Raw genomic sequence first — 141422 nt, forward strand, 5'->3', positions numbered from 1 at the left:
GACCACAGATTAGGAATCCCTTTCCGTTAAGATGGAACCACTGAGTGTACTACCAATGGAACCGGTCCAGCATTGCAATTTGCCTTTTTCCTCTAGGTACCATCATTCATTTTCTTATGGTCGTTACATAGTTTTATACATTAAAACATCATTTAAATACCTTTTCATAGCCTCAATCATAAACATTATCATTTCATGGAATATAAAGACAATAGTACCACATATAACATCCATTTTACATGCATACAACTATTCTTAAGGTGCATAAAAAGGGACTGCTAAAGAAGATCATTACATAAATATACCTTAAAACATTAATACTTTAGCATACTTTCATAAACCATCATTTTATTTTCCTTCATTGCATAAAATGAACATTTTTCATATAAGATTCTCATTTTAATTTTCATATCATTTAAAAAAACTTTAGAAGGATATGAACATAATACTTACCTAGACTCCATGCTATTTCATTTCACGTAGCCTATTTATATGTGTGTCAGATGGCAACTTACATGCATTCATAACTTAACGTCATTTCCTTTTCGAGTGCAGATGTAACTTAAACTTAGAACTTATAAAAAACTAACATTTACTTCGCTTAGAAAAATTCTATTATCCAAATCCATCCTCCATACATCCTTTTACTACCCATTTCACACTTTTTAGGTTATAGCTTATGACCCCCTTGGGGTTTCTACTTATGACGTTCCCACTTTTCTGAACATCCTTTGTGTTGTCCTGGAAAGCTTCCAAACTTGATTTGGCTTCTCCTAGGCTGTTGCTGGCCCAGGGTGAGTAGCCCTTATCTCATCAGCTCCTTGTTCTTGCCTTCATGGTGGGTGACTTTTCTAGCTCGCCTACTATGGGATGAGACACTCATCTCCACCTCGCTTTAGGCACATATCTACCAAGAGGTCGACAATTAATGTCCTTGCTCACCCACATATTGGACTAGCTGCACTTTGCAGCATCTGTAGCAACTTTCTTCGCCACACCAATAGAGTGTCCTTCATATTTTCCTTCCACTCAACTCCATTGGTGGTCTGCACTAGCAGGGTCCTCACACTCTAGCCCTCGCTTATGTTTTGGCGGAGAACCAAGATGTTGGGGACATGCACCGCATGGGTCACACCCCTATCCATGTGGAGAACATTGTGTGCTCGAATGTTTGGCATACGTGTGAATAAAATTTCGTAGCGGAAAGGATAAAGATATGCATTAAAATTATAAGTAAGAGTACCAAAGAATATATTAAAAACATTGAAATCGACGTCATAAGTATTTATAATTCACCGTATTTTAATCTTTGAAGTAACTGAAGTTACTACAATCCATACATTTGCTTATCAAAATTACTTAAATCGATACAACTTGACGCTAATAGAATAATAGCCAGTTCCTCGGGCTAAGTTGGGTCTTCTTGCCAGTACTCACTCTTATCGCCTTCATCTGCAATCACTACAACACAATTGCTTTTTAGTGACGGTTGGGAAATTGTGACAGTCCCTAGACCGTCACTAAAAGGCATTTTCTGTTACAGTTTCTGGAAACCGTCATTAAAGATAGAATGAGATTTTTTTATGTTCCAACGTATGGAAAATTTGCGTTCGAACGTTACATATACGTTCGAACGTTATGTCTGTTTACGTTTGAACGTAAAATGTTTTGGCGCAACCGTTCGAATGTTATTAATTTTACGTTCGAACGTAAAATGTTTGCACCAATGTTCGAACGTTAAGTAATAACGTTCGAACGTTCATTGTAAATTTAAATTAAATAACTTTAATTTAAAAATTATGTGGTTTTTATTGTGCATAATTTGTGAACAAGTCTAAAAAATTGAATTGTATATATTTATATATACACACTTTGTAATATATAAATATATATTATTGATTTATATATATTTGAAATGCAGTGATTTAGTATTAAAGTTGAAAAATATAACATCAAAGAAGATTAAAAATTGAAATTAAAAAACGATAGAAATATTCAATAATATTTTTCGTTACAAATATTAAAAATAAAATACAAAATTTGATAGAATGTAGTAAACAACAGTCAGATGATAACGTTATCCGCAAAAGTCGAACTCCGTACCTCCTCAGTCAAGGTATCAACCTTGTCGTTGAGGATAGTTACACGATGGGTGAGTTCGGCAACAGACGCCGATATAGCCTCGAGCGATCGATCGATCTTATGATCGATATGCGCAGTCAGCTGTGAGATGACCGCATCAACCCAAGCAGGCCGCACATCTCCTGCAGATGTACTCGGCGTATGCTGACTACTACTCCCGACATGACCTGGCTCAGGCTGCGTCGGAGGAACTAGATCCTCTACAGGGGTGGCTGACGTCCCCTCGCCTGTCCAATGCTACGTCGATGCGTGGTCATGTTGAGGGGGCTCATCTGATCTTTGACCCGCTCCTCTGGCTGGGTCGGCACTCCCCGTGCAAGTAATAGTCGGCTGATGAGGACACCATATGGGAGATTATCCGTGGAGATGATGCTCACCTCGTAACGGATCCTCTAAAAGATGTGCAATGGCAAATCTATAGGATCTCCACGTGCCACTCGTATCAAAAATTGTGCCCAAAGCCGACTAAATGTGGTTTTATGAGCCACAAAATCGACATTTGTTGCAACAATAAGGTGCAACATGCGGAAGAAATGTAGCAGATGGTTCTGGTTGAAGGCGTTCTTCCGCTCGATCTGCATGCGATCCCTCCCGGTGAGGATGTAGAAATCCTCGTCTCGGTTATCATCCCGAGCCTCGACGCCAGTATCCTCAGCCTCTGACTGGCCTGCATCTCTGGCTGATGCTGGCTCACATCCCCGGCCAGTAGATGATGTAGAAGTGCCTACATCCTCACGGGGTGTCGAGTGTGCAAATGTCTCCACTCCTCGACGAATCCCAAGGTGCTCGCCGATGACATCTGCTGATACCTCAATGGAAACACCGCGTACAGTCACGGTGTGAGAGGATGCATCCTGAGGCATGTCACACATCCCCATATAGAATTCTTGAACCATTGAGGGGTATACCTTCCCCCTCAATGTGCAGATATTTCCCCAGCCTTTACTGAGGAAAACATCTCTCAGGTTCGTCTGCTGCCAATAGAGTTCGTCGAACTCATTAATTAAGACCTCTCGCTCTACCATAATAGTACGAGCTCCGATACGGGCAGTGTCCAACGTGGCTCCTTCCCTCCCTCGTTTCCTAGTATGCAGTGGAAGAGCCATATCCTGAAAATAGAAAAGGAAAAAAAATTATTTACAATAATGTATTTTTTTGTATTAATTTTAAGATGCTCTGCCATAACGTTCGAACGTTTTATCTTTAATGTTCGAACATTAAAGATAAAACGTTCGGACGTTTATTTATACGTTCGCACGTAAAATAATGTCAATATATTTACATTCGAACGTAAAACAAATACGTTCGAATGTAACAATGTACGTTCGAACATAAGCAGTAAATAAATATTGGCTGACGTACGTTCGGACGTTAAAACAAATACGTTCGAACGTATTTGTTTTACGTGTGAACATAAATATGAACGTCCGAACGTCGAAGCATGAATAATGTAGAAAATCATTACATTCGGATGTTATAATTAAACGTTCGAACGTGGAAGCCGTAACGGCTCTGTAATTTAAACGTCGTACGTTCGAACATCTTGGTGAAACGTTCAAATGTTTCGACGCAAAATGGCTGAGTCGACTCAGCCATTATTGAAATCTCAAAAATTTCTCTACACGGTTCTAAATACCGAAATGTCACCGTGGAAATGAAGTATACACTTCAAGAAACATTTCTACGGTGACTATTCGGCCAATGACTAGCTGTGGTGGCTGGAAAATGAAGTTGAAAATCCGGCAACCACTTATCCGGTTTTAAACAAAACTCAATCTAAATCTCAATCCAAATCTCAATAAAATACATGTTACTTGAATAAAAGATGAATGCCTACCTTTAGTGACGGTTGTGGCGGAGTTGACGGCGGCGGTGAAGGAGGCGTAGCGGCATGCAACGGAGTAGACGATGATACGTATTGGAAATGTCGTTTCGACGTTCGGTTTTGGCCTTATATACACAGAACGTTCGAACGTACTTATTATTACGTTTGAACGTTTTTCAATTTAATATTATATTATAAATGTTTATGTTAAATATATGGTATAGTTTATATATTAGTTACATTTATGTTCTCATTTAAAGTATTATGCTATCATACTATACAATGTAGTATATAGTTATAAATATATATATATAATGTAGTATATATATTATATTATAAGTTAGTATATAATAAAGAATTTAATAAGTAACAATCTAATATATATTATTGATTTATATATATGGTATAATTTAAATATTATATACATTTATGTTCTCATTTAAAATATTATGCTATCATACTATACAATGTAGTATATATATTATATTATAAGTTAGTATATAATAAAGAATTTAATAAGTAACAATTTAATATATATTATTGATTTATATATATGGTATAATTTATATATTATATACATTTATGTTCTCATTTAAAGTATTATGCTATCATACTATACAATGTAGTATATAGTTATAGATATATAAAATGTAGTATACATATTATAGTATAAGTTAGTATATAATAAAGAATTTAATAAGTAACAATTTAATATATATTATTGATTTATATATATGGTATAGTTTATATATTAGTTACATTTATGTTCTCATTTAAAGTATTATGTTATCATACTATACAATGTAGTATATAGTTATAGATATATAAAATGTAGTATACATATTATAGTATAAGTTAGTATATAATAAAGAATTTAATAAGTAACAATTTAATATATATTATTGATTTATATATATGGTATAGTTTATATATTAGTTACATTTATGTTCTCATTTAAAGTATTATGCTATCATACTATACAATGTAGTATATAGTTATAAATATATATATATAAAATGTAGTATATATATTATATTATAAGTTAGTATAGTAGGAATCGTACGTTCGAACGTTTCAAGTTAACGTTCGAACGTTAAACTAAGAGCGGGAAATTTCCCGCTTGATTAAGGTATCTGTGTGATTATTCAGACGTTTGGACGTTTATACTATACGTTCGAACGTAATTTGATGAAAATCACCAGAAAATTATGTACATCCGAACACCAAATATGTTAACCTTCGAACGTTAGTTAAATTAGTGCGGAAAATTTCCTGCTCAAATATGCTAACACTTTGATGAAATGTACGTTCAGACGTTTAAGTTAAATGTTCGAACGTTTATCTGTAAATTTACGAACGTTTGAACGAAAAATTGTGATACATTCGAACATATATGAGGAAAGTGCGGGAACTTTCCCGCTAGATTTTATGTTATAAATAAGAAGGGTACGTTCGAACGTGTACTGTAAACGTCTGAACGTTATGGGCGGGAATAATTTTAGAATATAACGTTCGGACGTACAACTTAAACGTTCGAACGTTTAAACTAATAATTTTAGAACTTAATTAGTACGCGCACGGGAGGAAGCGGATCATTTCTTCTTCTCCCGTGCGCGCAACAGAGAGAGAGAGAGAGAGAGAGAGAGAGAGAGAGGGTGTTAGAGTGAGAGAGAGTTGAGTTAGAGAGTTAGAGAGAATTGAGTTTTGGTAAGAAAAAATTTTTATTTCTTGTCTTTATTTGAATTTTATGATATTTATACAATGTGTTTTTGTTATAGAATATTTCTAATAAGTTAGTGTTATATTTTTTTGAAGAATTGTTTGTTTTGGGAAGTTGGAAGATTTTGATTTGTAAGAGGATATTGTGAGTGCTAGGTATATTTCTAAACTTTATCAATATGTTGTTGTGATTTTATGTTTACTCTTGAAATATTGTGATTATTGTTTGTATAGTTTGTAAGTAGTTTGTGAGTTATTGTAAATATGTTGTGATATGAATTTGAAATATTGTGTTTATTATTAGAAATATATTTTCATTAGGCTTTGTTAATACATGTTTATTGCTTACTCAACTTTAGAAATATGTTAATACATGTGGCATGTTATTTTGTGAATATATTGTGAGTTATTATGAATATGTTGTGATATGGACTTGAAATATTTAAATTATTATTTGTGAATGACGTTTGAATATGTTTACATTGTTACAAATATATTGTCCTTAAGCTTTATTAATACATGTGGCATGTTATTTTATGCTTACAATTAAAATATTGTGATTATTATTTTTTATAGTTTGTAAATAGTTTGTGAGTTATTGTGAATATGTTGTGATATAGATTTGAAAAATTGTGATAATAATATTTCAAATTAAGTAATAACAAATAAAAGTAACTCTTTAAGAATTATAATAATTAAAATTATTGTATAACCATTGAAATTTAAGAATGATAATTAAATATTTATAATAATATTTGAAATTAAGTAATAACAAATAAAACTAACTCTTTAAGAATTATAATATTTAAAATTATATTATACTTCTTTTACAATTTAAGTATAACAATTAAAATTATATTTTAAGAATGATAATAATTAAAATTATAATATAACCTTTAAAATACTCTTCAATAAAAAAGTCTTGAAACTACTAAATAAGTAGAGTTTGAATATGTAAATATACTTATTTATTATAAACTAAAGAGAAAGGAAATAAGGATCAAATAGATTCTTATATAAAAATTATATACTTATTGTCTATATAAGTAAATAACTCACTCAATTAAGTATAACAATTAAGATTATAATTGTGGAATGCTAATAATTAAAATTATATAATAACCTTTAAAATTATATATAACAATTATAATCTCTAAATTTTAGTCTAATTGCTTGACTGTCATAGTCTCTTCGGCCTTGAGAGTTGTCAAGGTCGGACAGTTTGTGACAGTTAAGTAATTAGACTAAAATTTAAACATTTCTTCAAGATCATTCTCCCTCGTTGTGTACAAGACACGAAATGTAGGGTCACATAATCTTCCATCCCTCTTTAGTTTAACAATATGGAGATATTGTTGTATGATTTTTTGCTAGATGCATGTGACATTGCATAAATACCCTTAGACCCGTTTGGGAATCAGTGTACATTTATGTGTCCACTGATTCCTGAATTGTCCAGTGTGGACAGTTTGAGATTATATTATCTGTATTGCACATTTTTGTTACTCGCTACTTTCCACGTTTAATATGAAGTTTCAGTGTCTTCTTCTACTGTTCTTCGGGTATACTGTTCGTAGGGTCACAATCCCGATATTTGAACATGTATATTTGGAGAATTATGGGGAGATGCTGCCGAAATTTCTACTAACGTAGAAATTAGTAGAGTGACGAGATTTGTGCAATATGGAGAATATAATCTCAAATGGGATAGGATCAACTACCTTATCAAAAAAGTAATGAGAATTGGAGCATGACATGCATGTGAATTTTCAATGTACGTGTTATTAATATATAGATGTTTTTAGAAATGGACAAAAATTGGATGCGTCTGGACGATAGACTTGGAAAGGATTACGTACCCTATGCATGTGGAGTAAGAACTTTCATTGATTTTGCATGGGCTTCTGCTGATAGTCGTGGTTACATTAAGTGTCCATGTCAAGGGTGTAAAAATTTGTGTGCGATAGGATTGGATGAAGTAGAGCGTCATATATTTGTGAACAGTATGGATCTGGGATATACGCGATGGGTACTGCATGGTGAGCCGTATGAAGGGTCAGCAGATGTATTGGTCGATCATCACAATTATTTGCGGCATATGGATGATGATTATGAGCATGATGAGAGGAGGAGATGTTAGGTGACATTGGAGCTGGGATGTTTATGGATGAGGTTAACGACAATGCCTCAACTGGTGGATCAGGGACTGATTGTGAAAATTTCCCTTCACTGTGGGAAGATGCAAAGCACGAGCTTTACCCAGGTTGTACAAAACATTCCAAAATGTCGTTTATTGTGCGGTTGCTTCACATTAAATCATTGTGTGAGATGTCGACGAAAGCAATAAACATGGTATTGGACTTATTTAACGAGGTGCTTCCCGAAGGGTCTGCATTGCCTAAGAACTTTTATGAAGCGAAGCAGTTGAGAAAGGGATTAGGATTTGAGTACAAGTCCATACATGCATGCAAGAATGATTGTGTATTGTTCTGGAAGGAGAACGAGGAGAAACAAGCATGTCCTGTATGTGGAGAGTCGAGGTGGAAAGGTAAGAAAAACGTCCCGATTAAGGTGTTGCAGTATTTTCCCTTGAAACCTAGGTTGCAAAGACTATATATGTGTAAGAAAACAGCTCATGATATGAGGTGGCACGAGGAGAAAAGAGTTAAGAATGACGGGTATATGAGGCATCCAGCTGATTCACTTGCGTGGCAGTCTTTTGATAATCAGTATCCAGAGTTCGGGTTAGAAGCTCAGAACGTGCGCCTGGGACTCACAACCGATGGATTCAACCCTTTTGGGAATATGAGTACAAGTTATAGCACTTGGCCCGTGGTATTGATTCCGTACAATCTTCCACCATGGAGGTGCATGAAGGCGCCAAACTTTTTGTTAACTTTACTCATCCCTGGCCCTAGATCACCTGGGAATGATATTGACGTATTCATGCAGCCGTTGATTGAAGAGCTGAAAGAGTTATGGGAAACAGGGGTTAGAACTTATGATGCATCTAAGTCGACATCTTTTCAGATGCATGCTGCAGTAATGTGGACCATAAATGATTTTTCGGCGTATGGGAATCTTTCCGGCTGGAGTACGAAAGGGAAGTTAGCGTGTCCGACGTGTAATAAAGAAACTGCTAATGAGTGGCTAAAATTTTCTCAGAAGTTGTGTTTCATGGGTCATCGACGTTATTTACCAGCAAATCATGCATGGAGAAGAGAATGTGCCAAGTTTGATGGAAGAGTAGAGGATAGGATTGCACCAAAAGAGTTGTCCGGAGAAGAGATAGTGGAACAACTGCAACATGTTAGAGCGAACAATTTTGGTAAAGGTTGGGGAAAGAACAAGAGAAAACGAGCCGTACCAGAATTGAATTGGACAAAGCGTAGTATTTTTTTTGACTTGCCGTATTGGTCGTCATGCAAGTTGCGACATAGTTTGGATGTAATGCACATAGAGAAGAATATTTGTGATAATATACTGGGTACATTGATGAGTATTAAAAAAAAGACGAAAGACACGATCAAGACGAGGAAAGATCTTGAGAGAATGAGAATTAAACATAATCTGTATTTGCGGGTGGAAGGCAACAGGGTGGTCATGCCGCATGCATGTTTTACGATGACGAGAGAGGAGAGGATGGATTTCTGCAAATGGTTGCAAGGTGTGAAGTTGCCAGATGGTTATGCTTCAAATATTGGTAGATGCGTGAGTCCTGATGATTGGAAAATCAATGGATTGAAAAGTCATGATTGTCACATATTTTTGCAGAAGTTATTACCTGTGGGAATTCGTGGGAAGCTTACATCTAATGTACGTGTGGCCATATCTGAACTATGTATGTTTTTCAAGGATTTGTGTGCTCGGGTAGTAAATCGAGATGTGTTGTCAAAATTGGAAGAAGACATTGCTACTATACTATGTAAATTCGAGCAGATCTTTCCACCATCATTTTTTGATGTCATGGTCCATTTAGCAATACATTTACCGCGAGAGGTACTTCTGGGTGGACCGGTGCAGTTCCGTTGGATGTATCCAGTTGAAAGATATTTGGGTCGATTGAAGAGCACTGTTGGGAATAAAGCCAAAGCTGAGGGTTCAATAGCAGAGGCCTATATACACGATGAATGGTTAACATTTTGCTCTCTATATCTTTGTGGTGTTGAGACACGATTTAATCTTCAAGAGCGAAATGCTGATCTTGCTACTCCGCCTCCTCGTGAGCTATCAGTGTTTTCCCAGAATGTACGACCCTTGGGTGCACAAACAGGTTACGATTTAATTGATGGAGAGTTGGGTAAAGTTCGGTGGTATATGCTAAATAACTGCCGAGAGATTGATGATTATCTTAGGTATGTCATTTCATTTCTTTGAATAATTATAGTTTTCTTTAAATTAATTAGAATTGTTGTGCTCAAAATATACTTCTTTTGCAACATGTTATAACAGTGACCACATGGACAAACTTAGGACGGAAGACGTAGAAAATATAGAGGCAAGACACGAGGAAGAATTTCCCGAATGGTTTGAAGAACGTGTATGAACTAAAATTATATATATGTTATATTGTGAAATTTTTAACTCTGGATAATGAAATAATAAATATATACTATTTCAATTTATAGATTTTGGAACAACGTGCTCGTGATCTCGGATCAATTTCTTCTGAATTGTATGCATTGGCCCGTGGTCCCTCAAATAGAGCACTTCGATATACTGCATGCACGGTTCGAGGTTATAGATTCCATACTTTGGACCGTGAACGTAATAGAAAGATTCAAAATTGTGGTGTGTTGGTCGAGGGGAGTCATGGAACAGATGATATTGACTATTATGGTGTCATACGTGATATTATCGGATTGAAATATCTGGGTGGGTCTGTAACATATGTCTTTAAATGTGATTGGTGGGATCTAGGCGGTGGTCGGGTTTCGATACATAGGGATAATCACTTTACGAGTGTCAATACTACATCTAAATGGTACGAAGATGATCCATTCGTATTGGCTTGTCAAGCTACCCAAGTCTATTACTTGATTGATCCAATGAAAAGTGCTGATGAAGATAGTGGGGAGATAACTTGGCGAGTCGTACAAGAATTTGTTCCTCGAAATATATATGAAGCAGGAACGAGTGCAGATTACGAGAATAGTGGAGATGAAGATGACACTCCGATTGTTGAGGCATACCAGGAAGATGGAGAGGGTATTAACTTGTTTGTTGACCTCGGTGCACTCGAGTTGCTCCCCTTGTGTAGAGATGATGTCCCACCCGTACATCTCGACCCGTCTGTATTAAATGATCATTCAATTCAAGTCAGTGAGGAGGAAGAAGAAGAAGACGAGTCAGAAGATGAAGACGTATTTCTATCCGGGCAGGAGGTGGATAAAGATGATGAAGAAGATGTGCATGATGATGATGAAGATGTTATTGATGGAGATTCTGAAACAAGCATGGAAAATTCATATGAAGAATAAAAGTACTAAATATTTTATTCATATAGGTGACTATAAAATATCTTGAATTTTCATAATTTCTTCTAATTAATTTTCTTTGATATAATTAATTATTTTAAAGAATGCCGCCAAAACGACAACGAATAAATGTGCCTCCGCCAAGTCCAAGTCCTGAATCCATTGAGGACTCCCCACTCGAGGAATCCGTTCCTGAAGATCAAGCTAACACAGAAGAGAACAACAGCCAGTCGACACCTACCAGTAAGGAAATATTGTCGTTGATAATTATATATATAGTTAATACTTTTTTCTCAATAACTATATAATTATAATTATAGTATATCTATTATCATGTAGTTGATGCATCTGCACGTCGCGGTCGTGGCTATACACGTGGAATCTCTTTTGAAAAAAATAGAAGGCATGGTAAACTGAAGATCACAATTCCTGATAATTCCACTGGAGGAGTGGATGATAGTGCAGCAGCGCTTTCCTCATATATTGGCACAGTAGTTCGAGCTTATGCTCCATTTTATGTGCGCTCATGGCGAGATGTTCCGAATGAGATTAAGGAGCACATTCGAAGTCGTGTGCTGGTGAGTTTACTTTTCAGTATATTTTTTTCACCTAGATTAATATATTATATTTTTTACCTGATTCCCTTATTAGGATGAATTCGACCTCGACTTTGGCCGTAGCGAGGATTTGAGAACTGTGAATGAGTTGATGGTTACACTATTCCAAAGTCACAAAGGACGATGTCATGACCACTTCAAGAAGTTTGAGACGTTAGAAGAGGCTGCGCAGTCTCCTTTTCAGCAGATGAAGTTAGATGATTGGAGAAAGTGTTGTGATCTTTTCGCATCTCCAGATTATCAGGTATTTTACATTTATATCTTTTAATTATTTACATTCATATTCATTTTATATATTATATATATACATATTACAATTAACATTTTTAATATATTTTGTAGCACTTGAGTTCTACAAATGCACAGAATAGATCCGTTCTGACTGTCCACCATCGTGCTGGTTCAAGGTCATTCCACCGTCTTGCTGAAAAAATGGTAATTAAAAAATTATAGAATTCATTTATTTTCCTGATATTATTTCTGATAAGTACTAATATTATCTTTTTAAAATTGCTAATATTGTCGCTTTGTTAGAAACGTGATGATCCTGAAAACTTTTCCCTCATTCATGTCTATGCTGCTGCTCACACTAATGAGCATAGTGAGTGGATGGATCCTGTCGCTGCAGATAATTATGTAAGCAGTGTTAATTTTGTTAAATAAATTATTTATATAATATTTTAATAGTTTATTTCTTATTTCTATTTCTTTTAATACGTTACTAATTATTTACGATCATTACCTTTTAAATTGCAGAGCAAAATGTTGGAGATGCAGTCGGCTTCTGAGGAATCCTCTCCTAGTGACATAGACATATTCACGTAAGTGCTCGGGCCGCAGTCTAGTATGGCAAGAGGTTTGGGACGATCTATCAAGCATAAATGTTCATCCTCCTCAACCTCATCGGCTTCACAAATTAATAATCTTACGGCAGATTTAGAAGCTGCACGGCGTGAGAATGAGTATATGAGGTCGAGACAACAAAAGTTAGAGTCTCTCTTAGAACGACAGTCTCATTTAGAGACGCGTTTGCAGGACCAACAGAGAGACCAGGAGGAAAGAATACGCAGTGAAGTGCAAGAACAAGTGCAACGGGAGATGATGGTGCAAATGGAGCGTGTTATGTCGTTGCAACAGAATCCCCGTGGGCGAGGGAAAAAGAAGAAATAAATTTTATCAATATTTCTGACTAGTTTTAATATCTAATTTTGTGCTTTTATAAGACATTGTTACTTGTTAATTGGGTATGTAATATGATACAATTGGTATTATGTTTTTAAATTTTATGAAATTAGTATTTCTGATCTGTACGTTCGAATGTAAATAAAAATCGTTCGAACATTGGTTCACACTGTAACAAACGTTTGAACGTAAATACAATTGAATCGTTCGAATGTTAAACTATACGTTCGAATGTACTCACACTAAAACGAACAAATCGTTCGAACGGTAAAGCGACTAACGTTCGAACAAAGAACTTGCATTCGGACGCTCCTTCGTTTACATTCGAAATAACGTCCGAACATTAAACGCGCTACGTTTGAACATTTACGTTTACGTTCAAACAAATATTCGAACGTTTATTGTAATTAACGTTCGGATGCATTAACATTCGAACGTAAATATGATACGTTCGAACACGATATCCAACGAACGTCAACTTCTCTCATTCGAATGCCAATCGGTTGGGTATAACGTCCGAACGTTTGATTTTACGTCCAAACGTGATTTTCTGTGACAGTTCATAACCGTCACAAAAAAAGGAACGTTCGAACGTTGTACCGAACGGAACACTTCCAACCGTCACTAAAAATATTTTTTGTGACGGTTGAACAGTAAACCGTCACCAAATGTTTTCTGTGACGCACTTTAGGTGACGGTCATGGTGACGGTTTCAAACAGTCACCAAATATGTTTAGTGACGGTTTGCCATTTTTTTGTGACAGTTTTCTCTGTTACAAAACACACATTCTGTTGTAGTGAATGAAGTCTATGGTATTGAGGAGCAGAACCGTAGTGGAACTACCATGAAGAGATTTCTAAAAATTGTAGTAAGAACCATGACAATGCTTATACTATATGAAATGGTAGTGAAAATGCAAAGGAGAAACTTCAGGAAATACGAAAATTATGCATATTTATTGAGGCTGGAGGAACGAGCAAATAATATTTCTCCCCGAGTAACAAGAATAAAATAATCATATGCATGCGTTTAAATTCAAGAACGACAAAGAAGGCGAGCATCGCTTCTGGAACGCATCATTCGGGCGAGTAAGCGAACGTATTCTTCGTTAGGCAGTTCCCAGCTGTCCAAGTGTACACTGGACTAAGGGAGGTGACAGTGACCGTAATGATGCATCTTGTTGTGTCCTAGAAGCTCTACCGAGAAGAGACAAGCTCCTCAAGCGGGATTGGTCCTTTAGTTTGCCGCTTGTGAATGTAGCACATGTGGCGATAAAGTCTCCTCGAATGGTTGGACAGAAAGTGAATCCATGATCTTGCTAGCAACGAAGTCGTATTTGAAGAACTAAGGAGTGTGTGAGGGCGTTTGATTGAGAGGTCACTTTTTAGAACTCTCACATTGTATTCGAGCACTCCCAATTTCAAGGTGCTTGTTTAAATTCGTATCTCAGCACACAGGAAATGTGTCCGGGCACTAGTTCGGTCTCTCAGTAAGGCGGGAAAATCGTTTCTGAACATTTGCTTCGACTTGTACCATTTTGTTTATTGCTCGCCCATCATCCCATTTAATTAGCCCTTAGCTTGTCCCTTTTGTGTTCGTATAGTGCATTAATCGCCTGTTGCATATTCTTTGCCCATACCGCACCATGCATGTCTATTCTTTGCTCGCCCAAAATGCCTTATTTCTTATTTTACCTACCCAAACATTGCTTATTTATCTATCCTTGCCTAAGTCTTTACTCGCCCAAATGATGGTTTTGTTTACTCAAGCTTGTCGAAAGAGTGTGTTTGAATGTTAAAGTGAGTGGAGTTGAGATGATAAAATATTGTTAGAATATTTTTTTTAATATTATTATTATTTTAAAATTTGAAAAAGTTGAATTGTTTATTATATTTTGTATTGGAATTTGAAAAAGTTATAATGATGAATTGAGATGAGTTGAGAGTAATTTAGTAACCAAATATACCCTAAGTCTTTCCTTGCCCAGGGCTTTGCCCCCTTGCTTACCTTGTAAGACTTTTCTTTACGCCTGAGGTTACAAGGGTAGATGCAGTTACATTGCTATTGCGTTAGGGTTTCCTTCTAACGTCCGGACGGCCTCACGCATAGAGACAAACATATATATATATATATTAAAAAATAATATTTTAATAATATTTTAATAATTTTAATTTTTAATTTTTATTTAAAATTATTTTATTTCTTCTCACTATCGGTGGCCGGTATTCATTACTTCTTCTATTTTTAATTTTAATTTTTACTAACTTATCCCAAAAATTAATGATCTGAAGTCAACTCAATATCTTTGAGGGGACACTGCCTAGTTTGCCATATATTTTCGTTCATACCGGGTAGAAAAGTAAAATTAGGATTACAAAGGCTAGTTAATTGGTGACCACCCCTTTGTTCAAAGAGCTTTACCACATAACGTCCACACATTTCTAAGTGTCAGCTAAGGAGATAGTAGAGCATATTCCTCGCAGTGTAGGTTTGCAATTTTTAGTTCTTAACGAGGCAGAGTTTTGCAAAACGTGGAGCCTATTTAGCACCTTTCCAAAGACCTCACCACATCTCCAAACTGGTCCATAAACAAGGCCTCAAAGCTACACGAAAACCTAAGTATTCAGGAGATTCTGTGCCGTTGAGATGTCGGCTATTCTTTGGGTGGTTTGTCCGAAGGAGAACGCTCAGTCTCTGCTCAGTCTCATTCCAAGAAACGGCAGAAGGAAAAGGTGTAAATTCAACTCCAGACAGAGTTTATCTGCTTATTCAAATGCAGTTGCGAACCCATCGAGATCCTCGGAGGAGAGGGTGTATGAAGTGGTGCTAAAGCAAGCAGCCCTGGTTAGAGAGCTAAGGAAAGAGAGTGCTCTTGATTTGGGGAAACCCATCGAGACCGATGGTACGACTGATTGGAATCTGTTGAATGAGGCTTACGAGAGGTGTGGCGAGGTCTGTGCCGAATATGCCAAGACCTTTTACTTGGGTACTTTGCGCGCTCTCTCTCTCTCTCTCTCTGATTCTAAGCGATTCTGTGTCTGATTTTCAATCGGATAATGCTGTTATTATTATTGAATATTTTTAACCAAGAAGTTTTTTTGGATCTGCAGAAGAATGTATTTGAATATTTCATTTTAATCTTATCTTGTCCACATATTATATATCTTTTTAAAAGTTTAGTCTATGAAAAAGTTTCCTTTTATTTTTAACTTTTCTTTTCCGAACTGTTTCATGACTGTAGATTAATTTAACTGGTTGATGGGTTCAAGATTCTTTCGAGATAAAAAATTCCATTTTATTTTTATTTTTCTCGCTGTGCGTGAATCTCTTTCGATATGATTAAAATATTAAACAAATGTTGGATATTCCTACGTATGGAATGTTCGCATGATATATCAACTTCAACATATAATGTAATTGTAGACCGTTTTACTCGGAAATTCTTGTTTTTGCAGCCTGGAATTCTAAATTTCTTGGGCCTTTGTCAGGTACATTACTTATGACGCCAGAAAGGAGAAGAGCTATTTGGGCAATTTATGGTATGCGGGGTTATATATACTTAACAGTTTGCAAACTCATTTTCTTTGGTCATATATATATTGAATGAATCCTTACTGATTTTGATGATTCCTTGCAATAAATGCTTAATTTACTGATTTTGTGATATATCTTTAGGCTATTAGAGTTGTCACTTAAAATCAGTTTGAAACAGACGTTACAATTTGCCCATCTTTTAAGTTCCACACCAACTATTTCGACACAACAACTATTTTTCGTTTATCTTGACGGATGGATTTTAACAATTTAATAAATAATAACTTATGTTTGAAATTGATGGATTGAGTGACAATTTGACAGTTTGGAGTAATATTAGAAAATGAGTGGCAATTGTGAGTAAAGTGTATTTCTTCATTTTTTTTTACAAGTCGCAAGAAATGCCGTTAACACTACATATGAACAAATAAAAAAACTTCATTTTCTGCAACTAGGCCAACTGGTACATTCTACGTACAATTTGTGCCTTGGTTGCCATGGGAAAGGCAAAATAAACTCGACTGGTTGCAATCTTTTCCTCGAAGCACCATCCCATCGCTCTCTTTGTCTAAAAACTTAGTCTCATTTGGATTGAGAGATGAGATGAGATAAGATGACTTGATATGGTTTGTGAATAATAGTGAGATTTATGAGTTAAAATTTGAAAATAATAGTAGATAGTAGTGAGATGAGTTGATATGATCTCGTAATCCAAACCGGCTCTTAACATAGGAAGGATCGTTAATGACAATGTTATGTTATCTTAGGTTAAAGGCCTTTTGGGCCTAATAATACCATTCTCCTCTTATCAGTGGATATTCAGGAATCGAGTCTCAACGTGTCAATCTCACTTCTTGTAACAGGAAAAAAAAAGAAAAGAAAAAGAAAGTGCTAATAAATAGTGCTGATTGAAATATGTCAATCTGGTGTGCAGTGTGGTGCAGGAGGACCGACGAGCTTGTGGATGGGCCTAATGCTTCACACATTACACCGAAGGCTATGGAAAGATGGGAAAAAAGACTGACGGACCTCTTTGAAGGTCGCCCGTATGACATGTACGATGCTGCCCTATCTGATACAGTCTCAAAGTTCCCTGTGGATGTACAGGTACCCCCAAAAAATGGCTATTTAATTCCTAAAATTTGTCTTGGCTATATAGAATATCTGTATGTATGTACTAACATTAGGCCAACTCAACATCGATTACTTGCTTCCTTGGACAGCCCTTCAAAGACATGATAGAAGGAATGAGGTTAGACTTGAGAAAATCAAGATACGACAACTTCGACGAGCTCTACCTTTACTGTTACTATGTTGCCGGGACTGTCGGACTCATGAGTGTTCCGGTAATGGGGATAGCACCAGAATCAAAGGCTTCAACCGAGAGTATTTATAATGCGGCATTAGCCCTTGGAATTGCTAATCAACTCACCAACATACTCAGAGATGTTGGAGAAGAGTAAGGTTCTTATAATGCAGAAATACCTTAAGAAGAGTCCGTTGGTTTTAGTTTTTGGTCACTAACATTTATAATTCTGTTTGGATTTGATTGATGAAAGGGTTTCAGAATACACTACTCCTTTGGAGTCAAAATAATATAGTTTGGATAAGAATGTATATGTTTTCTTTCAATCGGGATACAAAAGCGCTAACATGACCTTTTTATGTACGTGGTTTTCCTAGTGCTAGGAGAGGAAGAATCTATCTGCCTCAAGATGAACTAGCACGTTCTGGACTTTCAGATGAGGATATATTTCGGGCCAAAGTGACAGATAAATGGCGGAGTTTCATGAAGGGGCAGATAAAGCGAGCGAGGATGTTCTTTGATGAAGCAGAGAAGGGAGTTGCAGAGCTCAGCTCAGCCAGTAGATGGCCCGTCTGGGCATCTTTGTTGCTATATCGACAGATCTTAGATGCCATCGAAGCTAATGATTACAACAACTTCACAAAACGTGCTTACGTAGGAAAAGCAAAGAAACTTGTCTCGCTTCCTGCTGCTTATGGTAGAGCACTTCTCGGCCCCTCTAAATTGGCCGAGTTGGTAAAGAGATCAATCCGTTAATTTGCCATGTTTTTACTATCAAAATTCCTAGTTTTTACTAAGTTTTTTTTTTGGCTTGGTATCGGAGGAGAAAGTAAAATTCTTTAGACCTTTGCTTAAAATGTGTAAATTTCTTCGTTCGAAATTGTTGTAAAAATACCTGAAATCCCAATAAAATCTCAAAACTGAGAATGGAGAACGTGTATAATCGGTTTGTTTCCGAAAAATCATTGCACTCTTCTCTCCCAAACCCTCCTACCTCTCTTCCCACTATTGAACTAACAACGTGAAAGGCTTACATTAAATACTGGATTAAGGTTCTTGCAGCCGAAATCTCCAAGGTAAAAAAGTTGGTTGATCGTGATTTAAAATTACTGCATCGCTTGGACGTTCCAGCTGTGGAACCGAGGCCTTCCAATGAGGCCTTAGGAAGCTGAAACTGAATTTAGATGTCAGCTCTTTTGGGAATACAAAACCTGCTGGGGGAGGGGGAATTATTCGGAATCATGAAGGAAGGTTTGTGTTTGCTTTCTCAAAATTCTTTAGTTCTTGCACTAATAATGAAGCTGAGCTTCGGGCAATTGTAGAGGGAATAAAATTCTGTCGTCAGTTGGGTTATTTTTTCATTGAGATAAAATGTGATTATTTGATTGTGGTTTCTTAGTTGGTGATTAAAGTTTGATGTGGTATTTATGGGATTTCTGGGACCAATTATTGAGCTTGTTGGAGGGTTTTGATTTCTATATCAAGCATCTTTTTAGAGAAGAGAATAAAGTGACTGATGAATTGATTAGAGCTGGTGCATTAGGGGAGGATTCTTTGATTTTAGATGTTGCTGAGTTGCCATGTGAGGTAAGAGGTTTGTACAGGTTAGACAAAGGGGGTACGACATATGTAAGGTGTCGATCATAGTTCATTGTTGGGCTTTCAAGTTTGGCTTGTAAATGGAGGTTTTATTTCTTATAGGGTTTTCCTCCACCATAAGTGGGGTTTAATAAAGTTTATGGAGATTCGGTTTGCATAACTTGTATTTGTTTCACAAATATATGAGTGATGCCGTCAATCCAACCCAATGGCCTGGAACTTCAAAATTCCCGACCTTTCTCAAACGGAGATCAGTTGAATCTCTTTCAAGCAGACCCAACCCATTCTTATATTTGAGCTTCATTAGGCTTGTTAAGAAAACCACAAACATAAACCAAGCGAACGAACCAAATTGAACTGATTGGTCCAGTTTTTTGCCTAGTTTGGTTGTTTCGGTTTTGTGTTTCATTTTTTTAATCATTTCGGTGGAGGTTTGTCTTTTTCACTGGGACCTAGGCATATAACGGATTCGGTTTTGGGTAAATTTTGGAACTGAACTTATATATACCAGTTTGAAAATTTAAGAACTGATCGATTATTCACTGAAACGAAACTTTTGATTTTTTTAGTTTCGTTTAGGTTTGATTCCCTTTTTCCAATTTATTGTTTACATATGTGACACTACATAAGTTCCTCTAATGCTTGTTCTCCTTGAATGAACTTTTTTTTACAAGTATCCTCAAAGGAACTTCTTATTTCCCAAGAAACATTCATGGATGGATTGTCAAATAGAAGAGATTGAGGACAAAATATTCTAAATCATTTGGAATAAAAATATCTTACATTGATTTATACAAATAGTTGGCATTGTCGAACCTACCGATTCAATCGGTTTAACTGATTTATTTATTTTTTGTTTAATATGGACGAAATTGATAAATCGGTTTGGTCCAACCGTCTGCTCCAAAACAATTGAACGAACTGGTTTCACTCATAGTTTTTACTTTTAGGCCAGGTTCGGTTAAAAGAGATTCAGTTCGGAGTAGTAACTTTTTTTTACTTTTCGAAAGATAAAAAAGGCGACATTAGCTGATTGATTTATTATTATTATTATTTCTGGTTAGAGTATGAAAATTTGGAGAAACTGGGGTGGGAATGGAATAAAATTAAATCAGAAGGAAAATTTTCGAAATTAAATCGAGTTCGGTCGGAAGTGCTTCTTTCAGGCCGGTAGGGTTGGGTGGAAATTTTGGACAGTCCTACATGTTAACTCTTTTTTACAATATATTTGCAAGTCTGATGGCAATTATTTAAAACTAAGAGATTCAAATTAAGAAAACTTCAGAATTTTTTATGAAGTAGCAATATACACACTACTACAAAAACCTTTTTTGGGACCATGTTTTTGGGACGAACTAAAAATCTTCTAAAAAAAGTGAAATTTCAATTTCATTCCTAAATACCGACGACAATCTTTTACTGTTTGAACAATCAAAATTACGTTCAAGCGTGATATTTAGGGATGAACAATATTGTCCTCAATAAAATTATCGTTTAAATGTGTACTAAATCGTTCGATAATAAAAGAAATTCTTAGTCAAATGGATATTAGTTATGGTCGAATGGAAAATTGGCGGGATAAGTTAATAAACTTAGCGAAAAATTGACTTACCATTCGAATGATTAATTTCGTGTTCGAATGAAATGGAGTTTTTGTTTGAACGATTTATATTTCATTTGATCGATTAGTTTTGATATGAAAGAAATTGTTCCAAATAATATAAACGTTTGAATATGGATAGTAACCGTTCGATCTGAACTAATACCTGCTCGAACGACCAATATATAGCTTGAATGGAAAATATGGCGGGATCGAAGAATAAATCTTGGCGGAGTGGAAAATCTGCTCGAAAACTTCTACAGTACATTCAAACCTGACCATAATTTTTATTTATTTTAATGTCAAAACATTACTTTAACTAATTATGAATAAATATTTAATTTATATTAAAAAATAGCAGTTAAAGAATATATAGAATAAATATCAATAATTAGTCTGAAAAATGAAAAGATGATTCATAATTAAATTAATTTTACAAAATATTGAGTGTCCATACAAAAAAACTAAAAAAATGCAAAAGATATACACTACTCTAATTCTTTTACCACCTCCTCAACTCTAGCTAGGCATGTCTCCATCTGTGTCAGCCGAGTAATAATCTTCAACTAAGTTGTGGCGATGCTAGCCATCTCTGTGCATAAGTCAGAGATGGTGTGATGTCCCCAGACTCCGCTTAGGATTTGACGGTGACTGAAGTATTAAAATATACAACATACCCCTTATCCGTGACAGTTAACATGCAATAGCATAATATTAGTAGTATGCAATAATTGCAACAAAATAAATCATTTCATAAATGTTGTACTAGAATAAAACTAATATCCCAACTTTATTTATAGCTTTAAATCACACTTCATAGTGATGGAGTATCAAACTCATTGTTACACTTTAGCATAATAAGTATTGTCTTCAAAGGCCTTTTACTAACAAAGAAATTATTAAAGCATCTTTCTAATCTCTGCTATCTCCAAGTAAGTCATGACTAATTTCAGTTTCCTCTCCGGGTCGAACTCATCCTCGGCCTTGATCATCATCCTGACTAGCTACTCTCGGCCCTACTAAAAGTTCTACCATTCTGGGAGGAATGATAGTGAAAACTACCACATTGAGATTTTAAAAAATCTTAGCAAGTTAACAAAAAACATACACAAAGATACATAAACGTATATAAGGTAAACCATGAGTATTAATGCATGAACATGTGCTTTGACTGAAAACACATTTTTGTCCCTTCTGTATTCTTTTTTTTTCAAAAATACTGAACTTGTAACCATGTAACCAAGTAACAATATAACCTACTAATCTCTTGTAATTTTTATAATATAATAATGTGGGTGGATACCTCACGGCTCCCCCAAGCACTGTAAGCTCCCTGCTAGTTACCGCATCACATTACCAGTCCTCTTGACCGGGCGTGAGTATGTCAAAATCCATATGATACGACAGTTCGCAATTCGCTTTCACTGTATTTACAATCGAGTTTTGCTACTTATCATCCCCACACATCACATATCACACTTATTATTATTATTATTTTTAATTTTTCTTTGTTTTATTCTTCTTAAACTAATTGAATTCTTATACTCATCATCCATATACCACATATTTGGTAAGATAAAAAAAAAAAAAAGTGTGGTGTGTGGTGTTTGGAATGATGAGTAGAATTTTTCTTTACAATATGACACGGCAGATCGTAACGCCTTCACCGTGTTTTTCATGTGTTGCACCCACTAGCGTAAGGAGCTACGTCGCTCCGGAATCCTTTAAAAAGAACCCATTCAAAGTACGTTAATTGTATTTCATCAACCCAGGGGTTACCACCCCAATTTAAGTACACTAGAGTGGATAAAGGAGTTCTACTAGGATACTTTCCCCATCCTAGTATTTTGGGTCGTGAAAAAAATCATTTTCCGTTTAATACACAACCCGAAACGCATGTGACATGTACTTGTGACAAAACCATTCTTTTCCTTTAATGCACAACCGGAAAACATGTGACACATGACCATGTAACTTTCATGCAACAATGTCATATACTTATGCCATATACATCACATGCATAGATTGAATGAATTAGAAAATGCCAAAACATATACTTGAGTACAACATATGAAAGCTCAACAAAACATATACCATTTCTCAAACTCCAAACATGTCATTTGAATCAACAATTTTATCAAGCAACATTTAAGCATAGCATGAACATATAAGATACGAATTATAGCATGCAACAAGTAGCAATTCCATAATCCAATTTGAGCAACCAAAATGCAAAGTTTACACAAAAACATAAATATATATTATCCAATAGTAAGTTAGAGGCTAACTTATAAACTTTTCCTTGCTTACAAAGAGTATAATCTTCATGGGCTGAAATAAAAGTGTACTAACGTTAGAGAGATTCTCAATTGAAACATAAACTTATAAAACTCTAAACTAATAAAATCTAGCCTATAAAATCTAGCGAGAGTTTCACTTTAACCCCTTGGCTTTAAAAGATTGAACATTAAGTTCTAAACCTTCAACGTTACAATCTGATCCCAAGTTTCTTCAAGCTTAACAAACTTTGTGTAGTCTTCATCCTAGACCTGTTTCCAACCTCAAAATATGTCTTCTCAGAAATTGTACCATAGAAGATACCTCATGAGAAGAAACCTTTGATCTAAATCATTCACTACATGCACTTGGCTAAATGTCACACTTGAAATCATCTTAACCAAAATGAAGTATTTGATTTAACTCTGGAACATAACTCCAAAAGTATGTTCATCCTATTGATTCACGCAAATTATGACCAAATCTAAGTAAAAACACCATTCAACACACATTTGGTCACCAAACCTAAAAAATTGGGACTTGATCTAAGGTACCTTGCTTTTTTTGTGCTTTTGATTCTTCAAACATCAAATTGTCTAATTTCTTTCTAAACATAGTCATGATCAAGATCACCTCCTAGGATATCAAGTCCACATTAACCGAAATACCTTTAGAGAGAAAACCCGAGACATGCATTTTGATACTTTTGAACATATGACATTTTTACACCTTGATTTCCTCATAAATCTGAATTGAGAAAATCGTTTCCTCATGCAAGAACCTCTCATCCAAATATTAACCTTATTTCCAAGCCTACCCAAAGATCTGAGTATACCATTGAAGTCATTTTTTTTTAATTTTTATTTTATTTTATCAAGCATAGGCTCAAACTAACATCACTAGATATATTACTCCCAATCGAAAACTAAAGCCATCATAAACACCACAAATCGACTTCCTTCTTCCAAAAAATGCTTCCATTAGACACTAACACAACCCCCCAACATTTATTACAAAAAGTAGGGAGAGGAAGATTACTCACCAAGTCGAAAATATTGAAGAGGAGGCTCGGTTTGCACTGTTCTAACCAACAGCTCTTGGTTTTCACCATTGTTGCGTGATATGCTCTTGATTCGAATGTGGTGCAGCTGAAGCTTTGTGTGTGTGCGTGAATAGAGACGAAAACAAGAGAAGAGTGAGTGATTTTTCATGTAAACCCTCAAAGATAAGGGGGTGCTTTTATATTAAAACTAGCCCAAACTCTCTTTTTTCTTGTTTCAGCTTTATTTCCAAGTGGATGGTCCTAGGTTTTGGCTATTGCATATTGGACAAGTGGTGCATGTCAGGTCTAGTACATGTTGGAAATGTGGCTTTTAGCTTATGCATGTTGTGCAAGTGGCGCCTAACTGATGCATGTTGGACAAGTGGCTTAGCTGATGCATGTTGAACAAGTGGCACTTAGCTGATGCTTGTCCATTGATACATGTTGAACAAGTGGTGGTTAGCTAATGCTTGTTGGACAAGAGGCACCTAGCTAATGTGTAATAGCCCGTTACAAATTCAATTGTGGAATTTCTATAGGTTTTAAGAATCTCGTAAAAATTCCGTAATTTTTCACTAATCGACCAATTGCATAAATTTTAGTCTATCTATATAGTCAATGTTACCACAAACTATGGTGTCAGAATCACGGTTTTATTTATTTGAGACAGTTAAAAGTGTCAGAATATGATATGGTTTGTGCCATTAGAATCAGTTGATTATTTAAAATTGTACGGAGTAATAATCTAATTTTTAATTTTCAGACGAAACACTTGTTCGAAAATGTGCTTTATTTATTTTGAAGCACTTCAAAGTTGAGTTTTGATAAACAAATTACACAGTGAATTTAGTGTGTATGTTTAGGATTTTACAGTGTAAAGTTTATTTTCACTTTTTTTGAAGTGAATAGTAACCTCAATAGTAGCACCAAGTGTAGTGTTTTCAAAATCATAGTGTGGAATGTCTAAATTAGGTTAGTGAAGTTTTATTTGAACACTTGGGAAGATGTTAGCCACACTTGGTGAATAGTATTAGACACTTGGTGAATATTATTCGACACTTGGCACCAGGAGCGATCATGAGATGGAAATGTGAAGAAAATTAAGGTGTGAGATCATGCCACCTAAGGCAAATACTATTCCATCCAACCAACCAAATTGTGCCAAACCAAAGAGGGTTTCAACCCTAAATAGTCGAAATCCAATTGAAACCCCAAAAGCTTTGAGGAACCGAAACCCTAAACGGTTACCCCAAACGCCAAACTTGATTTCAAAATCCTATTGGATCCGATTTATAGCATTGTGTTTAATCACTTGATTAAATCACTTCCACATGCTATTAATTCCTCATATTCATGTTATGAAATAATTATTCAACCCTTTAAATCTTAAAAATTTTATTGGGCAAGAAAAATTGGATTTGAACTTGATAACAACTCAAACCTTAACCCAACCCTCTTTAAACTCTAAATTGAAGCCTACTTGTTCAAGGCCCAGGGATTTTGGCCACCTTGGCAAAAATTCTTGAGGAAGTTTCCACCCACCCATGGCAGGCCAACCTCTACCCATGACAACCCCAAATAGTCACTTGATGTGAGAGGAAAAGGCCACCCCACCACCACCCTTCTCTTGGAAGTTTCCTTGGCTGAAAATCACTCACTATTTGCACATTTTTGTGACCTAATCACTATCCATCAAGGAGTCACTCAAGCCCATACTTCACTCTTCAGAAGTGTATTAGCCATGCAGGTTATTCTTTCACTCATTTCACCCCCTTTCACTTCTGTTCTTGGAGAGAACGAAGCTCTCTCGACCAATTTTCTGAGCTTTCTTGCCTCTAGTTTTCGAAGCCCTTGTAAGTATTATCTCACTAAGATTCCTTCATGAAAGTTTCTGTTTGAGTCTAGTTTTTGTGGTTACCTTTTCTGTTTGTTTAATGGTCATTTGATTGGTCAAAAGTTGTTTTAACCATGGAAAGGTCAACCTCGACGATAAACTGGATAATATTTTGTATTTTGGAGTTTTTGACCAAACTAATGGACAAATCTTGGTCCGAAATTTTTATGGAGTGTTTTCAACATGTTTATATGAATGTTTGTTGAAGATTCGTTGTATGATTAAAGCTTTTGATGTAAGAGTTTCTTAGATCTAAAACGTTAGAAACTGGAAGAGGAAAAACAGTTTCTATTTTAAGAAAGTTTGGATCTTTTGTGGTTTATTCTTACTCCAATGAATTTGATAAATTTATTTGATGAAACTAAGCCTTTGATCTACACTTTCAGATGTCATTTTGAGGATTTTTGGTGTTATTTATAAAGATATGATTTTTTATGTGAGAGAATACTCGGTTAGATCAAAAGTTTGATGATTGCGGCTAGATCTATGTTTTGGTTTATTTTTAGCCTTATGATTTTATGTTTAATTCTTGGATCTACTTTAGGAAAAAGTTTTATACCATATGATGTTTTAGTTTGAAGATCTCATCATGGTATGCCTCGGATAAAGTGTTTGATCAAAGCTAATTGTAGAAACAATTATGTTTTTGACTAAGTGTTGGAGTCGAGTACTTCAAGTGAGATTTTGTGATTTTTGGTGACTTTGATGTGTTGATTCAAAGCATGTTATTTTTTAGGAATGTGTTGTGAACATGTTAGAAGAAAGTTTTGGATTTTTGGAAGTTCTTGGAGATGTTTTGAAAAAGGTTAAAACCTTGAGATTCAAGAGTTTGTGTTTTGGTTAAAAATTTGGATCTTTTGCTCAAAAAGTTTTGTGTTTATGAGAAGTAGATTTTTATTGGATGTTTTAAGCATGTTTTTGAGCTTAGGATATAAGGGTGCTTGTTGAAATGTTTCGGTTTGATCATAAGTTTTGGAGTTGGATGAAATTGCAACAAAAATCAATTGATATTTGAGTTTAAGAATATAAATTTTGGTTATTTTAGGAGTTAGGATGTGAAATCCTTACGTTATGGATAAAATGGTCATTTTCCCACATATAGAGGGTAAGATGGTAATCTTACTCTAAGTTAGCATTTTTCATTTTTATAAGTCATTAGTGATAAATTTTCTAACATTTAGAACTCAAAGTTACAGTTCTCGTGTTTCGTGCTTTTTCTCGTAAAACGTGACGATCACTGCAAGTTAGCTTCTAACTTATTGCTAGATTACTATGTATGTATGTTAGTAAGGGAACTATTAGTTATGTACTTATGTTATAATATATGCCATGCCATGCCATGCCATATCACTACATGTTTATCTGTTACACATATTATATTCTATCAGGACATATTTCTTTGTCACAATATATATTTTGTCACAAAATATTTGTTATCCGTTATAAGTTATGCTATGTCACGAAATATTATCTGTTACATATTATGCCATATCATGTAATGTTATCTGTTTCATGTTATGCAATGTTACGTAATATTTATCTGTCACATGTTCTGCCATGTTATGAAATGTTTATCTGTTACATGTTATGCCATGTTACGAAATATTTGTCTATTTCATGTGATGCATGTCATTCATCTCACGTACATGTCACGTCACATTACGTCAGTCTATCTGTCATTTCATTTCATGTCACATCATGTCTGCAGTATGTCTCCAAAACAATATTTTTAAGTCTAGTCATGTTACATCCACGTACAGTTAAGTTATTGTTCAGTTCATTGTTATTTTGAAATATTGTGGTAACCTCATGAGACAAGACTACTCTATTATGATAATCCCATGAGACAAGATTACTCTATCATTATGGTAACCCCATTAGATAAGAATATCATTATGGTAACCCCATGAGACAAGAATACATTTCAAATTCATTTTATTTCATGTTAAGTTCATGTCCAAGTCAGTTCACGTTAGTTCATGTCATGTCAAGTCAAGTCTCAGTTCAATACATGTCAAGTTTCATATTCAGTTTCAAACTCAATTTCACATCATGTTTATTTCACGTTCAATTCAAGTTCAATTCATATTCAGTTCATGTTCAGTTTTATGTCATGTCTAGTTCACATAAGTTTAGTTTTTCTCATATCAGTTCAAGTCATGTTAGTTCATGCTGTGTTATATGTCAAGTCACATCATGCTTATTTATGATTATGATTATGCATTCAAGCCTTTATTGTCATGCCTACATTTGTAAACTGTATTTTAAGATATCTGTTAATTTGCTGAGATTTGTAATCAAATCTCATCTTGGTATTCTCAACTACCATTCCCCCCAGAATGGTAAATCATGTGCCAGGATCAGGAGATGCGACAGAAGATTGTTTGAAGGCGGTCGACTAGACAGTGACGGCATGACACGGAGCCCATTGTTTCGATGCTCCTTTTCATCAATAGTATTATGACGTCCTTGACCGAGTTGCGCGAGCTACTCGATGGATTAGCCTAATAGTTACCTTAGTTTTACATGTACTTAGGGAGCCCTGTACTCTTTATGTTACGGACTTATTGGACAAGTAATGTAACCTTTGGATACTAGCTATCACATGAAGTTTATGAAGCATGTTTAAGTTTTGGGATATATTACTTCTAGCACATAGTATTGCTCAAAGAAAAAAATTATCCACTACAAATATTGAATATTGCTAGGTACATACCAGGTGCATTTCATCCTTAATTGTCATGAATGGGGCAAGTAACCTTGTGTTACATGCCCCGACGCTTCAGAGTTTATCCGATCCCAAGAAAAATATAGGGGCGTTACATAATGTATGTTGGACAAGTGGCGCTTAGCTACTACAAGGCAAGTGGCGCCTAGCTGCTGCATGTGGGACAAGTGGCGCATGGCTGGTGCATGTCGGACAAGTGGCGCCTCCATTAATGACTCCTCATAAATGCTGTGCAATTTCCCATGAGCCCCATTAATGCTCCACCAACCATTGCTTTAAATGCTTGAGTGCTATTGGGTGATGGTGGGTGGTACATTAGGCTAGGATATAGGGTACAAAAATCTAAAGTGTTCTTGTAAAGAATACTCTTGCCAAGTGGCGTGGGTCATTGAAAATCTAAAATCCTCTTCATCTTCCTTGTAAATGCTTTCCTAGGAAACCTAATAACACTTTGCATGTGTGCCCAATGTCCATTTGTTGCTAGGGATAGGGATTTTCGGAATCCCCTTTGCCCTAATTTCTGAAATCCTCTTTTGTCTCTTGCTTTTCTTTTCAAATTCCAAAACCCTAGCGGCTTGCATGAATGTCATGTGGCATGTGCCTTTTGTATGTCCCAAAACTCCCATGATTGCATCTTCTAGAATGTTGTACCATGCATGCTTGCCAAGTGTGATGGCTGAATCGAGATCGGCAATTGAGATCGTGTATGCCTCATCACTATGTTGGGATATGCAGTAGGCAATCGAGAGATACCAAGAAAATTAGCAATTGTGTCCACTGAAAATGTAACTGATACACACTGGAACGAGATCGTGTATGCCTCATAATCTCAGCTTGCACCATCAAGCTCTTTATAAAAACTTAGATACAATGTCGATGTCGGCAATGATCTTGTCCATCCCCTTGTCTTTTTTATCAATGATATTTCTAGCCACACACTATGAAGATAGTTGTCAGGGAAAGCCCCTCCCAATGAAGATTTTGAAAGTCTGAGATCTTCACCTGTTGCTCTAGTAATACAATCCTTTCTCAGACTTCTTCCCTGGAGGGTTGCCCTCATATGCCACTCTTCCTTCCCCTATAAGCCATTGTGAACCAGAAATTTCAAAACTAATACTAAGAACAGTGGTTATAATATATAATACGTGAACCTGTAAGAAAATAATTATAGCTAACAAAAAAATATAGAATACACAATATTGCCTTATTATGACAATTACAATCTGTTTTGTGTGTACACCTTTCGATCAAACCATATTTCGTTCGAGCGAATATTGTAATAATCGAATCATGTTTGAACAACCAACTAGCGGTCGAGTTGTCATACCAATAACCATTCATCAGGAAGAGTAACATTTTTCCAATGAATCATCTTTAGAATTTGAATCTTAGGATCAGGGGTAGAACTTTGGATAAGTAAAGTTTTATCGCCTGAATTTTTCAAAACAGCTTTAGGATTTAAATTATTTTTCAGCACTCTATATTAAATACAATAAACTATAGCAAGGGGTTTACTCCCTTCATCCATATCGTAACCAGATGAAAAAATATTCAACGTCAAAACTTTAAGAATATTAGGTTCATGCAAAGCAAGGGTTAAATAAAAAATCGAAACCCTATCTCCCACTTTTACCCCTTCACCTTGTGTCTTTATTCATTGTACCTAGTGACAAAAAAGTCATTTTTCCAACCAAGATCCTCTTCAATCTTCTGCAAGTGTGCATGTGTGCCATGTGACATGAGGAGTGTGTGTGGGGTGTTGGTGTCTGAAAAGTTCTTTTTATTTCCCAAAGAGATCTTTCTTCTACCTATGTCTTGGACATTGTATGATTGGTCATTGTAGGTGGCAGTGCACAAGTCCCCTTGCCGTTCACTTCAAGTGTGCCTTTGACAAAATCCTTCTAGAAGCTCTTAGGTGTGTAGGTCCTCCCTTTTCATGCAAGACTTTGCCCTTTCTTAAGACAAAACTCTTCACCTTCCATTTGCATGTATGACACTTGGCCAACTCTTCTAGAAACCGAATCCTCCCTTACTTCTTCCACTTTTTCTTCTAGAAATCCAATGCATACTTGACAAAGTGTCTCCTTGAAGCCAAGTGGCGCCATCTCTTTGCCTAGAGGGTAAACTTGAGCCTTCCAAAGCTGAAGTTTTTAATGGGCTGAATTCCTATGGGCCTTTTCTTCTATTTTTCTTTTGTGGGTTCTTTAACTTAAAACCCCAGGATCTAATCCAACAAAAATAGAAAGTGACCTAAAGAATTCTTCCAACACTTAGCCAGTAATCCAAATAAATAAATAAATAGGTAAATAATATCCACAAGAATTACGAATAGAAACTTAGGAAAAATTCGGGGTGTCACAATTTTGGCCATAACATGTTTGTGTATGATGGATTAAGTGTCTCGATGTTGAACTATGCCATACTCACATGTTACCATGCCATGATTCGAATGTGTTACAATTGATTGTTGCATGCACGACATTTCATACGTTACATGTCAAGTGTAAGAAAGAGTATGTCTTAAGTCTCATTTCACATACATTTGGGTAAATGATTTCTTCAAAAGTGGCTGTAAATATTTTATCACGACCTCAAATGCTAGGATAGGGAAATGTTCTGGTGGAACTCCTCTGTCCATTATGGAGTGCTTAAGAATGAAGTGGTAACTCCTAGATCGAAAAAGAATCGTCGGCGTACCTCAGATGGATCTTTTTGAAAAAGATGCCAAATCGAGGTAGCACCTAACACTAGTGGGTGCCATGACTAAGACAAAAAACTCAATGAAGTACTATAGTGTTATAAGGATTACGAATAAGACGTATTCACTACGATGTAGGGATCGCTGGTGGTGCGGTAACTAGCAGGAACACGTGATCCTTAGGGGAGTCGTGTTGTGTCCACCATGTATTATAAGAATAAGACAATGAGCTCACATTATATGAATACGTGATGAATCACATGATATGATATGAATCACGTGATAAGATATGATATGATATGAATGTTTAAATATCAACACGAAAATGATGTCAAAGATGATTTTTTGAAACAGTCTAAAGATCTCTGTTACATGTCTTTCAAAAAGGTCAAGTCCATAAGTCAAGTTTTCGGTCACATCATATGTCAAGTACATGTTCATGCATGCATTCCATGATTGGCCATTTGTATGCCTATGTTAACTGTTGTATGTTGTATGTTTACTTGTCAAGATTTTTCGAAATCTCATTGTATTAGTTTCCACTACCATTTTTCACCCGGAATGGAAGAAGCTATGACAAGTACCCAACAACATGGACTCCATTAATGAGATAAAAGAAGATGAATTCACCGTAGAGGCCCGCTATGACTTTACGACCGATCTTTTGAAAGTTACAGCCTAATGCCGTAGGGACCTTTTGGAAGCACTCAATAAGGACGAATATGAAACCGAGACTGAGAAAGCCTCTAGATCAAGGACCACTTGGATTTTGTAATCAGATACCTGGGTCAAGCAAAGGATTCCTCAATAGAGGCCAAAGAAGTTGTTGCTAGTTTGGGGCTTCTAGAACCTGAGCCCCTGAGGACCAGGGGTATTTTCTTGAGTCTCACTAGCAAAGGGACCCTAGTGTTAGTGAAGTTCCTTGTCTCATGGATTAAGGTCTTTCTGTGATTGGTCTCTTTGTTTTAGGGAAAAAGTTTTTGATACTCACGTTTTGGGAGACAATGAACATATCTTTTATCTGGTACTTTTGAAAATAATGTTATGTTATGGGCAATGTTTGGATTATGTTTAGTCTTACGGTGCCATGTGCTATGGCAATTGCTTTAGGCGTTGTTTAGTCTTATACGAACTTTACTTTTTTTGCTGTGTTATTTATTGCATACTACTAGTACACATAGATGTATTGCATCTTATCTGTCATGTATGAGGGGTATGTAGCTTTGTGTTGTATGTCCTGACATTTCAATCACCGTTCAATCCCAAGTAGGGGCTGGGCGCCAAAAAGCATGGTATCAAAGTGATTACGTCTCTGGGTAAACCCACACATTGTCGTTGGCATACATGGTACCACCAATTAGGTTTGAGATCTGTAGTTATAGACTTTGATCTTATAGCTTTATGCTTGAATCTTAGACGAAGTGAAAATAGAAGGAAGATACACGTGTAGGATCGTGAATGCAGGATAAAGGGAGATAGTCTATGTGACACCCCCAGCCCCGCTTGGGATTGAATGGTGACTGAAGCGTCGGGACATGTATACAAGGCTACATACCCTCGTACATGAAAGTTAAGATGCAATGCACCTATTAATATCTAGTAGTATGCAGTATATCATAGCAGAAAGTCTACTTAGGTCAAATAAATAAGACATATATCATGGTACCGACGCACATAAATCCCAAAGTAGAAATTTCATAATAGTCATCAAAAGACTTAATTGTTCCAAAAGAGACTCCTAAAACGTGGGACCATTACATCAAGTGTCATAAAAATAAGTCATTCATCAAAAGGGGTCCCATAACATAAGTCCTTTAATGAGGCCGATTCTACTTGGCCTTGTCCTGATTCAAAATCCTCCTCAGTTGCTCAAAAAGCTACAACACCTTAGTGATGAATTGGTCAACAACTTCCAACCTTTCCAAAATAGATGACTCCTGAGAGACATCGCGTCTCTTCGGAGACTCCTTAGGACTCTGAGGAGTTGGTCTCTTGCGTTTTCCCATTACTATCCTCTTGGATTCATTCACAACTTCTACTATTCTGAGTAGGGGAATGGTAGTGAAAATTACAACAGTGTAAGTAAACAAATAAACATGTAACAAATATCGTAAGCATATGTAAACAAACCTGAAATGAATGCATGGACATGCAACTTTACTTATGCATTTGAATTTTTCAAAAATACCGTGTATGTCATGGCTTTCATAATCCTTTTCTTTCATAAACCATCTTTTCGTCATTTCATACTTGTTCATTTAACATATCTGTGAGCTCGAGTTTTTGTTCATATATCATAGCATAACTTAGAGCTCAAGGTCTTTCATTGATTTTTAACTTATAAATGGATACCTCATAGCCCCCCTATGCACTGTGTGTTTTCCGCTAGTTACCGTATCAACCATTTATCCACTTTGAACAAGGTGACTACGTCTTACTTTTAATCATTCGTATTATGGCAGTTGGCTTTTTGCCTTCATCGTAGGGTACCCACTAGCTTTAGGTGCAACCCCGCTCCGTTATCCTTTTCTTTTAGGAACCATTCGACGTCTGCCGACTGTACTTCATTAACCTAGGGGTTACCACTCCATTTTAGACACTGTTGAGTGGAGATGAGAGTTCCATTAGGACATTTCCCCATCCTCGCCTTTGGGGCTGTGGTGAAACATTTTAAAAGACTCATTTTATTTTTTGACAGATTTAACAAAAACTAATGTATGTGACTTGACCTATGAAACTTTGAACTTTCATGGGACACATGCAAATGCCCAAACTTAATCATGACCATATAACATATGCATATCTATGTACATTTCGCGCTATGGCTTGAAAATATTAGAACATGCAACCATGTTCTCTTTTTCATAAATTCTAAGGCATTCAATCAACAAACAAAAAGAGAACATTCACAACTTCACATGCATCATGCAATGGCCGAGACACATAAACACTAACATGCACGAGAATTAATTTCATGCCATTAAAACTTTAATCACATCATGCTAACCCTTCATCTATGGTCATGGCAGAAAACCTATTATTCTTGGATATACATTACAACAACTTCCATAAACTTAGAATCTTCTAATGTGCTTAACAAATTTTATCAATGAAACCTCCATGTATAGCCGAAACATATAAGTGAGCATGCTTCGGAAAAACAAGCATTTATTTGAGTTCAAACCCTTTAAAGATTTAGGTAAGGCGACAATCTTCATGAACATGTTAGGAATCATGCAAAAATCCGACTCCCTAAATATGGCAAAAATCCACACCATATTCATGATATAAGATAATGAAAATGAACCATTTCAATCATAGGCTGATCATTCTCACAAGGATTCGATTATATCACATAGAAGAACATCATCATATTACGCTTAATCATACAACCAAACAACAAGTAAGTTCACATTGCATATACATAAAATATCAAGTACAAGTTAGAAGTTTACTTACAAAAATCTACAATTGACAAATAAGCAAGTTGGAAATATCTATACAAAAACCATTAGGTTCGGTTATTTATAACCCTAACCCATGTGTGTATTTGTAAGCTTGCGACATCTAGTCTAGGGAAAAACTCCCGATATTTCGGACCTCCATTCCTTAAGTCCTAAACTTCCATCAATTCAAACCCTAGTCTAAAAATAAACCCTAAAACCGTATATGTGCACGTGTGAGCTCATATGGGAAACTCCACAAAACAAGAGCTACTTCCTCTTGGTCGAGTGTGTGTGCATGTGAGAGCATGAGTTCATGGTGAACTTGCAAAAACCGAAACTTGCCTCTCATGGTCGTGAGTGTGGTGAAATGGAAAGGTAGTTTTTGGCTTCATACCTTATGTGATTTCCTCCTTAGAAGGTATCATTTAACTTTGCATGCCCTAAAAAATGGTGCTTAGAAGAAAAAAGTGTAATGTGGGTGGTGTTTGGATGGTAAGAAAGTGATGGAAAGTAGAGACAAAGGTGGTGGTCGAAAGCTTCAAGAGAAAATCCTCCAGGTGACTAAAAAAAATAAGGTTTCGACATCCTCTCCCTTTTATAGACATAAGAGGCTTCTTGTACAAGCTAAGCTTATTTGCATGGATGCCAAGTGGCACCTCACCCTTGAGCCTCTTCTCATTCTCTATCATTTGATTGTGTTAGGAACACAAGGGAGTTTTTTGGACAAGTGGAGCCTCCCTTTCAAAACTGAAACCTCCATCCCCTAATTGCCCTTCATCTTGTGTCTTGGTTCAATGAACCTCATGAAAAAATGGTCTTTCATCTAGCTAGGATCTTCCTCGATCTCCTACAAGTGTGCATGTGTGCCAAGTGACCCATGAGGAATGTGTGTGTGTGCATGGTCGACGAAATATCTGTCTTCTCCCAAGAAGATTTTCTTTCACCAATATTTTGGACATTGTGTGATTGGTCACAAAGGTGGCAAAAGTGCACAAACTCCCTTGCTCTAGCCGTCCACCTCAAGTGATTTCTTACAAAAATTCCTTTTAGAAACCCTAGTAGGTGTGTAGCCCCCTTCTTCCAACAAGATCTTGCCCTTTCCCAAGACAAGACTCTTCACCTTCCATTTGCATGCATGACACATGGCAAAAAGCAAATCATGTCCCTTTATGGTTGCCGTGCATGCCCTTTGGGCTTCTCTCAAGTTCTGACTTTTCATTTTTCTTCATCCTCCTTCTAGAAACTCTCCCCTATAGTGACAAGTGTCACCATACAATCACCTCACAAGAAAGCCTTCTTGTATGTATGACACATGGCAAGAGGGAATCCATTCCCTAGGGTAGGCGTGTACCCTAATTCCAATGGGCTCCGAAACCCTAATTCCACTACAAGGATGAATTCCTCATGAGCTTGGGCCTTCCTCAAGATCTCATATGCATTTTATTCCAACCTAATTTCTCAAAGGTTTACTCCTCTCTTGGCCCAAATTAACAATATATAATAAAATGTATAGAAACCTTAGCAAATATCTTGGTCCTCATAGTCTATCCCTAAGAAGGAGTATGACCTATGCTAGTTTTTGTACATTTTAGGAGAAAGAAAGAACCATGGTACAAAATCGACTTGAGGATACTTCTCTGAGACGTAGAGACCAAGAGGCTAGAAACCCTCCTCTGAAAGGAGGACATGCAATAGCGAAACTATTTGCTAGATGACTGAGGTAGTGCGTAATCAGATAGCGTAAGGGCAAAATGTTAGGCAAGAGCCGCCCAGAGGAGGAAATCAAACATGTCCATATGAGAAATTCTTATTATATAGGTACCCTAATTTTATGGGAATAGAAGGACCTTTAAGGGCCAATAAGTGGCTTGTGGATTTGGAGAGAAGCTTTGATATCAGTGGATGCACGGAGGAACAGAAGGTCTAATATGTTAGACACATGCTTCAAGGAGAAGCCGGTATATGGTGGGACACTAAACGACAGTTGCTGACTCAAGAGTTAGGAGATCTAGCTGCACTCACATGGGATCGATTTAAGACCAAATTCAATAATCATTTCTTTCTAGAGACAACCAAGCAGCAGAAGGCCCTAGATTTTGCAAACCCAAGGTAACATGACTGTCAATCAATATGCTGCTCGTTTTATGGAATTGGGAAGATTCGTACCTCATCTAATCAGTATGGAGAAAATGCAAGCAAAGAAATTTCAAGATGGTTTGCAACGCCATATTCAAAACCAAGTAGCCTGCCTGTGAATAGAGAGTTTCCAAGAACTGGTCAATGTCGCTTCGATAGCAAAAGTGGAGCAACAAAGACTAATCGCTCAGGCCCAAGGGATTGAAAAAGAGGATTGCCTTATTCTCCCGGAGGAAGTATGGAGAAAAAGAAGGTCCCTGCTACTTTGAACAAAGGGAAGGGCGTCGTAGTCTAGAACCTAGCACTCGTCACTCCACCACCCTATTGGCGATGCGGAAAAGGCATAACAACGAGTGTCGATTGGCTACGGGAGCTTGCTTTAGATGTGGTCAGACCGACCACAAGATCTAGAATTTGCCTCAAAACACACCTGGAGGAGCAGTAACACTAGATGGCAATGTAAAGACCCCTGTGAAGGCTAAGATCTATGCCATTATATCAGGAGAAGTAGACCTGGAAGCCAACAAGATGGTAGATGCGGGGGCGATTACTGATAACTAGTATACAATTGGGAATCTTTGAGTAACCCTAGTTACCCCGTTAGGTAAGGTTAAATTGCAGCAACACCTGGTTTGTGCTCTGCTTGATTTGAGAGCATCAAGATCCTTTGTCTCTGTTAGTTGTGTGCAACGATGTGAGCTAGATGTGGAACATTTATCTCAGAGGGTTCTGGAAGCCATTCCAGATGGAAAAATAGTGGGATGCACCCGTGTAGTTAAGAATATTCCGTTGGAAGTTGCGGGTCTAACTTTGACCGCTGACTTGATTCTAGGAATGGATTGGTTGTCGAGACATTACGCCAAGATAGATTGTCGAATGAGAAAAGTGGTCTTCAACTTACCTGCAAAGGATAGGATCTGTTATATAGGAGAAACTGTTAGGTTAGATCCATCAGTAGCCACATCGGGACAAGTCAAGAAGAGCTTGACAAGTGGAGCTACCACCCATCTTGTAATGATGACAAGCACGACGGAGGAACCTAAGGGAGTTCAAAGAATTCCAGTGATAGAAGACTTTCCTATAGTTTTTGCCGATAAATTGCCAGGATTACCCTCGGACAGAGAGATAGAATTCGTGATTCAGCTTGAACCAGCCATGGCCCCAGTGCATAAGGCACCATATCTAATGGCCCCAACAAAATTAAAGGAACTCAAGGTTCAAATCGAAGAACTTCTAGAAAAGGATTTTATCTGCCCTAGTTCATTGCCTTGGGGAGTATCGATCTTGTTTGTCAAGAAGAAGGATGGGACTTTGAGGAAGTGTATTGACTATCGAGAGTTGAACAAGGTGACCATGAAGAATAAATACCCCTTGCCAAGGGTAGATGATTTGTTGGATCAGTTACAAGGAACTTCGGTATTCTCAAAGATTGATCTACGATCGGGATATCACGAACTTAGGATTAGGGATTAGGACGTACATAAGACTGCCTTTCAAACTCGTTATGGACATTTCAAGTTTTTAGTCATGCCTTTCAGACTGAAAAATGCTCCAGCAGCATTTATGGATTTGATGAATCGAATCTTCAGGTAGTACCTCGATAGTAGTGGTGTTTATAGATGACATACTGAAATATTCCCGAAGTGATGAAGAACATAAAAGGCATCTAAGGATTGTGTTGGAGACAATGCAAGAACATCAGCTCTACGCCAAGCTTAGTAAGTGTGAGTTCTGGCTTAGAGAAGTGAAATTTTTGGGACATGTCATTTCTAGTAAGGGATTGGCAGTAGACCCTGCTAAGATCAACGATATGACAGAATGGCAAAGGCCAACTAATGCCCATGAGATACGTAGTTTACTCGGACTAGCAGGATACTACTAGAGGTTAGTAGAAGGGTTTTCTAAACTCTCTAGCCCTTTGACGACACTTATAAGAAAGAATACCAAGTATGTTTGGAGTGAAGAATGCGAGAAAAGTTTTCTAGAGCTGAAGAAGAGGTTGACCTCAGCGCCTGTGTTGGCTTTACCTGAACCACATAAGTCTTATGTAGTTTATAGTGATGCCTCTAAGATGAGATTATGATGTGTGTTGATGCAAGAATGAAGAGTCGTCGCATATGTTTCACGACAACTCAAGGACCACGAGCAGAGTTACCCTACTCACGACATAGAATTGGCTGCAATAGTCTTTGCTTTGAAAAATTAGAGGCATTATCTGTATGGGGAAAAGTGCAAGGTATACACAGATCATAAGAGCCTCAAGTATTTGTTTAGTCAGAAGAATCTAAATATAAGGCAGAGAAGATGGGTTAAGACCATTAGTGATTACCAATGTGAGATTAAATATCACCCCGGTAAGACTAACGTTGTGGCTAATGCTCTTAGTCGCAAGACTCAGACCGACTTTCCATCTCTATTGGTTGAAATGAGGAGCTTGTTGATTGGAGACCCACCTCGAGATGCTAAATTAGCAATGATATAAGAGATTGTACCCATGACTGAAGAAGAAATCTTAGAAGGTCAATGAAAGGACGACAAGCTAGGAAATCTTCGACAGAAGATTTTGAAGTCTGAAGGATTGCAATATTTTCCCATTGGAGTGATGAGATGCTATACTATAAGGAGAGAAAATTGATTCCTAATATCACTAAGCTAAAAGAAAAGATTCTAAGGGAAGCTCATTGTACCCCTTACATAGCTCATCCCGGCAGCACTAAAATGTATCAGGACTTGAAGAATCAGTTTTGGTGGGATGGAATCAAGAAAGATGTGGCAGTGTTTGTAGCAAAATGCTCCGTTTGCCAGTTGGTGGAGGCTGAACACCAAATATTAGCGCGAGAATTGCAACCGTTGCCAATTCCAAAATGGAAATGGGAGGACGTTTCGATTTCATGATAGGTTTGCGAAGGACATCATCAGGGAAGAATTCCATATGGGTCATAGTCGACAAACTAACAAAGAGTGCGCATTTTCTGCCCATAGTTAATACAGACTCTATGGATAAGCTCTCTCGTATTTATGTTAAAGAGATAGTACGATTGCATGGAGTACCAAAAACCATAGCGTCAAATCGAGATAAACGTTTTACTTCACGCTTTTGGCAGAGTTTGCAAAAGATGTTGGGCACACATTTGAGGTTTAGTAGTGCATATCATCTGTAGACTAATGGACAGACTGAGCGTACAATCCAAACTTTGGAGGACATGCTACGAGCATGCGTGCTAGATCTAAGTGGTGATTGGGAAAGTTACCCACCGTTAGTGGAATTTGCTTACAAAAATAACTTTTAGGCCACAATACAAATGGCACCTTACGAGGCATTGTATGGGAGGAAGTGTAGATCCCCGTTGTATTGGGACTAGGTTGGAGGTAAGAGGATACTAAGACCCGAATACTTATAAGAGGTCCGGAAACAAGTAGCCTTGATCCAAGAAAGGATGAAAGTGTCCCAGAATCGGCAAAAGAGTTATGCCGACAACCAACGAAGAAGTCTGAAGTTTGCAGTAGGAGATTGGGTATACAATCATGCAAATTGGTAAAAAGGAGAAATTGAGTCCTCGATATGTAGGACCCTATGAGGTAGTGGAAATAGTTGGTTTTGTAGCCTATCGGTTGGACTTACCAGCAGAGATGTAGGGAATACATGATGTATTTCATGTGTTGACTTCGAAGAAGAGGTTGGGAGAAAGCCAACCAGTGGTAATGAAACCCGATAGTATTCGACTTTAGCCAAACTTGTCATACGAAGAATGGCCAGTACAGATCGTTGATCATAAGGAACAATAGCTAAGGAATCGGAAGATACCTTTATTGAAAGTAATCTGGAATAACCCAGATTCTTAAGAAGCAACTTAGGAACGAGAGGATTTAATGAGGAATAAATACCCTCACTTGTTTGTATCTTAGATCAAAACATTTGATTTAATACATGTGTTTGTTTGAATATATGTCTGATTTATTAGTATGAATTGTTGTCTGTTCATTGTTATTAGCCTAAGTGTAGTAACATTGTATGCACCTACCATACCCTTGGAACAGGGAATGGCCCGACCTAGGAAGACCTCACATATGTCTATTGCATTAGTAGCCCAAATTAGAGAAAGACGGGAACGTAGTCACATAAATCGACACGAGAGAAGAGACCAAATGATGGCTGCACATTGGCAGCAACTGGAGAAGTTTGAGCACCATCGCACCCACAAAATGGATGCGGATTCTTAGGGGAATATTTTCTTGTGGAGAGCATTACCACATGAAGAAAGAAAACCCCCACAAGACCTGTGAATATAGAAGGATGCGTCTGCTTGGACGAAATCAGGAAGCTGAAACGAGGAAGGGCAACCCATTGAGTAGGTATACCCCGTTTGAGACATCAGATACCTCTGTGGATCGTATTCCGTTCCGTGAGGAAGGGCAACCCATTGAGAATACTGAGTTGACGATATGGCATAAGCTGAATGAGATGAGAGTAAACATAAACTACGACTATGATTTGGATTCAATATTCTATTTTTCGCATGATTTGATAACAGAAGAAGCAAACGAAGTACCATTCTCCCCATCATCATCTAGAGAATCTACGGCCGCGAGTAAGAGAGGTAATAATCCCAACATTACCTATTGCGAATAGTTTGGTTAACGTTTTACGGAGCTGATTTCGAGGACAAAATCCATTTCTAAGGGGGGCAAGATGTGATAATGCTGACCTAGATAGGTTTCATCTGTGTTATTTTTCATTGAATTAATATTATCTTAGGGCCATGAAATTAGTCTAGATTGATAGAGGCCTTGGACCTATAGTTAGCATCCAAAGTCCAAGAGAAAGGGACACTCAAGCCCTTGCATTTTCGGCCAACTAAGTGGGCCTAAGCCCAAAAAACCTAGAAAAGCCATAGGTCACGCCCAATCCATGTGGCTTGTGCCATTTGTTACGCATACGTATTCCATGAATCTGGACGTGATAGTGGGCTAAGGGGGGAGAGAAGCTTAGGGTTTGGGAACCCAAAGGGCTTGCACAACTATCCTAGTGACAAGCCTTTGGACTTCCCACATGTCACTCATGCATGAAGGCTTCTTGAAGGGAATCATGAGATTCACTTAGGGGAGACCAAGAGCCACTCAGCCAACATGCCCCACACTCGCCACTTGTCAATTTAGATAAATCCAAGAGATCTTGCATGAGGAAGTGGCGCATGGAAAGACTAAAAGAGTTGATTTTTTCCCAAGGATCCCATGGGGAACACCAAGAGGCTTTCGGATTCTCAAGCCACACGCCCACTCTAGGGAACTTTCAGACTTAGTGCCAATTGTCATTCATGCGTTGGAGAAGGAAAGGTTCTAGAAGAAGTATCACACAAAATTACCATTTTGACACTAGGGTTTCGGCCACCACATCCAATCTTGTGCCACATGTCATGTTTAGGGTTTCTAAGAAGCATAGGGAAGTGGGAGAGTCACCTAGGGAATGAGCATAGGAAGAAGAGGATTCTTACTTAGGGAGACTAAGGGTCACGCTTGGGTAAGAATAAGGGACACCATGGGGAAGAGGAAAGATGCTCATGGGGAAAAGAGAGAGGGGGACGGCACTTGAGGGACTCAACACGCCAATGCCACTTGGCATGCATGCAACACCCACTTTCTTGGGAAGATGAAGAGGTTTGGAGGAAAATTACACAAATGCACATGAGATTCATTGAACCTAAACGTTTGAAAGGGAGATTAGAGGGCATTAGGGTTTCGGCCAAGGGAAGAAAAGGGAGAGTCACGCCACATGTCCTTTATGCATTGGCTCTTGTTTGACCAATCGGCTTCAAGGAGGAATGCTATATAAAGACCTCATGACCAACGACTTCTTCTTGTTTATTTTCGAATTCCCAAGGCATTCTCTCTACTCCATCTCTCTCTCACACCACTTAGAGGATTCTCCAAGTCCTAACACTATTTTCTCACACTTTCCTTTCATCCAAGCAACGACCATACACTCAGGGGAAGGCCACGAATTTAGGAGAAGTTCCACGGTAAGAATATTACACTCAATTTCTTCTCTTCTCACAATCACACACGCCTACTCCAAGGTGTAGGAGATCTCAAAGTGAGTCTGAGGTTCCGAAGACCACATTCACACACACGGTATCAATAGACTATTTCATCTTTGAAATGCCCTAAGGTTTTTGCAAGGAGAGGAGGCTGAAAGTTTTAAGGACTCATCCTCAAGGCATTCGGCCATGACACATGCACACTACTCACATGTTCATGACCTAGCCACGGTCACGTGAACTTGAAGGTCTTTATGTTCTACGCCCTTGAACCGAATGCAGCCTCACTTCGAGCAAACAACGAACCCTAGCAATTCCATAACACACATGGATTAGGGTTAGACCCTTGTTCTAACAAGTCGTATCAATCTATTACAGCTTGCTAGTGATTATTCGAAGGATTTGTAAGTAAACTCTTAACCTACTTTCGGTTAATATATGTATATACTTGTGTGAATCTTTCATATTGTTTGAGAGTGTGTATGTTTGCTATTTAGTGACTTTGTGAATACAAATCTTGTTGAATATATACAAGAACATGCCATGATCATATGCATTGGTTTACATGATGTTACGCCATGATTTGAAGAGATTAGGGTTTTGGCTTATGGATGATTTGCTATGCTTTCATGTTTCAGATCTTGTAACGATCTTTGCCATGATCTATAGTCCATTGTAGTTCAGTTTTTATGCTAATGAACCTTAAAGTTTCGTCCATAGGACGTTTGTGTATGATGGATTAAGTGTCTTGATGTTGAACTATGCCATGCTCACATGTTACCATGCCATGATTCAAATGTGTTACACTTGATTATTGCATGCACGACATTTCATACGTCACATGTCAAGTGTAAGAAAGAGTATGTTTTAAGTCTCATATCACATACATTTGGGTAAATGATTTCTTCAAAAGTGTTTATAAATGTTTTATCATGACCCCAAATGCTAGGACAAAGTAATGTTTTGGTGGAACTCCTATGTCCACTCTAGAGTGCTTAAGAACGAAGTGGTAACCCCTGGGTCAACAAAGAATCGTCTGCATACCTTGGATGGATCTTTTTGGAAAGGATGCCAAAGCGAGGTAGCACCTAACGCTAGTGGGTGCCATGACTAAGACAAATAACTCGACGAAGTACTGTCATATTATAATGATTATGAATAAGATGTATTCACCACAATGTACAGATCGTTGGTGGTGCGGTAACTAAAAGGAACACATGGTGCTTAGTGGAGCCATGTTGTGTCCACCATGTGTTATAAGAACAAGACAATGAGCTCACATGATATGATATGATATGAATAACATGATAAGATATGATATGATATGAATATTTAAATATCAACATGAAAATGATGTCAAAGGTGATTTTTCGAAAAAGTCTAAAAATCTCTATTACATGTCTTTCGAAAAAGGTCAAGTGCATAAGTCAAGTTTTTTGTCACGTCATATGTCAAGTACATGTTCATGCATGCATTCCATGATTGGTCATTTGTATGCTTATATTAACTGTTGTACGTTGTATGTTTACTTGATGAGATTTCGAGAAATCTCATTGTCGTAGTTTTCACTATCATTCCCCACTCGGAATGGTAGAAGCTGTGACAAGTTCTCAACATCATGGACTCGATTAATGAGCTAATAGAAGACGAATTCATCGTAGAGGCCTGCTATGACTTTACGGCCGATCTTTTGAAAGTCACGGCCCAACGCCATAAGGACCTTTTGGAAGCATTGAATAAGGACAAATATGAAACCGAGACCAAGAAAGCCTCTACGATGAAGGAGCACCTGGATTTTGTAACTGGATACCTGGGTCAGGCAAATGATTACTCAATAGAGGCCAAAGAAGTTTATGCTAGTGTGGGACTTCTAGAACCTGAGGCCTTAAGGACTAGGGATATTTTCTTGAGTCTCACTAGCAAAGGGACCTTAGTGCTAATGAAGTTCCCTGTCTCATGAATTAAGGCCATTTTGTGATCAGTCCCTTTGTTTTGGGGAAAAAGTTTTTTATACTCTTGTTTTGGGAGACAATGAACATATCTTTCATTTGGTACTTTTGAAAAGAATGTTACATTAAAGGCAATGTTTGTATTATGTTTAGTCTTGCGGTACCATGTGCTAAGACAATTGCTTTAGGCGTTGCCTAATCTTATATGAACTTCCCAAATGAGGGCTGGGGGCGCCACATCGCAGTTTTTAGTTTGTTTAAAGTAGAAACTTTTCTCAAGTATTGGGCTATATTATGATGGTAGAAACTGGAACATTCCATGTTAGTTCACTGATTTCAGGTTATTACACGTGTTAGAAAGATGTTATGTTATATACCAAAGCTGGTAATTTAGTACGCATAGCAGCTACCTATTAAGAGTGTTTTTATTATCATTTGTCAGTTTCTATGACTTTGGGGCCATGCTAATATTTTATCCTGTTGACTTTTTTGCTTTGATCATGCCTTTTAGAGATACTTCCTAAGATCATCCACCCATGCTTTTAGGGAGGTATGATTGCACTTTCACAAGACCCTTTTCAAGTGGATCCTTATTCAAATAAATTTTTCATATTTATGATTGAAATATTAGAATATTTGTTATTCCTTTATAATTACCATGTTATCATATTAGTTAAGGTTTTATGTGAGTTATTATTACACAAGGAATGTCTATGCTGAACAGTTTAGAAGTAGAAACCTACTAACTATTAGCTGGCTAGCTTTTTGTGGTGCATATTCTCATATTTGGATTGAGTAGCACTTGATGGATGATGGTGAGGTGCAGCGTGATCGTGACCTTTGTGCCAGTGGGTTGGAGGAAATGTTGGTAGACATTCTCTACCAAGAAACCATGGAAGGGAAAAATGATTAGGTCAAAAATCATCAACCAAGATCATGTAAGACTTGCAACGAAGTTGAATGTAATTGGGACGAAGGCAGTTGATGCCTCACAAATTAAGGGAAAATCACTCACCTGAGGTAGAGGCAATGACTATTCATTAATTTGATGGGCCAATGGGAATGGGTTGGAATCCACAAACGAACGGTAATTGCGACGGAGGAACATTGGGCTAATGCAATAATCAAAGAATGTGATGTCTGTCAAAGAAATAAAGTTGAGAATATTCATCCTCCAGGTTTGTTAAAACCTTTACTTGTACCTCAGCAGATTGGGACTGACTTGTCCATGGATTTTGTGGAAGGGTTGTCTTCCTCAAAAGGTTACTTGTGTATCATGGTGGTTGTAGAAGAGGCTCTACTTTTACAAGTTCTTTTTGGAAATTGCTTTCTAAGTTGCAAGGAGTTACACTTTCATATTCATCTGCTTATCATCCCCAAACTGATGGGCAGCTTGAAACTGCGAATAAGTGTTTGGAACATTTTTTGAGAAGTTTTACAAGTGATAGACCGCGACAGTGGGTAGAGTGGTTAAGACTGGCTGAGTGGTGGTATAATACCACTTTTCATACCTCAACCAGATTAACTCCTTATGAAGCAGTGTATGGCAGGCCTTCAACCAGGTTACAATAATATGTGCAAGGGATTACTACTAATCAAGCAGTGGATGATCTGTTAAAATTGAGAGATCAGATTTTGACAACTTTGAAACATAACTTAGTGGCAACTCAAGAGAGGATGAAAGTTCAGTAAGATAAAGGCAGAACTGAGAGGGAATTTGCAGTAGGGGAATGGGAGTATTTGAGGTTACAACCGTATAGACAACACTCCTTGATTGCTAGAAGAAAATTGAAGCTTTCACCCAGATGTTTTGGGCCATTCCAGATCATCCAAAGGCTTGGTCAAGTAGCTTACAGGCTTGCTCTACCACATGATACTTTAATTCATCCTATTTTTCATGTTTCCTCTTTAAAAAAGAAGTTGGGAAATCATGTTTCACCACTTTCAATCTTGCCTCCAATTGATTTGCATGGAGCTCCTGAACGAGAGATCATCCTACAACGCAGAACCAAGAAGTTTAACAATCAACCACTTGTGGAAGTGTTCGTGCAGTGGTAAGGAGCTACAGTAGAAGATGCCACTTGGGAATCATATTGGAAGTTGCGAGAGAGATTTTCTCACCTTGTGGGCAAGGTGCTTTGAAGGGTAGGGGTGTGTCATGTATCTCGGGAGAGTTGCAGACAATTGTGAATTGGCTGGACCGGTGGTTGTGAAGTGCAATTGGCGTGAAGAAGAATGCTGAATGACAGTTTTGTTGGTTAAAAGTAGAAGTAAAACGTAGTTGTTTGGGTTATTGTGATTAATGTTTGTATATTGAGTAGATAAAACGTAGTCGTTTGAATTAGTAGTGGTTGATGAAATGATGTCGTTTTACAAGTCTATAGCATATATTGTAATGAACAAAACATTGTGTTTTGATAAAATAGGTATAAAGAGCTCTGTGAGTTGGGATTGAGGCCAACTCTGGATTGTTGCTCATTTTTCTATCTTTCTTCTCTTCTTCTTCTTCTTCTTCTGATCATCTTCTTCTTCTGTTCTTCCATTCTTGGGTTCTTGGAGGGTGACTACCTCGAATAAGTCATTACTAAAGTGGGCTCATTTCACATTGCTGAGGACCTAGTCTTCTCTCCAAACTTGGAGTGCTTTCAGCTTCCTCCCATAAATCAATCAAGTGTTGCCCATCCATTAATTGTCTCCATCTCTTCACCTCAGCTAACGCCCCATCCCTAAAAACTTATCTCCTTGTCATTTCAACAACATGATTTTTCGCCGCACCCTTTATCTTCGCTCTAGCTTCTTCATGTGCAAACCTTAGCTCTACTTCCATTTCCCTTTCCTTCTAATATCTTTTATTACAGTTCAAGAACAAAGTATCATGCCTCAGTGGAGTTAATTTGAGTTTAAATGTTTGTTGAGCTATGAGCCCATTTAAATTCATTAGCATTTTCTTTATTTCAATCCAGTAAGCTATTTGGACTATAAGATAACGAGTTATTGGTTTGGACCCTTAGTTTTATTTCCTTTCTCTATGATGTTAGTTTCAGTTAGCCTGGACCCATGTAACGGTCAGCACACTTCAGTACCAAACCGGGGCTCTAGTTGTTCTTTAACAGAAAGTAATAGTATTTACTATCAATCTATTGGGTGTGTTACAAATTGGTATCAGAGAGACAATTTGTCTCTGTACTAACAAAATCCATGGAATAAATTCTTGCATCATTATACAAAATTAAGGGATTGGTTGAACAATCACAACAAACGCAAGAACGTGTCCGGCAGAAAATAAGAGATTTCAAGAACTGTAATGGGCACCAAGATTGACCTATTCTTAAAAATCATTTGCAAGTTGGATCAATTACAAGGTCAAGAGTCAAGAAGATCAAAGTTTAAGCTATTTGGAACATGAGGTTCATGCGGTGCAGGAAGAACTAACAATTGTGGATTCTTGGTCAGATCTCCCCTATGATCAAGATTGCCTCTCTCAGATCCAGATTGAGACTCCTAATAGTGAAACTAACAAAGGTAACCACGAGATTTCCACGCCCGGTCTCAACACTAGAATTTCCAAAACTAGGGATAGAGCTCGAAGAAAGAGAAATAGAGCAAGAGAAGGGCCATAGAGAAAAATGAGACGTCATGCGGTTTTGGAAATTTCTCAGAGCTAGAACAGAGCACCAATGTTGGTCTAGCCTCAAGCTTCACGCTCATATTCTCATATTTGGGAGGTTGACTCTGGTGGGTCCTCGTCCAAAAGCCCCTATCTCTGCGACTCTCTGTTTTTCACTTCTCTCTGCACTCCGATCTATCTAAGGCATCCATTCATGGCAACAACTATCATATTACTCCACTCTCTACGACGTCGTGACGTCACCTCCGCACCTCTATTTGCCTTCCGATCCTTCAAGAGCAATGCTACGCATGTGTGGGCTCCCTCAAAGTTGGGTCACAATTGGGCAAGTCTGACCAGAGCATTTAGCTCTAAGCTTGTTGTGAGTGATATTGTTGGCATTGACTTGGGAACGACCAATTCATGTGTTTCTCATGGGTTTCCGTCACCGAGGGAAGGAACCCCAAAGTTATTGAGAAGCTATTTGATTAAAGGCTTGAGAGCAGACTTGGGAGGGATTTATTCCCTTTGTTGCCGAATGCATTCAAGTGGATTAAGCAGATTGAATGGTCTGAAGCAATCACATGTCTTCTCGACATTTTTCCTACCCTAACGGAGCCTACTAGTGCCATTGTCGGTGACTCATTCATGCGATGTTTCAAATCGAATCCACTTAAACCATGGGATTGGAATGTGTAGTTGTTTCTCTATGGTGTTGCGGGGTTGTAGTTCGATATTTGATTCTATTTCTCGTCAAGGTTATAGTATTGACACGGGGGTAGGTAATTTCCCTCTCTTCTTTTATTCCGATGCATGTCCTGCTCAAAAGGCAAGACAAGTTGAGGAAAAAGCTCGAGAGGTATTTGGTGGAGTTGATGTGTAGTTTCTTTGTTGCGTCATGGATTGGAGTTGTCAAACACCATGGGCCTTGGGCCTACGCAGGTTTTTGTGGCCAATCATATTTCCATTATTGATATCTTCCTCTTAGACAGATGAATGCTTTGGTGTTATTATGAAGAAACATCCTGGATGGATTGGGCTCTTGCAAAGCACCAGATTAGGAAGGCATACAGATCGACATGGAAAGTGTTGGAAAGGAAGGCATACAGATTGACTTGGAGGAAGAGCCCGTTAACAGGTTGGAGACAAAGAGACTGATCCTATCCAAGAAAAAAGAGGTAGCAATGGCTAGATTCCATAAATTGCTTTTAATGGCTGGTGCTGCAACAACTGAAAGAGCTGCTACTCAGAGTTCGGAGACCTTGAAGAAGCTAACCTTCTACTTGATGAGGCTAAAACAGCAGACTCGGAAGCAAAAAAGCTCCAACCAATCTACATTTTCAAGGTGGAAGGGTTAAAAATTTGCAACGAACTTATTTCTAACCTTGGGAGAAAGCAGCTAGCGAAACTGGAAGCTGTTGTTTCTCCTTCAAGAACAAAGTACCAGGCCTCAATGGACTTAATTTGAGTTTAAATGTTTGTTGGGCTATGAGCCAGTTTAAATTCATTAGCATTTCCTTTATTTCAGTCCATAGAATAACAAGTCATGGACCTAGACCCTTAGTTTTATTTCTTCTCTCTAAGTTGTTAGTTCGGGTTAGCCTGAGCCCATGTAAGGGTCAGCACACTTAAGTACCGAGCAGGGGCTCTAGTCGTTCTTTATCCAGAAAGTAATAGAAGCTTCTACATACAATTTTCTTCTTCCTTCTGAATTTCTAAAATATTTCATTTTATTTACCATCAATCCAGACTTCGGGATTACAAATTTCAATCCACAAATCCCAAGTAAATGTGCTTTCAGAGAGTAGGTTTATGCTGTAAATGAGAGACCATTACTACACTTGGACGAATCCAGAACCTAAATTGCTCATTACAGAAGGCTCAAAGATTTACATGGCATCCAACCACATGTAAAAAATACTTCGAAATCCAAATAAGCAGAAGCAGGGACAGCTTATTAGGCAACAAAATAAATCACACTCGCTTTTAGCACAGTTAAATTGTTTTGTTCAAATCACTATAAGCATTTCATGAGTATAAATGCCTTCCACTGTAAGGAGAAAATATGGATAATCATCATTATTTTCAATAACACAATGCATACTTCTTTTACAGTAGCCTCTGTCCCGGTCACTGTACAATTAATGAATTGTTTTGAATCACTGACCTTTAGCTTCTATGAACTTTTCTTGGATTCTTTCATGAAGAAACTCCAGGCTAGCAGAGCAGCCCCAACTGCAGGCTCCACCTGGTGTAGATTTAAAGAGACAAAAACGTGATGCGGTTACAAATATTACCAATGAGTAATGATAGACACACGAAATATGACAAATATACATATCAGAGGTCTTAACTTCACTAACGTATGCTACAATGCCTACCAAAACAAAGAATGAGAAAAAACATACTATCAATAGAAAACATTTTTAAAATATGAATAATGATTTTGGTCGATTGGTTTCTTGGGTAGAATACTTGGGTTTTCTACTGTTCATGTACTTGACAAATTTCATTTGAAGGCACATGTTTTGAACGTTATTATGTCACCAATTGCCCCAAAAGTTTAAACTACTGGGAATGAATAATTTCAATCATTTGATTAATATCTCAAAACTCCTCACGTGGGCCAAACTCCTATAATGAGTGGGCCAAACACGTGCAACATGCAAAGGGACACTAAACAGGGTTCAAGCTTAGAACCATTGGTTCGATATGATGTTAAATTATCAACAGTCCCAAAAGATTAAGATAATATAGGAAGGGGTGAAATTTATCATTTATTGGCTAAGGTTATTCATCAAATGATCTATACATAAATAATGAAAAACAATCACCTTCCCCATCCCATGCATTCAATCTATATCACCGTACTATACATATAAGAAGCATGTTGAACACCAGAAAGACTAGGATTGGATTCAGTTTCAGAAGATTATTAGCTTCTTATGGTTTCTGTTTCTTTGGCTGACATTTGTAGCTAGGCAATAAGAAGTACTTTTGAACTGAGAAACAGAAGGTAATTTTTTCAGATAACTGCTACACAGATGAATGTGAAATATTCTCACCGTCGGCCTAATTGCCTGTACCCCAGGGTAGTCCTTCGAGATGTAGTTCATGACTTCCTTCCCTATATCCCATCTCTTATTTGCTTCAAGAACGCCACCAACCATTACAAGCGGAAAATAGTCTTTCCCATCTGCAGTAATTTTTTACTCCATAAATAAATCAATTAGAACAACCCATTAAACAGAGATTTTGTGGGAAACACTCCATACTATCAGATTTTATTTGCCAAGTTTGTACTTAAATTTAGTTTTGATAAAACCACAAGAAATACTCCTACTGAGAATATTGAAAATGATGTCTCATAGCCAAATGCATGGTTTGCAGCCTTCTTGATACATTCCGTTAGAATGAGAAACAAAAATGGACCAAAGTATTCAACATACAAGATATAATAGCTTAGTACATAGAGATTCTTCCTACATTGTTGATATTTGATTACATGGTCCAATATCTTATATGATCAAGACTACTACAAGTTGTCCATTCAAAGAGGGAATAAACCCAAGGGACAACTACAGGGTGATATACAAGAAGAATGTCTCGGATCTGAAACACAAGCTGAAAACAATCACATGTGTGAAAGGTTTAACAGACAATTGTCTACTCCCCTCCCAATAAGCATTATAGTAGACCTTTCTTTTTATATAAGTAATGTAATCTCGTTATAAGTGCAGAGGGGCACAACCCAAGTATATAGGAAGTATACAAGACAATCCCTATTTAATTGAAAAAGAAAACAGCAATTTTAGAAATCTGAAAAACTAATAAAAAGCTGAGTATCATGAGCTCCAATCCACGCATAAAGGGAGTGGAGGACAGTCTTTTTCAGTTCCACCATTGAAGCTTCCTTATCCTACCAGTCCATGCATTCTGCTCTGGCCGAATACACCATATCAAGCACAAAGGAGCCAACCTCTACACTACCAAAAAAATTGCCAAACACTTGCTGTCCTCCACCAGCTCACCTGGCATAACACAATCAATGCCAAATCCCATACATAGCGCACACCACAAATTTCTTGCAACTTCACAATAAAGAAGTTAATAAATGGTGTCTTCATTCATCTTACACATACAACACCAATAAATGATAGCGATGTTCTGCTTCCTCAGACTGTCCAATTTCAAAATCTTACCCAATGCCACTGTCTAAGTACAAAGAAAGCCACAGTCAAAGGGGCCTTCACAGTCCAAATGCTGTTCCAAGGAAATGAGGAATTTGTGGGTAAAGTTAAAACCTTATAGTATGACTTCACTTCAAACTTGTGTCTCTTGGATAGGATCCAACATATTCTATCCACACCTCTATCTTACTCTGAAATTGTAAAGCATCTCAAAATGAAGAAACCAGATCCACCTCCAATCTTGCAAGAGTTTAGTTGAAAGTGTATCCCAATGAGTATTTTCATTCAGGATTTTCATATTCTCAGCAACCCAAGCATCCTCACAACGAACGGTAAAAAACCCCATCATTTATCGGAGCATAAATACTCGACCAATTCACTAAATGAAATTTAAACTTAGCACCAACTCCCCGACATAAGAAGTCTATGAATTATTTCAAACCGATTAGCCACTCTTACTGGAATAGAGAACAAAGATAAGTAAGAGGTAGGCAGATTGGAAAGAGTGATTTCCATTTAAATCAAATGACCACCCTTAGACAAATAAAAAGCCTTTTCCAACCAGTGAACCTTTGCTCCATTTTCTCCAACAAGATAAAGACTTGTAAATTGCACCCAAAGGCAAAGAACAAACTTTATAGCCAAGAATACGGGTCAAACTTTACTCATCACGAACAGGAACAATATCAGATTTCACCAAAATGATCAAACCTAAAACCACTTAAAACATAAGAAGAAGCAGCAACTGTTGGAGTTGTTTCAGCATTTGCTTCACAAAGAAGAAAAAAATCAGTGTAGGATTTTTCATCGTTAGGCCCACCGAGTAACTAGACAAGCCCCAGTGGATTCATCATCCTACCTATTGCCTCCATAACAATTACACATAACAATGACAAAAGTGGATCCCATTGCCTCAAACCACAAGAGCTACTAAAAATCAAGATGATGAACCATTAATAAGAATGGAAAACCACACTGTAGGAATATGATATGATATCTAAACCCTTTTTTTGATAGGTAATATGATATCTAAACCCTACATTGTGATACCCCATATGATAAGGATAAGGGTATATGGTGTATGAGATCTCACATTGCTTAGAAATGAAAAGTTCTTGCTCTTTATAACGGTTTCAATAGGGCTCCAATTGTATCATTGACTAGTGCTTTTGGAGTATAGGTCAAGTGGTTTGGGTCTTCCATTGAGGCGTTACAAATGGTATTAGAGCATATCCCAACCAAAAATGTGGGACTTGAGCCGTGCTACCTACGATGGACTGACCCGACGAGGACATCGAGAATTTAAGAGAGATTGGGAGATTGTGATACTCAATATGATAAGGATAGGATAGGTGATGTATGAGATCCTACATTGATTGGGAAGGAGAAGTTCTTGCACTTGATAATGGTTCCAATAGGGCTCCAATTGTATCATTGACTAGTCCTTTTGGAGTATAGGCCAAGTGGTTTAGACCTTCCATTTGGGCGTTACATACATGCCACCCCAAAGCCACATCTCATCACAAAAAAAACAAAAAAATTCAATCCACATGATCATAGGCTTTCTCCAAGTCCGATTCATGCAACAAACCCTTATGCCATCTGTAATCCAACTATCTAAACATTCATTAGCCATCAAAACCGAAATCAGATTTGTCTACCTTGAATGAAGGCATTATGGGAATTAGGAATAATCTTTCCAAAAACCAACTTAAGTATATGACCAATACCTCAGTAATAAACTCATCCCACTATGCTAGGACGAAACTCCTTGTATAAGGAGCAAGATATTGTATTAGGAGCAAGCTAATATGGTTGTGCTTGGTAGTGGACATCCAAGGCTTGCATACTATAAATAAATGATAGAAAATTAGGGACACAATGATTTACATGGCTCGGCACTAAGGCCTACATTCATAGGTCTTGAATGCAAAATCCACTATAAATGGGGTTAAATACATGATCTCCCTCCTCTATAAGCTCTCTGTTATAGTGGGTCTAAAATGGAGGATCTCACAGGTTAAGGATGACCCCCTTAGCTCTTCTTGTTTTGGAGAAGTCAGAACCCACTTTCGTTACCTCCTTCCTTCCCCCTTAAGCCCATTCCTCCACTTTATGTCTTGTCCTGCAGCTTTATGTCCCTTCCTTGCTTCATGCCCTCTCAAGTCAACTCCTGGCAAGCCTCTTGTATTATTCTCTGTTCTCTTCATTTGGTCATGGGCTTCAGTCCTCCATGGGTCCCTGGTGGGCTTATCATCTTCAATCATTTTATCCCCCAACAAAATGCATGCTCATATCTCAAAATGCCAAGAATGAGATATATGCATGGAGTGATGGAAGGGGATAGAAACAATTCTTTTGCTCCAAATATAAATGTGTTAAATAAAGTCTTTTCACATATGATGAGCTATAGCTATTAGTTTCTTCTAACACACACAACCATGGACCCTAAAGAAAACTTCTAATTATGTCCAAGTCATGTTCTGCTTGCTTTGTTTTTTTATGGGTCATATTGTGTTTAGTTACAATCTTATAGAACTAAGTTCATTCATAATAAGTGACGCAGAGCAGTCTTGTAGATGGTTGAGGTATGCTAGAAAACAATTATTGACAAGACTAATTACTTGTAGAGGCCAATTTAAACAACAAATTACATTAACTGGTGAAGTACTGATACCACAAACGTTCAACAGTAAAATAATTTAAGAGGTCAAGAAGCGTGACTATATCATATGATTTTATAAACACAGAAGCAAAAGATAAATTCCACACCTTCACCACACAAACCAAGTCTATGAACAACAGCTTTCACGCTTGAAGCCAGCTCTTGGACTGAATCTAGCAAGATCGTATTCGCAACCTCATCACCTGCCTCCGCACAAGAAACAACAACTGGAACCAGTGCTGCAATGCGAGCCCAGGATGGATCTGCATAGGTCCACCTAAATTCCATTTCGGAGAAAAATATTGTGACCCAATATGCCATCCAATCATGTCCATGATATGCTTTCTATATCAATTTAAGACCTAATTTACAGTTTAAATAAGAAAAAACTAACCAAGCTCCTACATAATTTCCAATGAATACCTTTAGCTAAGGACAACAAGATGGTATAGACAAAGCATACAACTTAAATACAAGAGTTAACCACCACAGATCGAAAACTGAAATTTATGGTCAATAAGAAGAATGAAGGATAATTGACTAGAAGGTTAACCAACATTTGTTCTCTCTCACAAAAGATCCAAAGATCATCTGCAAGAAAGCAAATGTTTTTTTGCCTCTGCCATCTTCAATTCAAGAACATACCACAAAATCTCAAGAAGGACAATGTACAGTGGTATTTTCATCTTATTTCCAGGAGGCATTTTTACTTCAATATATTATATCGATGATTAAATAAATGTTGGTTAGCCTGCAGAGAACCTTATGCAGATTTTTCAAATGGAACAGATAACAAGCTTTGTCACGTTTTATGCAACAGCAACTAATTTTCAGATTGGTACCCAATGAGTTCATCTGGAGAAACAAGGTCAAGCGTCTGTAAAATACAACTTGTAAGCATTGTATGTGGACCGCGACCATCATGAGCCCTTACGATGGCAGTTAATGCCTGCGCAGCTATTCCATATCCACTGCAAGGAAATGAAACTATCAATGAAAACTCTGAAAAAGGAATTTTTTTTTATAACCCAAGCTGAGATAACCAAAATTATGCGGGAAGATAATCCAAAGGAAATAGAAAGATAAATTCTTCCACAATGAGCTCACCAAATAGAAATTTCTCAAAAATTTATAAAATTATTGGAAAAGAAAACATCCCTTTATGAGTTAAGTAATTTTCAGTCCAACTAGATACTTGAGTACAGCAGCTTATTTATAAAACATTTTTTTTATTAAACAGAAGAAGAGCATAGCAATAGTAGACAGTGAGATCGATTTGAAGAGCATGACTATACTAATATATTTGAAAGATCAGCTAATTCATGGGATGGCAAAGAAAGCATCATCACCATGCAAATAGAGTTTTTGGTCGCACAATAGCATGATCTGGTTTCGTAAAGGAAACTCATCGGTAATGAATATTATACATTGCTTAGGAGGGAGAAGTTCAAGCCCTTCATAATAAATTCCAAGGGACTTCATTTGTAATTTTGACTAGTCCTTTAGGAGCATGGGCCCAAATGTTGTGTGGGCCTTCATTGGGTCATTACAAATGGTTTAGAATCAATCTTACCTAGAAGTAGGATGCTTGAGCCATGCCAACCTATAATGGACTTGGCCCAAGGAGGTCGTCGGGAAATTAAGGGGCATATAGTAATACCCGGATTGTGCAATCGTATATGGGAAGTTAGTGGATGAGATTCATTCAAAGCCCTTTATAATGAATTCCAAGGGACTCCAGTTGTAACTTGGACCAGTCCTTTCAGAGCATGGGCCTAAATGTGGCTTGGGCCTTCCTTGGATCATTACATAACATTGCTGCCACAACCTATTATTTGGCATTCTTGTGGCAATCTTCATCCATGAAATAACTAAATACTTCCCTTAACAAACTTTTTTTTTATAAGTAAGAAAACTATATTGCTCAAAGAATAGGCCTAGCCCAGTATATACAATAGGAAGCCCTGACTAAGAGGATGCTAGAGAGACAAGAAAATCATGAAGGGCCATGCCATTAAAATCAACAGCAATGGCCCAGATACAAAGTGTGCTATAAAATAATGCTAACAATTCCTCTAACGTTCTCTCCTTGTCTTCAAACGTCCGCGCATTACGTTCTTACCACAAGCACCACATGATACACATTGGAATCATCCTCCAAACTGCTTTGATGTGATTCATTCCTCCAATGTTTGGCCAGCTGGCCAGCGTTGCCACCACATTCTCCGGCATCACCCAAGCCATCTCTACTCTGCTCAATACCTCATGCTATAAAGCCCTTGCAATCTCACAATGCAATAGGAGATGATCTACCGACTCTCCCCCTCCCCTGCACATACAACACCAATCTACTATGATAACCCTCCGCTTCCTCAAATTATCGGTAGTGAGTATCTTGCCCAATGCTGCTGTCCACACAAAGAAAGCAGCTTTGGGAGGCGCCTTGTGCTTCCAAAGCCGTCTCCACGGAAACTGAGTATTAGGCTCTTGGGCGAGAGAGCCTTATAATATGAACGGACCGAAAAAACACTTCTCCGAGAGGGTAACCACCCCAAACCGTCTGCTTGTTGATTACTTGGCTTCACAGAATACAAGAGGCTGTAAAAATCAACAAAACTGTCCATCTCCCAGTCTTGTGCTGCCCTATTAAAGCTAATATCCCAATGAACTTGACTACCCACCATCCCAATTACATCCGCCACTAAAGCCTCTTTAGCACAAGCATTATGGAATAGTGAGGGAAAACGGTCTTATAAAGCATTATCGCCACACCATATATCTTTCCAGAATTTAATCCTGGACCCATCTCCCAACTGAAGACGAGTGTGTCTAAGAAAAACCCCCCAACCTCTTCTAATATGTTTCCACAGGCCCACTCCATTAGTACCTCTAACTTCTTTGGTGCTCCAACCCCCCCATTCGTCTTCATATTTGCACCCAATCACCCCTCTCCACAAGGCATTGGGTTCCTTCCCATATCTCCAAAGCCACTTGCCAAGTAACACACGATTGAAGGTCCTTACATTTCTAATGCCCAAGCCACCATTGGATATAGGACGACATACTGTCTCCCACTTGACCAAGTGAAATTTAAACTCCTCCCCCAAACCGCCCCACAAAAAATCGCGTTGAAGTTTTTCGATTCTGTGTGCCACACTAGCTGGTATAGGAAATAATGAGAGAAAATAGGTTGGTAAGTTAGAAAGTGTACTCTTTATCAAAGTGAGCCTACCACCTTTCGACAAATACATCATTTTCCAACTTGCTAATCTCTTTTCGATCTTCTCAATCACTGGCTCCCATAAAGAGAGTGACCGTGCTCTTGCCCCCAACGGAAGTCCCAGATACGTCAAGGGGAGAGAGGCTATCTTACAACCCAACGTATTGGCCAGCTGTCGAGCATTTGGCACCACTCCAATTGGTATCAATTCGGATTTGTCGAAATTCACTTTTAACCCAGAAACTGCTTCGAAACACAACAACAATGCCTTTAGCGCACGCACCTGACTCAAAGCTGGTTTGCAAAACACAAGAGTATCATCTGCAAACAATAGGTGAGAAATATCCATGATCCCTCTATCCGGGGTTCCCACTGAGAAGCCCTCCATAAAGCCATTATGTGCCAAGGCCAAAATCATCCTGCCTAACCCTTCTATCACAATAACAAACAACAAAGGAGACAACGGATCTCCTTGTCTTAGACCACGTGTACTATGGAAGAAACCCGCTGGACTACCATTAATCAAGACAGAAAATTCCGCCGTTGAAATACACCAACAGATCCATGTTCTCCACCTCTCTCCAAAACCACATCTCCCAAGAAGATGGAGAAGGAAATCCCAGTTGACATGATCGTACGCCTTTTCCATATCTAGTTTGCAAATGATCCCTGTTGTGCCTCCCTTCATTCTGCTATCAAGACATTCATTAGCAATAAATACCGCATCTAGGATTTGCCTACCTTTTATAAAGGCATTTTGGGGCTTGGTAATGATCTTCCCACCACCTCACTTAACCGGTTTGCTAAGACTTTGGAGATGATCTTGTAAACTCCACTCACCAAGCTAATGGGACGGAACTCCGTTACCTTGTTTGCCCCCACCTTCTTTGGAATCAGTGCAAGGAATGTAGTATTTAGACTCCTCTCGAATTTTCCCACTACAAAGAGTTCTTGAAACACCTTCATGATGTCTTCCTTCACAACATTCCAGCAATCCTGGAAGAAACCCATAGAGAACCCATCCGGACCTGGTGCCTTGTCTTTAGCCATTTTCCTCACTACTTCAACAACCTCCTCTTCCTCAAAGGCCCTCTCCAACCGCGACACATCACTCAGTCCAATAGAGTCAAACGCCAAGCCATCTAGAGACGGTCTCCAATTCGTAGGTTCAGTTAGGAGTTGCTCATAAAAGCCAACTATATGGTCACGAATAGCATATTCTTCTCTACACTCGACACCTGCAATTTTCATCATCTGTATATTGTTGTTTCTCCTATGAGAATTTGCTACTCCATGGAAGAACTTCGTGCTTCGGTCACCCTCCCTGAGCCACAATGCTCTTGACTTTTGCCGCCAAAAAGTCTCTTCAGATATGATAATTCTCTCTAACTCCGCATCCAACAGAATCTTCCGAGCTACTTCATCCGCGGTGAGAGGTCTGGTCTCCTGGAGCTTCTCAAGTTCCTGAATCTCCATCAACTTACCTTTCTTAATTTCCCCTAGATTACCAAAAGATTGCATGTTCCACAGCTTCAAATCTCTTTTCAACATTCTCAATTTACTGACAAGGATAAAACTAGGGGTACCTTGAAGTTGATATGATGACCACCACTGACTTACTCTTTCAACAAAACCGTCAGATTTTGACCACATGTTTTCAAATTTAAAGTACCTTTGACCTCCTCTAATGCCACCATAGTCTAGCAAAATAGGCCAATGATCCGACCCCATACGTGGCATGCACTTTTGCCATACATCTGGAAAGTTACTTTCCCACTCTAGCGAAATTAAGAAACGACCCAATCGAGACCAAGGTTGATTGTTAGCCCATGTGACAGGGCCCCCAGCAAGAGGCAAATCTATCAAATTCAAGTCAAAGATGCATGCAGAGAAGTCCACCATAGCTGGCCGCCCTCTTCTGTTTCCGGAGGACTCGCTCCGAAATCTAGTAGCATTGAAATCTCCCCCTATACACCATGGGAGGTTCCACCAACTGTGAACTCCGGCTAATTCTTCCCACAACAAGAATCTATTACTATCTAAGTTTGGACCGTATACACCTGCAAAAGCCCACAAAAAGTTATCTGGCACACTCTTAAAAGAGCATGCTACTGTGTACCTTCCTATGAATTCCTCCAATTTCTCCACCACTCGTCTATCCCACATCACCACTATACCACCTGACGCCCCATTGGAGGCCATATAGACCCAATCCACGTGTGCACAACTCCATATGCTTCTCACAATTCGCCTATTGATTAGCTTCAACTTAGTCTCCTGTAAACAAACGATGTCCGCCTTCCACTCACGGAGCAGGTTTCTTATCTGAAAACGTTTGTTGACCTCGTTGAGCCCACAGGCATTCCACGACACAATTTTGGATTTCATTTGGGAAAGGCCAGCCCCTTCCCTTTCGACCTGCCCCTATTGGAGCAACCCTCAGTGTTTAGCGACCACGTCAACCTGTTGAGTTCTCGCTGTTTTTTTTAATCAGACTTCCTATGTGTCTTGTGCCCCACCTCAATGGCCGTAAGTAAGGCCATAAACTGATCTTCATACCCTCCATACTCCAATCCCACAACTTTGTGGATTTCATTCACCATCTCAAAAACCCAATCTGACACACCAGAATGCATGGGAAACAAAATTTAAAGGGACTGGTTCACCCTCCCTACTGCCCTCGGATTATCTTGAGTCTCCTCCACCACGGTAGCATCCTCCATATCTACTATGGCCTAGACATTTTCTTCATCAGAAGACACCCCGTCAACAGTATTGGAAAGTGCCTCATCTGCTTCACAGTCAGAATACTCCTCATCCTTCTCAGATTCCTCAAGTTATTGCACTGGGGGGTTCGACGAACACATAGGCACCTCCTTACCTTTCATCGGCCCTGCCTGTCCCTCAGACGACGGAGATAATACTCCCATGCAAGTCGTAGAACACTTCGCAATAACAGACCCATCCTCCCATGCATCCCACAACTGCGCGCCGTCATCCGAGAGTGTTACTGTCTTCATCGGCGATTTCTGGGTGTCTGTCGGCATCTCCCCCTGCGGCGATGACTACCGCAGCGAAGACTGCGTGCCAGAGGAAGCAGCAGGAGGAACCCTAGGGCTATCGTCGGGTGGCTTCTGGGCCCTGGACTGCACCCCGACCACAATTCCTTCCCTTGGGTCATTGGGCTTGGGCCCAAAAGTATAGCCCGTCACTTTCGGCCCAGAAACTCTCCTCCACCTAGAGCCAGTATTCTGTTTACTGGGTTGAATAGGCTTGTTGGACTCTACAACCCGGCCTGACCCCTTCGACCCCTTCCCCTTACAAATATTGCATTCCTTATTTCGCCCGACAATTCTGCGCAACTCCTCCATTTCTCTCTGCAGATTCCTCATTTGGCCATGCAAGTCCTCCATCAGGCAACGTAGTTCCTGCTCCTCTTCTCTGCCATACTCAGCCTTTCGTACACCACAAGGGGCTCGAGGCACGCGTTTGTCAGTGGTCCAACCCCCACCTCCATCTCCGTTCACCTCACGATGTGGTCTCGACCGGAGCAGAGCCTCCTTATACGAGTGCGCCGCCTCCAACTGGGGCCTCCGCTGAGCTCCACCACTGTGTCCACCCCTCAAACTCCCCTCTTGCACAATCTCCCCCAACGCCTGTTTCATACGTTTCCATCCTCTCCCCTCCTTGCCTTCTGGAATGAAGATAAAACTTCCCCTTCCCCCTCCCTGTATTCAACCACCACTACATAACATCCCCTGTTATTAGAACATTTCTATGCTAAATAACTACAATAGCCCTCTCTAGTGGTACTATAGAAATCCCGCTTCACCCCACTTGAACAGACATCTAGCAACTTAACAAGCCATTGAGTTGTGCTCTGCTCCACCAGAAGTTCCTGCTTCCTCTTCCACCCCCTCTCTGTTATGCGAAAAGAACCACCTTCCTTAGCTATAGTGAATAATTTAGACTCAATCACCACTTCTCATATGAGTCCCATCAGAATCACTTCAACGTTGGTTTCATCCGGGAAACTTTTTCTTTTTTTTTTTTTTCACTATAGCCAAGTGTACGGAGAGAAAAGCAGTCCAAGGAGAAACACAGAGATTAACTTGGTAAAATTGAACTTTCCCTTAACAAACTTTAACAACCTATTGACTACAAAACAAAATTAGTTTTTTTTTCATTCTTCTAGATAAGTACAGAACAGAACAAAGATGTCAATAAGAAATAAATCTGAGATAGAGCCTGAGTCCGCCCTATTATATGCCTTGCCAACCTTATCATGCAGGTATAGAGAGACTGCTTTAAACTATGAAACTTTTCAAATGCTTAAATTTCATTCTAGCATTGGAAATACTCGTCTCTCTTGGGGTTATAGCCTCGGATGATATTAGACATTTCTTCTTCCATACTTATTTTTGGGCTTCTGTGATTGTCCTCAACGAGACTAGTTCCCATGATTTTCTTGTATCCATTTCTAGTTCCTAACTTGTAACTGGGTGTCATCCATGTATACTTTTCCTAGGTACTTGTGCTTTGCCTATTTAATTATAGATCATCTTGAGAGAGTTTGACAACCACATAAACTTATATACCTTCCCCAATCACCCAAGATGGGCCCTGCACCAGCAGCCCGAGCTTCACGACCATCTTCTGTGAATCCATAAGCAATGGTCCCTGTACCAGCAATTAAAACACAACCATGAAGCTTTCCCATAGTCCCACTTGCTAGAGCTGCAACGGCATCATTCTGAACGTATAGTTGTATGTGGCTGGGAAATATATCACTGTTCACATAGGGAGAGAACATACTCAAAACAGAAGATATCGATAGATACAAGTGTAATGGGGGAGGGGAAGCTATTTCTGGATGAAAAATATTAAATCCATAAATGATAGAGCATCATAACACATGGTGATATGAAAAATGCAGCTTCTACCATGAGCCATTGCCACGCAACCATGTTGAAAATGCAGCTCACTGGATGCCTTCAAACCCAAATGCTCATACCCCAACACTCTGCTCCCCATAACCACAACATTTTGTGCCAACATTCACAAAGTTTACAAATCTCCTACACATTTTTTATGCAGCTTCTATTAAATAATAAATATGATTTCAAGGCCACATATTGATCCACTATCCTACTAATCATAAAAGAAAAAAATATCGATCCACTATCCTCTCCCCTTTCTAAATCAAGTGTATATCGTATCCATTTTTCATCAAATGTTTTTAAGAGTACAATTAGATTTTCTAAAATTGAAAGACCCAACACACAAAGTGCCCCACCACACCCTCCCTCATTCTTGACCAAAAATGAGGGAGCGACTAATTGCTACTAGAAAATTAGGATAATTGGATATTAGGGACTGAGATAGAAAACCATGAAAAGCTATTTACAGGACGTCCCAGATTTGATATAAAACACTAAATGCAAAGCCTTACGATTGATGTATAGTCGTTATGCAATTATTAGATATTAATGCAAAACAGAATCATCCATCAATTTCATGAACATTTGAGATATAACATAGAAAGGAAAGTTTTCTGTTCCTTTGCTAAAATAAGAGTTAGAATTTATCAGGAAACTATAATAAATTCAAGCAGTCGCAATAGAAGGGATGGAACAAGCAGACACTTTCTTTTCTATTTCGGAGTTGTGGAACATCGCGCTTAATAACCTGATTAAGCAACAATAGCCAATGGGATAACCAGCAAATGGAAAATGAAACAAAGAAATGAATAAATAGAGTATTACAAATTTCCATGCGTTTCATGAACAATAAATATATGCAGCACACCTAAGCCAATCTATAATTCTTTGCTGATCCGTGGGATGGTTAACTCCAGATACAGCTAGACAAACAGCTCGAACTGCAGTCCGATTTAAACCTGACTTTGCAAGTGCATCTGCCATAACTTGCTCCAAAGTTTCCCTCGCGGCAGTTTCTGTAGAGAGGAAAACATATTATCTGACAATCCTAGCCATAGAATAACTCTATCTGCCACTTCATGTTTTATCAGAAATATTGTCCATTTTATGGTGCAGCTTTCTTTATTGATAAGTAAAATAATATATTAGCTTAGACAAAAAAATGTAATATAATCTGCTAAATGTCCTAAGGAGCTGATGTTCATGAAAGTATATGAAAGTTACAAATCTGTAAGAACCTAAGGTACAAGTGCTTAAAATGTCCAAATTCAGAATATTATCAGTATATGGCCATTTAGGCCATAAAAGACAAGAAATATAGATGCAAAAACCAGAAAAACGAAAAACTAATGATGAGTAATAAGTCATAATTATGAATTTTGCTAGAAAGGCCCAACAAATTTTAAATCTACAAAAGAGATTAAGAAATATTTGCTAATGTTAAACACCCAAGTTCCAACGGGTCTGATTTAAATGGCACTTCCTCCTCATACGAATGGGATGCAGGATGAGAACATAGATTAAAATACACTTCATACATGCATAATTTATAGATAACAAAGTTTAAAAGCAAAAATACCCAAACCAAGGTTTTGCACCATAGGTGACGGAAAAAATAAGCCGGCATGAACCGATAAAAAAAATGAATATACTAAAACATCATAAAATGGTGCAATTCATATATTAATGCCTACCACGGTTACACATCCATATTAAGGCATGCCACTAAAAGAGCAAACAGAAAAATAATGAGTTAAAAGAGGTCTGATAGACTTTCATGCTGCTGAACAAGAGTAATGATTAGAGAAGCCCTCCAATGATAGTAGCCCAGTAGTGCTGTCTTGAAACAAGTGGCATTGCTATGTCCTTGCCATATATTCGTTCTCCCTCCCTCTCTCTTTCCTTCTCACTTTTTCCACTCTTTAATGTGTTATCTATCAGTTCAGGTTAAATACAGGCAGCTGAATATTTTTTTCCCACCCAAAACAAAAAGCGAAGCACATTTTCAGTAATGTTTGCTAAAAATAGTAGTTAAACTAAAAAAGGTGTCTAATGTCCAATTTTAAAGCATCATCAAGGTTTTCTTTTTCTTCTCTTTTGGGTGCTAGGTACATCCTTTTCTTTTCTCTTTTGTCTTCTTCTTTTCCTTTTACCTGCCTTTTACTTTTCCCATCACTGAGAAACTACAGAACTCCAAAGAATTCTCAACAGGAGACCATCAGCCAATTTAGAGGGACATTGGACAAACATGGGGTAACTAACACGACTCCAAGTAATTGACTTTCAAAAATTGGCTCCAAGAACCTGTCTTGTGTTCAGTGATAGAATCTTTCTGGAGTAAATGATGTGTTCCATGATGGGCCTGAAGCAAGTCACAACAACGAAGGCAGATTTTTTACAAGTATGATAAGTTTTATTAATCATCATGAAAGGAAACAAAGACAAGATCGAGGTATAGGGGATTATACTTCAAATGCACATAATGAGAGGAATAAAAGAGATCACAATATATACTTTAGATACATCTAATGAAAGAAAGAAAAGAGAAGAAGAAAATCCTATAAGCTAAAGCTAGGAAGGTAGGTGGGTTGCCATCCAATGGTCAAGTAAATTGAAAAGTAAATCCTTTGTGGGAAAGGGTGTAACACTACTAAGAGCAGTGTATCAAAGACAGCAGTTTCAAGACTCTAATCACACTCGCCTATCCCTCTAACATGTCTAATGGCATCCCTCTCATTTCCACACCACCATCTGCTTGCTCCACTTATATTCATGCAAGCACCAACTCCTAAGGCATGAGGACGAACTGCTCCACCTCCAGGTTCTCCTTGCATCTACATGCACATGCACCAGGTCCCATCAAACATTCTGGACTTGATATATGTGATAGTTGTGGCCCATCAGCCCTTTGACTGCATAATTGATATAGGATTAACCCCCCCCCCCCCCCCCCCCCCCAAAAAAAAAAAAAAAGAAAAACCACCAACACCATTTGTAAGAAGTTACAATACTTTGATGCAGTGGATCTTCTCAATGGGAGCAGCTAAGAAGCCCAATTCCTCGTCATTAAACTTGAGCCCAGCAGCATCTCCGTTGCCTAGAGAAGATGAGAGTTTCTTTAAAATGCATTTACGGATCGAGGTTGGTGCCGTAGCTTCGGAATGACTATCATAATACTAACACTAGGTTCAAAAGAACTACAATATCGTCCCAGCATTTCTTTTATTTTATTTTTTTTTTTGGGGAGAAGGGGGGTTAAATTATTTTCTTAACAAACTAAGCCCAACAGCAGAATACATCAAAACATAAATGAAGAAGAAAAATTGAAAAACACGTTAATTCACTTCAAATTCCAGATAAAAAAATAACGAAAAAACACGTGGTAAAGAAAATGAAAAATAAGATTACCGCCTACACTGTTGTGGTTGGAGCAGCCGGCAACAGCGCGAGCGAGGACGGGGAGAGGGTCGGGAAAATGAGAGTGTGAACAGGGAATGACGGGCATGCATACGCACACGGTCGAGGTCGTGCCGCCGTCCAATCCAAGCACGACATCTACCCCGCACTGATTGGCTGCCACCGCTGGCAATTCGTGCTCGAAGTCCCAGATTTCCCCATTCCTATGCCTCTTCATCACCCGCACTTACTCTCAGTGGCACCCCGTTTGTGTCTGATTTGGTTTCAAAAGAGCAAGAGACAAGGACCGAAGAAGAAATGGACAAGAAGGACAGAACACGACCGAGGAGGAGTCAGAATTTTGGGTAACAATAAGGTCCCCGGCAGAAAGAGATAAAGGTCGAGAGAGAGAGAGAGAGAGAGAGATCAGGCGTTACTGTTTGCATCAAGGAAAATACAAACACGCGAGGCGTGGGATTCGGACGGCAAATGAGCCAAACGCTACTGACGAACTCCACTATTTTTGAATGTACATTTCTCTTTTTTAAATCTCAGTTACCTTCTTCTCAAACAAACGAAAATACAAGTTGGTGGACTCTCTTTTACTCCCAGCTTTACGAAATGAGAAATACTTCTGCACAGAATTTTTTGTTCTTTCATTTATTTAGATGTGGTACGTCGGTCGGAATAAAAAATAAGTATAATGTATCACATAACTTACTTTATTATATAAATTTACTTTTAAAATTTTTATAATATTTTTGTACAAACAAGAGCAGCACGTTTGTACACTTCAAATATCTCATAATTTTGTGAATGGTAATAATTGGGATTTGAATGAAGATGTTTTTATTTGATTTTAAAAAATAAGATAGAAAAAATTGAATAAAATATAATAAAATTAAAAAATTATTTGAATATTTTTTTAATATTAATTTTATTATGAAGTTTATAAAAGTTGTATTGATTTGTATGTGTAAAAATTATATTAATTTTTGCATTTGAATAATAATTAGGTAATAATTAGATGAAAAAGTTAAAATTTGAAATTGAAAAGTATCTTGTATTTGAGTGATGTTGAAGAATAAAATTATGAGAAATTTTAAGAATGATGAGAATTTTCATAATGTCCAAACATGCCTGTAAAATTACAGTGCTCTTTGTTTCCTTTTTTTTATTTTGATATTTTCAAGTTGTATGTAGGCTCTTACCCACTTTAGATCCCCCTTATTACGATACAAGTTTATTTTCAATTTGGAACACTGTAAACCAACCTTTTACGCTTTCTAACAAGATCATCCTTTCTGAATTGAAAGGGTTGATTGATAACCTAACCTTTATGCATGTTTATATAACAAAAAAATATATAGTAATTTTTTGAAAGAGTAATGTAACATACAATCGTGAATTGCTGTCACGGGTGCCTTGTGGTTGACCTTGAAGAACTGCAGGTCCTTATGAAGGCTGAAGGAGTTGGGTACAAAAGGAAATTGAGGGAAGTAATAAGGGTATCAACAGAATGGGGGCTTTAATGAAACGAGGAGTTTGGAGGCTTAATGTGGGGTGTCGTTTGACGTGCAAGCAGCTGCGTTTCATGGACAAAGTTTAATGAAATGGGGCGTTTTGAATATTGTAGTTTTTTATGGTTGTGTTTTATCTTTTGTTGTTGGCGTTTTGGGTTCTTTCATCTCAGCCTGCATGTATATAAGCAGTGCTGGGGGAGCTTATGTTTTTATTGATTGACCATTTGAAGAATTGTGTTTGGAGGTTGAGAGTCCCCCGAAGATTCTCTGCAAGTTTCATAATGGAATCTTGCTTATTACTTTCTTGATCTGAATATTCCTTTCCTGTGTTTTGGTTGTGGTTACGAGAGAATTACTCGAATTACAGTAGATCATTGAGTGAACCTTACAAGTGGTATCAGTAGTAGTCGATCCTTACAACCGTGATTCTGATGGCGGATGGCACGCGTGCAACATTGAAAGGTCAGATTGAAGGTTCTCAACTGCAGCAAGAAGTCATGCAAAAACAATTGGAGCATCATCAACAAGCAATTTCTGGTATAATTAAAAGGTTAGATCAAGTTTTAGAAATGTTGAAATCTTTAGCTGATGCTATGAATGTTAATACTCGTAGAGATAGATAAGTCTATCATGAACTTAGAAATCATGAAGAGAGAGGTAGTTTTCATAGAAGTGTTAAATTGGATTTTCCACATTTCAGTGGTAATGATCCTACTGGTTGGACTTTTAAAGCTAATCAGTATTTTGATTGTTTTCAATACCTTTCCATCAGAAGTTAATGGTGGCTTCGCACCATATGGAAGGTGATGCATTGGTGTGGTACCAAAATGCCTTAGAGGCTGGACAGCTTAATTCATGGGAGTCTTTAGTAGTGGCTTTGCAAGGGAGGTTTGGACCATCAGCATTTGATGATCCAATGGAGGCTCTAACTAGGTTGAAACAAACTACATCAGTTAGTTTGTACACATCACAATTTGAGTCCTTGTCTAATAGGTTGAAAGGTTTATCTGAGAAGCATAGAATGATTTACTTTGTTAGTGGATTAAAGGATGAAATTCGCATACCAGTAAAAATGTTTAATCCATTAAACCTAGGGGTTGCTTTCAGTCTGGCTAAGTTGCAGGAAGAGCATGTACTGTCTTCAAGAAAATCTTGGAGGCCAAATAATCACTATGCTGATAAATGGCCAGTAGATCATGTGGCACTTGCTGATCTAGCTAATAAAGGCCCAAAGAATTTGTTTCCTTTGAAAAAGGTAAATTCTTCTCAAATGGATGATAAAAAGAGGAAGGGATTGTGTTATCACTATGAGGAAAAGTGGAATCCCAACCATGTTTGCAAAAATCCGAGGGTGTATTACTTATAAGGGGCATGTAATGCTGAGCAGGAATTAATTGACAGTCTTGAGGCACAGTTGGTACCAGATTTGGAGGAAAAAAGTGAGAAAGAATATGAGGAGTTAGAAGTTTCAACCCATGTCATTTCTGGATGTATCAATAATAATGCTATGAAGTTGTTTGGGAAAATTGGTTCAACTTCTGTTGAGATTCTTGTGGATTCAGGGAGTACTCATAATTTTTTAGATCCAATGGTGGTAGAAGTTGCAAATTTAAAGGTTATTAAGGATGAGGCTCTTCAGGTGAAAGTGGCAGATGATACTAAAATACTTAGTCAGGGCAGATGTGAAGAGTTGGTAACTGTCCAAGGAACTAAGTTTCTAGTTCCTTTCCATGTTCTTACTTTAGGGGGCTGCAACATTGTCTTAGGTGTGCAGTGGCTGAAAACATTGGGTCCTATCCAATGGAACTTTATTGATATGTCTATGCAGTTTGAAGTGGGTGGGAAGAAGCTGGTCTTGCAAGGTCTTATGTCTCATGTAACTGATTGGGAGGCTGGTGTTAATGTGCTTAAATCTTCTTCTGTTAGGAAGCAATGTTGGTTCTTGCAGTTGGTAGCAATAGAACCTGAGGTAAAGCAGGTGGAAGTTCAGCCTGAATTGGAAGAAGTTCTACAGCAGTTCAGCTCAGTGTTTGAGGAACCAGTGGGGTTGCCACCCCCTAGAGCCTTTGACCATCAGATTGTGTTGAAAGAGGGTAGTGCACCAATTTCAGTGAGACCTTATAGGTATCCTCATTATCAAAAGTCTGAGATTGAAAAAATTGTGCATGACCTATTATCAAATGGTGTTATAAGACCAAGCCAAAGCCCATTCTCATCATCTATTTTGCTTGTTAAAAAAGTTGATGGTAGTTGGAGGATGTGTATGGATTATCGAGCCCTTAATAAAAAACTATCAAGAACAAGTTTCCAATTCCTGTCATTGATGAGTTACTTGATGAGCTTTATGAAGCTAAGTTCTTTTATAAACTTGATCTTAGATCAGGTTATCATCAAATAAGAGTAAGAGCAGAGGACATTCCCAAAACAACATTTAGAACTCATGAGGGTCACTATGAGTTCTTGGTAATGCCTTTTGGGCTTACCAATGCACCTACCATCTTTCAAGGATTGATGAATCATGTTTTCAAACCTTTCATTCGAAAATTTGTTTTGGTGTTCTTTGATAATATCTTGGTTTACAGCCAAGATTTTGGTGAACACCTGGAGCACTTGAAATCAGTTTTATCTATTTTACAGCAGCACACATTATTTGCAAAAAAATCTAAATGTAGATTTGGGGTTACTGAGGTAGACTACTTTGGACATATTATTTCTGAAGATGGAGTGAAGGCAGATCCTACAAAGATTTCTTCTATGTTGGACTGGCCTGTTCTTAAAACAGTGAAAGCATTAAGGGGATTTTTGGATCTTACTGGCTACTATCGAAAGTTCATCAAGAACTATGGTTCTATTGCTGCCCCATTAACACTGTTGCTGAAAAAGAACTCCTTTGTGTGGTCTCTTGAAGCTGAAGGGGCTTTTAAAGAGTTAAAATCTGCTGTTGCAAGTCCTCCTGTATTAAGACTTCCTGATTTTTCTAAGGAGTTTACTATTGAGTGTGATGCTTCAGGGGTGGGGTTGGGAGTTGTATTGATGCAAGACAGCCAACCAATAACCTTCTTTAGTAAAGCTTTAAAAGGAAAATCATTGTCTTTGTCTACCTATGAAAAGGAATTCTTGGCACTGGTGTGTGCAGTGGGGAAATGGAGACCATATATGTTGGGTCAGTCTTTTAAGATTAAAACTGACCAACAGGCCTTGAAACACTTGTTGGAGCAAAGAGTGGCCACTGAAGCTCAACATAAGTGGATTTCCAAGCTCATGGGTTATGATTTTCGTGTAGAATATAAAAGGGGCAGGGACAATAAAGTTGCTGATACACTTTCTAGAAAGTCTAAAGAAGATTCTGCTACATTGGCTCTTATCTCATTTCCCACTCCTTTATGGTTAGAAGAACTTAAACAAAGTTATGCTTTTTCTAGTGACATAACTAATCTGGTTGTGGCTTTGCAGCAAGGACAGCAAGTTTCTAAGGAATTCTCTTTACAACAGGGTCTCCTTTTTAAGAAAGGGAAATTGGTGATAGTTCCTTCATCACCATTTCATGCTAAAGTACTGCAACATATTCATCATAGCCCAGAAGTAGGTCATGTGGGTTACCATAAAACATTACAAAAAGCTAAGATGGATTTTTTCTGGGCAGGCATGAGGAAGGATATTAAAAAATTGGTGAGGGAGTATCAGATTTGTCAAGTGAATAAGCATGAAATTGTACTTCCTGCAAGGTTACTTCAACCTTTGCCTGTTCCTCAGAGTCATTGGCTTGACATTGCCATGGACTTTATTGTTGGTCTCCCTAGTTCAAATGGACTGACTGTCATTTTGACTGTGGTGGATAGATTGACAAAGTTTGGGCATTTTTTCCCATTGGCTCACCCCTATACAGCTTGTAAAGTAGTTGAGGTTTTTTTTACTGGTGTATTCAAGCTCCATGGCCTACCAAAGACTATTGTATCTGATCGAGATGCAATCTTTACTAGTCTTTTTTGGACAGAATTGTTTAAAATGCAGGGAACCACTTTGGATTTTAGCTCAGCCTATCATCCACAATCAGATGGCCAAGCTAAAGTCTTGAATAAGTGTGTGGAGGGTTATTTGAGATCCTATGTGGGGTCTATGCCAAAAAGTTGGAGTAAGTGGCTACCAATGGCAGAATGGTGTTATAACACTACTGTACACTTATCCACTGGTTTTTCACCCTTTCAGGCCTTGTATGAAATTCCACCCCCTCGGTTGATTTCTTATATTCCAGGCACTACTGCAAATGCTGAAGTGGATCACCGGTTGAGATCTAGAGAGGAAGTATTGTCCCTTTTGAAGGAAAACTTGTGGAAGGCTCAAGAGTGGATGAAATTATATGCTGACAGGAAGAGGTCTGAGAGAGTTTTCCAAGTGGGGGATTGGGTTTTTCTGAAGTTGCAGCCTTATAGACAGAAGTCTGTGGCTATGAGGCACAATATAAAACTGGCTCTGAGGTATTATGGCCCTTTCCAGGTCTTACAGAAAATAGGGACAATAGCATCTAAGTTGGACTTACCTTCTTCCTCCAAAATGCATCTTGTTTTTCATGTTTCCTCTTTGAAGAAAAAGCTGGGTGACCAAATCTCTCCTATACCAACATTACCACCAGTAGATGCTGAAGGTAGTGTGCAACCTGAACCTGAGTTGATTTTTGACAGAAGGATGAAGAAGTTAGGCAATCATGCCTCCACTGAAGTCTTCGTAAAATGGTTAGGTGCTTCTCTTGAAGATAGTTCTTGGGAATCTTTATGGAAGCTAAGGTCATTGTATCCACATTTACTGGGTACAGTCCTTTAGTACGTGTCACGGGTGCCTTGTGGGCAAGGCCTTGAAGAAGGAGGGATTGTCACGGGTGCCTTGTGGTTGGCCTTGAAGAACTGCAGGTCCTTATGAAGGCTGAAGGAGTTGGGTGCAGAAGGAAATTGAGGGAACTAATAACGGTATTAACAGAATGGGGGCTTTAATGAAACGGGGAGTTTGGAGGCTTAATGTGGGGTGTCGTTTGACGTGCAAGCAACTGCTTTTCATGGACAAAGTTTAATGAAACGGGGCGTTTTGAATATTGTAGTTTTTGATGGTTGCGTTTTATCTTTTGTTGTTGGCGTTTTGGGTTCTTTCATCTCAACCTGCGTGTATATAAGCAGTGCTGGGGGAGTTTAGGTTTTCATTGATTGACCATTTGAAGAATTGTGTTTGGAGGTTGAGAATTCCTCGAAGATTCTCTGCAAGTTTCATAATGGAATCTTGCTTATTCCTTTCTTGATCTGAATATTCCTTTCCTGTGTTTTGGTTGTGGTTACGAGAGAATTACTAGAATTACAGTAGATCCTTGAGTGAACCTTACAATTGCACAAGTATCATGCAATCGCTTTGAAAAAGAGTAAAGTCTACTATTAAAAAATTAATTTTTTTTTTCATGTGAATTCTGTATTTATTTGTTTATTTTTAAATAATTGTGTAATGCTTGTACATACAACTATCATTTCTTCTTTTAGAATGTATAATGTCTTTCTTTGTCAAAAAAGTGCAGATAATTAATGTGGAGGAAAGGCATTCAAAGTGCAAGCTTATTGTTAGATGCTAGATGGGCTGGCAGGATGCAAATGCTATTTCCAGCCTCAACATTTAATTGGGGAAGGGAAAGAATGAATTTCAGTTTTCATGTGCAAAACTGGTGTCTACAATTGAACTAACAATGGAGCTAATATTAGCGTGTTCTATGATGTGAATTGTGAAAGATGAGTTTATGTGAGATGAAAATTGAAAATTGAATAAATATTGTTATAATATTATTTTTTAATATATTATTGTTTTGGTACTTGAAAAAAGAAAAAATCTATTTATCATCATTTTTCTCATCATCCTTTCATCATCTCATGATGTGCCATTAGATGATAGGTTCACAAGTGAAACATAATAAATAGTTTTCAATCATCTAATGCCACATCATGGGCTGATGGGAGGATGATGAGAATTAGGATTATGAGTAACATTACTCTTGAAAAAATTGAATTGTTTATTATATTTTGTGTGAAAATTTATAAAAATTATAATGATGAGATAAGTTGAGAGCCTTTCTCAATCCAAACGGATCTTGCTATGGGATCTCATTCCCTTTTATCTCTTGGTGCCCAACTGCATATGTTAACTTTTTCCAGTAACTGCATGTGTTAAAAATTGAAGTTAGATTTTAAAGAAACATATACTGTCCTTCATTCTCATAATATAATCTCTTTTTATATTTTGGATCAATTTCAATTTTGGTTTGACTAATAATTTGGGTTAATCTGATATAGGATATAATTATATGATATTGTATATAGAAGATATTACAAATATCAAAAGATATGAAGATATCATTGGTAGTTAGATGAAATATTTGAATGAATAAAAAAAATTTTAAAAATAATATTTAAATGATATAGAGAAAAAAATAGATAAGTCGTTGTATGGTATATTGTAAAAATCAATATGTAAAATAGAAAAAGTAAGTCAAATCCAACTTGTTATTCTCAGGCCAAGTGAGAGTCTCATTAACATGATATATTTAAAAAATAGGATAAATAAACTATTGAGAGTGCTCTAACGACCTTACACGCAACCACCAATAGAAATAAGAGAACTTATGTGAAGTATACAATTATTTCCAAAAACACTAATGCTAATGCACTCAAATTATCTCTTTCAGTTTCCTCCGTACTCAATCTTCAGAGCCAGTTTGCCATGTCTTCCTTGATCACCCCAACCGTGATGCTTCATCGAAGTTTGCACTACAAAATGTTATCTTTATCTCCACCCACTCATTCACAAGGGTGGTTGTAGAAAGATTTTGTGTCGAATCTAGTTGGGATGTGTTTCATATTCCTGCTCATGACTTCCAATAACTTGTAACAAGAAGATGAGTGGGGCTCAGTGTAATGGGTGATATCTCTGATGTCTAAGTCAAAATGATGCACATAGAGAGAGAGAGAGAGAGAGAGTTTTGAGGTGATAGTTCAGAAGTTACCTTAGGTGTGTTCTTTGACTCTTTGACCTCTATTTATATGGACTGGGTGTGTGATGAGAATGGCTTGCCTCATGACTTGATATTCTCTAATCCTTGCTAGATTGTAAATTGTTAGGGTTTCGAATCGATTGTTATGCCAAGGGGAGTCAATACACTTGGCGAATGTTATAAGCAGATATCACACCTGGGATTTCTTGTTTGAATTCCACACTGGCGCATTTCAGGCAGTTGGACCTTTGGTTCATGCTGAAATGAGATACATTCTAGGGTTAAAATATCTTATTCAATCTTCCTAATTACAAAACTTACTAACTTAGGGCCAATTTTGCAAAGTTATCCCTCAACTTAAGGAAAATTATAAATTTGCCCCTAAAAATAAGGATTTTGCAAACAGATTCCAAAACTTTCCGATTTCATCCTAAATCCCAATATGAACTTAGAAATTTTTAAAACTAATCCCAATTATGCAAACTTTCTCTTGATTAATTCATGTATAAGCTAAAATCTTGGGTTTTGTTGCCACTTGGTCATTTAACACTCTAACATGCTTACACCGAAAATAACAACACTAAAATCACATCCTTAGTTCTAAAATCATGCTAAAACACTAAATCACACATTCCATAAAGACTTGGTCTCACTATATCAAAGAAAATGACAAAACATCAAGATTAGATCAAATCAAACCAACTCTTAATGTTCTTGGTCCAACACTTTCATATCAACTCTAATGACTCTAAAAGTTCAGAAATAACACTTCTAGCATGTTCATCATTCAAACCTAAATGATCGCATACTTGCCTAATCAACCAAAAATGACAAAACCCAGCATAGAACAATCTGTTTGCATAGAAACTTAGAAATCGACATGCATGCTTTTGGACTTGAAAAAAAGTGACTATGTAACACCCGGATCCAATCAAACTCAATTTTTGATTATTTATTGATTTTGTTATTTATTGATTTTTTTTTATTTTCTTCACATGATAATTTTTTTATTATTTTTATTTTTATTTTTTTTTTCTCCCCGCATGTTTATTTTTTTCTTTCTTTCCGTCTATATTTCTTTTTCACCGTAGTGTTCCTTTCGTCCACGACTTGCACATACTCACGACTCTATTTTTCAGCTTTCACTCCCACACATGTCTCCCTCATTTCTCTAGGGTTTTTCCATCGCCAATATATATTTATACGCACCTGCATGTTAGTTTACCAAGCCTATAGCTGCCGCTAAAACTCCCACGGCAATCTCCACCCATGCATGCACAGAAGCAGCTCCATCCACAAAGCATCATCCACCACAAGCCGCCACCCTCCACAACCTCCATGTAGCACCGTCGCTGTCTCTACACCTCCACACCCACGGCGTTAGACCTCGTTTGCAGCCTAGTTACATGACCTCACCATCACAAAAGCCCACGCCCGTATGCGCTCAACCGAACGGAAACCACCCCGTGCGAGTTTCCCCTGCACGACAGAAGCCTCTGGCTTGGCCTAGCCCCTTGTGAAACCATAAGCCACCGTGCCCAGCCACACGAAGCCGTCGCCCAACGCCTCCCGTAGCCTCCGTTGCAAACCATGAAATTTCCCTGTTTTTTCTCCCCGAAACAGAGTAGTTGCACCACGGCCAACCCCCTATCCTCCACGCCATCGCCTCCCTAAAAGCCTAGCCTCCACGTTCTCAACCCCCTGATCAACCCCTGCATGACCTTCATCACCGCAAGACTCCACCGGAAACAAACTGGTCCAGCAACCGCAAACACATAGCGATGCCCTTGCTCTCTCTCTCCGTTATCTCTCTCACCGTGTTGTTCTCTCTCTCTCTCTCAGTGCTCCGCCGAGTTCACCACCTTCCACCGCACCCAGCGCCGCACACCTTCCCTCACAGAAAGTCCGCCGTTACTCTCCAAGCACAACGACGCTGCCTAGTGTAAGTGGTTAGTTTCCGTAAACTTCCGTAGGTTTAGAAAATATCTTGAGATACAATTACAGTTTTACCTTTTAGCCATTTATTCATGAGCAAGTGTTTTCGTTAGGACCTGTCTTTCCGCGAGGCTACGTCATTTGTCAATGAATAAATTTGCATTATTACCTTTGAATTACAAGTTTCATTATTGTGTTTTAAACCTTTAATAAGTATTTATAAACTTTAAAATTTTCCATGTTTACTGAAATGATTTTGATAAGTTGGTTTTTGTAAGAGACTGATATTTTAATAGAATATTTATCTTGTAAATACTGATGAATTTTTTTGAAGTGATTGGTAAGTGCAAAATCTTATTTTGAATCCTTTTAAAAGAATATTTTTTTGATTTAAACAAAAGTATGATTATCTACTTATAATGACTTCGATATAGTTATGTTATTTTAGTTTTATAAATTTTAGTAAGATCTCATTCGTAAATAAGTTAGAATTTAATATTTTAGTCAGAGTTATTATGTTAGATATTGATGAGTTTAGAAAGCGATATTGGTATTTTAGGAATAATGAGAATTTTAGGTTTTGAGATTTTAAAAATAGGTTCTTCTAGCATTTTAAGTTTAAATATCAAAATACGTGGTTGATTGAAAATTTACGGAAATTACGTGACTTTTATAGGTGAAAATTAATAATTGTTAGGCATTTTGAGAAAATTCTGAAAAAAAAGCTAAGAAGTCCAGGTAAGCGGGATTCCTATATAGACTTTGCATTAAAATAAAATGAGCTGAGGTTATTCTTGAAAAATATACATATTTGATTGTGAAAAGAAATTTGAACTACCTTAGTTATTTGTTCTACATTATTCATAAGATTCTGTTTGAGAAGAAATTATTTTCTGTCATGACTGGTGTAGACATGAGCTTATTTTTGACTTTCTGTTTCTGAACTTTGAAAAGAGAGCGAATATGAAATTTTGTGCATAAATTATGTTGTGATATATTTTGTTCTGTTCTGAAAATTCTCTGTACTCTAATATGATCTGATGTGATTTTTGAAAACCTCTGGCATAACATTCTGTTTATGTTTCTGTTCCGTTCTGACCTCACCACGGGTGTAAAACTGTGGCCTCTATTAGGGTTGGTACCAACTTTTCTGTTTCTGGTGCACCCACTTTGGAGACAAAGTGGTTTTCTGCGTGATCTTTCCTATGTGCACACTCGGGGCTCCGAGAATGATAAGGGGAAGATTCACATTCTGTTTCTGCTCGGTTAGCTACCGGGGTTTGCACAACCCTACCACAGGGGTTAAACATGGTATTTGTTCTGATATGATAAGATAAGATGTGATGTTTCAGTTTATGCTATGCCAAAGAGATTTTGATTATGAATATTTTTGAACTTTCGCTCTGATATTTTTTATAACATGGTCTGACGTTGCATTATGAAAATGTTATTCTGATTCGGCATTCTGAAATAAAATATTTGTTTCTGCATTCTGAATTTTGTAAATGCTCATGTTTACACACTGGTATATTCATTTGCTTACTAAGTTGTTGATAACTCACTCCTTATCTCTATATATTTTTCAGACAATTTTGATGGTTCAGCTGGAGAACAAGAGTAGAAAGTTTTAGCAAGTCGTGATGATCGAAGTGGAATAAGTGCCTGAGGGTACAAGTGCTTATTTGAGAGTCGTAGTTAGTAAACTGATTTTATTTTTTGGATATTTTGATTTGATGAGTTAAGAATAATTTCGAGTTTTGGAGAATTTTGAAGTTATGTTATTGAGATTCTCTTTATTGTCCCCATGGAGGAACTTAGATATTTGGATTGATTAAATGAATTAGCATTGTTTTGAATTTTCTGGATATTTAGTTGTGTTATTTAAGTTGATTTTAGATATTAAGAGTTAACTCTTCGAGGGTTGGGTTGAGGCTGAACTGGAAATTTCCCTTTTTCCTAAGCACTCAAAGAGGTGGTCACTCTTGTGAGTGTTCCTCTGATGTCATTTATTGCTTGTGAATTCTGATTGTTTATTGTATTTTGACTTTGCATAAACTGCTGGAGGCTTAAGGACAACTGCTATATGGTTTCTTCCAGGTTCTTCTTTTGCACTAGAGGTGTGTGATTCGCATACTGTGAACGTCTTGGGGTTGTTGTTGCTGAATAGGAATCATATTGAGCAGGTCCTAGGACTGCTGGCTGCTCATTTCTCCAACCAAAATTGGGATGGTTTCTCCAACCTGAATTATAGGTATTAGAATATGGCCCAGAAAAATTTTTAGAGATCATATTCACAGCATTAGATTGGTCAAGTAAGACTTCTTTAAAAGCAGGACTGGTTGGGCATGCACTAGTTACATGCCCTGGATCTTCACAAATGTTACATTTTTGAAAAGTAGATGGTAAGACTTGTAACTCATTGACTTTCTTAAGCTCTATAGACTCTACCTTCTTGGAGAGTAATGCAAGTCTAGCATATAAATCATCAGATTCTTTCAAATGATACTTTCCACCCCCACTTAAAAATTTTTGATTTTCAGATCTGTTATATACTTCAGAAACATCCCAAGACTGAGCATTTTCAAACAAATAGTCAAAGTACTCAAATGCCTCCAAAGGTTCTTTGTTAAAAAGTTCACCATTGCACATGATTTCCACAAATTGTCTCATTTTTTGTTGTAGACCCTCATAAAAAAACTTATGATCCTCCAATTCTCATATCCATGATGAGGACATGCATTTAATAAGTCTTTAAAATGGTCCCAACAATGATAACATGTTTCTACATCCTTTTGACCAAAATTCATAATTTGTCTTTTTAAGACGTTGGTCCTATGCATAGGATTTTTTTAAAAAAAATTCCGTTTGCATTTCCTGCCAAGTCCCAATAGACCTTGGCCTTAAGGAGTTTAACTAGGATTCAACCTTGTCCTTTAGAGAAAATGGGAACAATTTTAATCTAATGACTTCTTCAGTGTATGTTCTATCCATGAAAGTTGAGCAAACTTCTTCAAACTCTTTGATGTGCAAATAAGGGTTTTCTGATTCCATGCTATGAAAATGTGGTAGTAATGGAATCATCTCGGGTTTGAAGTTCAAATTATTTGCATTCAAAGGTTGAATGATACAAGAGGGTGGGCTAGTCCTAACAGGCTGCAAATATTCTCTAAGTGTTCTGTTAGGATTTACCATTTTCCTATCATTTTGATCATTTTCAGTCATGTTGCTATGAGTGTCAAATGATGATTCAAATGCTGAATTATGAGAAATAGATGAACCTGAAGATGAGGTTGATGATTCAGTCCTAGCAAGTCCATATGTGCTATCTCTTGCACAACCAGTCATGCAAACTCAGCAAAATAAAATAAAATGAAGGATAAAGTAAAATAAAAACAAATAAATGGAGTGAGAGGAAAAGATATCACCCAAGCTGTGAAGAGGTTCACAGCTCCATAAACACCCTCTTAGCAATAAGATAATGTTCTGAAAACACCAGTGTTCCTCAGCAATGGCACTAAAAACTTGATGGTCTCTAAATTATCACTCCCAAGTGTAGAAGTGGATCAATTGTAATATTAGGAAAATCCCAAGGTCATTTCCACATGGACAAATTGTTTGTGACTCTTCACTATATCACAAATTAAGAAATCAAAATTCTAGGGAAAAAAAATAAAGATTTAAAACCCAACAAAATGAGAACCTGTTTTGATATGGAAGTGATTTTTATACACTAAATTATTTACTGTCAATGGAATATATGGTTGAGCAAGGAGAATTTCAAATTCACAATTGGTGGAGATTGAAATAACTAGTAAAAGAAAATCAGTACTCAGGAGAGTAAGGCAAGTAAAAATGAAACAGTTGTAATACTTGATTTTACTACTTTCAGGTCATGAAAAACTTTCAAGATTTAAAAACAACAATAATATAGAAAAACTTCAGGATTTTACAAACAAGTATTAATATAGAAAAACTTAAGGATTTTAAAAACAACTATTAATATAAAGACAATCTAACAAACACTTAGGTTGCGGGATATTTCCTTCCTCTGATTCAACATTTCAGAAGAATTTCTGGGTACCTCTTAACAATTACTAACTCAATCAAGATGTTAATAACTTGAAAATATGGAAATACACGTTCAGAGTTATTTGTACAAAAACTTAGAAAATTTCCTCATTGTAGCTACAACCTTGACATTCGGTTGAAAGAAACCTTGATTAATTCAAGGTTATGTTGTGCCATATGTCAACAACAAAACAAGAACAATCAAATCTTTCAAACCCCTAATTTTTAGAATCCGATCCTCAACAACAGGAAGCATAGAATGTCTACACAAAAAAATCTAGTAAAAGTGAGGAATACAAGAAGGCTTTTACTGCAACCCAAGCTTCAACCTTAGCCGATCTTCCCCATTGTGAAGGTGAAAAATCGACTCAAGAGAAACCCTAAAAACTTCCGATGGTTTGCTATGGAATGTAAAACAAAACAACAAAATATTGCTCCTAACCGACCCCCTTCTCTTGTACCTCCTCTCCTTTTTATATCCATTTCCAGGATCTCTCTCTCTTTGTGCCACGGATTCTTCTTCCTCCATGTTCTGCTACCGTAACTGTTTCTCTCTCACTTTTCCTTTGCTTTTCGTAAACTCCCATCTAGAATCTTCCCTTCCTCTTCTTTGAGTTAGCAGATGTGGGGGTCAACTTTCCTCTGGCTGTATCATGAATTACTTAAGCCTTTTTGCAGATGTGGGCCTCAACCTATAATACACACATGAGAATTTAAGCCCGTATAAGTCAATAGCCCAACTGTTATGCAGTGTTTATTAAGTACTCTTTTTGCAAATAAAACTTTTTTAATCAAGTGTAATAAAAGTACTTAAAACAACGTTATTTCCCTTTTATCATTCAGCTTCCTCACCAAATCCAACTCCTCCTCAATCATGCGAATCCAATACTCCATCAATCTCGTCCTGGTCGATTCCTGACACAAAGACAAATCAATCCTGAAAAATAATAAATATGCAAAGCATGAGATGCAGAAAATCAATATACATGTCTCCCATCCAGATTCCTCAACATCTTTTTAAAAGAATATGAAGACACGAGTTTTTACTCAGTAAATAATTTTTTTATCATTTTTAAAAGACATAACTTCTTCATAAAAATTTCATCATAAATTTTCTTCATCATAGACTTATATTATTATCTTAATTAATAACATAACGGTGATCGTAGTATATAAGAAACTACGTTTTCTATAGGCTCGTTCAAAATGCATTGGTAAATATAATATAACATCATAAAATTCATAACGTGTACACCTACCAGTATTAGGTGTCATAACATGTTGACTTCACTCCGGCATTCCTTAAAAAGAACCCATTTGAAGCCTGTTGACTTTTATTCGTCAACCCGGGGGTTACCACTCCATTAATAAACACTCTAGAGTGGACAGAGGAGTTCCACAGGATAATTTCCCATCCTGGCCTTTGGGGTCGTAACAAAATGATTTTCATGCTATGCTTTAAAAAAAAAATTTTTCATGACATATGCATATGTAGTAAATTTCATGCAAAAAACAAAGTGACATTTATAAATGTAATATGCAAAAATGGTGAAAATGTCATATGTTATGTAAGTATGCACTTAATGTGTCATATAACATGATAATTTATGCTCAAAATGATAATTGAAGAATAAATGAAGTATTTATCAATAATTCATAAGAAACTTATCAAGGTGTAAGTTAGAGACCAATTTACTAACTTCCAGAGAAATTCAAAATTAGCATCATAGCTGTGTAAATCGTGTGTATACTAAGTTAGAGTTAATACTCTTATGGATAGGTTCAAAATCAAAGGCTTAAAAAATTGGGTATTTACAAAAATACACCTAGACTTTCTTAAAAAGTTTAAGAAAAGATTAAGCATGATTAAGCATCAAAGCATGGTTTAAAGTGCACTAACCTCAAGTATGATGGTTAATGGCCTTAGCCAATTTTTAAAACTTAATTTGGGTAGTTTGAGTGTGATTTGGGTTTTTGGAAACCAATGGTATGGTGTAGTGGGCTTTTGGTCTTTGAATGGTAAATGAGTCTAAACATCGCTTTGGGCCATATGGGCTTGGAAAGGGCCAAGGGTCCAATCTACACCAAAGGCCTTATGCCTTCCTATACTTTGGTCAAGACTAGCTTTGATTTCCTAAGGGATTGGTTCAATGTTTTTCTTGGGCTAGGCCCATGAATGCACTTGGGTCCTAAAAAGTCTTACCAAAATTACTAATGAGCTTGCATTTCTAATACTTAGCTCATTAACACTAAGTATCAACATTAATGCTAATCCCACTATCAACCTTAATGAAAGTGATTAACCCATAATTAAAAGCCTAATCTAGAGTACTTAAGGGTTAATCAAGGGTTAATTAAGTTGGGTGTTACATCCTCCCCCCCTTAAAACAAGATTTCATCCTCGAAATCGGGGCCAAATAAAACATTCAATGGGTAAGAGTTTGAGTGTTGACTCACCAATCGTGCTATAGCTCAAGGCTTGGTGGGGGTCTCCTATCGCTATCCTCGGACACCTTGTTCTGGGTGTGGTAGTAGTATTCATCCTCCTATGAATCATAAAAGGCGTTAACCCTCTGTTGGTGTTGTCTCCACTGCCTAAACTCCTTGTCCTCAAGCCAGGGGTCTAAGCATCTCCACCTCTGCTCCGCTCTCGGCCTCTGAAGTCGGTTGCGAGTCATATACATCTGACGGATGGTCCTGTCGTCACAGGCAATGTTGCAACTGAAAATGACGTGAAAGAATGTGGATCATATAGGTGAAATGCCAGGGGATGCCATGCATGAATGTGAATACCATGATGCGATGCCAAACAAATAAGGGTATTTTCTTCTCATGTCAGCTTCTTTTTCCCATGTGGCCTCTTCAACATTATGATTTCGCCACAAAACCTTAGCCAAGGGGATTTTACGATTCCATAGTTTCTTATCCTTCAATCAGTGATCTGAATTGGAACTTCCTCATAGGTTAGGTTGGGCTGAAGTGAAATATCCCTCTTGTAAACAATGGTTGAAATTTGCTTTTTGAAACTCTTCTTGAGAGGAGATACATGGAAAACATTGTGGATTCCTTACAATTCAGTGGGAAGATCCAGCATGTAAGCGACTGCTCCTACTTTCTCCAGAATCTCATATGGTCCTATGTATCTTGGACTTAACTTCCCTTTCTTTCCAAACCGAAAGACTCATTCATGGGCGATACTTTAAGATAGACCTAGTCACCAACTTCAAACTCGAGGATCCTTCTTCGAAGATCAGCATAGCTCTTTTGCCTATCCTGGGCAGCCTTCATCCTTTCCCTTATTTGGCAGATCTAATCCTTCATCTCTTGAAGAATCTCCGTACCATAGATCCTTCCTTCTCCTACTTCATCCCAGTATAAGGGAGATCTACACTTCCTTTTGTATAAGGCTTTGTAGGGTCCCATTTGGATTGTGGCTTGGAAGCAATTATTGTAGGCAAATTTTATTAGTGGCAAGAGCTTCTCCCATTTGTCCTTCTCTTGCAAAACACAAGCTCTTAGCATGTCCTCTAGTGTCTGATTCTTCAGTTTAGTCTGTCCATTAGTCTGAGGGTGACAGGCACTACTTAACTTCAACTTTGTGCCTAGAGCGTCTTGAAGGCTTTGCCAAAAACAAGAAGTGAAACGTGTATCCCTATAAGATACAATCGACCTTGGGACTCCATGTAACCGCACTATTTCAGCAACAAATAGCCGAGTCAACTTCTCCATGGCATCGGTATTTTTAACTGCCAAAAAATGGGCACTTTTCGTCAAACAATTGACCACAACCCAAATAGAGTTGTTTTCCTTTGAGGTCCTTGGTAATCCAATTACAAAATCCATGGATATGTCCTCCCATTTCCATTCTGGGATTGTGAGTGGCTATAAATCTCCGGTAGGTCTTTGATGCTCTGCCTTGACTGTTCTACAAATCAAGCATCTATTAACATAATCCGCTAAGTCATTTTTTAATCCTTCCCACCAAAAGTGTTGATTCACGTCTTGATACATTTTGGTGCTCCCTGTGTGGGTTGTGTATGGAGTTTGATGTGCTTCCCTCAATATCTTATCCCTGATCTCTTGATCGGCTGGGATAACTTTTCGGTCTTTGTAGTATAGCAACCCATCATTTTTTAGGGCGAAACCTTCGGGTCCTTCCTTCTTCTCTATCTTCCGTCGAATTTCTACCCATTTGGGATCCTCCATTTGACGCTTCTTCACTTCTTCCCATTCTATTGGTATAATTTCTTGACTGCGGTTAGGGATACTTCGGCAGGAAGGTCCTTGATCAACAACCTTCTCATACTATGCAGAAGGGACTCTACTTCCGAGGCAAGACCTGTGGAATTATCCCTTCGTGTCTTTTGACTTAGCGCATCTGTCACTATATTAGCCTTGCCAGGGTGATACTTAATCTCACACTAGTAGTCACTAATAGTTTCTAACCACCTTCTCTGCCTCTTATTCAAATTCTACTGACTAAACAAGTACTTGAGGCTCTGGTGATCGGTGTAGATTTCACACTTTGAGCCATATAAATAATGCCTCCATATCTTTAAGGTGAAAACTACGGTGGCTAACTCCAGGTCATGGGTGGGGTAGTTCTGCTCATGGTTCTTCAATTGTTGTAAAGCGTAGGCGACAACTCGTTCCTCTTGCATGAGCACACACCCAAGTCCTGATTTTGATGTGTCACTAAATACTACATAGGGTTTATGAGGTTCAGGTAGGGTAAGTACCGACATAGTTGTGAGCCTTTCCTTGAGTTTCACAAAACTTTGTTCACACTTCTTCGTCCAAACATACCTAGCATTCTTCTTAGCTAGCGCAGTGAGGGGTCCTAACAACTTAGAGAATCCCTCCATAAATCGCCGATAGTAACCAACTAATCCCAGAAAACTTTGAATTTCATGCACATTTGTCAGTCGCTTCCAGCTTACTACAGCTTCAATTTTGTTGGGATCAACTTATACTCCTTGACTTGAAATCACATGCCTTAAAAATTTTACCTCCATAAGCCAAAACTCACACTTACTGAATTTGACATGCAAATGGTTTTCCTTCAGCTTTTCCAATGCTAAACGGAGATGCTGCTTGTGATCTTCTTAGTTGCTTGAATAAATCAATATACGTCGATGAATACAACAACAAAGCTATCCAGATATGGTCTGAATACTTTGTTCATCATATCCATGAAGGTGGCCAGGGCATTGGTTAGACCAAAGGACATTACTAAGAATTTGTAATGTTCGTATCTGGTTTGAAATGCCATCTTGGGGACATCCTTCTCCCTAATCTTGAGTTGATGATAACCAGACCTTAAGGCTATCTTAGAGAACATCGATGCTCCTTGTAATTGATCTAGTAGGTCATCAATACGTGGTAACGAGTACTTGTTCTACACCATTACTTTGTTCAATTCCCTAGAGTCAATACACATCATCAATGATCCATCCTTCTTTTTAACAAATAGAATTGGCACTCCCCAAGGTGATGAACGAGGTCGAATGAAGCCCTTCTCGTGTAGCTCTTCTATCTGCTCTTTTAGCTCCTTCAGTTCTAGAGGGGCCATACGGTAATGGGTTTTATGGATAGGGGTCGTTGTGGGTTCTGGTTCTATGGTGAACTCGATTTCTCTATCAGAGGGTAGTCTGAATAGCTGGTCAGTGAAAACCTCAGGGTATTCCTCAACTACAGGTATCCCTCATATCTCCTTATCATCACCATAACTCTCCGTTATGAGGGCTAAGTAGGTCGTGGAACCATTAGCAATGCACTTCCTTGCCTGCAAAGTTGAAATCAGAGAGGGGGTAGCCTTCACCATCCCTCATGTATGATGAATATGTCTACCCTTGGGTGAATCGAAGATTATCTACTTATTTTGAAAATTTATCCTAGCGCAGTGTTTGGACAGCCAGTCCATCCCTCGAATAATGTCGAACCCTAGTTGATCGAAGACGATCAGGTCAGCGTCCATCAATCTTCCCTTTAGGGTTAGAGGAAATTTCTTCAACGCATGGGTGCAGGTGATCGTGCTTCTATCTGGAATCAACACTACTACAGCTTGAGGTAGTGTCTAAGTTGGCAGGTTACACGTACGAGCAAACGTCACGGATACAAACGATTTCGTGGCGCTGGAGTCAAATAAAGCGCAAGCCGCATATTTGTATAACACAATTTTTCCTAAGGTGTAATCAACTACTGATTACTAAGCAACTATTTAAAAAACTAATTTCTAAAGAAGGGTATTGAAGAAAAATACCAATGATAACGTCTGTTTCCTCGTCCTCGGGAATTTCCTCGCTGATATCACCAAGGGTGATGGCATAAACTCGGGTTTGAGCAGGTGGCCTCTGATTGGGCCGTTTGTTAGGAATGTTTTTTCCTCCTTGAAGAGAATGCGTTCCCGGATCATATGCCCCAACTGTCCGCATCGGTAGCACACTCCTAGGCCCACATGAAATTCACCACTATGGTTCCTTCCACATTTCTAGCAGGTGACAGGTGGAGCTATTATAACGCATTTTCCCTTGTTAACTCCTTGAATAATCCTCCTCTTAGCATTATTCCCACTAGTAGTGAAGGTAGAAGCGCTCTTTCTCTCAAGGTTGATCTGAGCTGTCACACTTCGCTGTTTCGCCTCCGCTATTGCAACCACATTAACCAACTCTTGGAAGTTGTGGATGCAGAATCCAGCCACATAACTGTGAATTCTAGGATTCAGCCTTACTTGAAACTTCTGGGCTTGCATTTTCTCAGTAGCAATCAAATGTGGGGCAAACCTTCCAAGCTCCATAAACTTCGCAGCGTACTGCTCAACAGTGAGATTGCCTTGTACCAATGTGGCAAACTCCTGGGCCTTCTGAGTCTTCATTGACTCTGGGAAGAAACGATTGTCGAATTCCCCCTTAAACCTCTCCTAGTTCAAAATGGTAATATTTCCCAATTCTCTAATCAAAAGTTGCCTCTTGGTGTCCCACCAAATTCCAGCTTCACCCTGCAGCAGGTGCCCCGCATACTGTACCTTCTGTTCCCCAGTACAACCGTTGATCTCGAAGGTCTTGTCGAGATCTAATAGCCACTTGTTAGCTTTCATGGGTCCCTCAGTTCCCATGAAATTGGGGTATCTATATATTAGGAACTTCTCATAGGGGCACCCTCGGTTCTCAATCAGTGGGCATTGTTGGTTCTGTCTCAGGATTACTTCCTGTTGCTGCTTCATGGTCTCCATCATTTGACGAATTACGTCCGCCAAATCACATCCTCCATCGAAACAACGATCCTGATCTCTGTAGATGTTAGATCCATCAGCGTTGCTCTCTTGTCTGCCACGTGTCATCTCGTCTTAATTTGACTCCTACAATATATGTGTATCAGACTGAGCTCTAACTGCAGGATTCAAGCTTATGCATGACTAATGATTCAAATCCATATTCTGGCATAAGGTTCCTAAGGACATGTGAGTTTACCCAGAGATGAACATGGCTCTAATACCACTGCTGTGATGCCCCCAATCCCTGCTTGGGATGGAATGGAGACTTAGAGTGTCGGGACATACAACACAAGGTTACATGCCCCCATTCATGACAGTTAATATGCAATGCATCATAGTATGCAATAATCGCAGCAGAAATAAAAGGTTAAGGTGAAAAATATGCCATAATAACTAAAACATCCTAAATTCATTAGATAATCATCATGTTTGAAATACTAAAGTAGCATAGACTTATATACAAAGTCATATCATTCTCTGCATACGATCTAAAGCATAAAGGACTTGGGCTATAAACATCAAAATTAAGTCCAGCTTCCTTTCCCTATCCGACTCCTCCTCAATCATGCGAATCCAATGCTCCATCAATCTCATCCTGGTCGATTCCTGACATAACTTCTATCATTCCGAGTGGAATGATAGTGTCTCATAAAAGGGTGAGATTTACTCAAAATCTCAGCAAGTTAAACAAATAACTAACACAAAGATAAATCAATCAAGAAAAATATGCATGTAGGACAAGTGACACTTATTGATGCATGTGGGACAAGTGGCGCTTAGGCTAGGCCATAGGGAACACAATAGTATTCTTGAAAAGAATAATCTTGCCAAGTGGCGTAGCTCCTTGGAAATTCAAAATATCCTTGTTGGACGCCATGTGTCAAGGCCCCTCCTTTGTCTCTCATTGAGAAATCTAAAAGATCATTTACATGAGTGACATGTGGCATGACATCTTGTCCAAATTCGAAATCCTAAGAGGCTCCTTGGGTATGCTCCCCCATATGGTCCAGATTCAATGAATCTCTAGGGCAAAATTAATATTTGATAAATCCTAACCCTAGACTTGAACCTTGTAGACTTGTGCATGTTTTCCAAGTGACAAAAGGCATCTAGGATGTGGGTGCATGTTCCCCATGCTTCTTTCCCCTTCCCCATGCGCCTCTTCCTTTTCCCATGTGTCTCTTCCTTTTCCCATGCATGTCCCTTACTCTTCCCTATGCAAGAAGCTTCTTCTTCCTATGCATGTTCCCTAGGTGACTTTCTCACTTCTTTACGCTTCTCAAGAACTCAAAACATGGCATGTGGCAATGTGGGGGCTGAAACCCTAGGGGTACAAGGGTAATTTTTGTGCATTGTCTCTTCCACTCTCTTCTAGAACCTTTCCCTCTACTTATACATGAATGATAAATGGCAAGATGTCAGAAATTGACTTTGAGTGGGCATGTGGCTTAGGAATTCAAAATTCTCTTGGTGTTCCAATGTAAATCCTTTAGAAAATCTCACATTTGTCTTCCTTATGCGAAATCTTCTTAGAACTTTTCACTAAGAACAAGTGGTGTGTGTGGAGGTGCTTGGGAGTGTGTTAGCCGAAACCCTAAGGGGATATTTGTCCTTTGATATAAGAGTCTCTTCATCTAATCTTCTAGAAGGTTAATGCATGCTTAACACTTGGCAAAGTCTGACTAAAATTCGAAATCCTATATGTCTCCCTTTGGTTTCCCATGCAAATCTTCTAGAAAAGCTTCATTTCACTTCCCTAGGCTTCCCTTCCCAAGATATCTACCTTGAAACTCAAAATTGGGCAAGACAAAGGGTCTAGGCATGTGGGAAAGTGGTCAAGCCGAAAATCTCTTAGTCTTCCTAGGTTCCTTTTGTCTTTTGATTCTTCTAGAAGGTTTCTAGCATGCTGACAAGTGGCAATTTCTCTAGGGTAGGCGTGCAAGCCACCTCTTGGTGCTTCCCTTCACTTCTCTCTCCCCCTTATCTCACTATCAAGTCTAGATTCATAGTGCAACACATGCATGACACATGGCACTAGTGACTAAGATTTGGGTCATGGACCTAAAGCCATTGGGCCTGGATTTCTAAATAGGGTCAAAATTCACAAGGCATTCTAGAGTTACTCTCCTCTTGGGCTCAAGTTGCTAAATCAAGGACTCCAAGACTTTCCAAAATAACTAGAGCTCCCAAAATGCCATGGTAACTAAGAATAAAATCTATGGGTCATGTTTAGGCAAGCTTGGGTCATCCCAATTTATTAGGCCATAAAATGTTATTAATATATATAGATATATATTATGTTTAAAGCATATGATCAAATAAATTTCTATGTTTAAGATTAAAATTTTATGTTATAAATTATAATAACATTATATTATATAATTATTGTTTATATTATTATATATATTATATATAAAAACTATACATAATATAAAAAATTATATATAAAATTAAAAAATTATTTTAAAATATATAATATAGTAAACCGGTCCGGTCCAGTCCTAAAAAGCATAGAACCGGAACCGAACAAGTACCGGTCGGTTTTGGAACTAAGGAAGCCGGTTCCGGATAGGACCGGTCCAAAACCGGACCCGTTCCACTAGTTTGGTCCTGGCCGGGCAGGTTTCTCTGTTAATTTTTACACCCCTATTATTTATTGTGTTCAGATTTTGAATTTGTGTCCAAGATATTCAAATTTAATTTGGTTGGTTCATTAAATTTCTCCTACCAAATTGTCTTGCAAATGTTATATACTTAATTTCTCTTCACTGATTGATACAATTACATGAACCTTATTTTAAAGTTTTTGTATCGATTTCCCCTTCCATAAAAAATTCTCATTGACTTTGATCAAAATATCATGTATTAATAAACCGGATTTGGAACTTTTCAGTTGTTATTCAAATTTTACACCTTAGAGCAAGACACATGTAAATATATAAAATGGTTGGATCTTATAATATTTATTTAGTATTTAATATTGTCTTGAAGTTTTACATTAACAATAACAAATGTTATATAGATATATATATATATATTATCTAATTTATATATATATATGTCTTTCTCATCTTAAATCCTAAAATTCCAATAAAATTCTTAAAAAATTTCAGTCCATATCAACCCATAAAAGACTCGTAATATTAAAACTTAGCATTTGAATTCAAGTTTACAATAACTCTTAAGAAAAGGAGATGACTTATATTGAAACTAATTTAAATTAGGTTCAAACCTAAAAACCCTTAATATTAAAAAGTACCATATGAATTTTTTGATTGGTACTAGATATTGTTATGTAATAATCCGGACTGAGCCAAGTTTTTGCCTGTCATATGTCCCCATGTTGGGTCGTGCATAAGTTTTAGTCTTTAAAGAACCTTGGCTTTTATTAGTTAATTATTTGCCCTAGTGTATTTGGCATCTAAGCCCAAGAGAGAGGCTCAACAAGGCCCTTAGAATTCAGCCATCACTTCAAATTAGGTGGAGCCCTAGTGGAACTAGGGGAACATGCCCAACACACTAAAGGTTTGGCCAAATGTCACACACAAGGCACAGTGAACCTAGACTTGATTTAGGAAAATAGGGGTGAGAGACTTTAAGGTTTCACTAACCCAAAAGCTTCACATGCCTCCCATGAGTTTTGGTAATTCTCAAAGCTTTGAGCAATGATTTGGACTAGGAGGAGACACCTAGAGCCACTACCAACTAGAGGCACGAAACCCCAAGAAAACCCTTAGGGTTTTGGCCATGAGGATTACTTGCCACCTATGACAAGTTCGCCCACGTCTTGACACATGTCACACATGTAGAGGGATGAGAGAATTTCAAGAAGATGGTCTAGGTCCTTTTGGAGTATAGTGATTAAGCTGAGTTATTGCATATTTTATACATTTAGAACTAATATATTTTATTTATTTCATTACATTATTATTGGTTTTAGATGAAAAAGTGGTTAAGATGAATAAATCCGAGTTGTGATTTAAATTGGTTAATAGCATGATTTATGCTTAATTTTATAACTTGTAATTTAATTGGATAATGTTCATTCACATGCACAATATATTTTTGATATTCTATTATTCTTTCTATTTTATTTTATCTTATTTCTTTTCTTTTCTAATTTTATTTTATTTTTTTTAGGAAAAAAAATTAAATATGCAAAGAAAAGTCAAATGAATTCTCTCATTTAAACGAGTCTTTGACTTGGTCTTCATGGAGTTGAATGGGAAGACACGGAAGTTAAGTTTTTGGGGCGTTGGGGTTTTTTGGATTTTTTTTTACTGCACGGGAAGCAACATGCAAGAGGGAAAGGGTCTTTTGGTTTTTAAAGAAGGAACGAAAGTTTTTTTTTTTTTTTTTTTTGAAAAGGGGAACGAACACCGCACGAGAGAGGGATATATATAGATTTTTCTTTCTTTCTTTTTCAGACGCACGAAGAGGTAACACAGGAGCGCCGCTGTTGAAGAGCTTCTCTGGGGTCCAACATCTGCCGCTGCCTCCACTGCCTACCACCTCCATCTCCATTCATTTGGCTCGCTCTTTTCACTATTTACTTTTTATTTAATTTCAGTTTAAAGTTTATGGAATATTTTTGAGATTTTTGGCTTAGAAGTTTGGGCAATTTATTTGTTGTTTATTTACTTCGTGTTATTTATTTTTCTTGCTCTTTTAAGATTTCATTGAACAGTGATTACAATTGCTATGAATTAATTTTGAGAATTTGTTATTTGAATACAAGGATGAACCCTAGAATCTTGATTTCGGGACTTTTCAATTTTCAGTTCGTATTTTGTCAATTACTTTTTAATCTAGTTTAATTCTTAGTTTAGTTTTATTAATCTCTTAGTTCCATTGCATGTTAGATTGATTAAAGTTTAATTAGGACTTAAATAATTTCAATTTTATTGTTTAATTTTCAGATTAATTAAGATTGTTTAGTTTAGTTGATTCTTTAATTGTTAATTTCAATTTGTTAGTCTTTTACATTTCATTTCGACACTCAAAAATTCAAAAATATGAATCTAGTCCATGACTAGTGCCCTTTTCATTCTTGTTGCACCCTTCCATCCATTGCACATACCATCATTTTTATTTTCTCTTTGTGAATAATTTCACTATTTTAAACGAGTTTGATTTTAAGTAATTTTCCTTGAGGAAGCGATCTAGGAATTTATTCCTAATTATTACGCGACAACCTCCTGCACTTGGCATTGCCTTTGTACTACTCATTTTTGAGTGAGTCTTATAGGTTATGTAGTTTGGGTCTTCCATTGGGGCATTATAGTTGGTATCAGGGCCATGTTTGAGATTCTGCAGACTTATGAATTGAGTTTTTGCAAATCCGATGATTAGAGGTTCTGCATACTTTAAAAATAATTTTGATGAGATCTAAAGTTTTAGAATTCTGTGTGCTCATATATGATTTTGATGATATTAAGGTTTTAGCATCTGCAAACCCTATAGAAGGTGTCCTACGAAATATGAGGTTTTGGATTTCTACAGACTTCAATAAATAATTCTATTGGTATTTAAGGTATTAGAATTTGTAGACTTTAGGAAAGATGTCCTATGAAATTTGAGGTGTAAGACTTTGCAGATTTCATGAACTGATTTCATGATAATTGAGGTTTTAGATTCTATAGGCTCATTCTATAGACTTTACAAATTGAGTTTGATAAGATTGAAGATTTAGATTTTGGAGGCGTATATAATTTAGATCGAGTGTTAAGTTTTAAATCATGTAGACTTCAATATATGTGTTGGTCAAATATGAAATTTTGAAGTTCTTAGGATTTTGAAATAAATTTTGTAGGTTCTAAGGACGCGTGTAGTTCTGATCAAATCTCATGGTTGGAATTTTGCAGATTGTATGAATTGATGTCAAAAAGAGTTGAGGGTTTACATTCTGAAGATGTACATAAGTTTAAAATGATGTCAGGCTTACGATTATAGATTGTAAGAAAGGATTTGGATAGGATTAGAGGACTTGGATTCTATGAATCTTAGTATGACTCGGCCAACACACCTAACACTCACTAAGAACTCCATCACTCACCACTTGTCAATTACAGATAGTTCCAAGAGATCTTGCATAGGGAAGTGGCGCATGGGAAGACTAAAGGGCTGATTCTTTCTAAGGATTATATGGGGAAAACACCAAGAGGCTTTCAAATCCCTAAGCCACACACTCTCTCTAGGAAATATTTAGACTTTGTGCCAATTGTCATTTATGCATTGAAGAAGGAAAGATTCTAGAAGAAGTATCACGCAAAATTTACCCTTGTAACCCCAGGGTTTCGGCCAACACATCCAATCTTTTGCCACATGTCATGTTTAGAGTTTCTAAGAGGCATAGTGACACTACAAGACAGAGGCACAAAACTCTAAGGGATTTCTAGGGTTTCAGCCAAAAGGTTGCACGCCCCACATGAAAAGCCAACTGCCTTTGATTGAAACTTGTCATGCATGAGGGGCAAGCATAAGAGTTCCATGAAGATACACATGAGGAAGGCACATGCAACCGCTCACATAAGTTCTTGAAGAATTCTTTTGAGGGGAAGTGCAAGAGGTGGACGGCAAGGGCAAGCCAAGAGGCACATGCTACCTACCCACCTAGGGAAGAGAAGAGTTTTCTTGAGGAGGTGAAAAGGTTTTCGGCAAACCACATGCACACACACACACCACTTGCCAAGTGGCAAGCATGCACATGCTCATCCTCCCAAGGATGATTGAGGATTTGCATTTTGACCTTTTTGCCATCAGATACATTGAATCTAGACACATGGAGGAGGGCATAGATGGAATTAGGATTTCAGATTGGGGAAGACACACGCCACTTGTCCAAGAGACCTTTGGTTTTCCAACACAATCTCATCATGAGGAAGGTGAAGAGATATTTGGCCAAGATGTCAAGTGGCATCCATGCACCAAGACTTTTGGCTTTCCAAAGAGGGAGGAGACGCCTAAAAGAAAGGGGGAGCTGAAAATGGATAGTTATTTGGTCATTTCTTGAATTTTTCCTTTATATAACACGGCTACACCATTCTCTTTCTTTCTCACTATTTTCTCTCCACCCAAACACCACACTCACACCTACCTTCTTCCTCCAACCACCATTTCAAGCATACCAAGGAGTACCAACGCCACCTACGGAGGAGAAGTGCACGGGGTAAGAACCATTCGTTTGTTTCTTACACTCACACACAGGGCAAAAGAAAGATAGAGTTTCGGACTCCAAGGGTTTTACACGCCCACGAACATCCACACATACATGACTATTTTGAGTAAAGAAGGTGATCCATGCCTTCTTTTGTATTTGAACACTCGGAATAGGGCTAGGGTTTTCTTCTTAAGGGAATAACCAATCCACCCTTAGCACTATGCACGTGAGCACGAGTTTTGGAAAGGAAGGAGAGCAACGACCACTACACTTAGATAAGCTAGGGTTTATTTCTTCATGAATTTTCGGATTTGAGAGTGAATTCCAAATGTTAAGGAGCCCTTCTTGCTGTAGGAATGAGTTTTATGAGCTATGTACACGACACATACACTCAAGAAATTAGGGTTTTGGATAACCATGTCTAATAGATCTCGATATGCATTTTTAGCTGACTATTTGTAATTGTTGGATTTTTGTAAGTAAACCCTCAACCTATTTTCAATTAACATATATATATACTTGTGTGAATCTTTCATCTTGTTTGATAGTGGGTATGTTTGTTATTTAGTGACTTTGTGAATAAGTATCTTGTTGTAAGTGTATAAGAACATGCCATGATTATATGTTTCTGTTTGCATGATGATACACCATAATTTGAAAAGATTAGGGTTTCGGCTTATGTGATGATTTGCTATGTTTTCATGTTTAAAATTTTGTGATTATCTTTGCCATGATCTATAGTCCATTGTAGTTCGGTTTTGGTTCATGGCTAGAACGAATTTTTCATGATAATGAACCCCATAAGTTTTGGCCATAGTATGTTTGTGTATGTTTGGATTAAGTGTTTTGATGTTCCATTTGTAATATGCTTCAGATTTTGTCCAGGAATATGTCTCATATGTCACCATGCCATGATTCGAGTATATTACGCTTGATTATTACATGCACAACACTTCATATGTCACATGTCAAGTGTAAGAAAGAGTATGTCTTAAATATCATGTCACATGCATTTGAATAAATGATTTCTTCAAAGTGTCCGTAAATATTTTATCACGACCCCAAATGTTAGGATAAGGGAATGTCCTGATAGAACTCTTTTATCCACTCTGAAGTGCTTAAGAATTGAGTGGTAACCCCTGGGTTGACAAAGAACCATCGACGTACCTCGGATGAATATTTTTGGAAATGATGCCGGAGTGAGGTAGCATCTAACGCTAGTAGATGCTATGACTAAAGCAAATAACTCGACAAAGTATTATCGTGTTATAATGAATATGAATAAGACATATTCGCCATGATAAACGAATCGTTGATGGTGCGGTAACTAGCAGGAACACATGGTGTTTAGGGGCGTTGTGTTGTATCCACCATGTGTTATAGGAAGAGAGCTCATATGATATGAGCTCACATGATATGATATGAATGTTTAAAGTTCAACACGAAAATGATGTCAAAGATGTTTTTTTGAAAAGTCTAAAGATCTCTATTACATCTTTCAAAAAAGGTCAAGGGCATAAGTCAAGTTTTTGGTCACGTCATATGTCAAGTACATGTTCATGCATGCATTCTACGATTTATGCTTATATTAACTGTTGTATGTTGCATGTTTACTTACTGAAATTTCGAGAAATTTCATTGTGGTAGTTTCCACTACTATTTCCCAACCGAAATAGTAGAAGCTGTGACAAGTACCCAAGATCATGGAATTGATTAATGAGTTAATGAAAGATGAATTCACCGTAGAGGCCTGTTATGATTTTATTGCTTCTCTTGTGAAAGTCACGGCCCAGTGCCTTAGGGACTTTTGGAAGCACTCAATAAGGATGTAAATGAAACCGAGACCGAAAGAGCCTCTACGATCAAGGACCACTTGGATTTTGTAACCGGATACTCGAGTCAGGCAAAGGATTCCTCAATAGAGGCCAAGGAAGTTGCCTCTAATTTGGGACTTCTAGAACTCGAGCCCTAAGGCCTAGGGGTATTTTCTTGGGTCTCATTAGCGAATGAACCTTAGTGCTAGTGAAGTTCTCTATCTCGTAATTTAAGACCTTTTTGTGATTATTTTGTATTTGAGTAATATATAGTAAGAAAATATATAAGAATACCTAATATATTCTCAGTGTCCAAAGTGACTCTCCATCCTCTTTGCTAAAATTGAAACAATAATTCTATTTTTTTAGATGAAGAAACAATAAGATCTTGTTTGAATACAGAAACAATTTCATCTCATATCATCTTATCATTATAATTTTTTAAATTTTTACACAAAATATAATAAATAATTAAAAATTAAAAATCTCAAAATAATAATAATATTAAAAAATAATATTTTATTCATCTCATCTAAAATCATTTTATTTTATTTTATCTTTGAAAGTAATCCTAATTCTATTGAAAAAAATTTATGCTACACACCATTGGCATAACAAAGGCTGGAAACCCTAGCAATATAAAAGGTGATAGCTCCGGCGTTGGGAATTAATGGGGTACTTTTTGCGAGACGTGCTAGGGAGAAGAGAGGATCCAACTCCAACAATGAGAGAAGTGAAAAATGCTTGAAGCGGCCAGCCGGAACATGTGGATACGAAAACCAACCTGAGGGGATCATGATTTTTCTCACATTCATCCATAGTTTTCAATCTGAATCTCTATATCGCCTGCTGCTGCTGCTCGTATTTTCTTCTCTCTCTCGCTGTCTCTCTCTCTCTGCATCCCGCTCTTAAATCAAACCCCCCCGGCCCTTGTGATGACTGATGAGATTCTCTCAGCTCTGAAGGTTCGATCTCTCCCTCTCGCTAATTCAGATTTAAATTTTTCATAATTTTTCTTGATTCAAAGATTGGATTCCGATATTCTGTTTTTTTATTTTTCCATAATTCTTGTGGCTTTAATCTGATTTTCTCTCGGTCTGGTTGAGTTTTTCTTTTCTTTTTTTTTTTTTTTGGTTTTTGTTTCTGTTTCCTCCATTTGGTTACGAAAGGGGGCGAGTTCTTTTACCAAGCCCTAGAAGGTAGACCGTAGATATTCAACTTCGCTGATGTTATACGTGCCTTAATTCTTGTTTTAATTCACGAATCATCTCCAGGCATGGTTTGTATTAATAAATCATCTTATCTAATTATTATAATCTTTTTAAATTTAAAAAAATAATATTAAAACTGTATTTTATTCAACTCTCAATATTAATCTCATCTCAACTATCTGGCCTTGTTTGGTTAACAGATAAGATTAGATAAGATGAAAAATTTGTGAATAGTAATATGATAATTTGTGAGTAATAGTAAAATTATTTGAGTTGTTTTATGAAATTTAGAGTGATTAGAGAAAATATTGAATAAAAAAATTATAAAATAAAAATTGAGTTAGAATATAAGATTTTAATATTATTTTTGTTTTAATATTTAAAAAAATTGAATTCTTTTTTATGTTTTGTTTGGAAATTTAATAAAGTTGTAATGATTATTGAAAAATTTGAAAATGTAAAATAGTTGTATTTGAATGGTGGTTGGGTGTTGAGATGAGAATAGATGGTTTGAAAGGTTTATGAAATCAAATTTGGCCTTAATTAACTGTGATGTCCCCAATTTTCCATTTGAGATGAAATAGAATTTTGGAGCGTCGGGACATGTAACATACTTGTTCATGACAATTAATATGAAATGCATCCTAAAATGCAATTAGTAGTATGCAATACGCATTGGAATAAAGGTAAATAATTACAATTGATGTCAAAATGAACTAAAACATCTCAATAGCATTAATATAGATCATAAGTTCAAACAATAAGCTAGCATATCCTCAATACAAAATACTTAAATAATAAGTATTTTAGATCAATTCTTTCATACGCTCTAAGGTACAAAGGGTTAGAGTTATGAACATCAAAATAAGATCTAATCTTTGATCGAGATCTGACTTCTCTTCAATCAGTCGGATCCATTGGTTCATCATGTCTACCCTCGTCTGGTTTTGATACAACTTCTATCATTCTGAGTGGGTTTGCAAAGGGTGAGATTCACTTAAAATTTCAGTAACATAAACAATTAACTTGCACAGAAATAAGAAATGCATGATAAATGATAAATATGAAATACATGTTATGTAGAAAATCAATATTTGTCTCCCATCAAGATTTCTCAACTTTTTCAAAAAACATTTTGATGCATATTTTCTTACTGATAACATTTTTCAATTCAAGTTAAACAAACATAACATTTCAACATCGTTAAGCATCATTAACGATTATATGAACATTAACATAATTTCTTATGGTATCATCACAGTTCCTCGTATTCATTGTGAGTACTTACTGGTGACTGTAGTAAAACTCATGTTGAAACTATATTATCTGCAAACTCGTTCTCAATGCATTGATAATATAATATAATATTATCATAACATCATAATATATACACCCACCAGCTTTAGTTGTCATAAAATTTTGATTTCGCTACGATATTCTTTAAAAATAAGCCATTTGAAACTCTTTGATTATTTTTCGTCCACCCAGGAGTTACTACTTCATTTTTACTCACTTCAGAGTGGACATAAGAATTCTACTAGGATAAATATCCATCCTACCTTTTGGAGTCTTGACAAAAATTAAATTTTCATGTTGCACTTGAAAATGTTGTTCATGACGTGTTTATAAGTATGTTTCATGTGAAAAGGATAATTTTATAAAAAATGGCTGAAATAATGAAAAATTGCACATGTCATGTAAGCAAGTAGTCATGTACTCAATGTATTATGCAATATGATGTTTCATACTCAAATGACATTTATATTATGAATATGGAATTTATTAATAAATCATAAACAAATTATCAAAGTGTAAGTTAGAGGCCAACTTATAAATTGACCAAATTTGAAAAATTGAAACAGTTGTAAACAAGGTATATACTAAGTTAGGATTTGAGCTTCTAATAGGGATGCTCATAATCAAAAGGTTCAAAATTTTGATTTACAAAAATATTCGTAAACTTTCTAAAATTACAACCAAGGCCTTAAGTTTTTACTATTTACAAATGAGCTCCAAAATTAACCAAACTTTATAAATCTCATATTTTCTATGTTCTAAAACCATCACTTAGAATTTTAAGAATCAAAGTGCAATTATGCTAATTACATCCATCCCATGGCATGCATTCCATGAATGCCTAAGGCCTCGTTTGCATTCAAAATTCACCTCAGCTCATCTCAATTCATCTCATCTCATCATTACAATTTTTTCAAATTCTCACATAAAATATAATAAATAATTTAACTTTTTCAAATCTCAAAACAACTTTCTCAAATTTTCACACAAAATATAATAAATAATTCAACTTTTGTTTTACTATTCACAAATCAATTCAACTCATCTCTAAATCCAAACCACTCCCAAGTGTAAGAGCATTGGCGGCCTAGTCCAAAATTTATCTAAAATCTCAACTTTTGACTATGGCATTAATTTCTAGGTAAATCCACATTAAACTAGTTTATTTTAAAGTCAAAATAATAATATAATATTATATATTTTAATAATATTTGACATTTTTTTTTAATATTTTACAAATACACTACATATATTCTAATAATATTGGACAAAATTTTTTTTATTCAACAATTCTTGAAATCAACAAATTAATTTTGTAAGGGAAGTGGGGAAGGAAGATTTGCTAATTCTCAAATAAACCAACCAAAAATTGAGACGAAGGGTGAGATTGGATACATAAAACATCTCATCTTATCTCATTTCATCATTACAACTTTTTCGAATTTCCATACAAAAATATAATAAAAAATTTAATTTTTTTAAATTTCAAAATAAAAATGATACTAAAAAAATTATATTTTAACAATATTTTATTTAATTTTTAACAAAACATTTCATCTATCTCATCTGTACTGTCTATCCAAACCCACCCAAAGCCTTTATTTTAGGCTTGGAATTGTGAAAATATGAATGAAAATTGTCTTCATAAAATAGATAAACATAAAAGTAGTAACCCTTTTTGACATGAGTACAATCATGGATCGCCTGTCCATGTATTGTCCATTTCAATTCTTTGTTTAGCCTTTCTCCTTTTCTACGAGTTGATGCTTGCTTGAATTTCTTCTAGTGTTTTTTCTTTGGTTTCTCGAATTAACTTCGCCACAAATAGAACGGTCATAACAGAAAATGCAGAGTAGATGAAAAAAGTGCTTGCAACAGAAGAAGAAGAAGAAGAAGAAGAAGAAGAAGAAGAAGAAAAATCAAATAAAGGAGTGATAAAAGCCATCTGTTAAACAACAATGCAAACTAAGAATGCCTTCTCTTTTGTTCCCTTAATGTTGGGGACTTTATTTTTGTACTTGAAGCACTCCAGCTCATTTAGAAAGTTGAATGTATATTTCCTACCTAAGCAACCAACCAATTGACCAATACCACCAAGCTCCCAGTAGCCCCCTTCACATGAATTGGGAAAATCTGCAGGAGAACATGTTTCAGCCCCCCTTTGGCCTTTACACACGGTCATTGTGAAGAGAAGTTTTTTCTTCCAACTAAATTGGCAGAAATTCCTCCAACCTTGTCATTCAAATTGCCATGCATGGTCTTAGCTTTTACATACCCTATTTCAATTCAGTTTTATCATTTACGAAGACAAGGGAACAAGCCAATTTTTAATAGATATTGATGGATGTAGGAATTAATAAGCAGGATGGGCTTTTTCTCTCTATACATCCAAGAAAATCCTAAGGAAACCGTCGCCACCCACCCTTGTCAACAAGTGACCCCTCATCGCCATCATAGACAAAGCTGACAGGCCCGACGACTTTGTTGAAGGTCGTCCGGTGTCGGTCCATAATAGAGAGAAATCCCCACAAAATGAGAAAACCCTAAGGAAACTAGATTTTCCACCGGGCTTGCCGGCGAGAGACATCGCACCGTCGTCATAGATAAAGCCGACGAGACTCGGTGACTTCATTGAGGGCTATCTGGCTTCGGTCTAGCCTCTGGCAACCTAGATTTCTTTGTGTCGTCTGTTAGAGTGAGTCCGTCAATCCTCGCAACGGCTCCGTTGGTCGTGTTGTAGACACAGAAAGAGTCGACGTTTTTCGACGTATCTTCTAGGAGTACTCTGGCGTCAAGCTGTGATCTTTGACGTCATTGGTCTTCAGTCGTGTCCATGTCCCTATTGCGGATTTATGATCTGGTTTCTGATTTCTTTTTTTGATTTTTTTGTCGCTGAGATAACGAATGGTTGCTGATCTGGTTTTTGATTTTTTCACAACTAGGTTTTGGGGCTGTCGTGCTCAGTATGGGTTCTTCTATGGAGTTGATCATAGAATTCCTTTACCAGTGTAAAGGAGGGGAGCATGTTGGTCATTACTGAAAGGAGTCGAATGGTGATATCTAAGTTGGTTCTGAGTTCAACAACAGTACAGTGGCTGGCTAAGGCCATGGATGCGTGCACAAAGGATGCGAAATAAGATTTTTTTCTCCATTGTCCAGGAAGGTAGTCATAGTTTCACGAGGCATTGCTGCTCGAATGCTCAAGGACGTTATTTGGCAGTGGAGAAGTATGGTAGTGGTGGGAGGGCGAATTTTATTTTCATTCCTGAGGAGGGGGGCAGTGGCTGAAAAAGGATGGGGAGAGGTGCTGCGTGATTTTTCTTTCGGCAAGAGAGGAAGTGACGGCTTGGAAGGACAATGTGTTGTAGGACATGGCTCTGTCAAGGAGTCGCATCCAACTTAGTGGCAGGGGGCTGTAGCACACATGTAGGTGGCGTGGTAGAGAGGGAGACCTTAGATCATAAAGACCCAAGTACATCCTCGATGGCGAGGCGATCCTATGGGACAGCTCTGAAGACGGGTCATGTTTCGAGGGTTCAGAGTTAGGGGGTCTTCAAATCACGTCTCAAGACCAGCTTGTCGAGATGCACAATTCTTTAAAGGAGATGGAAACTCAACTTGTCAAGTTGAAGGCAACGATAGCTTTCTTGTCTATAAAAATAGACATGCTTTCAGCTGGAAGCAACAGAGTTGTAAGAAACAAGATAAGCCCGAATCCTTTAAACTAAGTTAAAGGAAAACAGAAAATCGGATTCGGCCTTGTCCCTATAACCAGATCCAGGAGAGTATGGTGGGTCAAAAGGAAATCTGAGTTATTTGAAGCAGGGTCTACATCAGGTATCAGTGTAGAGACATCAGTAATGGAATATCATTTGTCTCATGTAACACAAGATAGATCGATAGTCGGTATTACACCTTTGGTCCCCGAAGAAACTATGGCTCCCTCGTCAGATTTGAAGGAAAATGGTGTACTGCCAAGGTCTGAAGGAGATGCAGGATCCGCTATCACCCCAGTGGTGAAGGGACTTGCTGTCACCCCAGAATCTCCCATGGGGACCCTAATACCATTCAAGCAAACCAATGGAGCTTCTAGAGAATCAATGGGTTTGGCGTTGGTGCCTTGTGTAGAGGAATATCTAGAGTCGGGAGTGCAATTAAGTACTGTATCTGGAGATAACGTTGCTCCATTGGTCTCTCTTCCTCCAATAGCGGATTGGATTCTGCCTAAAGTTAACGAAATTCAGTAGTTTGTGAAAATTTCACCTAGAGGATTTGAAGACCAATTTAAAGAACTAATCACTGCGATTGAGACAAGTCACGCGCTTGAAACCAAATCAAATTTCAAGAAAAATAAGGAGTTACAGCGTCTTTCTTAGACAATCAACTACGACGCTAAGGGTGGTAACTCAACTAGGGGGAAATCTAAAGGGAGAGCATTGTGAAGACATAAGGGGTTGGGGTTGGGTTTTCAGGTAAAGTTTTAGTTCTACGGCAAACAAGGGGTTAGCGTCGGGTTTGATGTATTTTGTGTTGTTTTTCCATGGACTTTTTGGGTCATCATGGGGTTTTTGAGTCATTTTGGGCAATATGTTTTCTTGTATACATTCAATGTACTTGGTTTCTCCTTCTGATATATATATATATATATAATAATTTTACTTATCAAAAAGTAAAAGATTAATAAGCCAGCCAAAGGGGTCAATACTCATGAAAACTGCGGTTGTAATATCAATTAATTCCTAAATTGATCGTAAGAATCTCAAATTAAAGAAGAAATAGAATTCAAACAATCGAAACCAAATCAGAAAAATAATTGTACACAAACAAGAACACAGATACCGAGAACTATTGAATGAACCAAATCCTACAGAAGCAATCTGAAATTCACACTTGTCAAGTCCATAGTGAAATTAATCATTTTTAATTTTTTATCTATGAAGTGAAACTAAGCTTTTAAACCCAGAATTACCAATCCAGCTAACCATAAGCACCTGTGATACACAATCCACTCTCTAATTATAAGCTTTGACATTATAAAATAATTGGAAAAACCGATACACTTCATATATTTTAATAATATTTGATAAAAAAAAAAAATTTATACAACAATTCTTGAAACCAACAAACTAATTTTTGCCAACTCTTTTTCTGTTGCCAACCTTTTTAGTTACAATCTATGAAGCAAAAATTCATCCATACTTACACTATCACCTTCATTTCTTCCTCCTCATTTTTCTAATATGGGTCATAGCGGTTGGTTATCTTCCACAATTTGTATTCAGGTGGGCAAATAAATACAACCAACCAACATGTACAGCAAGTCAAAGAATGATCCAACAAAATAGAGTTCATTATTCCTTCTCTTTGATACGCAGCAAAACTGTGGTAGGGAACGGTAGCATTGAAAGATAATAGTACAGTTCCAGCTACTCAAATCACTAACATATGAAGTGTTACCATATTGAGAGACACTTGAAATCTTGTCTTCACAACCCAAAGAGGATTTATAGCAATGGTTGTTAATGTGAAGGTACAACACGGTAATAAGCTGAAGGACTAAACTAATATAAATATACTCCCATGGGAGAAATTTGAGCATGAATTAATCTTAATTTTATGTAGAAAAGAAATATGCCACAAAATAACCTTAAGAAGAAAGAAAGCTTTTCAGCTGGTGTAAAATAAACCTGCAAAAGGTACAATATTGGGTCATGCAAAAAAATTACAGTTAAATGAAGCAGTATAATTCTCTGAGTAAAGAAGCTGCCCAACACTAAAACAAGCTGCCCATGTATGGGTCATCCCCTTTTTTCAAAATGTAAAAATAATTTTCTATCCATTGTCTAATTTGGTTACATCGTTGTATAGAAATTGGACTATAACAAATTCGGTTCCATCGTCGCAGTAATAACCCCTGCCCCAAAAATTTCACCAACAAATACTTCAATACAAAAAGAAAACATCAAGATTTTAGTGGTGCTAATGACAGGGAAGGAAAGTAAAAACCCCAATCTCTTAGACATTCTAACAAAGCCAAAACAAGTATTTCTACTCTTTCTCTCTCTTTCATTGTTACTTTCATAAGTTTTCTCGGGAAAAAAGAAAAAAACCAGAAATGAAAACACCAGAGAAAATGGAAAAAACCATCAATATAAACTAATTGAGAAATTTTGAAAAAAAAAAAAAGAAAAGAAATAGGGACCTGATGGTGAAAAGATTACCATCACTAGAAGGAATATAGCCTAATTCCTACATTTTCGTCAATTCACGTTTCATCGAAAGCTAGAAACCCAAATCTGAGTTGCGAAGGAGGAGAGATAGAGAGAGGAGCCAAATCTGAGCTGTGAAGGTGAGGTGCTGATATGGTCAGAGATTGCTATTGTAAGCAACTCGTTTGGCCTTGAAGACAACGGCAACAAAGACAACCACCAGAGAGAATGGGATGCTTGCGGGTTAAAGAAGAGTGAGGCAGGTATGTGTAGGTGGCTTTCGGGTTGAAGAAAAAGAAAAGAACGAGGGAAAGAGAGAGGGGGAGGTTGATGAAATAATAAAATACTCTAATGTAATGTGAATAGTAGCTCGCCAACTTTGGAGAGCACCCAAGAATTATTGTAGCTCATATGTTGAGCTTTGGACTATTGGCTTGTCCAATGTGGAAGTTGTTTGACAAATATAGCCAAATTATAAACTTGCATTGGCATTTGGTTAGGCTATTGCCAATACTCTAGGTGTGATTTCAACTATGGCCAATACATAGATGACCAACACAAGATAGAATTAAGGCCTATTATGGCATGCTTCCAACTTCAAAATTAAACTTTCAAAATTCAATCTATGTAATTTTTGAATCATATAAAATCATATCAAGTCATGTCATGGCTAAAAATTCAACCCAAAATAATTTATTTCATCAAAACGTCAAATTTCTCGATTTGACATTAGCCTGCTAAACCTTAATTAAACTCACTCAAAAACTATTATCATGGCATAATTTAAAGTCTAAAATGTCATTCTAACACATAACAATTGATGGGGCAAGATTACTTACAAAAATTCGTGGCCCTTAGAGCTCCCAACACAAGAACACTCAAGAACTTCACTTAGTTTCGCTCTATTGCTTAATAAGAGAAGAAAAACTCTCAAGAACTCAAGAGGAGGCTTGGAAGAGAGGTGTGAAGGAATGAGGAAGTGAGGAAGGTATTTATAGGCTTCAAAAGAGGATGGGACGTTGGCCTTGGCTGAAGGAGGGCTTGCTGATTGGTTGAGTGGGCAGTGGAGTGTAGTGGTGAGATTTCCAACTTGTGTCATCACTTGTGCAAGTGAATAGTGTTTAAACCTCCATGATTTCTTCATTTCAGGTGCTACAAGGTGCTGAGTGAGTGTAGGTGCTGCCATGTTGAGAAAAAAAAAAAGATTGAAAACAAGGCATGAAGTCATGCCATGATGCTGTCAGGTGGTAGCTTGAAAATCTGGATAGATTTTCATCTCTTGCTTGCATCACTTTTGTTTTATCTTCGTGACTAGTTTGTGTAGGTACAATGACACCTCTTGATGGCCTTTTCAGATGGTGGAAGGAGGAGGGATTGGCTGCTAATTGATGATGTGTGTGTAGCCCATGGAAAGGAGTGAAGTGAGGTGGTTGTCAAGTGATACCTAGTGCCCGTGCCAATTGGTTTTGGCGTTTCCTTGGGGAAAAATTAGTCAAGACTTCATGATGGCTTTGAGGGGTTCATGGGGATTGGAGGGAAAGAGAGGTGGTGTGTGGTGTTGGCTTAACCAAGAGCAGAAATTCAAACAAACACAATGCCACTCAGTTTGACTTCAACTAAGCTTCTAATGGAACCGGTTGGATCTTTTTGGTTTGGTTCCTTGGAGCCAATTCATCCAATAATCAAACTGAACTAAAAGGGATAATGTGAGGTGTTAAAAGATGAAAATTTCCTTGAGAAAAAAGTGCAATTGGCGTGGGCTAGGAGCTAAATTGGTGCAATTGGCATGGGCTAGGGGCTAAATTTGTGTAAGTCTCTTGGTTGTGAACTTTTGGTGTCGGTGGACCTTATGTAACGCCCCATTCCCGGATGTCCAAAGAGTTAACTCTTGTAACCTAAATATCAACTCAAAAATCACAATTATAAATAATCCAAAAACTCCACAAAAATACTCATTTACTTAAACCAAAAATCTATGTTCCTTCATAAGGACAATACATAAATTCTTAATAAAATAAATTGAAACTCTCCAAAAGACTCGAAAATATCCTTAGTCCATCAAATCAAACTAACTGAAAATAATCAAATTACTAACTAAGACTCTCAAACAAATACTTGTACCCTCGGGTACTTATTCCTCTGCTAACATCAAACATCTCTATTACTGCCTACTCTTACTCTCCAGTAGAACCATCAAGATTATCTGAAAAAAAAATGTTTAGAGATAAGGGGTGAGTTATCAACAACTCAGTAAGCAGAAGACATATACTAGTATGTAAACATGAGCATTTACAGAATTCAGAATGCAGAAACAAAATATTTTCTTTCAGAATGCAGAATCAGAATAATATTTTCATAATGCAGCGTCAGAACATGTTATCAAAAATATCAGAGCGAAAGTTCAAAAATATTCATAATCAAAATCCCTTTGGCATAGCATAAACTGAAATATCACATCTTATCTTATCATATCAGAACAAATACCACGTTTAACCCCCGTGGTATGGTTGTGCAAAACCCGGTAGCCAATCGAGCAAAAACATAATGTGAATCTTCCCCTTATTCATTCTCAGAGCTCCGAGTTTGCACATAGGAAAGACCCCGTAGAAAATCACTTTGTTTCCAAAATGGGTGCACCAGAAACAGAAAAGTTGGTACCAACCTGAACAAAGGCCACAGTTTTACACCCATGGTGAGGTCAGAACGGAATAGAAACAGAAACAGAATGTTATGTCAAAGGTTTTTCAGAAATCACATCAGATCATATCAGAGTACAGAAAATCTTCAGAACAGAACAATATCATATCACAACATAATTTATGCACAAATTTCATATTCGCTCTTTTTTTCAAAGTTCAGAAACAAAATGTCAAAAATAAGCTCATGCCTACACTAGTCATGACAGAAAATAATTTATTCTTAAACAGAATCTCATGAGTAATGCAGAACAAATAACTAAGATAGTTCAAATTTCTTTTCATAATCAAATATGTATATTTTTCAAAAATAACCTCAGCTCATTTTATTTTAATGCAAAGTCTAGCATAGAAACCTCGCTTACCTGGACTTCTTAGCTTTTCAGGAATTTCGTCAAAATGCCGAACAATTATTAATTGGTCACCTATAAAAGTCACGTAATTTCCATAAATTTCTAATCAACCACGTATTTTGATATTTAAACTTAAAATGCTAAAAAAACCTATTTTAATCCTTCAATACCTAAAAATCCTCATAACCTTAAAATACCATCATTTTCTAAGACCATCAATATCCACTTAATTGAATTCATACTGAAGAAGAAAATTTATCGAATAAGTATTATGATAATTATATAACTCAATAAAAATTAATATTCAAAATATCTAAAATACCAACAATATTTTATAAATAAATAGAATACATTGTCTACTAAAATTTCCATAAAATAGGTCATGAAAAACTCATCTCTTAAGAAAAATAGGTTTACTTCTTTTAATTAACAATATTATCAAAATACAATATAATACTTAATGAGACTTAAAGCAAAACCCATTTAAATATTAACCCAAAAATAAAATAAAAAACTTCTCACCCAAAAACATTAGCTTAAAACTACCTTCCATATATATATATATATATATATATATATATATATATATATTAGGTTAAAACTAGTAAGTACCCAAGTTAAAACTTTGCTTTATATATATACATACATATATATATATATAAAACCTTATGAAGAAAACTAACGATGAACAATACACGTATAGTAATAGAAGTGTGGTGGCGGCAGGGACTTACACAAGGAGAAAACGCGGCAGCATGTGACGGCTGGACTGGGTAGACAGTGGCGACTCAGCTGCAGAGCAGGATTGCGGCAGAGATGTTGTCAAGCTGGGCTAAGCACGAGAGAAAGAGAAAATGGAGAGTGGGAGAGCGAGGACCACAGCGTGCCGAAAGAAACAAAAATAGACCGTGAGACGGGAAGGAGGCGTGCGACGGAGGCTCATCGCTAGAAGAGAAAGAGCCGTGGTTGAGGCAGAGGGGTGCAAATCAGTGGCTATGAACGAAGGTGGGGTGGTGGCTGTGGTTCACGGTGCCCTCCAAAGATGCTCTGTTTTTTGGAGATAAAACAGAGGCTCAACGGGTTGACTTCGTGAAGAGGATGGTGGAGCACGATGGGTTGGTTAAGCAGATGGGCTGGAGGGCGGTGCACTGTTTGCAAGTAGGAGTTGTTGGCTACGACTTCGAGTGGCAGGGCAGCGGCGTGAGGCTTCTTCGCGTAGAGGGTGACTCGTGATGATGATCTCCCTCTGCTGGCCCTGCGTGGAGAAGTTTTCCGAAGTGGTTTATCTTTCGGTGTTGGTGGTTTGCGGTGGAGGTTTTAAGGTGGCAAAGTCGACGAGCATAGAGCCGAGAACGCGGAGAGGCAGTGAACGAGAGGGAGTTAAGCGTGGGTTGCGTCGATTTCGTATAGGGGCAGTGAACGTAACAGAGCAGTTTCTCTAAGCATGGCCAAAGTGTGCGTATATATATGATGCGAAAACCCTAGAGATACGAGGGAAACGTGGGTGTGGAGAGAGCTGAAAATAGAGTCATGTGTGTGTATGCATGTTGTGGACGAGAGGAAGACCTAGGGGGAAAAAGAAAATAGACGAAAAGAATAAAACGGGCGGAAGTTGACGTGTGAAAAAAAAATAAAATAAAATAGATTAAACTAAAACAAAATAAATAAATAAATTGAACTTGATTGGGTCTGGGTGTTACACCTTATGTCTAGATTTGAGGGCTCATATAAGCCCTCAAAGATCTATCAAGATTGGGTCAAAATGGTATGTATTTCTATGGTTGGGCCAAAGGTCTCTACTATTAGCAAGTTAGGCCCAAGACTTCAAGTCTTTCCATGTTTGGGCCTAATTTCTAAGGCTAGCCAAGAAAGGCCTAAGCTTCTTAAATCCATATGGGTCTTGGCTTATGGCATCTATCATTGGCCCATCGCATCCTTAGTAATTGAAGGCCCTAGATAAAACACTATTGGGCTCACACTTAAATCTACCCATACTTAGCCCTTTTTGCTTAGCCCACTAAGGATGCCACGTGTCATTCCCTTATTAGCTTCTTGAAAATTAATCAAAATAAAATACTAGAGATCTTCCAATGATATAAAATGTATTTATCAACAAAAAAATCTTAACGGATAATCCCGAAAAAAAATATATCAACAATAACAACTTACACTAATTAAATATTAAGGGAGCTAGTCTTACCCATCCACCTAATGGGGTCATATGACCGTTGCTCCTCGGGTGCAGTAGGACTGGTCGATCGAATATGGTGTTTAAGCCAACGAGTCCAACTCTCACCCATCCACCTAATGGGGTCATACGACCGTTGCTCCTCGTGAGGAAGGGTTCTCTGAGTCCTGATGTTACCTCTCCCGTCATTATCAAGAATATGTGTCTGGTGGTACTCTAATCTCTCCTGTTGGATCCAATTAAGTATCCACCATACGATTTAGTCTTCTCCATCGTTGTTTGGCTCTAAGACTTCATACTTGGCGTGGGGTCAAATAGAATCGTCGAGTGGCTCTTCTATTATTGGCCATGGTGATGCTATAAATAACAAGGGAGATACAGGTCACACGACGAAAAGAGATGGATGTCATGCATGCATGAATAGATGCATATGCCATGATGCGATGTGATGTCATACAAGTCACAAGCCAAACAAATAAGGATATTTGGTCTTCATGTCATCTTCTCTCTCCCATGTTACTTCTTCAATGTCGTGATTTCGCCAAAAAACCTTAACTAGAAGAATTTTCCGATTCCTCCATTACTTCTCCTTCCAATCAGAAATCTAAATAGTAATTTCCTCATAGGTTAGGTTAGGTTGTAATGACATATCCTCCGCATCTACGACTGTTGGCGTTTCCTTTCCAAAACTTTTCTTAAGGGAAGATACGTGGAATACGTGGTGAAGTCTGATGGGAACCAAGGTGGGCCTACTCTTAAAGATCATTTGTAAGTTCCAAATGGGCCAATTACAAGATCAAGGGCCAAGAAGATTAAGGAAGCAATGCAAGGATTGATGCAATTCACTTGGGATGAAGCTAGCAAAAGTCTAACACTCAAGATGGGCTTGAAAGAAGGAGAACCAGTCTTGATCCACTTGATTCAAGTTGTGGAAGACATGACTTAAAGATAGGGCCTATTGTTGTTGGAGGCTTCCAATTTGGTTAAAGGATTTATTTTATTAGTTTAGAATAAGTGGGCTTGAAGATGTTTGGTCCACATGTCTTATTTCTTATGAACTAGGGTTTTCGAGAAGGCCTTGTATTTTGGCCAATGGCTTATTTGAAAAGTTACTTTTTAGGAACTAGGGTTTCAAGAGGTTACTATAGCGTTACTGTAGCCATGTTATTGTAGCCACATCACTGTTCATCCAGGGGCATTTTGGATAAAAGGGGCTTTATTTTGGATAGGGTTTTAATTAGGTTTGGTTTAAATACTCTTTGTAGCATCATTTGAAGTTTTAGACAATATTGAATTTTCATTGTGAGTTGAGTTTACTCCTCTTGTTCTTGATTGAATTTTTGAACTTATCAAAGGTAAATCACAACATTTGTGGCATTCCTCCTTTGTAATCTGGGTTCTTGAGACGGATTCTTCAACTGGTCTAGATTTTAATATAATCTAGGTTCTTGAAACGAGTTCTATTCGGGTCTAGATTCTCCATCCATTGATTTGATTTTGGTTTTCTTGGGTGACTTTTCAAATTAATTGTGGGTTCAAGGGATTTTATTCCCACGGGTTCATATCAAAGTCCTTGGAATTCAGCTTCAAGATCCAGTCTATAAGCGACCGATCCTACTCTTTCCAATATTTCGTAAGGTCATACGTACCTTGAACTTTGAGGTAGACCCAGTCGCCAACCTTGAACTCAATGCCCTTTTCTAACGTTTGACGTAGCTCTTATGTCTATCTTGAGCAGCCTCATCCTTTCTTTTATCAATTGAATTTGCTCTTTCATCTCTTGCAGAATCTTTGTACCATAGATCTTTCATTCTCCTGCTTCATCCCATTATAAGAGAAATCTGCATTTCCTTCCATACAAAACTTCGTAGGGCGCCATCTGAATGGTGGCTTGGAAGCTACTATTGTAAGCGAACTCAATTAACGGCAGGTACTTTTCCCAATCACCTTTCTCTTGCAGGACACAGGCTCTCAACATGTCTTCTAGAGTCTGGATTGTCCGCTCAGTTTGCTCATCAATTTGAGAATGATAAGCACTACTGAATTTTCAACTTGGTGCCCATTGTGTCTTGAAGGCCTTGCCAAATTGTGAGGTAAAACACATATCCCTATATGATACGATCATCTTCAAAACTCTATGTAGTCTCACTATTTCTGATACAGACAACTGAGTTAACTTCTTCATAGGGTCGGTATTTTTTAGCTGCAGAAAGTGGGCACTTTTTGTTAGGCGATCAACCACAACCCAAATAGATTTATTACTCCTTGAGGTCCTTGGTAATCCGACCATGAAGTCCATTAGAAGTGGTTGCAACTCACTAGCGAGTCCTGATGCTCTGCCTTGACTACTCTACAAATAGAACATTTATTTACAAAATCCGCTACGTCTTTCTTCATTCCTTCAAACGAGAAGTGTCACTTCAAATCTGGATACATCCTTGTACTTCCCTGATGGGCTGTGCATGGCGTCTAGTGTGCTTCCCTCAAAATTTTATCCTTGTTTTCTGGATTAGTTGAAATCACATTTCGATCTTGATAGTATAACAACCCATCCTCTCTGAGGGTGAAACCTTTTGGCCCTTCCTTCCTTTCAACCTTGTGCTTGACTTCTAACCGTTTGGGATCTTCCATTTGTCGCTTCATCACTTCCTCCCTCACCAAGAGCCACAACCAAGAGACTTACACAAATGGCCCTTCAAGCCTAACAAGGCCCAAAAGCATTGTCTTCCATTTTTACACTTCTAATTCAAGCCTACATACACCATATCATTGATTTCCCTCAAGTCCAAGAAATACCCCATGCCCCTAAGGTCCCCACTTGGCCATAATTAAGCTTCTAGCTTGGGTTAAGAGCATTAAATCAACATAAACATGATTAATCTAAACCATGTTTTGAGCTTTATTTTTCACATCTTTTATATGAAATTTATTGATTTTATAATTGATTTGCATTATTCTTAGATCAAATTAGAAGTTTAGACTTGACCCAACACATGTAAATGCAGGCAAAGATATGTCAATGCCCAAATACCAAAATCGGCGCACATGTGCACCTTCATGTGCTTTGCACCAATTCAACCCCTAACTCACGCCAATTGCACCTTTTTTCTCAAGGAAATCTTCATATTTTAACACCTCACATTATCCCTCTTAGTTCAGCTTGATTTTTGGAGGAATTGGCTCTAAGGAACAAAACCAACAAGACCCAAATAGTTCCATTAGAAACATAGTTGAAACCAAACCGAGTGGCATTGCGTTTGTTTGAATTTCTGCTCTTGGTGGAGCCAACACCACATGCCAACTCCCTTTCCCTCCAATCCCCATGAACTCCTCAAAGCCATCATGAAGTCTTGACCAATTTTTCCCCAAGGAAATGCCAAAACCGATTGGCATTGGCACTAGGTATCACTTAGCAACCACCTCACTTCAGTCCCTTCCATGGGCTATACACACATCATCAATTGGCAGCCAATCCCTCCACCTTCCACCACCTGAAAAAGCCTTCAAAGAGTGACATTATACCTTCAACCTGACGGCATCATGGCATGACTTCATGCCTTGTATTCCTTTTTTTTTTTTCACACCATGGCAGCACCTGCACCCACTTAGCACCTTGCAACACTTAAAGTGAAGAAATTATGGAGGTTTGAACACTATTCACCTACACAAGTTGGAAATCTCACCACCACACTCCTCCGCCCACTCAACCAATCACCAAGCCCTCCTTTAGCCAAGGCAAACGTCCCCTCTCCTCTTGAAGCCTATAAATACCTCCCTCACTTCCTCATTTTTCCACACCTCTCCTCCAAGCCTCCTCTTGAGCTCTTGAGAGCTTTTCTTCCCTTAGTAAGCAATAGAGTGAAACCGAGTGAAGTTTTTGAAGTTCTTGAGTGTTTTTGTGTTGGGAGCTCTAAGGGCCACGAATTTCTATATACATTTTTAATTTGTGTAGACCACCTCAAGAAGTGGAAGAGGTTCAGGAAGTCAATGCTTTGGATGCCATTCTTGCTGGGAACTCTTTGTTTAATTATGACTTTAACAACCATTGGGAGGAGTTAGAATATTCCTTAGTTTTTTTTATGATACTAATAATGTTTCCACTATTTTTGTTGCAGGAAACCCAAATGACACACAGTGGAGGCTTAAATTTGAGCCATTACCTTATGTAACGGCCATGATTTTTAAGTTAAGGATTTTAAATTATTTTATTTTTTTATGTTTACATTATTAATACCATTATTATTACTAATTTTAGTTCTTAATTTATTTCCTTAAAAACCTTTAGATTTTTCAGCCGTTGTTTCCGTTTCCATTCCTTGGGCGATCTCTTCGATTTTCAGACGTTACATAGTAAGAACCGAATTCTTCAATTTATGTTTCATATTCTCCGTAATTTCAACAGTGCAGCAAATACCCTACCTCCTCCATCCTCTGTTTCCATCCTTTTGCATCAAGCAAAATTTCTCTTGATCTCATCCATCGTGCTTCAGATAAAAAAAAATATATATATATTTTGTCCATGCTCGGTGTCTTTTTCCTCTGGTGGTAAGCCTCACTGGTTTGCTCTTTTCTCTTCCTTTCTTCTGTTGTTTTTCGTCAGTCTAACAAACAAGTATTTTGCTCACCTTAGTTTTTGCTCCACTGTGCCTTTAGAAGGGGTAGATCTCTGTCCAACCATCGTTTCATCGCTTGCCTTCCTCTCGCACAAAATCGCTTTATACATGGTGAGCCTTCAAGCTTTTCCTTGTCTCAATTTTCTTTGAGAAAAAAATTATGTTTGAATGAAGCTCATAGTTATAAGAGCAAAACACTATTCTTATGGCTAAGTTTACGTTAGTGTTCTTAGTGGAAGGCTTATCCTTGTTCCTTTTTTCAGAATATTTCATCCCATCCTTGCCTTTCTTTTGGACTTATCTCTTATGGTCAAAGTTATACACAGTTTTTATATTTAGAGAAAGTCAATTTATGTATAACTTATTCTTTCATTGTTGTTTTTTCTTTTCTGTCATTAGATAAGAGGTGTACGAAAAGGTGTCCATTCATATGTACAGAGTGGTAGATGATTTTAAACTAATTTTACAAATTTGCCCTTTAAACAATACATTTTTTAATTAACGTTAGAGGTCTCTAGAAGCATGGGCTAACAAAAAGTGTTGGTCTGCAGAATTCTTTTTATGTTTTCGACTTTTGAGGGCATATGACAATCGGGTTTAACTTGTTCTATTTACGTGAGTTTAGGCTTTCAACTGGATTTAATTTAAACTTAAGTATTTTATTGTTAATTTCAAAATAAGATAATAATAGGTTAAAGCTTAAAAAAACATTTTAAATTGTTTAAGTTTATGATTTTTCTTCACTATTTGTTTTGATAGATTTTAATATAAATTGCTACGGGTTTATGATTTAAAATAATAGATAATTATTTGAATTTAAAATAATAATAATATTTGTTTTGGATGTAACAAAATAGTTATTAAAGTTGTCATTCACTATAGTGTGAGTTCAATTATTAAATGAGCGTCAAAATACGATTCCTAGAATTCTTAGTGACGTATGGTATTTTTTATAGGCAACGGAATATGAGGAGATTATTCGGTATCATTGTTTCGAGGTAAGTAATTTGATCACAAATTATGACTAACATATAGATAGACTATTACTATTAAAGCCAGTTCTTGATAGCCATTCTTTTTATGTACCATGCACGTTACGATCTGTAGAAGCATATCAATCATTATAACATATGATTATATTAATCTTTTGCATCATGTTCAGGTTCAGTATTTTACAATTATTTATATGAATACGAATGTCATGCATCTCACATCGCATAAGACACGTAAGTTATCTTAAATTCAAGAGCAAGATAAGATAAAATAGGATCAGTTAAACAGATGGCCTTTCAGGTCAGTATTTAAGGTGGATGTGCAAGCCACGGACTCAAGCGTGGTCCACCGTAGTATGTCAGAATACTACTCAGCGGTTCCCCTTGCTGCAGTTGGATGTGGGGCCGGTACACAACCTTACACACAGGGTTAAGTGTGTGAGCCAGTCAGATTAGTCAATTAATTCAGATAAGTCAAGACAGTCATGCATAGCATGCGCATTAGCATCAGCATGATATGACATAAAAATTTTATTAAAGCCTTTTAACTATTATGTTTACGTTGTGGTGAGTTCTTGCTGAGTCTTCGACTCATTTTAATTTTATCTCATTTTTTTACCACCAGGTGAGGAGAATGAGTAACACGACCAGGCGGGCCAAGTTTAGAAGGAGCGGACTAATAAACCTTAGATATGATTTCTTTTAATTTAGTTGGTTTGGAAACTTGGATATGACTATTTTTTTTTAAATGGTTTAACTTAAGTTTTCTTTTGGAATGAACAATATTTGTTTTTTTTTTTTTTTTAAATTATGCAAGTCTCTTACCTGGCTTTAGTTACGTATGTATGTGACATTCCTAATCCTAGGGAAGGGGATGTTACACCTTCTAGGGTAGCACCAACCAAACCTTCCATTGAAAAGATTCCGGATCTGGAATTGAAACCTTTGATATCAAAATTAAAGTATGCTTACCTGGGACCTGATGACTTATTTCTAGTTTTAATATCATCCCAGTTGACCACTGAGCAGGAGGGTAAGCTACTTAAGGTGCTGACACAGCACAAGTCTGCCATTGGGTGGACATTATTGATATGAAATGTATAGACGCCCTAACTTGTTCTCATAGAATTTATTTAGAAGAGGATGCTAGACCTTCTTTGTGGACCCAATGAAATTATAGAAGTTGTAGATGTAGATGAATCCAGTGGACCAGTGATCAAGAGGATTCAGGAGGAACCAGACGTCAACATGAGACTTGATCTTATTTTGATATTTCTAGGCTTGACCCTTTGTGTCATAGAGTGTATGAAGCAGCTGGTTTAGATTTTTTTGGAAACTTGATATTTTGTACTAAGATTAAGCTACCTAATGATTTGAACTTATGATTTAATCAATATTATTGGGATGATTTTAGTTATTCTGGCATAAGTTTCATTTTCACCATTACTTTTCGCTGCAATTATTACATACTGCTAGCTACATTTCTAGGATGAATTGCATACTAATTATCATGTATAGGGGAATATAACCTTGTGTTGCATGTCCGAAACTCTAGGTCTCTGTTACACCCCAAGCGGGGGTTAGAGTCGTCACACCGCCCGATCCTAAGTGGAATCTGGAGGCGTCACAATTTACATAGCAAATACTCAAGTGTCTACATTATGTTAGTAAGTATTAAATATTTTACAAACCAATTTACAGCAGTATGTTATAAGGGTTCAAATTTTAAATGTTTTGCGTTTAAGCTCCTGATTTGTAAGACATGACAAATTTTAATTGGACTTATGCTTAAGTTAGGCTTGGTGTTAATTGAATAAATATGTTAGCCTAGAAACTTAGTTTTATAGAAAATATTTTAAGTGATTTAAAATATAGTATTAAGTATTAAATTATGATTAAACTATTACTATAGTTTACTAGAATTCTAAAATTAAGTATTATCAAGTCTATTTTATGAACCGAATGTTTCCCCCGTTATTTTAAATAAGATATATTATTTATTAAATTATATTTGAAAGGTTAGATATGATATTAGTATCTATTTTAGTATATAACAAAATAATTATTAAAATTATTATTCTTCATAGAATGTATTTAATTAATGAAGTAGAATATTATGATACGCTTTTTAAAAAACGTTAGTGATGATTCGTACTTTGTATATGTAACGAACTATGAAGTAAGATTCAAGAAGCAGTGCAATGAAGTAAGTAGCTTGATCAGAAATTAGGATGAGCACAGTAGTTAGATAGATTATTATTAAAGTCAATTCTTGGAAGCCAATGTTTATGTATATCGCATTTCTTGATATATGCAAGCATGTCGTTCATCATAGCATATAATCATGTTACTATATCATGTTCAAGTTCTACATTTTTACATACTATTTATGTTAGAAAAAATTTACACAACCTCTTACTATTCACACAACTTTCACACACCACACTTTTTTTAATTTTTATTATTTTTTGTTTTATCAAATATTTAATATATGAATAATGAATAGAAGAATTGAATTAATTTAAAAAGAATAAACTCAAAAAAAAATTTAAAAAAAATTTAAAAATTTTAAAAAATTGTGTTGTGTGGAGGTTGGGGAGTTGTGTAACATTGCTCTTTATGTTATTATGTATGTCATACATGCATAAGACAAGTAGACTTTCTTTTGTTCAAGTGTAAGATAAGATCAAATCAGTTTAATTCGATGTTCATTCAGATGCATAGTACCAATGCAGATTCAAGGTGGATATACAAGCTATGGACTCAAGCGTGGTGAACATAGTGTTGTGCTAAAAATATCTGCAAGTGCACAGAATCGTAACAATCAGTAAAGTATTTTTAAAGAAAATGGATGTCGAACCCACATGAAATAATTATGCTATTGAGTACTGAAATTTATTAAATTAATTACTATTTGGAAAACCGAAAGTTGAAGATTAGATTATCTAAATTAAATTGAAGAAAATGGCATTAAAATTAAGATTTTAAAGATAATAAAAGTAGATCTAGAGCATTCGATTTCACCTACCAAATCTCACACAATTTATTATTCCTTATTATAGAATTTCAATTATCCCAAATTGATGATAAAAATCTCTTAACTATTCAATATTTTCTCTCAAACAATACCAAAAATATCTCCAACTAATAATTCCATATCTCTATGTGAATTTAACTAATTGAAGACTCATTAGGTTTTTTTGATTTTTCTTGAAAATCACACTAATCGCGGTAAAGTATCTCTACTTTCGCTTAAGTAATGGCGCTTAATCCTAGAGATTTAATCACAAATCACCTCTCGGTCTCATTATAATTTAATAAATCGAATAATAATTAGCTAAAAAATTGCAAGCATTAAGAAGAAGGAATAAATACTCAATCATAGAAATATTGAAAATAAAATAACTTAAAATATAAATTGTGTGTTCAATGCTAGACTACATAAAAAATCTAGAAAATAGAATTAGTTCATAATGAAATTGAAAAGAAAAATAATAAAACTAGTGTTTTTGGTTGTAGTCAGTTGATGAAGTATGTGTCTTGCCTCTACCCTCTAGATACGCCTCCTTCAAACAAAATTCAAGAATAAACTCTAGAATGTTTTTACTCTAAAATCCAGACTCTAAAAACTAACTCCCTTATTCATCCCACAAGACGGAGATTAAATAGATGTCAAAACTCAAATTTGGAAACAAAATAATTGCGGCTACAATCTAACCTAAAGATCTGAAAAATAGTTTTTAAAGATAAAAGTTAATATAAAAGGAATTATCTCGAGAATAACAGAATTATCTAAAATGGAAGATTCAGTGATATGCGGCTTGATTTAAGGTGTTTGGGAGGATTTGGTGGTTAGCAGGGAACTCGGAAGGGTCCCACCGGGTAGATGCCATGTGCGCTGAATATAACTGGTCTTCTCGCCTACTGAGAGGAAAGACTCCCGATAGGGATGATAGAACCCTCTCGCCAACCTACCGAGCAGTAAAGCTGCTTGCCTTTACTAGTTGTTGCCCACAATATTGTTTAGGTTGATCTTTTAAGTTGGTCGTTTAGACTGATCGCCCAATCTAACCGCCCAGAGCCTTGTCGCCAAGTCTTCTCACCTATCGAGAGGAAAGACTATTCGTCTATTGAGGGGTAAATTCTTCTTGCCTTTTCAAATCTCGTCGCATCTCGTTGATTTGGCTCCATAGTCTCTTCTTTTGTACCAAAATACTCTCATTTTGTACTAAATCTTCTCATTCCTTCAAATCTAAAAAAATAAAGAAAATTATATAGAAATACAATAAAATCAATAGAATTAAAAGAAAACTGACACTTTTCGTAAATAAAAAAGTGGTAAAAATTACATAAAAATAATATTTACCACATAATATGCTAGAAAACTACCTCAGTGGCTCCCCTTCCCGCCGCGAGATGTGGAGTCGGTGCACAATCTTGCACACAGGGTTAAGTGTGTTGACTACTCATAAAAGTTAGATAAATTAAGATAAGTCATACATAGCATAAGCATCACTATAATCAATCATGATTTTAAGCTCTCAGTATGAAAACTTTCATGAATCTTACTTTTATTATGTTTACATTGTGATGGATTTCTTGTTGAGTTTTTTACTCATTTTAATTTTATTTAAAGTTTTTAACCTGATGATTACGAGTAGGACAGACTTAAAAGGAGCAGACCAGTGAACTTTAGTGAATTTTATTTTATGGCAGCCATTTTATTTAGTTGGTAGAGGACATGGGTTATTTTAATAACTCCTTTTATGAATTTCATATTTATTTATTAAATTATGCAAGTCTCTTGTCTTGCTTTATTTACGTATGTACGTGACATCCCTGACCTAAAGGAAGTGAGTGTTACACAAGTAATGTGCTATACGAGCAAAGTGTTAGGTGTGACGCCCCCAGATTCCGCTCGAGATCGGAAAGACATCCGAAGCGTCAGGACATGCAACACAAGGTTACATGCCCTCGTTCATGACATATAAGATGTAACGTTCATAACATCCATCTAGCATTATGCAATATTTGCAGTGGATAATTTTTTTTTTAGCAATACTATACACCAAACTTGTAATATCTCAAATAGTTAAAACATAATCCATGCATACTTAACAAAATAAACATCCACAATTACAGCACGGGTATCAGAAGATTGTAATCTCAAAACAACGCAAACCTGGCTCTATAATTACATTGCCAAAATACACTATTGAGCTAGTTCGTTAAGTAACTTGCGTAACTCGACTAACGATGCCAAAATATTATCTAAAGACCTAACTATGGAGTTTGCAAGCTCTATGTTGCTTTTACGGCATTTAGTCAACCTCCTCTTGTCTGCCAGTGTCTGCTCCTTACTCTGATCTTGACACATCGCCTACCATTCGGGGGGGAATGGTAGTTGGGACTACCGAGATTTTATTACCAATCTCAGCAAGTTAACAGGAAACTTCCAAACAGGTTAATGATGCATGCATGGCAGTAAATGCATGAATGCATAATTAAAGTCATAAGTAAGCATATCATAACTTGACATATAGCATGACATAAATGACATAACTTGAACAGAAACTAAAACTTAGCTTGACGTAACATGGCATTTACATGAACTTAAAATATAACATGGACTGGCATGAACGTATACATAATTTGAATATGAACTTGAACATAACATAAACGTGAACTTAAAACATAACGTGAAAGTGAACATGACATAACATGAACGTGAACATACATAACCTGACATGAACGTGAACTTGAAACATGATATGAACTTGAAATATAGCATGGACGTGAGCATACATAACATGAACGTGAACTTTAACATAACATAAAGTGAAACATGACTTGAACGTGAAATACATGAATTTGGAATCTTATTCAATAGACTTAATTAATAAAAGTGACCATACGGGTGCTATACAGGTCCCCTTGAACCGTGTGACCCTACCAATTACCGCATCACAACACAGGTGTCTATACTAGCTGTGAGTGCGTTAATACATACTCCACAATTGTTGTGGCCTCACATATTCTACGTGTCACAGTCGCTGTGTCTCACATAGTGTATGCTCCACAGTTGTTGTGGCCCCATGAATTGTTTGTGCCATACTTGTTGTGGACACACATGACATAAAGTGTGGCTTCATCGACGTTAGTGCCTAGCGCACATCGGTGACCAGCTAGTTAGGTCTCATTTGCAACCTATTGATTATACTTCGTCAATCCAGAGAATTTCACACATATTTAGACACTCCAGCGTGAACAAAGGAGTTCCACTAGGATATTACCCTATCCTAGCGCTTAGGATCGTGATTGACATAAATAACTTAACTGGCATACACGACATTTCATACCATGACGTGACATGAACATGACACAAAAGACAGAAGTCCTAACGTAGCGTAATGTGACATGAACGTAAGACTACAGGCATGACATACTTTGAGACATAAATATAACAGACAATATTTCATAACATGGCATACATGTAACAGACCATATTTTGTAACATGGCATACCATATAACAGACAATATTTCGTAACATGGCATAACAAGTGACAGTGAATATTACATGACATGACATACATATAACAGTGGCATACGTAATGTGGCATACTTGCAACAGATAGTAACATGAGATAGAATATATTGTATAACAGATAAGATTTTCATGACAAAATAATTCGTGTAATAGATAAACATGTGATGACATGGCATGGCATGGCATATATAACAACATACGAACATAAACTATAGTTCTTTTACCTATCACACATACACAATAAACTGATAGTAAGTTAAGAGTTAACTTATCTCAATCGTCGCGTTCAACGAGAATAAAATGTAAAACACGAGGAACTGTAAGAGGGTATTCTAGAAGTTAGAAATTTAATCACTAACAATTAAAAATTTGAAAAGAGACAACTTAGAGTAAAATTACTATTTTACTCTCTATATGTGAGAAAATCATTTTACCCCTAACTTAAAAATTTCACTTCCTAATTCTAAAAATTACCAAAATTTATATTCCTCATGTAAATTCTGACATAAACTCAAATATCAACTCAGAAAAATTTAAAACCATTCACAACTATGAAAAACTCACTATGGCCGAAACATTCATAGGTCATTTCTCTTGATTTTGATTGCAAATTCTTCCATTTTCAAAACACATGATAAACCAAAATTCTGTAACAAAAATATTCAAATCCTAAGTTTAAAAACACACTTAAAATATCCATTAAGAAAAAATTAATCATCAACAACAAACTTTTTATAAGAAAACCAAAACTTTTTAACAAAAAGTAAACCCTTAAATTAGAAGTTTTGACCTTAATAATAACATCTCTAAGAATTCAAAAAAATCAAATCTTACTTCTAACGTATTCATAACATCATCCTAAGATCAACCATGCTTTAAATTCTCAAACAAAAGTTACCAAAAATCACAAAACAATACTTGGAGTTTTTGGTTTTACATTTAGTCCAAAAATAGAAACTTTTCTCTCAACTAATTTTGATCAATCTCTTGATCCATGGCTTAAAGACATGTAATCTTCAAACTACGACATCACATGGTTTAAAAATGTGTCTTAAAGAAGATCCAACCATCAATCTTAAAATCACATGGCTAAAACTCAATAAAACATGGATCTAACCCAACAACATCAAATCTGAGGCCTAACCAAAATCCTCTTGTATAGAAAAATCATATCTTTAAAACTAATGCTAAATATCTTCAAAATAACATTCAAACATGTATATAAGAGGCTTATGATCATTCCATAAAAATATCAAAGCCTTTGGAAGAAGATTAAACCACGAAATATTAAAATTATCACAAAACAAAAACTGTTTTTTCACTTCCAATATTCAAGTTTCTAGATCTAAAGAAATCTATTATTAAAAACTTTATTCATGCAACAAAATCTCAATAAAAATTCATAAGCACATGCTAAAAACACTCCATAAAATTTTTGAACCAAGATATGTCCTTTAGCTTGGTCAAAAATTTCAAAACATAACATACTCTACAGTTTTATGCCCATAATGACCTTTCCATGCTTAAAAATACTTTTGACTGACCAAATAAGCATAGAATGAGACTAATAAGATATCCACGGAAACTAAACTCAAAGAAGAACAACTATTTTGAGGATTCATCATGCGAAAATACCTACAATAGGTAAAAAATCTCCATGCCAAAGGACCTAAAAATCTACCCAAGAGAGCTCTTTTGAATTTCTCTCTAAGAACGGGGTAAAGAAGTGATGAAAGAGAGTGAAATGTGTCTTGCATGACTTTAGAATTCTGGAGGGAGAAGTTATGGGCTTGAATGACCCTTGATTGGAGGTGGCTATGTGACATAAAGTGGAGAATAGAGATGAGCAAGGACTGCCTACAACAACTATGAGATATGGAGGTTGATGTAGTGGATTTTTCCTTCACGTCAAGGCACTATTGGGTGCAACCAATGGTAGTATATGGTATTCCATGTGAGGCAAGAAACTTCTTTTAGATGTTTTGCCAAGGTGGCCAAATTCGTGAGTCTTGGTGGGCCTCAATCAAGTGGGCTTCAATTTGGGGTCTAAAGGGGGTTTGGTTAGGGTTTTAGATGCTATCGAGTCCAAATCCAATTTTTCTTGGCCCAATAAAATTTCTAAGATTTAGAAAGTTTGATAATGATGTCATAATAAGAATTTGATTAATTAATAGCATGTGAAAGTGATTTAATCAAGTGATTAAATACAATGCTAGAAATTGGATTAAAAAGGGTTTGGATGCCAACTTCAGGGTTTGGGAAACCGTTTAAGGTTTCGGTTTCAACCAATTTTTTGGGATTTAAATTGGATTCCAACCATTTAGGGTTTCACTAGGATTGAAACCATCTTTGGTCTAACACAATTTGGTTCATTAGATGAAACAAAGTTTTGCTTAGGTGGCATGATCTCACACCTTGATTTCCTTTACAAATCTATCTAATGGTTCCTCATGATGCCAAGTGTCTAATATTATTCACTATGTGTGGCTAAGATCTTGCCAAGTGTCTAAATAAAACTTCTCTAACCTAATTTGGATATTCCACACTGTGATTTTGAAATTACTGCATTGGGTGCGCTTATCGTAATTCCTATTCACTCTGAAGATATGCATAATAAACTTAGTACTGAAAAATCTTAAATAGTCATTTAACCTATAGTAAAAATCTTTTACCGAAATTCAACCCCAAAGTGCCCCTAAAAATAATTTCACAATTTCAAATAGGCGTTTCGTCCAGAATTATGAAAATGGACTATTACGCCATAAAATCCTAAATAATCAACTAAGTCTAATGGCATAGACCATAACGCATTCTGACACTTCTAACTATCTCAAATAATTATACTCATATTTCTAGCACCATAGTGAGTGATAGCACTGACTATGTTGACAGACTAAACCCTGTACGATTGATTAATTCGTAAAAACTTATGGGTTTTTAGGAGGTTCCTAAAGTTAATAGAAATTCCATCAGTGAATTTCTAGCGGGCTGTTACATCCTCCCCTCCTAAAAAAAGATTTCGTCCTTGACGCAAGTAAAAACATAAAACATGCTCAAGAGAAGAAGTTACTTACCAACCTACTGTCCATCACCGGATGCCTCATCACGCTCATGGGGCAGGTAACGTTCTTCTTAAGGTAACGTCTTCCTCTCGTAGTCAACAGTATTCTTACTTATAACCATCACATGGTTACACAAAATAACTACCACTATAACATAAGGGTATAACACTCCTAAAGGTTATTGACTAAACTTAATGACTTATAGGCTGACCTTCTAGGATACTGAATCCTTACTTAAATGAAATCACTATTCTCCTTACTATTCAAATAATTATCCACAACGTATATATATCTACCATTCTTAACTCTCTCTCTCTCTCTCTCAAATCATATCAATTTGTACTAGAATCCTTCTTCAAAATAGGTAAAGTCGTACCAGCATACTCTTTAAATCTAAAACTTCAAGTATTCACGCAGTTCAATTTGGAAGAATTTAATCTATACACAACTGAATTCACTTTCTCTATTTCCTCAAGGAATTCTATCTACCTAGGACTAGCTTACTCCTTCATAATCACAACGAATCGTTCCTCCTCTAGATGGTACCTCGATAAACGATCAGCTATTAACCTCAACTCAAGACTTTCTCTCTCTTGATGGGCATAGTTCTTCTATCCATCATAAGCTGCCTTTTATCCTAACTATAAATGAAATGATATGTTCCTACTGTTCATGTAAGTCCTCAAGACCAAATCTATAAAAGTCTCTAATATAATAGTGATCTACGTTTTCCACAGGCACAATGCTTTGCCAAAAACACTTAATGGCAGCTGGATAAAACTACCATCATTAGCGAATCCTACTAGGCCAAAGCCTCTCCTAAATACTTTTCTCTTCCAAACACAAATTCCTTTGGATTCTCAAAATCAAAACAACTCCAAATATGCAGAATACTAATTTATCAACCTTCAATATCCTTCTTCCAATTGCTAAAGGGTATTCTATATCTACACTGATATGAACAATAATACTCTTAATGAGAATTATTACTCTTACCACTTGGGTAACAATTCAGCTTCGGAAGTAAACTCTCGTGTAATACTAAAATCACTAAAAATAGGGATTCCAATAGTGTACAAGTTACAAACTTGAATGACTTGAAATTCCCCAAATAACAATATTGCAACAATACAATCAATTTCAATCAAATCAACTTTACATAAGCTTAACAATACCTAGGTCTTAGAAAAACAAATACCAGTGACGGTGCCAGCTTCTTCAGTTCATGGGGCATCAGTATCCGTGTCTCCCTGAGTGACAGCATACACTCTCATGGGCACGTACTGCCTCGGCTTTGGTTTGTAGCCGCTGTTGAGAGAAACCCCTTTCTTTCATTCCTCAAAACAACACCGGGACAATCTTTGATCATATGACCCAATTGGCCACACCTGAAACAAGTTTCCAACGCGATTTTGCACTTGCCTCCATGGTGTTTACCGCACTCTTCACAAGGTGGAAATGTGATCGGCATTGAGCTCCCAGTCTCAATGCCTTTTCCTTTATTTGATCCAGTAAACATCTTCTTCCTTTTCGAATTTTTTCAACAGCATATGATGAAATCCTCTTTCTTTTCGAAATGATCAGGGCATCTTCAACAGCATATGATGAGTTGAGTTGAGTTGTAAATAATAGTATTTTGTAGGTCCCATTGAGATGAGTATAACTTTTTTAAATTGAGATAAGTTTAATTTTTTAAGCTGAAATATATAAAGTATGTTGAGATGAGTTTAACTTTTTTATGAGATGTTGAAAAGTAGTGGATCACATTAATGTTTGAGATGAGTTAAGTTTGATTCAACAACCAAACATAACCTAAGTCATGCGGCTCATGTAAGTATTTATAGGGTTTGGTTGGGTCTTAGGGTTAGGATGAATAGGTCATTCTCATGGAAATAGGTATGGTTTGGCCTTCTTAAGCGTCCTAAGTTACTATCCTAGCTCAATCTCTTCTCCAATAATTCTAAGCCCAATAATCCAAACCCTAGCATCCCTTAGGGTCCGAACCTCAAACTTACTATTTGACTTCAATACAAATAACAAATATACAAATCGGCGCTAGCTTCCTAAAATAAAATCCCAAATAAAATGATCACAAATATTTAACTAATTAACTAACAAAAATAATAACTTAAATCACACCTAAAATAATGTCAACATTCATAATAAATTATAATATTATAGATAAAATAATTATTCTCTAAATTATATTGGGGTTACATCACTAATACAAAAAAATCGTTATTTTTCATTAAGATTTACAAAGAATTCTAGATGGTTATGCCCATCCAATTTGGATTATCAAAGTAAGTTGAATGATGTCCGCCATACAAGAAGCACGTGACCAATGTCCTTCCATACTACAAATAATATTTAGCTTTATATTTTTTTTGCGGGCCTTTGTTTTCATCTTATTTTATTACAGTGTGGTTCCACTTCTGGTGGTATCTGGCATTTATCTTTGAAATTTTTTTAATACACACCCATTGACTTTGATATTTATTTTTATCACGTTCATGTCCACGACCACATTTTGTTTATTATTATAAAATGAATTCCATTCACTTAACGGAATAGAGAAGATTTGGCTGGATGAGACTAGTGGTTTTTCATTTGAAACTCATTGTTTTGTTCAGCAACTAATAAACTATAGTTTAGATCATAATATCGTGTAAACATCCACACTCAATATTGCTACTACAAGAGTACATTCGACGCATGAATGCCTTATATGTTTTATTTCAAACATATCCTCATCAATGGCTTTTACTTTATATAGTTTTAATTGTGAAATTATTTTTAAGTGTAGAGATGTATTCGTTAATAAGCTTAAAATCTTGCAACTTTGTGTACATCCAATTATAATGAGCTTTAGGGAGAGTTTTGATTTTCTAGTGCCTATATCTTTCACTTAAAGTATCACATAAACTCAAGAGATCTTTTATTGTGAGATACTCAATTTTTAATTCTTCATGTAACTGAGGCAAAGAAAAATCATTATTTTAGAGTGATCCCACAGAGATAATTCATTTACTTCTTTAATAGTATTTTCAAGATTCATTGTTGTAACATCGTAGTTAAATTTACCTTAGGACTTGGACTTAGCACCTAAGAATTCATTGTGATTTGTTTTAAGGAAATTTTAGAGCTTAATTGGCATAAGAATTCACACCATTGGTTTAGTTAGATTTATTAGAAGATCGTAGCGTTTAGCAATTTTAAGAATAAATGTTAAGAGGCCAATAGTGGTATAACACATGGCATATGGATGGGCTAGGCAAATGGGCTATGTGTTGATGGGTTTAGAGAAGCCCAAGAGTGTTTTATTTAGGGCCCTAGTTTACTAAAGATAAGATGAGCTAAGGATAGATTTAAAAGTCTTAAGCCTAACTTGGGAGAATTAAGGCCTTCTTAGGCCCTTCATAAATAACTAAGAGTAAAAGCTATTGGCCCAATCTAAGAAAGATCCAAGATCAGGACCCAACCTAGTGGGCCTTTGAGGCCAAAGATAGGCACTATAAATCTGGACATAAGCCCACTCCTAAGCCCACAACCAAGGCTTGCTCATATGGCCCAATAAAAGTCCAATCCACGAAACCCAAAGTCTTGTATTTTATTTCATTCTTCCAAATGGGACCGACATACACTATACCATTGGTTTCCATTAAACCCAAGTTGAACCACACGCCCTTAGGGTTCCCTCCCAACCATGGTTAAGCTTATAACTTGAGTTAAAAAGTACTATTCATCTCACACATGAATAGTAACCTAAACATCATGATTTTTCATAGTTTTCTTTAAATTCTTTTCTTCATAACTATAATCAGAAATTTTTGAATTTTTGAATTATTTTGCATCATTCTTAGACAACCCTAAAAGGTTAGACTTAACCCAACCCATGTCAGTTGGAACCAAGCCATATCAATGCCAACACAAACACTAATCGCCACCCTTGGTGCATCACCATGCACCACTTCATCAAACCAGCCTCAAACCTACACTTCTTCCACAATTCTTCAAAGGGTTTTCCGCACATTCATACCACATCATATCACATAAAAATCAGACCTAGAAAGGGGCGAAATAGTTCCAAAAAACGAAAGCCAAAAACCCAATTATTCACCTAGGAAGTTAGTTGAATTCAAACCAACTGTAACAGCTCGCTAGAAATTCAATAGAGGAATTTCTATAGGTTTTAGAAACCTCATGAAAACAACGTAAGTTTTCACGAATCGACTAATCGTACATGTTTTAGTCTATCAGCATAACATGAGTTATCACTCACTATGGTGCCAGAAGTGTAATTTTATTTATTTGATGTAGTTATAAGTGTCAGATTGAGTTATGGTATGCGTCATTAGACTCAGTTGATTATTTAGGATTTTATGGCGCAATAATCTCATTTTCAGTTTTCGGACAAAACACATGTTCAAAAATGCATTTTGCTTTTTTCGAGACACTTCGGGATTGAATTTCAATAAAAAAAAAATTGCACATTTAGGTTTGTATGAATATTTAGAATTTTACAGTGTAAAGTTTATGTTTCACTTTCCCGAAGTGAATAGAAACCTCTATAGCAGCATCTAGCATAGTGTTTTTAAAATCACAGTGTGGAATGTCCAAATTAGGTTAGAGAAGTTTTATTTAGACACTTGGTAGGATCTTAGCCACACTTGGTAAATAGTATTGGATACTTGGCACAAAGAGGAACCATGAGTTGGATTATGAAGGAATCAAAGTGTGAGATCAGGCCACCTAAGCAAAACCCTATTCTTTTTAAAGTTGGCCTCCAAACCCTTTTTTATCTGATTTCTAGTATTGTGTTTAATTACTTGATTAAATAACTTCCATATGCTATTAATTTCTTAAATTCATGTTATGAAATCATTATCCAATCTTTTAAATTTTGAAAATTTGATTAGGTTAAGAAAAATTGGATTTGGGCTTGATAGCATCCCAAACCCTAACCAAACCCCCTTTTAAACCCCAAATTGAAGCCCAATTGGTTAAGGTCCACCAAGGCCAACGAATTTGGCCACTTTGGCAAAGCTTCTTACGGAAATTTCCTCCCCCACATGGCAGATCAACCTCTGTCCTCAACAGCCCAGATAGTCCCTTGATGTGAGGGAAACATCCACCTCATCACACCCCTTCTAGAAGGCAGCAATACCAGCCCACTCCCCCTCCATTAGTCTTGCCATTTCGTGACCTAAGCACCATCCCTCAAGGGTCATTCAAGCTCATACCTCACCCTCCAGAAGTCTGAGGCATGCAAGGCACCATTCCTTTCATTTCATCACTTCTTCACCCTGTTCTTAGAGAGAAACCAAAAAGAGCTCTCTCAGACAATTTTCGGAGTCATTTTGAGTGGCACTTTCTGACCCATTGTAAGTATTTTCTCGCAATAACTCCTTCATAAAAGTTGTTCATATTTGAGTGTAATTTTCTTGGATATCTTATTTGTTTCATTTTGTAGTAATTTGGTTAGTAGAAAGTTGTTTTAACCATGGAAAGGTCATTATGGGCGTTGAACTGGAAAGTGTGTTATATTTTGGAGTTTTTGACCAAACTAATAGACATATCTTGGTCCGAGAATTTTATGGAGTATTGTTAACATGTGTTTATAAATGTTCATTGAGGATTTGTTGCATGAATAAAGCTTTTGATAAAAGATTTTATTCGATCTAGAAATTTAGAAACTGGAAGTGGAAAACCAGTTTCTGTTTTGAGAAAATTTGAATATTTCGTGATTTAATTTTACTCCAAAGGCTTTGATATTTTATTTGATGATACTATACCTCTTATATGCATGTTAGGATGTTGGTTTAAAGATATTTAGTATTAGTTTCAAATATATGATTTTTCTATGCAAGAGGATTTTGGTTAGACCTAAGATTTGATGGTTTTGGGTTAGATCCATATTTTATTGATTTTTAACCATGTGATTTTATGGTTGGATTTTCTTTAGGATATATTTTAAAATCATGTGACGTTTTAGTTTGAATATCTCATCTTTTTAAGCTATGAATCAAGAGATTGATCAAAACTAGTTAAGAAAAATCTTTTGTTTTTGGACTAGGTGTAGAACTGAAAACTCCAAGTGTTGTTTTGTGATTTTTGATGACTTTTGTTTGATGATTTAAAGCACGGTTGATCTTAGGATGATGTTATGAATATTTTAGGAGTAAGATTTGAATTTCTTCGAATTCTTGAAGATGTTTTGAATAAGGTCAAAACTTATGATTCAATAGTTTGTTTTTGGTTAAAAAGTTTGGATCTTTTTACCAAAAAGTTTAGTGGTAATGATTAGCATATATTTTTAATAGATGTTTAAGTATGTTTTAAAACTTAGGATATGAAGATCTTTGTTGAAAAAAGTTAGTTTGATCATGAGTTTTGAAATTGGGAGAATTGCAACAAAAATAAGGGAAAAAGCCTTTGCTTGTTTCGGCCCCTATAGAGTTTTCATGGTTGTGTTTAGTTTTAAATTTTTTTTTATTTAATATTTGCGTTAGGACAAAATTTGCAAGAGGTATGTAAATTTTGGTATTTTTAGAATTAAGATGCAAAATTTTTAAGTTATGGGTAAAATTGTCATTTTCCTACATGTAGAGGGTAAAATGGTAATTTTGCTCTAAGTTTGTATTTTTCCCTATTTCTAATTGGTAATGATTAAGTTCTAACTTTTAGAAATCACTACTTTTAGTTTCTTGTGATCACGCTCGAGTTTTTTGCTTAAAAATGCAAAGTTCGAGGTAAGTTAGATTTTAACTTACTATCAGTTTAATGTATATAGGTGACAAGTAAATGAATTATGGTTTATGTATGTATGTATGTTATCTTATGTGTCATGTGAAATCATTACATATTCATCTGCCACACAGAATTTATTCTATCATGAATTATGCATCTGTTACGCAAGATATTCTATCACATTTTACTATACATTGCAAGTGCGTCCTTTTAAGTATGTCATCTATTACATGTATGTCATGTAATATTCACTGTTGCAATAATGTCATGTTAAGTATGCATTTTGTTACATGTTATGCTATGTTAAGAAATATTTTTTATCTCAAATAAGTAATATCTTTTGAGTTACGTTCAAGTCAGTTATGTTAAGGATATTCACGATGTAATCATTATGATTGTCTGAGCATCACCATTTGTAATTCACACGAGATACTTCTGGTGAAATCATTTTGATTGTTAGAATTCAGTTCAAGTTTAGTTATGCAAATACTTTTAGCGTAATCATTCTTATTGTTAAAGTATTACTAGGTACTCATGGTGTAATCATTTTGATTGCTAGAGTATATGTTTTAAAATATTCATGATGGAATCATTCTGATTTTCTGAGTATCTCTAACGAAATATGTTGGGCAGAATCATTCTGATTATTCACTATTCCTGACGAAACGATTGGCGAAATCATTTTGATTGTCAGAATTCAAGTCCAAGTTCATGTTAAGTAAAGAAGTCAGTTCAAGTTCATGTAAAGTTAAGTTCCAGTTCATGTCAAGTTAAGTTTCAGTTCAAGTCCATGTTCTTGTTAAGTAAAGAAGTCAGCTCAAATTCATGTAAAATTAAGTTTCAATTCAAGTTCCAATTCATGTCAAGTTAAGTTTCAGTTCAAGTTCCAGTTCATGTCAAGTTAAGTTTCAGTTCAAGTCCAAGTTCTTGTTAAGTATAGAAGTCAGCTCAAGTTCATGTAAAGTTAAGTTTCAGTTCAAGTTTGAGTTCATGTAAAGTTAAGTTTCAGTTCAAGTTCGAGTTCATGTCAAGTTAAGTTTCAGTTCAAGTCCAAGTTCATTTTAAGTAAAGTTTCAGATCAAGTTCATGTTAAGTCAAGTCTCAGTTTAAGTCCAGTTCAGTTTAAGTAAGTCAAGTTCAGTTCACATTTCAGTTTAAGTTATGTCATTTATGCTATGTTTTAAGTTAAGTTATGCTATGATTACTTATAACTTTGATTATGCATTCTTTTAATGCCATGCATGCATCACTAACCTATGTGGATGTTTCTGTTAACTTGCTGAGATTTGTAATCAAATCTCACTGTAGTAGTCTCAACTATCATTCCCCCCCTCCCCCAAATGGTATATCTTGTTACAAGATCTGAAGAAAAGTCAGGAATCGACCAACTAGAAACGGTTGACTAAGCAACGGTGCGACGTTGATGATAGTATAGTAGTTAACTTGAATTACTTCTTGTACTTATGGAGTTGCATCTCCAATACTCTTTTAATCATAGCCATTTTGGACTAGCGTCATGATCTCAATTGTTTAGTATGTCTTTTTGTATGAAGTATTTTTTATGTATTTGTGATATTTTCATATTGGTGCATAGTATTGCTAAAGAAAAAAATTATCCGCTAAGAATATTGCATAATGCTAGATGCATGTTAGGAATATTGTATCTTAATTGTCATGAACTGGGGCAAGAAACCTTATGTTGAATGCCCCGACACTTCAGATGTCCGTCCAATCCCAAGCGGAATATGGGGGCGTCACACCGACTGCACCTGGATTCTTCAAAGAATTTCTGCACCTATTTGCCTCACTTTCCCACACCACCACCCTTATGATTTTGTCCCTTGGAAGTACTTCAAAGGTCTCAATTGAAACCTTGCCCAATTATCTCCCCAAGGCAGCCTAACTGATTGGCTCAAAAAGAGGCACTCACATGAACTACTTGGTTGAACCACCTCTCTTTTCACATATTTTATTTTCAACTAATGCGTGATCACATGGTAGTCAATCCCTCCTCTCTTCCTCACCTGAAAAAGGCTTCAAATGGTGGTAATAATGCCCTCCAACCAGACCAAGAGAATGGGACAAGAAGTGATAAAAAATTGGACAACATGGAGAAGAACCAAATTGTCGGCTAGCATGATTCCATCTTGGAAATCTTTTTTATTTTGTTTTTATTTTCTAAACCAAGGCAGCCATTACATCCATAGACATACTGTAACGTCTGTCCTTGTGGTGAGACCTTTAGAAAATGATTTTAGAAAAGTTGACGGGAATTACCGTTCGATTTAAAACTTTTTGCTTCAATACTCAGGGTTCAAGACTCTACGTTATAAAATAAAATGTGTTTTGAGAATAAAAAAAGTTTACAGCGAAAAACATTAATCTTAAAATAAAAAGGCCTCTCATACAATTAAACTCTCATGCCTAGACTTCCGTGCTCTTCCCCTTGGGCCATATCCGTCCTGACGCGTATTGCTCATTCAGTTCCTGTGGGGGAGGGGCATATATAAAAACTAAAATGAGTCGAATACTCAGTAAGTATTACTTCATACAGTTAAAATATAATAACGTAGGTTTTCAGTCATGCATTCATCATTCCATACATATTATACGTACATGCATACATGCATTCATTTGAAAACATCACTAGGCGGGATTTTTCCATGAAAATGGGTTTTCTTTTTGTAAAACGTTTCTCCCGTCAGTGCCTTCATTTTTTAAAGAATGCGATGCATTCATACATTCTTTCTTATCACTTTCTTTAACAAGTACACATTGTTACACCCCATGTATTGAGGTTAGCTGTCTTTTGGACCTGAACTCCACCAGTAGCCATGGGTTGAGAATTCCTTTTCAGTCAGGGGGCAGCATTGGGTGCACTACCAGTACTACTTACCCAGCATTGCAATCCGCCCAGTCCTTTGGTACCCTTTCCATTCATTCATATGGTCGTTACGTATTTTTATGCATTAAACATTCAGTCATTTCCTTTTCAGTCCTTTTCATTTAGCAGATCATTCATAGAAAAACGTTATTTAAAAGCATGAGCTTAAATATCATCTTTCATGGTATTCATAAAGCATTAGTTCATAGGAATATTTTAACATCAGTTCATAGGGACGTTTAAAACATTTTCTTCGCTTCATTTGAAGCATCGCTTAAAAGCACGAGGCATAGGCCTCGCATCTCATTTCATGAAAATACATACAATAGATACCATGTATAGTCATCCATTTACATGCATACAATTAATACTTTGGTTGCATAAAAATGGGTTGCTAAGAAGGGTCATACATACGTATACCTTTGAACACTTAGCACGTTTTTTCATAAAACATCGTTTCATTTCGTTTCGTAAAGCATCGTAAAGGAAAAGCATTTCATTTTCATTTCATATCGTTTAGAAAACTCTAGAAGAGTATGAACATAATACTTAAGTGTCCTTTATTATGCTAAAACCTTCGGGATCTACTTAAGGTCACTACTTCATTCAAACTTAAGGTCTTACCTTGAATGCTCATCCACTAAAGTGAACCTCCACGATTCACCTTAGGGCTAAGACACTAAGACCTTCATTTTACTCTGTTTACTGACCTCATCCCGATGCATGACTCAAACCGACTAAATCAAGCATCTCAATCCTAGACAATACACCCATCATTACCTTCACGTATCTTAACTCACTCTAAATCCTCATGCCCATCCATACACGCCACACGGCTTTAAGCCAACTCTGAGACTTAAATACTGTGCAACCATGCTTAGGATATATTACCCATTACATATGGTAAATCCGTCTAGCACATGTATCTAACCAAATTACACACGTACATCATCCATTTATCACCTAAGACCAACATATAACATGTTAATCACCTGCTTGTGTAAATAAGCCCCATACTCTAATACTAACCTTCTCTTAATCCAGCTAGCATGATTCTTCATACTATCCATCCCTCTTGACAATTCATCCCAACACTTAACACGACAAGACTCTATTCATAACTATACCTTACATCACGTCATAGCTCAAGACTAATCCCAAGCAACACTGTGACCTTGTCACGTCACCTGACATTCCGTTACGTCATTTCTACGCCAACTCCTAACTCATCGTGAGTACGGTCCCTCACGTACTCCTGTCATATCGTGACATCTCGTCACGTTCCTGCTACGCCATTCTTACACTAACTCCTTACCCATCACAAGCCCGACTTCTGATTTAACCATGTCACTTCATGACATTCCCCAATCATGCTTCCACTGCACTACTCTGATATTGTCCTGCCACTTTCCACATATTCTCAGCCATAAGTCAACTACACGATGACACCTATTACCTTAGACTACAGGCTACATCATAACTACTTCGGGACACTGTTCCACAGTTCCCAACACTACTCATCACGTTCTACGCCCATCAACCACGCAACCAACCTTATCTTCGTGACATGCCACACGGTGTATCGCTCCATCCCATGGAATACACTCCACGTGTACTCTTCCTAATCCACACTTCATAGCACAGTCCACAACACTGCACGACACACTTCCCAACTATGCCCAATACTTCACATATACAACACATCACATCACCATATTACACAGTGAAATCCACAATTACTAACAGTACAGTCCACAACCTAACCAACCAACTAACATATAACATAAATAATAAAGGAGAGAGGTTTATACCATTGATGGGATAACCCATGCGTTGCTCATTGACCGTCGCGGTCGATGACATCGGAAGGGTCGTACGGGGAGGCTAACCCACGTACATGGTGGCTGTTTGGGCATTTGGATAGTTAGGTGTGGTCTTGGAAGGGCTCATGGTGGCCTCGTGGTGGCGGCAAAGGGTGGAACACAACTTATCTAGCCGTGTACAGTGGCAGTTAGCCACGTACAGTGGCTATTTTGGCCACTGGAGGTGACTAGAGATGTAGGTTTAAGCGTAGGAGGGTTGGGTCGTGGTCCTAGGGTGGTGGTCTCATGGTGGTGCCCAGGTGGCACACGTCAGAGACATGGCAGCTCGTGGAGGAGTTTAGGTTGTGGGTCTCGAATAGGGGAAATAAAGGGGGGAGCCTGGATGGTCGTTGGTTGGCCATGGAGGGCTCAAGGGTTTGCTGGTGGAGACGGCATGGCTGCGAGGTGGAGACGGCACGGCGGCCTACGACGACAAATCTAGGCCGTGCATGAGGGAGAGTCCATGAGAGAGTGAGAGAGAGTGGGGGAGCTAGATGGCTCGACTGGACATGGTGGTGGCTAGGGGAGGTCGCTGGTAGAAGGAGAAGCCTCTGGTGGTGGTGCGATGGCCATGGGAGGCAAAGCTCAGCCGTGGGCATAGAGAACCCATGCGTGGAGGAGCTGCGTGCATGCGGACGAAGGAGAGGCTATCGGCTTCAAGTCAAGGGTAGGAAGAAGGGGGAGGCCAGGGGGAGCTCGTGGTGGTACTTGGTGGTGGCCATGGCTAACGACAGCCTAGGGCTGTCGATGGTGGTGAAATCCATGTGAGACCCATTTATGGGTAGTGTGCGTGTGTGCGATGGAAAGGGAGAGGGAGGCTACCGTGGGGTTCACCGATGGCTGGAAGGTGCTCTCTGGCGTGAGGGGGAGTCGCCGGTGGTGTCGGTGAGGCTAGGCAGCACCGAGCTAGAGGAGAAGAGAATCGGCTAGGGAGAAGGGAAGTACGCGTGAGGGAGAGGGAAGAGAGAGATGGAAAAGGGAAAGTGAGGGAGAAAGAGAGAGGGCTTGAGTATTTAATCCAAGCCCTTCACCTTGGGAACTTCAAAATAATGTAACGGTGGGGAATTAAAACACTGATTTAAAATGCGTAAACATTAACTTAACTAAAAGTACTGAGATGAATTAAGATAGAATATTATTTAAACTAAATTTTAGTTTATAAAATAATATTTATTCATCATTAATAAAATAAAAAAGTCTTATTTAATATCTTTAAGAGAATATAGTCATTTAATTAATTAGAGTTTTCAACATAATTTAAACTCCATAATATTTTAAATAATTGAAATCATTTTAATGAAATGATTTCTTACAATTATAATATTTTTGGAGATCTTCAAAAATATTATAATTGTCTTATTTAAAATCAAGTTTGGTTCAATAATACTAGAAATACCTCATATAAATATTTCCAGTGCATTTAAAATATTCGAGTGCTTTAGAATACTGGACTTACTTTAGAAGTCACATAATATCTTTAGAAACACGCCATCGAGATTCAGCATGCATAACGAGACTCGTAGTTAAATTTTCTTACGTCAGAAAGAAGGAACGGGATGTTACACATACTCTAACACCTAACCATGACAAAAATCTGAAAAATCACTATACACCTCAACTGCCCACCTCCACCAATCAACTCCCTCCTTCCTCCAAGCCCTTGCCATGTACCCCTTGCCTCTCACCACCATTGAACCCTATAAATACCCCCATTAACTCCTCACACAACTCCTTAAGCGTTCTCTAGGTGTTCTTGAGAGCTACACACTCTTAGTGTGAGAAATGTGAGAAACCGAGTGGGTTGAGAGTTTGTTCTTGGAGCTTCAAAGCCACGTTTTGGTGAGTAATCTTACTCTAGCTTTTGTTGGATGTTAGAATGGCATGCTAGGCTTTGAATCATGGCATGAGAATAATGTTTTGATTGAGTTATATGAGGTTTAACTTGAAGAGATGCATTTCGGTTCATATTTGGAGTTTTGGTTGAATAAATTGTTTTAGGATGAAATTTTAGCCATAACATGTTTTGATACGATATTATATGTTTTACTAATGTCTTAGGAGATTTATTGAAGGTTTAGATTTGAGAAAAACAACATGTCATGATAGGTTTATGAGCTAATATCTTGTGTTAATCATCTACGTATTCAGTTTGCACTTGTATGAGAATGATCTTAGTATATTATGCTTTATTTTCTCAAAGATGACCTTATGAACCTTTAGAAACCAGTTATCATTATGACAAAGATTTAAATGCATGATTCTTTTAGGCTTTAGAACTTGTATTGTAAAAGAGAAGCTTAAAACATCATGCATACACACGATTTGAAGGCTTTTGGATGATTTGCTATTATTCAATGCGTAAGTGTTGGGATGAACTCGTGTGTCATTTAGGTTTGAAATCATGAAATGGTCACCAAATTGCATGCCCAAGGTGGGATGATTTTGACATAGTAGTTGTTTGTCTAAGGTCATATATGGATTTAGAACATAAAAAATATGATATTTGTGAATTTTGGGACCAAATTGTAAATAGTAAAAGTTTATAACCTTAGTGGCAATTTTGGAAAATTATAAGGGCATTTCGTAATTCTTGGTTGAAATTTTATTTATTATGAACATCTTCATTAGTTATGCAATTCCTAATTTAGAATAACTCTTATTATAGTCGCATAATTTTCTAACCATCTGTGAATTTTGTAAGTTAGCTTCTAACCTACTCTTAAATAGTTTATTTATGATTCTTGTA

At 37.0% G+C, this 141422-nt stretch overlaps 3 protein-coding genes, 1 long non-coding RNA gene and 1 other non-coding gene across 6 annotated transcripts; 2 read left to right on the forward strand and 3 right to left on the reverse strand.

Moving 5' to 3' along the window:
- The first annotated feature begins 15403 nt into the window (after positions 1–15403).
- On the forward strand, positions 15404–18743 carry LOC121250609 (phytoene synthase 2, chloroplastic-like). Its single transcript, XM_041149762.1, has 5 exons — positions 15404–15949; positions 16452–16502; positions 17432–17604; positions 17721–17956; positions 18181–18743. Exons 1-5 carry the CDS (start codon positions 15610–15612, stop codon positions 18557–18559), a joined length of 1179 nt encoding a protein of 392 aa, XP_041005696.1. The 5' UTR covers positions 15404–15609; the 3' UTR covers positions 18560–18743.
- Positions 18744–21960: 3217 nt separating this feature from the next.
- On the reverse strand, positions 21961–24469 carry LOC121250487. Its single transcript, XR_005937795.1, has 2 exons — positions 24322–24469; positions 21961–22060 (listed from the first exon to the last, which is right to left on the reverse strand). It is a non-coding gene; the product is annotated as an uncharacterized LOC121250487 (long non-coding RNA).
- Positions 24470–50771: 26302 nt separating this feature from the next.
- On the reverse strand, positions 50772–67782 carry LOC121250164 (N-acetyl-D-glucosamine kinase-like). Of its 2 annotated transcripts, XM_041149145.1 has the most exons (7): positions 67238–67779; positions 64698–64845; positions 63488–63679; positions 56512–56640; positions 55777–55946; positions 51880–52010; positions 50772–51062 (listed from the first exon to the last, which is right to left on the reverse strand). In XM_041149145.1, exons 1-7 carry the CDS (start codon positions 67461–67463, stop codon positions 50991–50993), a joined length of 1068 nt encoding a protein of 355 aa, XP_041005079.1. In that variant the 5' UTR covers positions 67464–67779; the 3' UTR covers positions 50772–50990. The 2 variants fall into 2 exon arrangements, with proteins under 2 accessions (XP_041005079.1, XP_041005080.1); XM_041149146.1 differs by lacking the exon at positions 63488–63679 and having other exon boundaries at positions 67238–67782.
- A 12634-nt stretch (positions 67783–80416) lies between these two features.
- LOC121251330 lies at positions 80417–80524 on the forward strand. The gene has a single exon (XR_005937998.1). It is a non-coding gene; the product is annotated as a small nucleolar RNA R71 (small nucleolar RNA).
- Positions 80525–88256: 7732 nt separating this feature from the next.
- On the reverse strand, positions 88257–89105 carry LOC121249411. Its single transcript, XM_041148120.1, has 2 exons — positions 88791–89105; positions 88257–88685 (listed from the first exon to the last, which is right to left on the reverse strand). Exons 1-2 carry the CDS (start codon positions 89103–89105, stop codon positions 88257–88259), a joined length of 744 nt encoding a protein of 247 aa, XP_041004054.1.
- Between the last annotated feature and the right edge of the window lie 52317 nt (positions 89106–141422).

Source organism: Juglans microcarpa x Juglans regia, chromosome 2D, assembly GCF_004785595.1.
Source record: "Juglans microcarpa x Juglans regia isolate MS1-56 chromosome 2D, Jm3101_v1.0, whole genome shotgun sequence".
In the NCBI taxonomy this organism is placed as follows: Eukaryota; Viridiplantae; Streptophyta; class Magnoliopsida; order Fagales; family Juglandaceae; genus Juglans; species Juglans microcarpa x Juglans regia.

Excerpts from the sequence above, each read along its gene's own strand:
- LOC121250164 (XM_041149145.1), bottom strand. The coding sequence starts at position 67,463 with ATGAAGAGGCATAGGAATGGGGAAATCTGGGACTTCGAGCACGAATTG. Across the intron at positions 64,846-67,237 it reads CAACCACAACAGTGTAGGCG|AAACTGCCGCGAGGGAAACT; the intron begins GTAATCTTATTT and ends TCCTCTCTACAG. Across the intron at positions 56,641-63,487 it reads ATCTTGGGTGATTGGGGAAG|TGGATATGGAATAGCTGCGC; the intron begins GTATATAAGTTT and ends ATTTCCTTGCAG.
- LOC121249411 (XM_041148120.1), bottom strand. The coding sequence starts at position 89,105 with ATGACACGTGGCAGACAAGAGAGCAACGCTGATGGATCTAACATCTAC. Across the intron at positions 88,686-88,790 it reads GTTGTACTGGGGAACAGAAG|GAGAGGTTTAAGGGGGAATT; the intron begins GTACAGTATGCG and ends ATTTTGAACTAG.
- LOC121250609 (XM_041149762.1), top strand. The coding sequence starts at position 15,610 with ATGTCGGCTATTCTTTGGGTGGTTTGTCCGAAGGAGAACGCTCAGTCT. Across the intron at positions 16,503-17,431 it reads AGCTATTTGGGCAATTTATG|TGTGGTGCAGGAGGACCGAC; the intron begins GTATGCGGGGTT and ends TCTGGTGTGCAG. Across the intron at positions 17,605-17,720 it reads AGTTCCCTGTGGATGTACAG|CCCTTCAAAGACATGATAGA; the intron begins GTACCCCCAAAA and ends TTCCTTGGACAG.